Consider the following 144179-nt stretch of genomic DNA (forward strand, 5'->3'; position numbering starts at 1 on the left):
ACTGTGGAGTAATTTGGTTGTCTGAAAAGGCTTGCTGAAAACCTTGATACAGAGATCCAAGGAGGACTAAGCAACACCTGCAGACTATGGGGGCCAGTTGCTCAGGTAGGGGGCGATCAACCCTGGTTCAGGTTGATTCTGTGAACCGACCAGTTGGGTCGGCACGATATGTAATGTGTGAAAAATATGGAATTCACACCGAATCTTTATGTGATGAATGGGAGAGAATGACTGTACAAGACAGGGACAAATTCCCAAGAATAGGTAGCTTTAGTCCAGAAGTGTTACAAAATTTAAGGAGGAGGATATGTCTCGTAAAATCAACAAAGAGACGAATTCAACATCATGATTGTTTACAGTTATGGCACCAGGAAGGTGAGATACAGAGAGGTTTGGCTCTGGCGGCGGGATCTGGGGCAGTCAGGAAGTTGATTGCCACAGCTCCTCCTCCACCATACATTGCAGGAGAGAAGTTGATTGCGGAGAGAAACGCACTGGGTTGTAAAATACAAACTCTTAGTAGCACTGTAAATGTTAATGATGTTAACCAAATAACTCATGCAAGTATTAACCCGTGCAAGATGTACCCTGTTTTGAACCTTCCTCAGGAGTGTGATCAAGAAGACGATTCAGCAACAATTTCAGCTCTCTCTCTTGCGGCCACCATAGCAGAGACCACAGTAGGCACAGCGACACCCACGAGATTAGTGAAAGCCCCTAGCGGAGGGATAGGTGAGGTCGTGTCAACGGGTAAGTACGGCACCATGCACTACACTGAAACAATTGTACCACAACAAGCAGTAGAATCTACACAGGAAGAGGCTGTTAGAATTGCTCCTGTAAGGGTAATAGCAGTTCCCAATGGAAAAACAGATGTGTCTGGAGCCACTCCCATAAGGAACATTGCCATGTACACTCCATTTTCCAGAATGGAATTAAGAACAATAGTGTCCGAATTTCCTGACCCCAGGAAGGATTTAGTTGCCAGCCAAAAATACATCAGGGATTTAGGTAACACGGTAGAACCCAACAACAAGGATTGGCAGATACTGCTAAGAGCTTGTTTACCTTCCAATGTTGATGCAACTCAGTTTTTAGCTGATTGTGCATTGGATAAAGATGTACCGCTTACAGACGTGTACAACAAGGATAATGTAAAAAGGATAAATTTACAGCTAAAAGAGTATTTCCCAGCCGTTGTTAAATGGAATAAAATATTTTCCATTAAGCAAAAGGAGTCCGAAACGGCAACAGAATATTTTCACCGGGCACTATTAGAAATGGCAAAGTACACTGGTATAGAAGACATTAAGACCAACCCAAACCATCGAGAAGTAGCAGTATCTGTACTGATGGATGGTTTGAAAGAAACATTAAAAGCTAGGGTACAGACCACGCAGCCATGTTGGCGAGGTCTGTCAGTGTCCACCTTGAGAGAGGCTGCTATTGATCACGACAGAAATATCACTAGGCACAGGGAGTCGCAAAGTGATAAGTTGATGTCCGTAAGTATACAGGCGCTGACCACAAGGCAGCCTGCGTATGTACCACCGAATCCTGTGGGTAAGGCAAGTGTAATAACATGTTTTTCTTGTAACAGACCGGGACACTTTGCACGAGAATGTAGAACAAAGAATGTACAAAGGTCTTTTCAACCCCCTAGACAACAACACAACACACGACATTGGGAGCAGGGTCCACAGAGGCGGAGTTTTGAGCCACATACAGGGGAAACAAAAAGATATCCCCCGAACAGAGATTGGCATGCCTCTGGTAGTTCCCAGCTAACTCCCTCACAAGTAGTTGCTGCCAGCGGGATTCAGGGAGGTCAGCATACCCAATAGGGGTGTGGCCATACCTGTAATCTGCAGCCAGTTAAGTTGATTGCCAGTCTTGGAAGCGAACCAGAGATTGCAATCAATGTGGCTGGTAAAACTTTAAACTTTCTTGTAGACACAGGGGCGGCCAAGTCAGTGATAAATTCGACAGTGGGCATGAGAACCACTGGTAGGACAATTCCAGCCATGGGAGTAACAGGAGTAGTCCAGCACTACCCTGTTAGCAAACCAGCCGAGATTACAATGGGGCCTTTGCATACCAAGCATTCCTTTTTGCTGGCTGCATCGGCACCAACTAATCTCCTGGGGAGAGACTTACTATGTAAAATGGGTTGCGTCATTTATTGTACCCCTGAAGGTGTATTCTTGGACATTCCTGAGAATCACGCTCAGGAAGTACGAGACGTGTTAGACTCCCCATCAAAATTAATGTCACATTCCATTATGACAAATAGGGATCCATCCCAAGTAGAAGAGATGACATCTCAGATACCAGAGTCGCTTTGGACAAAAGATGGACAGGACACTGGATTAATGGCAAATGTAGCTCCAGTAGTTGTGCAAGTAAAAGATGGTAGGATAGCTCCAAAAATCCCACAGTATCCTCTGAAGCCAGAGGTGGAGTTAGGAGTTTTTCCCGTAATAGAGCGCTTGCTACAACAGGGCATTCTAGTAAGAACGTCCAGCACAGCAAATAGTCCCATCTTCCCTGTTAAAAAGAGTGGGGGGAGGGGTTACAGGCTAGTGCAGGATCTAAGGGGGATTAACAAAATAGTTGAGAGTCAGTTCCCTGTAGTGCCTAATCCAGCTGTCATCCTAATGCAAATTCCTCCCACTGCCAAATTTTTCACTGTTATTGACCTCTGCTCCGCTTTCTTTTCGGTACCTCTGCACCCTGACAGCCAATATTTGTTTGCATTCACATACAGAGGAGTCCAATACACGTGGACTCGGTTACCCCAAGGTTTCATAGATAGTCCAAGTATATTTTCTCAGGCTTTGCATGATTGTTTACAGTCTTTCCAACCGGAAAGTGGATCAGTGTTGATACAGTACGTGGATGATCTACTACTGTGTTCTGATTCATTGGAGGCATCCCTGAAGGATACGAAACAGCTCCTGTTTCATCTTTCAGACACAGGTCACAAGGTCTCCAAAGACAAGTTGCAATTATGCCAAGCTAAGGTAAAATACTTGGGACACTGTCTAACACAAGGACTGAGACACCTGACCGCTGATAGAATCCAAGCCATTAGAGACATGACACTGCCACAAACCCAGCAACAGATCAGGACGTTTTTAGGAATGTGTGGGTATTGCCGTAATTGGATCCCAGGGTTTTCCATATTGGCGCTACCTTTGCAGGAAATGGTCTCTTCAAACAAACCTGATCGGATTTCGCATACAGACGAATCCGAAACAGCATTTGAGAGACTCAAACAGTGCCTAACGCAGGCACCAGCACTAGGTATGCCAGACTATGGGAAACCCTTTGAACTATACGGAACAGAAAGTGCTGGGTGCGCAGCAGGTGTACTAACACAAAAACACGGTGATGCCAGCAGGCCAATTGCATACTACAGCGCTCAGCTAGACACGGTAGCGCGATCCCTCCCCACATGCTTGCGTAGCGTTGCGGCGATAGCATTGCTAGTGACAAAAAGCGAAGATGTCGTGCTAGGCCACAACCTCACAATCCATACACCGCATGCAGTATCTGCCTTATTGAATTCTGCCCAAACCAGACACGTCTCATCAGCAAGGTTTACAAGATGGGAATTGGCATTAATGGCCCCCGTAAACATCACCATAAGGAGATGCAGTGCATTAAACCCTGCGACATTTCTCCCAGGTGTGCCTGGCCAGGCACAAAGGGTGGGAGGTGAGAGTGATGGGGAAGGAGGATTTAATGCAAAGGAAGATGCACATGATTGTATGGAATATTTGACCCAAAATTTTACCGCAAGGCCTGACATCAGTGACAATCCACTGGAAGATGCAGAACTCACGTTCTACACGGATGGTAGTTGTCACAGACAGTCAGACTCGGGAGACTTGTGTACTGGATACGCAGTCGTAGATGACCAAGACACCATAGAAGCGGAACCGCTAGGCCCACCTCACTCAGCCCAGGTTGCTGAACTGGTCGCCCTAACCAGAGCATGTGAATTGGCTAAGGGTAAGTCTGCCAATATCTACACCGATTCTAGATACGCGTTCGGGGTAGTCCATGATTTCGGAGCCCTATGGCGGCTCAGAAATTTCATGACGGCGGCTGGTACACCGATAGCGCATGCAGCTCACATAAAAAGGCTTCTAACAGCGATACAGGAACCCGACAGAGTGGCTGTTATCAAATGTAAAGCACATACATATAGTCAAGACCCAGTATCCCTTGGTAACAGCCGAGCAGACGAAGCCGCAAAGCTTGCAGCTGCTACCCCCACACGGACAGACACCACACAGTTGATGGTATTTAATACCATCAACACACAGAAGTTGTGTGAGATGCAGAATTTGTGTTCCACACAGGAAAGAGCAGTCTGGAAGGCAAAGGGATATGGCCAGGAGTCCTCAGGCTCTGGACGGATGGACATGGTAAACCAGTGGCCCCCAGGGCATACCTTCCATGTCTGGCTGAAGCAGCTCACGGGCTGACTCATCTAGGCAAGGAGGGGATGTGCAAATTGGTAAGAGCATACTGGTGCGCCCCAGGATTCTCCTCTCATGCGAGTAAAAGAGCAATGTCATGCCTTACCTGTCTGAGAAAGAATATTGGAAAGGCAATACCTACAGAACCATCCCATATCCCACCTGCCGGCGGCCCTTTCCAAGTAATACAAATTGACTTCATTCAATTACCCCCATGTCGAAATTTGAAATATGTACTTGTTTGTATAGATGTTTTCTCGAATTGGGTCGAAGCTTTTCCAGCAGCTACAAATACCGCTATGTTTACAGCTAAGAAAATTGTGCAGGAATTTGTATGTAGATATGGTATCCCTAGAATCATTGAAAGTGATAGGGGTACCCATTTTACAGGTGATGTCTTTCAAGGAATGTGTAAGTTGATGGGAATTGATAGCAAGCTGCACACTCCGTACCGTCCACAGGCGAGTGCGAAGGTCGAAAGAGTGAACAGCACTATTAAAAATAAATTGAGTAAAGTAATGGCAGAGACAGGATTGACGTGGCCAGAAGCTTTACCCATTGTTTTGTATAGCATCAGAACCACTCCCAGGTCCCCTCTTAATCTGTCTCCTTTTGAAATCTTGTTTGGTCGACAACCGCATGTCATGATTAACCCTCAAGATGATTTGAAATGTAACAATGAAGTAACTGTAAAATACTTGATTAACATGAGTAAACAGTTGAGGAATCAAAATGATAATCTGAAGTTGGTGATTCCTGATTTACCAGATAGTAATTGTCATGACATTGAACCTGGGGATTATGTAATGATACGAAATTTCCTACGCTCAGGTTGTCTTATTGATAGATGGGAAGGACCATACCAGGTCTTATTGACTAGCACCACAGCATTGAAGGTTGCTGAGAGAGAGACTTGGGTCCATTCATCCCACTGCAAAAAGGTTGCTGATCCAGAGAAGTCCCGTGATAAGGAACAGACGGTAGAGGTTGTATCACTAGAGTGTCTGTTCCAGGAGGACTGAGGCGGCACCTGAGCCTTGAAGACCGAAAGCAGCTGTCGACTCCCCTCTCCCTTTTATTGTTTTCTCCACTTCCCATCCCCTCTCCCTTAAAATTTCTTTTTCCCCCTTCTCATTCTTCTCTATTTCCTCCTCAAAGATGGACTTGCCCCAAGAGACTGTGATCCGGATTTTGATGTTAACCATGATGTTGACCAGAGCAGTCTGTTCCGGCGAGAGTACCATAGAGGTCGAAAGAGGTTCTGGAATGGGTTCCGATTATGATGATGGAGGCGTGGTTTTCCAAGATCAACCAAACCAACAAGCAAAGGCGAGTATCAGAAAACGATCCGATAGAAGAAATTGTGATGGATTGTTAGCTGAAGAAAATTGTATCTGTAGGCTCTGTGATAATCTGGTTGAAGATGGATGCATAAAGAAATGCCAATCTAGTTTTAATATCCATATGGACCGGCATCCATTGAGTGACTATCACTCCTTAGTGGGTAACATGTTAAACCAAACAGATTGTTGGGTATGCTCTCAAGTACCTCAGGGTCACAGCAAATCAGGGCTAGTACCATTTCCTTTAACGTTAGGGGAGGTACTTGAGCTAAGTGGTGGGAGACCGGTGGACCGGAGGTTTAACATCTCCAGCCCTCCTAGTTTGAAGCTCCACCAATACCATGTGGATAGGTCCCTCATATGTTTTAACATCTCCAATCCCAGAAAACCGGGAAATTGGGAAGTGTCATGGAGCAACCTTACCATGACCTTTTCACACAGAGCAGATAGAATGCCTACAGATACAGAGCTCGTACGCCACATAGCCAGTAGAGGAAAATCTTTCCGGTATCGATATACCTTAGGAAATAGGATTACTAGAGTTGGAGAGGTATCACCAGGATACTGTGCACATATCGTACAAACCGATACGTGCATTAGGCAGATGGAAGAATTAGGGTCAGGAGATTTCACCTGGAAGGTTTGTAATATGGTCATGTCCTTCTCCGTCCCATATGTTCTCCCCGATGATGCATATTTCATATGCGGGAGAAAGGCGTACAAGTGGCTTGCCCCAAACTCTGAAGGATTGTGTTATATTGGAAAAGTATTGCCTGAAGTGATGACTGTTACACATGACAAAATGAAGGACATACACCGTGGTGCCCAAGCTCCTTATACTCACACTCATTACGAGCACCGAGTTAAAAGACAACTGTCAGAAAGGTTAGAGCATCCGGCCTCTGATCTTATCCATGAATCCACCGGGATTCAGGTTCTGGTAGCGTTAGATTTCACTCGCACCGCTCGAGGTGTGATGAATTATAGATACATTTCCGCACTCGCCAATTTGTTAGATAATATCACTGAAATGTATGATGACACGTTTAGATACACTGGAAGAGAACTTCAAGCTTACAAAACAGAACTAGTTCAGCATAGGATGGTTCTTAATTATCTTACAGCAGTAACAGGCGGATATTGTGTTACATTGGCAACACAGTACGGCATAAAGTGTTGCACGTATATCACAAATAGCACCGAGGATCCGGTAGAGGTCATAGACCAAAAGATGGACGATATTCTCCAACTAAAGTGGGAATTTCGTCGAAAACACAATCTCACCCTTGCTGCTGTAGGTAATGAGCTGACTGGTTGGGTGTCATGGTTGAACCCGCGAAATTGGTTCTCCGGTTTAGGAGACTGGGCTCAAGGAGTCATAATGGATGTTGGAAAGTTTCTACTATGTATCTTGGGTGTCGTTATATCGATTGGATTGATATTTAGATGCGGGCAGGCTTTAATGAGGTGCAAACAAAGTACAAAAGTGATGAGCTTGAGGAGTGAGGAAACTGTAATTAACCTGGATTTGATTTATGACCCAATGATAGAAACCAGAATGTGATGAAAATGCGATTATACGGTCCGTTTCTTTCACCTGTTTTTCTGCTTTTCTCCCAGATACAAAGACCCCCTTGGACGAGGAAGCTGACGAGACGAGATGTATACAGACAACGGATTGACCAAAGAAGAAGATTTGACAACTTTAAATATGGACACTTGATGAACTTTGCCATGAATCCCCAGTTTCCCTAGTATCTTTAAACTCACGCTAGCCCAACATTTTTGTAAATCTGATGGCTCAGACAAAGCTATTTGCTCATGCCTAAGGAGCAATACAGCGCAAAGAAGACGACTCTCAACAGATACCGAAAACAACTTCGACGACAGATGTACATTTCCCTGACATAGAATATCATTGCATTTTTCGTAAGTGTTCTTTATCTTCATCTCTGCAACCCCCAGGTAACGACACACATAGACGATAGGGAATACAGGCACAGATAGCAGCAACCACATACCTCCCCCATTCATGTATCATCAACTAAAATGTGCATCCCCATTTTGTTACAACCACAGCCGAAATGAGCTCGGTAGAGTTTGACAGCCCATCCACAGACCTGTACCACAGGATAAGAAGGAATTCAAATGTATACTTCGCAATACCTCGAAGCTTGATTTACAACACGTACGGCACGATGATACATGACCCCCCAAACATGGATTCATACACACATGCTTCTGCTATCTCACTAGGTCATACCCTCTTCACACCTTCTCCTCTCTCCTCCCCTACCCAACCATGGAAATCAATTAACCCCTGACTTACATTTTTCTCCTTAAATGTTTTGTGGCAGTTATTATTGACTGCCAAAGGGTGGACTGTCAAAGTCAGAAAAATGTCTCAATGCACGTTGCCATATTTGCACCGCACACTGGTCCGCGCTGCGCGTGCGTGCGCTCTCCCGTGGATGCGCATACCCGCAATAACGTGCACTCGCAGGCGCGGTATGCGTATTTACGGTAGAGTTTATGTAGTCGTAGCGTGCGACTCATTCGTTACAAATGTTCACAATTAATGTAGTTTATAGATCATGGTCCCTTTGATAGATTCTGAAAGTTTGGTTAAAATACAATGTCCCAGAGCTGAGGAATCCCTCTTTATATCGTACGAAGGGTCTAACAGGAATCATACAGCAGTGTTTGGTACCCATCGGAAGAGTATTTAATTAGCAATATTCCGGTGTTGGTTTGGAGCGTATTAATCGCTCGTGCGAATAGTTATGGACATAAGAAGTTTATGTCCATTTCTATTAACTACACATACTCAGGTATGCGGCGGGAAACCCAGTTTCCCACCCACCTGAGCTGTTGGAAATCGTCACAGCCCACCTGTATGAATCACCCTATGACCTTTTGTTATGATACAGGGCCGAATTCCTTCGGCCAATGGACAATGGGATTGTAGGACCAGGAGATTGCATTGTGTGTGGGGCATAAATAGGCAGGCCGACCACATCCAGCTCTCACTCTCTCATCAACGGTTATCTGCTGATAGCCGGGAGCTGGATATCGAGGCGCAGGCGATCATACCCTTTGTGCGTAAGTTTCTCTCCGTTATCATTGTCTTCCTGTGAGCCAATTTCTCTCATCTCATCTCTCCCTCTCTCTCTCTCACTCTCTGTTCTGTTCTCTCATATCTCCCCTAGACTAGGCTAGTATTGTATTGTATTAGATAGTATTGTATTGTATTGCATTTAGGTCAGTGTAGTATTGTCTTTTTGTATTTATTGTTTAGTTCTGTGGTTAGGAAGTCTCTGTTATATTGTAGTGTATCATATGTACTGTTATCCCCTTTTACAAGTATATTAGACATAATACAGTTAATAGGCCTTGGAACCTAAACCAGTATCTGTGTATTTTCTATAGTGATAAGTGTTCACTTGAGCGTCGGTGACGCTCAAGCAGCTTTGTAGTTAGTCAGGCTACACAAGGTTGCACTTACACCCTGTACTCACATTAAGGTATTCAGTGTATTTCATTGGTATAAGGTTTTAACATAAAGGTATAGTGTTGTGAGCGTCTGCATCGCTGGTGACCTCCTCGTGGTCTCGAGCGTACGCTACGCTACAGCGAATCATTCCCCTAGACATAGCCAATAACGTGTCCTGTGATCACTGGGCCGTGAGCGAACGTGACGCTTGAGCGTCTCGCCTACGGCTGAGCGATCGCTACGCCAATAGCGTACCATTACGGTACTTCTTAAGTAAACAGCGTACAGTGTTCTTAGCTTCATAAAGGGTTGTTTATACGACAAGGAATTTAGAATTGTCACCAGCCTGCAGGAAATGCAAGAAGTGTCCTAGGTGAAAATCTGCAGAAGGATATGTATGCTCCTCGAACCAAGAAACATATCTCCTCCATATATGATGGTAGTGTCTTGATGTCACAGGCTTCCTGGCCTGAACCATAGTTGCAATAACCTTTTTGGAAAGGCCTTTGCAAGCTAGGATGCTCCGATCAACTGCCATGCCATCAAACAAAGCTGCCGTAGGTCCTGGAAGACGAATGGCCTTGCTGAAGAAGGTCTCTTCTCATTGGTAGAGGCCAACGATCTTCGACGGACATGTCTCGAAGATCCGCGTACCACACCCTCCGAGCCAGTCTGGGGCAATTAGAATTGCCTGCACTCTTTGATGCCTGATTCTCTTTAGCACGCTCGGGAGCAACTGAATCGGAGGAAACATGTAGACCAACTGGTAAGGCCACGGCGTCGTCAGTGCATCCACTGCTGTCACCTGAGGGTCCCTGGTTCTTGAACAATACCGGCAAAACTTTGTGTTGAGCCGAGATGCCATCAAGTCAATCCGTGGGCAGCCCCCAGGTCGGTGATCTGTTGAAACACCTGTGGGTGGAGGCCCCACTCTCCCGGAAGTCTGCTTCCCAGTTGTCTACCCCCGGAATAAAGATTGCCGACATTGCTCTTGCATTTCTTTCTGCCCAGAGTAGTATCCGTGACGCTTCTCTTATGCAGACTCTGCTCTTCGTTCCGCCCTGCCGATTGATGTATGCCACCACTGTGGCGTTGTCCGACTGAACTTGAATAGCCTGATCCCGGAGTAGAGGAGAGGCCTGAAGCAAAGCATTGTAGATCGCCCTAAGTTCCAGAATGTTGATCGGAAGGAGGCATGAAAAGTTCTGGCATGGAACCTTCCATACTGGATCGCCTCGTAGGAGGTTACCATCTTTCCCAACAATCGTATGCAAAGATGGATGGAGATCCGATTCAGCCTTAAGACCGCACGGACCATCTCCTGGAGCACCCTTGCCTTGTCCTCTGGGAGGAATACCTTCAGAGCCACTGTATCCAGAAACATACCAAAGAACAGGAGCCTCTGAGTAAGTTCCAGCTGAGAATTCTGCAAATTGATAATCCAGCCATGATGTGACAGAAGCTGAATAGTGCAGTTGATATTGAGCAATAGAAGCTCCCTGGATCTCGCCTTTATTAAGAGATCGTCCAAGTAAGGGACGATGTTGACCCGCTGGACTCTGAGCTGAAACATCATTTCCGCCATCACCTTCGTGAAGACTCTCGGAGCCGTGGACAGGCCAAAGCGCAGCGCCTGGAACTGGTAATGGTCGTTCAACAGTGTGAACTGTAGGTAAGCCTGGTGAGGTGGCCAAATCGGAATATGACGATAAGCATCCCTTATATCCAGTGAAACCATAAACTCCCGCTCTTCCAGACCCGAGATCACTGCTCGCAAGGATTCCATCTTGAACTTGAAGACCCTTAGATAAGGGTTCAAGGGTTTTAGATTCAAAATGGGCCTTACCGAACCGTTCGGTTTTGGTACCACAAACAGGATGGAGTAGTAAACCTCCCCTTGGGATTGGACCAACTTCAGGATGGCCTGTTGCAGTGTAACTCGCGTATCCTCCAGAACTGGTAAGCTTGATTTTAAAAATCGGTGAGGAGCACTGTCGAAATCCAGCTTGTAGTGCTGAGAAATTAGACCAATTACCCAGGCATCCTAGCAGGAGCTTTCCCAGATGCGGCTGATGCAACAGAGTTCCCATCTCAAGATTCCTTCGGGGTGGGGGGACACCGACATGCCGAGGCCTTGGTGGAAGCAGCGCTGGTGCTTTGTTCCTGGGAACCGGCAGCGGCTGTTTTTTTTTGTCTTGCCTCTGGTGCCTCTTGCAGCATTTGAGGCACCTCTGGCTCTTGACCTAAATCTAGCATTCCAAAAGGACTGTAAAGATGGCCCCGGGTAGGAGCGCCTGGCCAGTGGGGCTCCAGAGGGGAGAAAAGTGGACCTTCCGCAGTAGCCTCTGAAATCCATGTATCCAACTCGATCCCGAACAACCACTCAACTGAAAAAGGAAGCGCCTCCACACTGCACTTAGAATCTGCGTCCACTGACGCAGCCACAAGGCTCTGCGCGCAGACACTGCCATGGCAGTAGTCCTTGCATTAATAGCGCCTATCTCCTTGATAGAGTAACACTGGGTGCGTGCAGTATCCTGAATATGTTTTACCAGTGTAACCATATTCACCAGACATATCCCCAGCAAGGCTCTCTTGAATCTGAGCCGCCCAGGTGTGAATGGCCAGCAACCCGCTATCACAGGTCTTTGTGATACACCAGCTGCTGTGTAAATATATTTTAATGCAGTCTCTATTTTCCTATCCCCTGGATCCTTTACGGTAGAGGTGCCAGGGACTGGTAATACCACCTTTTTAAATAGTCGTGAGACAGATACATCCACAGCAGGGGGTCATCCCAATTCTTCCTGCCTTTAGGGGTAAATGGGAAGGTGCTTAAAAAGCGTCTTGTCACCTGGAATCTTTTATCAGGGTTTTTCAAGGCTGACTTAAACATGTCATCAAGTTCCTTAGAATCAGGGAAGGTAACACTAACTCATTTTTGTGAAGATAAGAATGACTGCTGTACCGCAGCATCTTCCGATGGGATTTTTAACACATCCCTGATAGCAACTATGAGAGGTTCAATCTCCTGTGCCGGAGATGAATCCTCTGAAAAAAATTCCAGCTCTTCCCCCTCCTCCAGACCCTCTTCATCAGGTTCCGAGAGTAAGTCAGGCAGCCCATGCTTATGTGCCCCTGAATTAGGGAGAGGGGTCTGTCTGCCATCAGCCTTTGCAGCCAGGTCTGCTACAGCCTGCTGCAGTGTCTTTTGACTATTTGCAGAGAGCTGAGAGGACGTGTATGCCATCATGGATTTCAGAGAAACTAACCAGGATGGCTCCTGAACCTCCTCCCCAGCTGCTTCACTAACTTGGGAGGACTGGGTACATTGTTCACATGAGAGGGAACCAGCCACTGAGGGGGAGAATCTGGTATTGCAAACCATGCATAATTGGTGTTTTACAATGTTTATAGGAGACAAAAACACTCACACAACCACACAGACAAGTATACAGCAAGCCTGTCCAGACTTTAATGTGAATAGTAGACCCAGAGAGAAAAGGACCCGCACACCAAGCCTAGCAGACTCAGTAAGACTGCAGGCTCTATATTACACTGTGAGTTCGGTGTAAACACCGGAGCTTGTCCCTTTCAGGACTCTATTTTTATGTATACTAGCGGCTCTCCCCCTTACTAACACCCCTGTACCAGTTTCCTGTGTATTTGGAGTGTCCCTGGAGGAGCTGTGTGCCATCCTGCTGCTGGAAGCAAAGGAAGGCGCCAGGAAGCTGCTGGTCCCGCTCTGAGTTAGCTCCGCCCCCTGTAATGGCATCGGAGCTATGCATCTTTTTTTATACTGGCAAATGTCTCCTGTGGTGGCAAATGTAGCAAAATTACCTGTGTGCACCAAACATCTGGCCAGTCTATACAGGAGGCCATGGGAGTGTCCGTATGCTGCCCCTATGATCGCGCCGCACCAAGGTCCGGGGACCCTCTAGCGGTGTCCCCGGTGTGTATTCACCACCCTTCTCACCTTCAGGCTCATGTTAGGGGTGTGCGGCGTGCTGAAGGTATGTGCGCTAAGGCGCCATTCCCGCGGTACAACCCTTCAGGACAGTGGTTTTGCAGCGGGGAAGCGGCTCTGACACCTTACAAAGGCCGATAACCGACCCCCTCCCCAACTCCCACAGTGCAGATATGCTGTTGCCCAAACAGACCGAAAAAAACTAACTTTTACCAAAATTCACGCTACTGTTATTCATACACTAAATTAGCAGTACAAAAATTACACTTTGTTTTTTATTAATTCCACAAACAGTTTGTGTTATTTAGACTTCGCAGATGGAAAAAAAAAAAAAACCAAAAGAAACTGATGAAAAATCCTCTGGCGCTCCGGTGTGCATCCTCCCCTGAGGGCACATTTTTCTAAACTGGCTGTGGGAGGGGGCAAAGAGGGGAGGAGCCAGCACACCCAGTTGAAGAAATAGGATTTTAATACCTACCAGTAAATCCTTTTCTCCTAGTCCGTAGAGGATGCTGGGGACTCCAAAAGGACCATGGGGTATAGACGAGATCTGCAGGAGACATGGGCCCACTATAAGACTTTGAATGGGTGTGAACTGGCTCCTCCCTCTATGCCCCTCCTCCAGACCTCAGTTATAGGAACTGTGCCCAGGGAGACGGACATTTCGAGGAAAAGGATTTTTGTTAAACCAAGGGCGAGGTACAAACCAGTTCACACCACACAGTACAACTGGATTACCAGGAATGCCAGATAACAGTATGAACTAAAGACAGCAACACGCTGAATATAACCGATACACAACCTTTGTGTAACCGAAAACAACAACTAACAATACAACTGCAAGCAACAGTCCGCACTGGGATGGGCACCCATCATCCTCTACGGACTAGGAGAAAATAATTTACCGGTAGGTATTAAAAATAAGAATTTACTTACCGATAATTCTATTTCTCATAGTCCGTAGTGGATGCTGGGAACTCCGTAAGGACCATGGGAGGATAGCGGCTCCGCAGGAGACTGGGCACAAAAAGAAAGCTTTAGGACTACCTGGTGTGCACTGGCTCCTCCCCCTATGACCCTCCTCCAAGCCTCAGTTAGGATACTGTGCCCGGACGAGCGTACACAATAAGGAAGGATTTTGAATCCCGGGTAAGACTCATACCAGCCACACCAATCACACCGTACAACTTGTGATATGAAACCCAGTTAACAGCATGATAACAGAGGAGCCTCTGAATAGATGGCTCACAACAAGAACCCGATTAGTTAACAATAACTATGTACAAGTATTGCAGACAATCCGCACTTGGGATGGGCGCCCAGCATCCACTACGGACTATGAGAAATAGAATTATCGGTAAGTAAATTCTTATTTTCTCTGACGTCCTAGTGGATGCTGGGAACTCCGTAAGGACCATGGGGATTATACCAAAGCTCCCAAACGGGCGGGAGAGTGCGGATGACTCTGCAGCACCGAATGAGAGAACTCCAGGTCCTCCTCAGCCAGGGTATCAAATTCATAGAATTTTGCAAACGTGTTTGCCCCTGACCAAGTAGCTGCTCGGCAAAGTTGTAAAGCCGAGACCCCTCGGGCAGCCGCCCAAGATGAGCCCACCTTCCTTGTGGAATGGGCTTTTATTGATTTAGGCTGCGGTCATCCTACCGCAGAATGCGCCAGCTGAATAGTGCTACAAATCCAGCGCGCAATAGACTGCTTAGAAGCAGGAGCACCCAGCTTGTTGGGTGCCATCAGGATAAACAGCGAGTCAGTTTTCCTGACTCCAGCCGTCCTGGAAAAATAAAATTTTCAGGGCCCTGACTACGTCCAGCAACTTGGAATCCTCCAAGTCCCTAGTAGCCGCAGGCACCACAATAGGTTGGTTCAAGTGAAAACCTGAGACCACCTTTGGGAGAAACTGAGGACGAGTCCTCAACTCTACCCTATCCATATAGAAAATCAGATTAGGCTTTTACATGACAAAGCCGCCAATTCTGACACACGCCTGGCCAAGGCCAACAGCATGACCACTTTCCACGCGAGATACTTTAGCTCCATGGTTTTAAGTGGCTCAATCAATGCGACTTTAGGAAATCCAACACCACGTTGAGATCCAAAAAGTGCCACAGGAGGCACAAAAGGAGGCTGAATATGTAGTACTCCTTTAACCAAAGTCTGAACTTCAGGCAGTGAAGCCAGTTCTTTCTGGAAGAAAATCGACAGATCCGAAATCTGGACCTTGATGGACCCCAATTTGAGGCCCAAACGTCACCCCTGCTTGCAGGAAGTGCAGGAATCGACATAGTTGAAATTCCTCCGTCGGGGCCTTCATGGCCTCCCACCAAGCAATAAATTTTCGCCAAACGCGGCGATAATGTCTTGCGGTGACATCCTTCCTGGCTATGATCAGGGTAGGGATGACTTCCTTCGGAATACCCTTTTCCTTTAGGATCCGGTGTTCTACCGCCATGCCGTCAAACGCAGCCGCGGTAAGTCTTGGAACAGACAGGGTCCCTGCTGCAGCAGGTCTTGTCTAAGCGGCAGAGGCCAAGGGTCCTCTGCCAGCATCTCTTGAAGTTCCGGGTACCAAGCTCTTCATGGCCAATCCGGAACCCCGAGTATGGTTTTCACTCCTCGCCTTCTTATTATTCTCAGTACCTTGGGTATGAGAGGTAGAGGAGGAGACACATAAACCGACTGGTACACCCACGGTGTCACTAGAGCGTACCCAGCGATCGCCTGAGGGTCCCTTGACCTGGCGCAATATCTTTTCAACTTCTTGTTGAGGCGGGACGCCATCATGTCCACACGTGGTCATTCCCAACGGTTTACCCGCATTTGGAAAACTTCTGGATGAAGTCCCCATTCTCCTGGGTGTAGGTCGCCCATCGGAGAATCCTTGTGTCTTCTGCCATCGCCATCCTGCTTCTTGTGCCGCCCTGTCTGTTTACATGGGCGACCGCCGTGATGTCGTCTGATTGGATCAGTACCGGCTGGTTCTGAAGCAGGGGCCTTGCTTGGCTTAGGGCATTGTAAATGGCCCTTCGCTGCAGAATATTTATGTGAAGCAAAATCTCCTTGGAAATTTCTTCCCTGTGTGACTGCACCCCAGCCCCGAAGGCTGGCATCCGTGGTCACCAGGACCCAGTCCTGTATTCCGAATCTGCGGCCCTCTAGTAGATGAGCCCTCTGCAGCCACCACAGCAGCGACACCCTGTTTCTTGCTGACAGGGTTATCCGCTGTTGTATCTGTAGATGGGACCCGGACCATTAGTCCCACAGGTCCCACTGGAACGTCCTTGCGTGGAGTCTTCCGAATGGAATTATGCTTCGTACGAAGCTACCATTTTTCCCAGGACTCGTGTGCATTGATGTACCGACACCTGTCCTGGTTATAGGATATGTCTGACTAGAGATGACAACTCCTTGGCTTTTTCCACTGGAAGAAACACTCTTTTCTGGTCTGCGTTCAGAAACATTTCCAGGAACAGAAGACGTGTCGTCGGGACCAGCTGTGACTTTGGAATATTGAGAATCCAGTCGTGCTGTTGTAGCACTTCCCGAGAGAGTGCTACCCCCACTACCAACTGTTCTTTGGACCTCGCCTTTATCAGGAGATCGTCCAAGTACGGGATAATAAAAACTTCCTTCTTGCGAAGGAGTATCATCACTTCTGCCATTACCTAGGTAAAGACCTTCAGTGCCGTGGACAACTCCACCGGCCGCGTCTGGAACTGATAGTGACAGTCCTGTACCACATATCTGAGGTACTCCTGGTGAGGAGAGTAAATGGGGACATGCAAGTACGCATCCTTGATGTCCAGGGAGACCCTGTAATCCCCTCGTCCAGGCTCGTAATATCCGCCCTGAGCGATTCCATCTTGAACTTGAATCTTCTGATATAAAAGTTCAAGTATTTTAATTTCAAGATGGGTCTCACCGAAACGTTTCGGTACCACAACCACTGTGGAATAGTAACCCCTTCCTTGCTGAAGGAGGGGCACCTTGACAATCACTTGTTGTGATTATAGTGTTGAATATCCACCAACACCGTCTCCCTGGCAGAGGGAGGTGCCGGTAAGGCAGATTTTAGGAAACGGCGGGGGGAAGAATGTCTCGAACTCCAGCCTGTACCCCTGAGATACTACTTGAAGGACCCAGGGATCCATGTGAGAGAGCCCACTGTCCGCTGAAATTTCTGAGACGGGCCCCCACCGTACCCGGGTCCGCCTGAGCAGCCCCCGCACCATGCTGTGGGCCTACCGGACGCAGGGAGGATTTCTGCTCTTGGGAACTAGCTGTGTGTTGCAGCTTTTTCCTCTACCTTTGCCTCTCGGCAGAAAGGATGAGCCTCTAGCCCTCTTGCTTTTCTGGGGCCGAAAGGACTGTACTTGATGATACGGTGCTTTCTTTTGTTGTGGGGTAGCCTGTGGCAAAAAAAAAAAATCGATTTCCCAACAGTAGCTGTGGAAACGAGGTCTGAAAAACCATCCCCAAACAGTTTTACCCCCTTTATAGGGCAACTTCCATGTGCCGATTCGAGTCGGCATCGCCTGACCATTGCCAAGTCCATAACCCCCGTCTGGCGGCAATGGACCTAGCGCTTATTTTTGATGCCAGCCGGCATATATCCCTCTGTGCATCACGTATGTATAAGACCACGTCTTTTATATGCTCTATTTTCAGCAAAATATTGTCCCTATCCATAGTTATTTTCCGACAGGGAATCTGACCACGCAGCGGGAGCACTGCACATCCATGCCGAAGCAACGGCTGGTCGTAATATAATGCCCTAGTGTGTGACTATATCTTATAGGGTAACCTCCTGCTTTCTATCAGCAGGTCCCTTCAGGGCGGCCGTATCTGGAGACGGTAGTGCCACCTTTTTTGATAAGCGTGTAAGCGCTGTATCTACCCTATGGGGTGTTTCCCCGCGTGACCTATCCTCTGGCGGGAAAGGGTACGCTGCCAATAACCGTTTTAGAAATTATCAATTTCTTACCGGGGGAAGACCACTCTTCCTCACACACCTCATTTAATTTCTCAGATGCAGGAAAAACTACTAATAGTTTTCTCTCACCAAACACAATACCCTTTTGTGTGGTACCTGGGGTATAATCATAAATGTGTAATACATTTTTCATTGCCTCAATCCTGTAACGGGTGGACCTATTTGGAGGGTACACCAGTCTCATCGACGTCGACACTGGAGTCAGTATCCGTGTCGACATCTGTGTCTGTTATCTGAGGTAGCGGGCGATTTTAGAGCCCCCCATGACATTTGAGACGCTGGAACAGGCACAAGCTGAGTAGCCGGCTGTTCTGTGTCGTCGACCTTTTATGTAAGGAGTTGACACTTTCACGTAATCTTTCCATAAGTTCAACCACACCGGTGTCGACCCCGCAGGGGGTGACAACATATTTACAGGCATTCGCTCCGCCTCCACATACCTGTCGACACAGCCGTACCGACACACAGCACACACACAGGGAATGCTCTGATAGAGGACAGGACCCCACAAAGCCCTTTGGGGAGACAGAGGGAGAGTATGCCAGCACACACCAGGGCGCTATATATCACAGGGATAGCACCTATAAAAAGTGTTTTCCCTTATAGCTGCATATATATATATGTATGTATATATATATATATATATATATATATATATGTATACTGCGCCTAAATTGTGCCCCCCCTCTCTTTTTAACCCTTTCTGTAGTGTATTAACTGCAGGGGAGAGCCAGGGAGCTTCCCTCCAAAGGAGCTGTGAGGGAAAAATGGCGCCAGTGTGCTGAGGAGATAGCTCCGCCCCTTTTTCGCTGACTTTTCTCCCGCATTTTTATGGATTCTGGCAGGGGTTAATGTACATCCATATAGCCCTGGGGGTTATATGTGATGTATTTTTGCCAGCCAAGGTGTTAATATTGCTGCTCAGGGCGCCCCCCCCCCCAGCGCCCTGCACCCATCAGTGACCGCAGTGTGAGGTGTGCATGAGGAGCAATGGCGCACAGCTGCAGTGCTGTGCGCTACCTTGATGAAGACTGATGTCTTCTGCCGCCGATTTTCCGGACCTCTTCTTGCTTCTGGCTCTGTAAGGGGGACGGCGGCGCGGCTCTGGGACCGGACTCCGAGGCTGGGCCTGTGTTCGATCCCTCTGGAGCTAATGGTGTCCAGTAGCCTAAGAAGCCCAAGCTGGCTGCAAGCAGGCAGGCAGGTTCGCTTCTTCTCCCCTTAGTCCCTCGATGCAGTGAGCCTGTTGCCAGCAGGTCTCACTGAAAATAAAAAACCTAAAACTAACTTTTATCTAAGAAGCTCAGGAGAGCCCCCTAGATTGCACCCTGCTCGGTCGGGCACAAAAATCTAACTGAGGCTTGGAGGAGGGTCATAGGGGGAGGAGCCAGTGCACACCAGGTAGTCCTAAAGCTTTCTTTTTGTGCCCAGTCTCCTGCGGATCCGCTATTCCCCCATGGTCCTTACGGAGTTCCCAGCATCCACTAGGACGTCAGAGAAATCCTATTTTCTTACGTCCTAGAGGATGCTGGGGACTCCAAAAGGACCATGGGGTCTATACCAAAGCTCCAGACCGGTCGGGAGAGTGCGGACGACTCTGCAGCACCGATTGAGCAAACATGAGGTCCTCATCAGCCAGGGTATCAAACTTGTAGAACTTAGCAAACGTGTTTGAACCCGACCACGTAGCTGCTCGGCAAAGTTGAAGTGCCGAGACCCCTCGGGCAGCTGCCCAAGATGAGCCCACCTTCCTGGTAGAATGGGCCTTTACTGACTTCGGCAACGGCAATCCAACCGTAGGATGAGCGTGCTGAATCGTATTACAAATCCAGTGTGCAATAGTCTGCTTGGAAGCAGGATTTCCAATCTTGTTGGAAGCATACAGGACAAACAGAGCCTCTGTTTTTCTAACACGAGCCGTTCTGTTGACATAATTCTTCAAAGCTCTTACGACATTGAGAGATTTTGGCACCGTCACGGTATCCGTAGCCACAGGAACCACAATAGGTTGATTTATGTGAAACGAAGAAACCACCTTCGGCAGAAATTGTTGACGAGTCCTCAATTCCGCTTTTTCCACATGGAAAATAAAATATGGGCTCTTGTGAGACAAAGCCACCAATTCTGACACCCATCTGGTGGACGCCAAGGCCAAAAGCATGACCACCTTCCAAGTGAGAAATTTCAGCTCAACCTTTCGCAAAGTTTCAAACCAGTGAGACATAAGAAATTGTAACACTACGTCAAGATCCCATGGTGCCACGGGTGGCAGAAACGGAGGATGGATATGCAGTACTCCCTTCACGAAAGTCTGAACCACTGGAAGGGCGGCCAATTCTTTTTGAAAGAAAATAGATAAAGCCGAAATCTGCTCTTTAATGGAACCCAATTTCAGGCCTGCGTCCACGCCTGCCTGCAAAAAATGGAGGAAACGACCCAGCTGAAACTCCTCCGTAGGAGCTTTCTTGGCTTCACACCACGATACATATTTTCTCCAAATATGGTGATAATGCTTCACCGTGACCTCCTTTCTAGCCTTAAGGAGAGTGGGGATGACTTCCCCGGGAATACCCTTTCGAGCTAGGATTTTGCGTTCAACCTCCACGCCGTCAAATGCAGCCGCGGTAATTCTTGAAATACGCATGGCCCCTGCAGTAACAGATCCTCTCTGAGAGGAAGCGGCCAAGGATCTTCTATGAGCAATTCCTGAAGATCCGGATACCAGGCCCTCCGTGGCCAATCTGGAACGACGAGTACTGTCGGAACCCTTGCTCGTCTAATGATCCTCAGCACTTTCGGAATGAGAGGAAGTGGAGGGAACACATATACCGACTGAAAAACCCACGGAGTAACCAGGGCGTCTACTGCACTGGCTTGGGGGTCCCTTGACCTGGAACAATACCTCGGAAGCTTCTTGTTGAGGCGAGATGCCATCATGTCTATTTGAGGAATTCCCCAACGCCTTGTCACTTCTGCAAATACCTCTTGATGAAGAGCCCACTCTCCTGGATGGAGATCGTGTCTGCTGAGGAAGTCTGCTTCCCAGTTGTCCACGCGCAGAAGGAAGACTGCTGTAAATGGCTCTTAACTCCAGAACGTTGATGTGGAGATAAGTTTCCTGGCTTGACCATTTTCCCTGGGAACTTCTTCCTTGTGTGACTGCTCCCCAGCCTCGGAGACTTGCATCTGTGGTTAGCAGGACCCAATCCTGGATCCCGAACCTGCGCCCCTTTAGAAGGTGAGAACTCTGCAGCCACCACAGGAGCGATATTCTGGTCCTGGAAGATAGAATTATTTTCCGGTGCATGTGTAGGTGAGACCCGGACCATTTGCCCAGCAGGTCCCACTGAAACACCCGGGCATGAAACCTGCCAAACGGAATGGCTTCGTAAGCCACAACCATCTTCCCTAGCACTCGAGTGCATTGATGAATCGACACTCTTGCCGGTTTCAGAATCTCCTTGACATGCACTGGATTTCCAGAGCTTTTTCCACTGGAAGAAACACTCTGCAGTTCCGTGTACAGGATCATACCCAAGAAAGGCAGCCGAGATGTCGAAATCAACTGAGACTTTGAAAATTTAGAATCCAACCATGATGTTGCAGAACCGTCAGGGAGAGTTCCACATTTCTTAGCAACTGTTCCTTTGATCTCGCCTTTATCAGGAGATCGTCCAAGTATGGGATAATTGTGACACCCTGCTTGCGTAGGAGTACCATCATTTCGGTCTTCACTTTGGTCTTTCCACGGCCCGAGGGTCTTCACCAAACGGCAACGTCTGAAATTGGTAATGACAATCCTGCACCACAAATCTTAGGAAAGCTATATTGGGACGTGTAAGTAGGCATCTTTTATGTCGACTGACGCCATAAAATCCCCCCCTTCTAGACTGGAGATCACTGCTCGAAGAGATTCCATCTAGAACTTGAAAGTTTTCAAAAACAGATTGAGGGATTTTAGGTTCAGGATCGGTCTGACTGAGCCATTCGGCTTTGGCACGACAAAGAGGCTTGAATAAAACCCTTCTCCCCGTTGGGACGGGGGTACTGGGACAATGACACTCTGATGACACAGCTTTTGTATCGCAGCACTCACTACTTCCCTTTCTGGGATAGAAACTGGCAAGGCTGATTTTAAAAATCGGTGGGGGGGGGGCACCTCCTGAAACTCCAGTTTGTACCCTTGGGACACTGTCTAACACCCAAGGATCTAGGTTCGAGTGAAACCAGACCTGACTGAAGAGTCGGAGACGCGCCCCCACCGGTACGGACTCCCGTAGTGGAGCCCCAGCGTCATGCGGTGGACTTGGCAGAGGCCGGGGAGGACTTTTGGTCCTGGGAGCCTGACACAGCAGGTGACCTTTTTCCTCTACCTTTGGAAGCAAGAAAGGACAAGCCTCCTTTTTTTTTTTTTTTGTATCTGAGGCCGAAAGGACTGCATCTGATAATGGGGTGCCTTTTTCTGTTGTGCTGGAACATAAGGAGATTCCCAAGCCTTTCCACAAAGAGCGTTCAGTTCATGAGAGAGGGGGGGGGGGGGGGGCGGGGCGGCGGCACCACCACGTCACCGCAGGCTTCTTTCCCTTATACAAACAAACCCTTGTATCAGGAACCGCAAGTTCATCAGAAATATGTAAAACATCTAATAGCCACAATCATGTACTGAATACTCTTAACCAATTTTGGATGTAAACTGGCCTCACCATAGTCGACACTGGAGTCAGAGTCCGTGTCGGTATCCGTATCAGCTATTTGGGTAAATGAACGCTAATAATAGCACCAAATTACCGTGCCCCCCCCCCCTTTGCTCCCTGTACTTGATCAGGAGAGTGGAGGTCCGGGCCAGCGTCTCTGCAAGTCTGTGAAGAGAGAAAATGGTGCTGGTAAGCTGTGAGGGCTAAGTCACGCCCCCACCTCAGCGCGCTGTAGTCCCGCTCAATTTTGAAATTTTTATACTGGCGGGGGCACATATTTAGTGCCTAGGCACATATAATATACCTTTTTTAGCCAGTCTGAACCTCAGTAACATGCTGCCCAGGGCGCCCCCCCTGCGCCCTGCAAGTGCTGTTGGAAGTATGTGTGGGAGCATACAGTGCAGCGCGACCGCTGCGCTGTACCTCGTTACTGAAGTCTTCTGTTCTTCTATATACTCACCCAGCTTCTTTCTTCTGGCTGCAGTGAGGGGGTTGATGGTGCGGCTCCGGGAACAAGCAGCTGGGCGCACCAAGTGATCGAAGCCTCTGGAGCTAATGGTGTCCAGTAGCCTAAGAAGCAGAGCCTTTAACTCAGAAGTAGGTCTGACTTCTCTCCCCTCACTCCCACGAAGCAGAGAGCCTGTAGCCAGCAGGTCTCCCTGAAAATAAAAAACCTAACAAAGTCTTTTCAGAGAAACTCAGGAGAGCTCCCCTAGTGTGTGTCCAGTCTCTCTGGGCACAGAATCTAACTGAGGTCTGGAGGAGGGGCATAGAGGGAGGAGCCACTTCACACCCATTCAAAGTCTTATAGTGTGCACATGTCTCCTGCGGATCCAGTCTATACCCCATGGTCCTTTTGGAGTCCCCAGTATCCTCTAGGATGTAACAGAAATTTAAAGTGCGCCGTCTCCTTTGGACCCCATCTATACCCCATCGTACTAAGTGATCCCAATATTCCTTATGGATGCTAGAGAAAGTATGATTTCCTGGTTGATGTGAAAAGTGAACACTATACAGAAGTACACAGAGATATAGTTTGTTTTCTTTAGCTTCAATCACTTTGTCAGAGACTCCCCCTTCCTATGAATACTCAATCGTCACATCAAGACAGATAGGTTTGGTTGAAGAGTCAGAAGCTTGTGAAGAATATCTGATAGAGGTGTTAGAACGCACTTCATGAGCATTCCACCATGCCACAGACAGAATCGAAGAGCTGCTGTGACCTCTACTGCTTCTTTTCTGACCAACTCAAAGGTGCAGCAAAAGACAAACATGGAGTGAATACCTTATGTAAAAGCTCCATAGCATTGACAAAAACTATTACCTCTGCTCAGGTGTCCCAGTGATGCAAATTAATGAAGTTACAATAGTGTTCAGTAAAGTTTGCTTGAGGTAATCCAAATCACTGTACAAGTAGCTGTTAAACTTGTGTGCAACTCCCATTCTTCTGTGTGGATATATTAACGAAGATATTAAGCTATACTGTTGTATTTACCTGCCCCATAAAGCGCAGAGGGAAATCAAATATTCTTCCATACATGACGTCACTGTTGACACTTCCCACTGAGTGAGATCTACTAATAGTTCTCAAATGCCACCTTCCCCAAGGAAGAAAGCCTATGGTGGACGAAAAGTTCCTAGGAGAGGATAATTCTTTAACATCATCAGTTGCTGAGGCTGAATTTGGAAGTTTGAATATTGGTGAATATTTTGTCTCTGACAATGACATACATGCTGTGCTTTTGCTGGTCTATCCCTACTTGCAAGAACTGCAGCAGCTGAGAAGATACAGGATATATACACTGCTCAAAAAAATAAAGGGAACACTAAAATAACACATCCTAGATCTGAATGAATGAAATATTCTTATTAAATACTTTGTTCTTTACATAGTTGAATGTGCTGACAACAAAATCACACAAAAATTATCAATGGAAATCAAATTTATTAACCCATGGAGGTCTGGATTTGGAGTCACACTCAAAATTAAATTGGAAAAACACACTACAGGCTGATCCAACTTTGATGTAATGTCCTTAAAACAAGTCAAAATGAGACTCAGTAGCGTGTGTGGCCTCCACGTGCCTGTATGACCTCCCTACAACCCACACAAGTGGCTCAGGTAGTGCAGCTTATCCAGGATGGCACATCAATGTAAGCTGTGGCAAGAAGGTTTGCGGTGTCTGTCAGCGCAGTGTCCAGAGCATGGAGGCGCTACCAGGAGACAGGCCAGTACATCAGGAGACGTGGAGGAGGCCGTAGGAGGGCAACAACCCAGCAGCAGGACCGCTACCTCTGCCTTTGTGCAAGGAGGAACAGGAGGAGCACTGCCAGAGCCCTGCAAAATGACCTCCAGCAAGCCACAAATGTGCATGTGTCTACTCAAACGATCAGAAACAGACTCCATGAGGGTGGTATGAGGGCCTGACGTCCACAGGTGGGGGTTGTGCTTACAGGCCAACACCGTGCAGGATGTTTGGCATTTGCCAGAGAACACTGATTGGCAAATTCACCACTGGCGCCCTGTGCTCTTCACAGATGAAAGCAGGTTCCCACTGAGCACGTGACAGACGTGAGAGTCTGGAGACGCAAAAGAGAACGTTCTACTGCCTGCAACATCCTCCAGCATGACCGGTTTGGCAGTGGGTCAATAATGGTGTGGGGTGGCATTTCTTTGGGGGGCCGCACAGCCCTCCATGTGTTCGGAAGAATTAGCCTGACTGCCATTAGGTACCGAGATGAGATCCTCAGACCCCTTGTGAGACCATATGCTGGTGCGGTTGGCCCTGGGTTCCTCCTAATGCAAGACAATGCTAGACCTCATGTGGCTGGAGTGTATCAGCAGTTCCTGCAAGACGAAGGCATTGATGCTATGGACTGGCCCACCCGTTCCCCAGACCTGAATCCAATTGAGCACATCATGTCTCGCTCCATCCACCAATGCCACGTTGCACCACAGACTATCCAGGAGTTGACGGATGCTTTAGTCCAGGTCTGGGAGGAGATCCCTCAGGAGACCATCCTCCATCTCATCAGGAGCCTGCCCAGGCGTTGTAGGGAGGTCATACAGGCACATGGAGGCTACACACACTACTGAGACTCATATTGACTTGTTTTAAGGACATTACATCAAAGTTGGATCAGCCTGTAGTGTTTTTCCACTTTAATTTTGAGTGTGACTCCAAATCCAGACCTCCATGGGTTAATAAATTTGATTTCCATTGATCATTTTTGTGTGATTTTGTTGTCAGCACATTCAACTATGTAAAGAACAAAGTATTTAATAAGAATATTTCATTCATTCAGATCTAGGATGTGTTATTTTAGGGTTCCCTTTATTTTTTTGAGCAGTGTATTACACTAAATTAGCAGTACAAAAAATTACACTTTGTTTTTTATTAATTCCACAAAGTTTGTGTTATTTAAACTTCGTAGATGGAAAATAAATAAATAAGATTTTACTTACCGATAAATCTATTTCTCGTAGTCCGTAGTGGATGCTGGGACTCCGTAAGGACCATGGGGAATAGCGGCTCCGCAGGAGACAGGGCACAAAATAAAAGCTTAAGGATCAGGTGGTGTGCACTGGCTCCTCCCCCTATGACCCTCCTCCAAGCCTCAGTTAGGACACTGTGCCCGGACGAGCGTACATAATAAGGAAGGATCTTGAATCCCGGGTAAGACTCATACCAGCCACACCAATCACACCGTACAACTCGTGATCTGAACCCAGTTAACAGTATGATAAATGCAAAGGAGCCTCTGAAAAGATGGCTCAAACAATAATAACCCGAATTTTTGTAACAATAACTATATACAAGTATTGCAGACAATCCGCACTAGGGATGGGCGCCCAGCATCCACTACGGACTACGAGAAATAGATTTATCGGTAAGTAAAATCTTATTTTCTCTGACGTCCTAGTGGATGCTGGGACTCCGTAAGGACCATGGGGATTATACCAAAGCTCCCAAACGGGCGGGAGAGTGCGGATGACTCTGCAGCACCGAATGAGAGAACTCCAGGTCCTCCTCAGCCAGGGTATCAAATTTGTAGAATTTAGCAAACGTGTTTGCCCCTGACCAAGTAGCTGCTCGGCAAAGTTGTAAAGCCGAGACCCCTCGGGCAGCCGCCCAAGATGAGCCCACTTTCCTTGTGGAATGGGCTTTTACTGATTTTGGCTGTGGCAATCCTGCCACGGAATGTGCAAGCTGAATTGTACTACAAATCCAACGAGCAATCGTCTGCTTTGAAGCAGGAGCACCCAGCTTGTTGGGTGCATACAGGATAAACAGCGAGTCAGTTTTCCTGACTCCAGCCGTCCTGGAAACATATATTTTCAGGGCCCTGACAACGTCTAGCAACTTGGAGTCCTCCAAGTCCCTAGTAGCCGCAGGCACCACAATAGGTTGGTTCATGTGAAATGCAGAAACCACCTTAGGTAGAAATTGAGGACGAGTCCTCAATTCCGCCCTGTCAGAATGAAAAATTAAGTAAGGGCTTTTATATGATAAAGCCGCCAATTCTGACACACGCCTGGCTGAAGCCAAGGCTAACAGCATCGACACCTTCCACGTGAGATATTTTAAGTCCACAGTGGAAAGTGGTTCAAACCAATGTGATTTTAGAAAACTCAATACAACATTGAGATCCCAAGGTGCCACTGGAGGCACAAAAGGAGGCTGTATGTGCAGCACCCCTTTCACAAATGTCTGAACTTCAGGTACTGAAGCCAGTTCTTTCTGGAAGAAAATCGACCAGGCCGAAATTTGAACCTTAATGGACCCTAATTTTAGGCCCATAGACAGTCCTGTTTGCAGGAAATGCAGGAAACGACCCAGTTGAAATTCCTCTGTAGGGGCCTTCTTGGCCTCACACCACGCAACATATTTACGCCAAATGCGGTGATAATGTTTTGCGGTTACTTCCTTCCTGGCTTTGACCAGAGTAGGGATGACTTCTTCTGGAATGCCCTTTTCCTTTAGGATCCGGCGTTCAACCGCCATGCCGTCAAACGCAGCCGCGGTAAGTCTTGGAACAGACAAGGCCCCTGCAGTAGCAGGTCCTTTCTTAGAGGTAGAGGCCACGGTTCGTCCGTGAGCATCTCTTGAAGTTCCGGGTACCAAGTCCTTCTTGGCCAATCCGGAACCACGAGTATAGTTCTTACTCCTCTCCTTCTTATGATTCTCAGTACTTTTGGTATGAGAGGCAGAGGAGGGAACACATACACTGACTGGTACACCCACGGCGTTACCAGAGCGTCCACTGCTATTGCCTGAGGGTCCCTTGACCTGGCGCAATATCTGTCCAGTTTTTTGTTTAGACGTGACGCCATCATGTCCACCTTTGGTTTTTCCCAACGGTTTACAATCAGGTGGAAGACTTCTGGGTGAAGTCCCCACTCTCCCGGGTGAAGGTCGTGTCTGCTGAGGAAGTCTGCTTCCCAGTTGTCCACTCCCGGAATGAATACTGCTGACAGTGCTATCACATGATTTTCCGCCCAGCGAAGAATCCTTGCAGCTTCTGCCATTGCCCTCCTGCTTCTCGTGCCGCCCTGTCTGTTTACGTGGGCGACTGACGTGATGTTGTCCGATTGGATCAACACCGCCTGACCCTGAAGCAGAGGTTTTGCTTGACTTAGGGCATTGTAAATGGCCCTTAGTTCCAGAATGTTTATATGAAGAGACGTTTCCAAGCTTGACCACAGGCCCTGGAAATTCCTTCCCTGTGTGACTGCTCCCCAGCCTCTCAGGCTGGCATCCGTGGTTACCAGGATCCAATCCTGAATGCCAAATCTGCGGCCCTCTAGTAGATGAGCACTCTGCAGCCACCACAGGAGAGACACCCTTGTCCTTGGTGACAGGGTTATCCGCTGATGCATCTGCAGATGCGATCCGGACCATTTGTCCAGTAGATCCCACTGAAATGTTCTTGCATGGAATCTTCCGAATGGAATCGCTTCGTAAGAAGCCACCATTTTTTCCAGGACCCTCGTGCACTGATGCACTGAGACCTGTCCTGGTTTTAGGAGGTTCCTGACTAGCTCGGATAACTCCCTGGCCTTCTCCTCCGGGAGAAACACCTTCTTCTGGACTGTGTCCAGAATCATTCCTAGAAACAGTAGACGTGTCGTTGGAATCAGCTGCGATTTTGGAATATTTAGAATCCACCCGTGCTGACGTAACACTACCTGAGATAGTGCTACTCCGACTTCTAACTGTTCCCTGGATCTTGCCCTTATCAGGAGATCGTCCAAGTAAGGGATAATTAAAATGCCTTTTCTTCGTAGAAGAATCATCATTTCGGCCATTACCTTGGTAAAGACCCGAGGTGCCGTGGACAATCCAAACGGCAGCGTCTGAAACTGATAATGACAGTTTTGTACTACAAACCTGAGGTACCCTTGGTGAGAAGGGTATATCGGGACGTGGAGATAAGCATCTTTGATGTCCAGAGACACCATATAGTCCCCTTCTTCCAGGTTTGCTATCACTGCTCTGAGTGACTCCATCTTGAATTTGAACCTTTTTATGTACGTGTTCAAGGATTTCAGATATAAAATTGGTCTCACCGAGCCGTCCGGCTTCGGTACCACAAACAGCGTGGAATAATACCTCTTTCCTTGTTGCAGGAGGGGTACCTTGATTATCACCTCCTGGGAATACAGCTTGTGAATGGCTTCCAAAACTGCCTCCCTGTCGGAGGGAGACTTTGGTAAAGCAGACTTCAGGAACCGACGAGGGGGAAACGCCTCGAATTCCAGTTTGTACCCCTGCGATACTACCTGTAGAATCCAGGGATCCACTTGCGAGTGAGCCCACTGCGCGTTGAAATTCTTGAGACGGGCCCCCACCATATCTGAGTCTGCTTGTAAAGCCCCAGCGTCATGCTGAAGACTTGGCAGAAGCAGGGGAGGGCTTCTGCTCCTGTGAAGCGGCTGCATGGTGCAGTCTTTTTCCCTCTTCCTCTGCCCCGGGGCAGAAAAGAATGGCCTTTTGCTCGCTTGTACTTATGGGAACGAAAGGACTGAGTTTGAAAAGACGGTGTCTTTTTCTGCTGATGTGGAGTGCCCTGGGGTAAAAAGGTGGATTTTCCAGCCGTTGCCGTGGCCACCAGGTCCAATAGACCAGCCCCAAATAACTCCTCCCCTTTATACGGCAATACTTCCATGTGCCGTTTGGAATCCGCATCCCCTGACCACTGTCGCGTCCATAACGCTCTTCTGGCAGAGATGGACATAGCACTTACTCTTGATGCCAGGGTGCAAATATCCCTCTGTGCATCACGCATATATAGTAATGCATCCTTTAAATGTTCTATAGTTAACAAAATATTGTCCCTATCCAGGGTATCAATATTCTCGGTCAGGGAATCCGACCATGCGACTCCAGCACTGCACATCCAGGCTGAGGCGATTGCTGGTCGCAGTATAACACCAGTATGTGTGTATATACTTTTTAGGATATTTTCCAGCCTTCTATCAGCTGGTTCTTTGAGGGTAGCCGTATCAGGAGACGGTAACGCTACTTGTTTTGATAAACGTGTGAGCGCCTTATCCACCCTAGGGGGTGTTTCCCAACGCGCCCTAACCTCTGGCGGGAAAGGATATAATGCTAATAATTTTTTAGAAATTAGCTGTTTTTTATCGGGGGAAACCCACGCTTTTTCACACACCTCATTTATTTCCTCTGACTCAGGAAAAAATATTGGTAGTTTTTTCTCACCCCACATAATACCCTTCTTTGTGGTACTTGTAGTGTCAGAAAGGTTCAATGCCTCTTTCATTGCCGTGATCATGTAACGTGTGGCCCTACTGGACATTACGTTTGTCTCGTCACCGTCGACACTAGACTCAGTATCTGTGTCAGGGTCTGTGTCGACCCACTGAGGTAACGGGCGTTTTAGCGCCCCTGACGGTGTCTGAGACGCCTGGACAGGCACTAATTGATTTGCCGGCTGTCTCATGTCGTCAACAGTTTTTTGCAAATTGCTGACATTATCACTTAATTGTTTAAATACAATCATCCAGTCAGGTGTCGACTCCCTAGGGGGTGACATCACCAACACAGGCAACTGCTCCGCCTCCACATAATTTTCCTCCTCATACATGTCGACACACGCGTACCGACACACAGCACACACACCGGGAATGCTCTGATAGAGGACAGGACCCCACTTAGCCCTTTGGAGAGACAGAGGGAGAGTCTGCCAGCACACACCCAGCGCTATATATATATATATATATATATATATATATATATATATATATATATATATATATATATATATATATATACAGGGATAACCTTATATAAGTGTTACTCCCTTATAGCTGCTGTTAATATATTTATTTGCTGCCAAACGTGCCCCCCCCTTCTCTTTTTTACCCTGATTCTGAAGCAGGACTGCAGGGGAGAGTCAGGGAGCCGTCCTTCCAGCGGAGCTGTGAGGGAAAATGGCGCTTGTGTGCTGAGGAGATAGGCTCCGCCCCTTCACGACGTCCTTATCTCCCGCTTTTTTGTGTAAAATGGCAGGGGATTAAAATACATCCATATAGCCCAGGAGCTATATGTGATGTATTCTGTTTTGCCACCTAAGGTATTCTGTTATATTGCGTCTCAGGGCGCTCCCCCCCCAGCGCCCTGCACCCTTAGTGACCGGAGTGTGAAGTGTGCTGAGAGCAATGGCGCACAGCTGCGGTGCTGTGCGCTACCTTAGTCTGAAGACAGGATGTCTTCTGCCGCCGATTTCACCGGACCTCTTCGTCTCTTCTGGCTCTGTAAGGGGGACGGCGGCGCGGCTCCGGTGACCCATCCAGGCTGAACCTGTGATCGTCCCTCTGGAGCTAGTGTCCAGTAGCCTAAGAAACCCGATCCACTCTGCACTCAGGTGAGTCCGTTTCTTCTCCCCTTAGTCCCACGATGCAGTGAGCCTGTTGCCAGCAGGACTCACTGAAAATAAAAAAAACCTAACTAAACTTTTATTCTAAGCAGCTCAGGAGAGCCACCTAGATTGCACCCTTCTCGGCCGGGCACAAAAATCTAACTGAGGCTTGGAGGAGGGTCATAGGGGGAGGAGCCAGTGCACACCACCTGATCCTTAAGCTTTTATTTTGTGCCCTGTCTCCTGCGGAGCCGCTATTCCCCATGGTCCTTACGGAGTCCCAGCATCCACTAGGACGTCAGAGAAAAAACAGATAAGAAAAAAATATTACATAGATAAGATGCTTGGTGCTAAAGGAGAACTGTACCCCAAAATTTTCCTATATGAACAATGAAGGTATAATGTACAGTATTATCTAGAAACAACGGGGTAGATATATTAAGCCTGGAGTAGTAATCAAGCAGTGAGAAGTGGAAGGTGATAACGCAGCAGTCAATAAGCTCCTGTCATTTTTTTCAAACCCATAATGATTTGCTGGAGCGTTTTTGCCTTCCACTTATCAATTCTCCAGGCTTGGTACATCTGCCCCACTGTAATGTAGATAAATGTTAAGGCCCGTATTCACGGGCAGATCCGCTCAGCACACATCTCTCCTGCCGCTCAGCACAGCGCAATGTGTGCTGAGCGTGCGGGTGGGGGGCACGCTCATTGAAATAAGCAACCTGCTAGATTTAGCCTGCATGCAGGCCAATCTAGCACCAGCGAAGCTATAGAGGGTACACACGGGGAGCGATAATGCTTAAAATCTAAGCAATCTAGTCAGATTGCTTAGATTATCGCTCCGTGAGTACCCCTCTTCAGAAAGGGGGGGGGGGGGGAATTGAAACCAATTAACTCCTTACACCATTACTGCAGCTTGTTCCATATCTTTCAGCAGAACCAGTGAAAATGGTGAGACTGCAGTCATACAGTATGAACTGTTGGGGCCACAGTGGCCCATTCCTGTACACATGAAGTGCTGAAAAGGAGCAAATCACTTTCTAACTGCCCCAAGCATCACCCTTTGCTATGCCACCACATGTGAGTAGTGTGGAGGCTAATAAGAAACATTTATGCAAGTATAGAAGGTTGCTTATTATATTATTCATCTCCGTAATTCACAGCCTTACACATTGTCACAGAAACATTCATTTCTCTTTATCAGTTTAATAAAACGGATCCTGTACTTTTTGTCATTTGTTTATTCTTTTCTGTGACGGGCATTCTTAAATCAGTTGTTATACTGCAGCTGACTGGGCAATAGCAGTACTGGTTAGCATAGCTCAGTTTTTCTGCAGTCGGGAAGGACATATACAGTAGATGGTGATCCATGACACGGGTGCCCCTGGCTTGGTCTCGCTACAGGCAAGGAATGTGTAAGGTGGAAAATATTATTAACAGGGAAAAGCAGAAATGGGTTACAGTGTAGCTCAGCTCCTTGGACAAGCCCCTACCAGCCTGTAATCAGTGTCCACCTGCAATAATATTTACATTTCATTGTTCACCTATTTAATATTATGGTTTACGTCAGAGGATATTTAATGTAGTCATACAAGATACCTGCTATGAAATGATCTACAAATTACTATTAAAGTATAGTTTAAACATTATTCAGGCAAAAGCCTAAAAACTTTCCAACTCTATGAAATGTTACCATGTAATCAACATTATCTAGAAGTATTTTCTCCTGAAAAAGATTTGTGTATTTTAACTAGAGATATATTTTAACTTACTGTATATACTCGAGTATAAGCCGATTTTTTCAGCACCTTTTTTTTGTGCTGAAAAAGCCACTTCGGCTTATACTCGAGTGAGTATTTAGGAGGGCACAGCGCGCGGCTCTCCTGTGTCCCTCCTGCATGTGTGTGTTAAAGGAAGTGCCGGTTCGTGCACTTCCTTTAACACACACGCCGCTGGAGACACAGGAGAGCCACGCGCTGTGCCCTCCGTGTCCCTCCTTCAGAAGACCGCGCGGGAGCAACGGAGGGTAAGTAACAAACTGGCACTGTGGGGCATACCTGGCAGCATGAGGGCATATCTGGCACTATGAGGGCTGTGTACGGCTAGAGCTGCATTTCCCACCCTAGGCTTATACTCGAGTCAATAAGTTTTCCCAGGTTTTTGTGGTAAAATTAGGTGCCTCGGCTTATATTCGGGTCGACTTATACTCGAGTATATACGGTACTCCTTAACACTTGTAAATTGTTTATGCAAGGATGATACAATTATATATTTGAATACATCTGAGAAATTTGAGAAATGTTCTTTGGCTTTAGGATTAAAATGAACTCCAACCACACAACAATAAGTGTTATGGTGAAACTAAAGGTGCATACACACGGAGCGATATAACTGAGCGATTTTGACTATATAGTCAAAATCGCTCAGAAAGTTAGTGCAGATCGCTCCGTGTGTGTATACAGGCAGCGATAGCGATGCGCGTCCCCGCTAGGTCGCTATCGCTGGGAAAAATAGACTGTGCAGGCAAGTCAATTTAGACTATGTCGCTGGTAAAGTTAGTTAAAATCGCTCAGAGGCCAGCGATTTTTCCCAGCGATAGTGATGTTGCAGGCGGCGGGTTGCGGCGGCGGTGCGGGCGGCGGCGGCGGTGGTAATTTACCTTTATCTTGCAGAGTTTGGCAGCGGAGCGGTACCAGTTTCAAAAATAGCGCCTCAGCGTCATTTTCAAAATTCAAGATGGCCGCCGCGAGCCAATCACGGCTCGCCGCGTCATCGCCCCGCCCCCTCCCGCTGACATATAAGTCAGCGCGAGGCAGCGGCTTTTAGTCCGACGGCGGAGGAGGAGCGGAGAAGAGCTCCTGAAGACGCCGTGGAAGTCCTGGATGGGCGGTGGCTATGCAAAAGAGCTTAGCAGCCGCCGCCCACCAGGTGAAGATGCTGGAAGTCCTGGGAAGGCGGCGGCCATGCAAAAGAGCTTAAAGGCCGCCGCCTCCCAGGTGAAGACGTCGTGGAAGTCCTGGATGGGTGGCGGCTATGCAAAAGAGCTTAGCAGCCGCCGCCCACCAGGTGAAGACGCCGGAGCAAGACCCCAGAAGCCCTGGGGAGGTGGCGCCCCCCCAGGTGAAGACGCCGGAAGCCCTGGGAAGGCGGCGGCCATGCAAAAGAGCTTAAAGGCCGCCGCCCCCAGGTGAAGACCCAGTTTAATAAAGGATTTTTTAAAGAATGTGTCGTGGTTTTTTTTCAATATTTTCTTTACAGGTGGACTACAGGTGCCAGCGGGCCCTTTACGTCCGGGCATGCTGGAACTTGTGGTTCTCCAAGTGCCAGCATGCTGGGGCAGGCTTGCTGGGACCTGTAGGCCACCTGTAAAGAACAATATTACTATTGAAAGGCTATCAGCCTCCCATCCACCGCCCACGGATGGGGGGGGACAGCCTCGGGCTTCACCCCTGGCCCTTGGGTGGCTGGAGGGGGGGACCCCTTGATTTAAGGGGTCCTCACTCCAGTGTACCCCGGCCAGGGGTGACTAGTTGGGGGGGGTAATGGCACGGCCGCAGGGACCAATATAAAAGTTTCCCTCGTCTGTGGCATTATCTCCCTGGCTAGTGGAGCCCGGTGCTGGTTTTAAAAATACGGGGGACCCCTATGTCTTTTGTCCCCCGTATTTTTTAAACCAGGACCAGATGCAGAGCCCGGTGCTGGTTGTCTAAATATGGGGGAACCCTACTCATTTTTTCCTCTGTATTTTAACAACCAGGACTGGCTCAAAGAGCCCGAGGCTGGTTTTACATAGGAGGGGGGACCCCACGCAAATTTTTTTTTTTTTTTTAACTTTTAGCTATTTAAATACCAGTCACCCTGTAAAATCGTCCTATGACACTCCCCCACTCATCCCCTTATTTAAATGAGATAGTCAAAATCTCCCATAGCCAAAATCTCCCATAGCCAAAATCTCTTGCATAGTTAGACAAAATCTTTGGTAAAGTTAGTCAAAATCTCCTACTGCCAGTTCAAGGGAAAAGTTAGTCAAAATCTCTCATAGTCAAAATCTCTCCGTGTGTATGCACCTTAACTCTTTCTTCACGGTCCATATGATTGACAGGGAGACATTGGGGTGTAGGTGGTAGGATAGTTAAAGCTTTTAGCCCTCCCAGCATACTCCAATCCTTCCCCCTATACCCCACCTCCAGCCTAGGCTATCCAGTTTTGTGAACAAGTCCAAGGCAGGAGCAGGATAAGAGAGAAGCAAGATTGGTACACACACAATAAAAAACCACACAACAGAGAAGGAACCAGTGACCAAGAGAAGAAACCCATAGAAGGCAGGTGCGTCAGTGTGGGCACCCTGTGTATCCTAAGGACTTTGAAGAAAAAGTTAACAAAAAGGTAAGTGTTAGGGAACCCTGCACCACAGTATAAACCCTCACTGGCAGGTCTTCACCAATAGCAGTGACCCGCTGCTTCGTTAGTGCATTCAGGCACACCGGTATTTAAGCCATCCCCTGGACTTAACCTCCAAATAGTAAGAGCTAATATAGCCAGCAGGGAACCACAGGATTTGCACAGTGGTGTGAGGCAACAGATGCAGATAAAGCAGATTAAGATTAAATCCTGACGACTAATAGCGTACAGAAACTGATGGTAAACCACCAGAAATAATGCGATTGCTAGTGGTCCAATCACTGGACTAGTCACTAGGATACCCACACAGATGGAAAGGATGGGTAATAGCCAGAGAGTGTACACTAGGCAGAGTCACAATAATATGGCTCGGCAGCCAGATAAATGAAATAACCAGGATTTAGCTTGACTGGATTCCTGGGACAGGCATGGGCAGCAGCTAATTAGAAGCTGACAGGATGCACACAGACTGGGTCTGGGAACCAGAATGAATCTTTCCACAGGGAACTGATTGGGATCTTCCTGTACTGGTAATCCAAACAGATTCTTCCTGAAGCTGGTAACTAGACAGGATCTACCGGCAGGGGAACAGAACAAAATCTTTCAAACGAGTTCACAAAGCAGAAACTTTTCAACTGGCTTCCTTGGTCAAATGAAGGGCTCTGGATAAACTATCACTGCCAGACTGTTCAAGAGAGGACCTATTTAAAAGGGAGTTAATAGCAAACTGAAAACAGCTGAACACTGAAAACACAGCCTGCTTGATTACAGCCTAGCACCTGTCACAGTGAAAATCAGCCCAGTCTGCTGCAATTTCTAATAGTCCAGATTAGGGAAGCCAATCCCGGGTCATTTTTTTTCAATCCCGGGTATTGGGATTGAAAAATGGCCAATCCCGGGATTTCCAGGATTAGCTTTTATCTAGATGGCCGCCGCCCCCTCGCCCCACCCCTATAACTTACCATATACCGAGGGCGGGCAGGAAACATCCGTTGATCGCTGCTGACAGCGCAGCGTGACCTCTCACGCTGTGCTGGGGACCCGGAAAGAGGAAGCCGGGCAGCGTCTGAGCGTCGTGTGGACGCTCAACGCTGATCCCTCAATCCCCGGGATTGGAGCTTCCAATCCCGGGATTGAATCCCGCCCATTTTGGGGCCTAAATCCCGGGATCCCGCCGATCCCAATCCTGGGATTGCCCACCATAGTCCAGATCCAAACAACAACCTGAAACAGCCACTAAAGATACAGCGTAACTGTCACGAAACAGCCGCAACAGCGCCCTGTCACAGTTTTACCATAACTCTTATTTTCTTTTCAGGGTCCATAGTCTCCACATGGAGAGGTATTGGGGATGTCCTAAAGCAGTTGTTTAAGGGAGGAGATGCTCCTGAGCCGAGAGGAGAATCCAGCATCCAAATGAAACATCCTGAGAGGCAAATGTATCCAAGACATAGAACTTAAGAAAGGTGTGGCCAGAAGACCATCTATTTTTCTGAGGGAGCTGGTACAAACCACGTACATCTGAAGAGCACAAACCACATCCAAGGAGGCCTCCCCTGCCAAGAGGTCTAGGAACTGAAAGGCCAGAACCACGATTTTGTTAAGGTGGAAACTGGACAACACCTTGGGGAGGCAGCCAGGTCAAGTTCAAAGGCCAACTCTGCCCCGATAAAAGATCGGGAAGGAGGAGTGACAGGAGTGTGCCACTAAATCAGACACCCTTCGGGCACATGCAATAGCCAGAAGATAAAAAAAGTCCTTGCAGTCAGTCATTTGAGGTCCACAGAGTCCAGAGGTCCAAAAAGGATGGGGGAGCGCAGAGATCCTGAAGACCTGGAGAACCACTGGCAAATCCCATGGAGCCACTGGTGGTTGAATACGAAAGACACCTTGAAGAAAGGTCCAAACCTCAGGCAATGGAGCAATTATTTGCTGGAACCAGACTAACAGATCAGAGATGTGTGCTTTCAGAGATGCCAGGCAGAGTCAAAGAACCAATCCAGCTTGGAGAAAGGCATGGATCCGGGTACCTTGGGGGAAAGAAAAATAAACAAAAAAAACACCAGGGTCATAGTATCGAGCAGCAAACCACTGGACGTTGGTATACCACACACTGTAATAGATATGGGCGCAGGCCGGCTTTCGCGCCCTGAGCATAGTTTGAATCACAGAGCAGGAGAAACCTTTGGACATTAGGAGGGATGAGCCACACCATCAAAGACAGGCGAGTTAGGTCTATGTGCAGATAGGGACCTTGAGACAGCAGGTCTGGTTGTAGAGGAAGTGGAAAGAGAATGTCTATGGAGAGATTCTATAGATTGGTGAATCAATGGCACATGGGCCAGCACTATCAACAGGATGGTACCACTTTCTTGCTTGAATTTGCAAACTCTGTGAAGGAGGGAGACTGGAGGGAAGAGGTAGCGAAATGGAATGTCCACTTCACTGCTAGGGCATCCACAAAGGCTGCTTCAGGGACTCTTGTTCTGGACCTGTACACTGAAACCTTGTAGCTGTGTCATGAGGCCATGAGGTCCACTTCCGGTAGGCCCCATTTGACCACCAGGATCAAACTGAGAGTGCCTCCCTGATGATTGAGGTAGGCCACCGCAGTGTCATTGTCTGACTGGACTTGGACAGGCCTGCCCTGGAGAATGTCCTGTGCCAGAGTGAGTGCTCTGTAGATACAGCTTGGAGCACCAGGGCCGTGATTGAAAAGCAACTCTCAGGAGTCTAATAGCCCTGAAAGGAGTGTTAGCCGGTCACTGCACCCCAACTGCAGAGACTGGCATCCGTTGTCCATTCTACCTGGACAGGATTAGGTGTTGAAGGGGCCTGGAATGGAATTGGGCGTACTCCACCATGTCGAATGTAAAATCCACGGACTCGAAGACCTGCATTGCTGAGTCAATTGACACTCTGCAACTGTGATGTTAACTTTGAAAAAGAGACAGGGAGAGCCAATTCCAGTTGATAAGCAACGTGTTTGCAGGAAAGCAATGGTCAGCTGAAGATGGCCAAGTGTGCGCCAGAAGCAGCAGGACACCTAGGCATGGTAGTATTCTGACAGCCTGATGACAAAGCTGGGATGACGTAACAGCCATAATTTTGGTAAATGCCCAAGGAGCTGTAGAAAGACCAATAGAAGGTGCTATAGGCACATGCAAATAAGCATCCTGAATGTCCAGGGACCCCATTGCTAGGAAAATGGAACAGAGGGTTTCCATACAAAACCTGGGCACTTGCATACACTTGTTCAGGGACTTAAGGTTGAGAATAGGTCAATGACAGCCATTAGGTTTCTGAACCAAGAAAAGGGTAAAAACTCGTCACTTGTGTCAAGGGGACTGGGATTACTACCCCCAAACGCAGTAGAGAATGAACGGCCTTCTGAAGGGCCAAGGCTTTGCTCAGGTCTGATGGAGGGCCTGTACAAAAGAACTGTTGGGGGGGGGGGGGGGGGGCATCTCAGGACAGAGCGCGTACCCATGAGACCAATTTGTCCATCAGGCATCTGTGGTGGTCTGACGCCAGGACTGTAGAAACTGAAGTTGGCCCACCATATCAGGCTGATGGTTTAGGGATAGTCAGGGTATAGCTTTTAACCAGGTGCGCCAAGTGGGAATCCACTGTAGAGGGAACTTCTCACTTGGCACAATCACCAGATGGGATGGGGTAAAAAAAAGCCAGGCTGTTTGGTATCTGGAATTTCTTACTAGGGGTACTTCACGCATGAGGTCATTAAGCTGATACAAGGAAATACAGCCTTAATAACTCTGGTGTTTTAATTGCAGAGATTTTGGTTTAGGAGCAGGCTCCTCCTCTTCTAGTTGAAGAATGGATTTAATTGCCCGCACTACTGCAGGTATATCCAAGGTAAAATGACGCTCCTCCTCACCTGAGGGGGACTTAGGGAGACAGTGGTCTGCATCCCCAGATGATACTTCAGAATCTGAAAGCTGCGTAGACTGAGGATTGCACAGCACGCCTAGTTGCTTTAGTGGTTAAGGCAGAGGTTCCCAAACTGTGTGCCGTGGCTCCCTGGGGTGCCTTGGGACACTTGCAGGGGTGCCCTGGGTTGGTGGTTCAGGATCAATTCAAATTATTCATGGTCAATATAATAAACAAAACCAGTGCTGGTGGCTGCCAGTCATAAAATATGTGGCCAAACAGAAGCAAATCTTGTCCCTCACCACACAACTGACCCTAAGTATGACCTATAAACGCGATCTACTTAATGTAATACTGCTTTCTAAATTTCTCAATAAGAAATTTTTGGCCTAGGGGTGCCGTGAAAAAAATTCTGATATTCTAGGGCGCCGTGATTCAAAAAAGTTTGGAAACTACTGGGTTAAGGGTCTGACCCCTTGTAACATCTGTTGAAGGGCTGCAGAAGTTTGGGCCAGATTCTGAACTGAGTGAGAGAGAACATCCACCTAGAGCAGAGGCATAGAGGGGACTGGTAAAGCAGGCTGTAACTGCTGTTGGAATCCAATAGGAGGCGGCAAAAACTTGCTCCAAAACCTGGAAGGAAGACACTCATCTGGTCCTGAACAGTAGCTGGCTGGTTAGGTGACCTATAGCAAGATGCACACGGACCGTCTTCTACCAGGTCCTGAGGAGATATTCCAGCGGAACATGACTTACATGAGACCAGCAACCTCCGGGTCACCCTTGCCCTTGTTAAGACAGCAACAGTATAACACTATAATCACAATAAAAAGTGGCAGCAAATACAGCAATCTGATACCCTTCAAAAATACTGTGTAAATGTAAAGAGCAGTAAACCCTTATACACTTGTATGTTGGAGTAATAGGAAAAATAGGAAGAAAATCAAATAAAGCTAGCACAAGTCACATACAATGCAGAATAAATATATCTATCTTTCTATATATATCTATCTATCGCTCTCTCAGATCACAGTGGCTGGTAGCATGTAGCGCTGTATAACCTGGCCTTTGGGAGAGGTGTACATGGAGACTGTACCCAGCATTCTCGGAGACCGAAGCATCCTGTTGCCTCTAAAAACTTTAACTGCTTGGTGCTGGTCCTATCCTACCACCTACACCCCAATGTCTTTCCCTGTAGAGACTATTGAAAGAAGAAATACATTAAGTTGCGAGTGGAATAAGGAGAAGCTTCAAGTGTTTCCTCAAACAAAGTAAAAGAATGGAGCTGGATATAAGCATCTGCACAGAAAATTGATTTTTCCACACAAACCTCGGAATGCAGTAATCCTAGACACACACCTTTAATAGTGGGAGAACTATTACAATTCTGACAGGTTATATTACAGAACCAAATTAGCAAACTGGTTATGCTAAAAACCAACATTTGACCCAAGTTACAAAATAATTTCTTTAGACTGAACTGGTCAAAAAACTTACTTAAAACGCTCTACCAATAGGAGCAATAAGCATCAGACGTGTGCAGGATTTTTGGTACTTAATGGATATGTTACAAAACTAAATAGCTTTAAAGTGTATAACATATTTACATCAGTCACATGGCAGATTAAATGGTCTTGTGATCATTCTTAAAATTGATATATAAAATTGTAACTTAGGTCTTATTTAACATGCAGGCACACCACAGGCAAAGCCCAGCAAGTAAGGTATTTGAGATAATTCTCAGAAAAAAAACCCCCAAGATGTGGCTTAGTTTAGTATAGGTCCACGGCTACAAGGAAATCTGCATAAAAGGCCAACATGCGGAGCTGTAGTTACCAATTTGAATCAGATCTTTACAAGTCAGATCACTATTATGTGTAAGACAACTGAACAGGTATCAAATTCTGTTCCGAATTCTCTCGGACATGGAAATGGCTTTACTCAGCCGGCACTCTAATGATCAACACAACAAGTTAAACACTTTCACTCAGTTTGAAATTCATTGTTCTCACGTACACATTAGATTTCCAAATTGTACACAACAGTTGCGCAAATCTAGGTGCATTGTGTAAAGCAAAATAAAAGCCACGCATGAGCCACTTATTTATTGTTTTCATTGAAAAAAAAATTGTGTGTAGTCTGAACAAAACCTCATCTATTTGTTTTCAAAATGGCAATTTATGTTATGTTACCACCCATTCAAAGAAATTGGCCAACTGTTCAACAAAAGTCATATTTTTCATACAAGTTTTAAAAATCTTGATGAGAAAGGATATCTATAAAGCAGTAGAGCAGGTGTGGTACTCTGCTTATGTGTTCTGCAATGATGCTGTAGAACAACGTACAGTATTACTGTACCAGAGTGCACTTACAAGCTCATTATTCTGCGCTTGAGAGGTCCTTATGCACTCTGTAAAAATGCATGCTATTTTACAGCCATTATATATTTGTGAACCCAGTCATGCAAATGAAGTGCAGATTAGGGATAGAGTTCTAACACCACAGATTAGGGGGAATCTTTACTTTTCAAACATGTCTAGTGTAATAATTATTACAAAGACTTTGATCTGCAAGCCAGAAGCCTTTTATGTAGCTAAATCAAAAGAACAGGAGATAAATTGTACAAAAAGCCATGTATTCACCTGCATGAAAATAGAGGGGGAGGAAAAAGGAGTAAAAAAAGGTTTTCATGGTCCAATTCTGAAAGTTTTAATCCTAAACATTACAGGGAAAAAGATGCTGGAAGGTCTTTCCAAACATCAATCTATAAACTATAACCATCTTTAAAATGGCTGAACCAATAGCCTTGATTATGGAATCAGATTATTCCTGGAATAAATGCTACAAAAAGCAACAATGGAATTAAGCCAAACCATCTCTGTAAACTGTAAAGAAAGTCTGAACATTGTGAAGCTTAAACTTAAGATATTTCATTCTTAGAACTGGTCAGTTTCAGTGCATTATATGGTTTAATGTTATGGTCCCACTCCAGTGTGAATATTTAAGTTGTGTCCATTGATTCCAGATTAGCAGAGGAAGTATCTTTTTGTATACTCTCAAATATGGCTGCCAGTTCAGGGTTTGAGCTGATCTGAGACTGGAATTCACTCATCAAAGGGCTCTTTTCTGCTTCAGGAATGGTTAAAAGTGCTGCCACTGCTCTCATTGCAGAGCGCTTCAGTTCATCCTGCTTCTCAAATTCCTGTTTCACAGAGTTTGCCTTCACCTGTAAATAGGTAAAATGTATATTTTACTTAGTGCATTACTACATAACGTTACACAACGTAAAACTATGTTGGTGTATAAGGACAGTTATAAGTGAGACCCTATCCTTACTGTGTGCCTGCTGCAGAAAATAGGATTTGAATTACCTACCGGTAAATCCTTTTCACGTAGTCCGTAGAGGATACTGGGGTCCAATTAGTACCATGGGGTATAGACGTGTTCACTAGGAACACTAAGAATTTGATAGTGTAGGCTGGCTCCTCCCTCTATGCCCCTCCTACCAGACTCAGTCTAGGAAAACTGTGCCCGAGGAGACTGACATACTTCGAGAGGATAGAAAAGGATAGTGGCGAGAGTCCGAACCAGCACACACAACAAGAGGAAAGCCAAGCTAACCAAACTTGAAACAGGCACAGCAACGGCTGAACCAACATTACTTAACCAAGTAGCAGTGCAGGAAGAACGAAGCACTAGGCGGGCGCCCAGTATCCTCTACAGACTACGAGAAAAGGATTTACCGGTAGGTAATTAAAATCCTATTTTCTCTTAAGTCCTAGAGGATACCGAGGTCCATTTTTTAGTACCACGGGGATGTACCAAAGCTCCCAAACTGGATGGGAGAGTGCTGAGGTTCCTGCAGAACTGACTGACCAAACTGAAGGTCCTCAGAGGCCAAAGTATCGAACTTGTAGAACTTTGCAAATGTGTTCGAACCTGACCAAGTAGCTGCTCGGCAAAGCTGTAAAGCAGACACACCTCGGGCAGCCACCCAGGAAGAACCCACCGACCTAGTAGAGTGGGCCTGTACAGATTTTGGACATGGCAAACTTGCCGTAGAATAAGCATGCTGGATAGTAAGTCTGATCCAGCGAGCAATTGTCTGCTTTGAAGCAGGACACCCAATCTTATTGGGATCATAAAGAATAAACAGCAAGTCCGTCTTTCTGTGACGAGCAGTTCTTTTCACATACACATTCAAAGCCCTCACGACATCCAAAGATCTTGAAGTAGCAGAGGTGTCGGTGACAACCGGGACCATAATACAGATGGGTCCATCTTTATCTTGGCCTTTAATAGGATTAATTGAGCCAGGGCAGTCGGACTTAATCCCCTGCTGTAATGACTTAATCCCCTGATGTATTGTTCTCTGTATTGTATTGCAGCAGAGAACAACAGATAAAGGGTTTATGTTAATAAACTAAGGTGTGCCTAGGCGCAGCAGGGAGGCCAAGATGAGTGTGGAACTATCTGTAGGTTGGATGATGTGAAACGCAGACACCACCTTAGGAAGAAATTGCTGACGAGTTCTGAGTTCAGCTCTATCCTCATGGAAAATAGGGACTCTTGTGAGACAAAGCCTCCCAGCTCCAACACACGTCTTGCTGAAGCCATGGCCAACAGTGTGACGGTCTTCCACGCAAGATATTTTACGTCCACCTCCTGTAACGGCTCAAACTAATCTGATTGGCGGAAATGCAGCACCACCTCGAGATCCCAAGGTGCCGTGGGAGGCACAAAGGGAGGTTGGATGTGCAGAACACCTTCAAGAACGTCTGGACCTCAATGAGAGAAGTCAATTGTTTCTGAAAGAAAATGGACATAAGCCGAAAAATCTGGACTTTTATGGAGCCCAGACGTAGGCCCACATACACTCCTGCTTGTAGAAAAAGCAGAAAATGTCCTAGATGGAATTCCACCGCATAAAATTTTCTGCTCTCACACCAAGAGACGTATTTTTCCCAAATACGATGGTAATGCTTAGACGTCACCCCCTTCCTGGCCTGGATCATAGGATAAACTTTGTTAGGGATACCTCTCCTGGCTAGAATCAGCCGTTCAACTTTCATGCCGTCAAATGTAGCCGTGGTAAGTCCTGAGAGACGAACGGGCCCTGTTGCAGAAGATCCTCGCGAAGAGGAAGAGGCCACAGATCTTCGAGGAGCATCTCCAGAAGGTCCGCGTACCAGGACCTTCCTGGGTAGTCTGGAGCAATTAGAATTGCTTTAACCTTTTCCCTTTTTATTCTCTTTAGAATTCTTGGGATCAGAGGAAGTGGAGGAAACGCGTACACCCTCTGATAGACCCATGGAGTCAGGGTATCTATCGCCACCGCCTATGGGTCTCTCGACCTGGAACAATACCGCTTGAGCTTCTTATTGAGATGAGAGGCCATCATGTCGATCTGTACATATCCCCACCGACTTGTCAAGCACCTGCACACCTCCAACCGAAATGAAGATCGCTGACAATGCCACAGCGTTTCTCTCTGCCCAGAGGAGAATTCTTGACACCTCTAACATTGCTGCTCTGCTTTTCGTTCTGCCCTGTCGGTTTATGTACGTTACCGCCACCACATTGTTTGACTGGGCCTGAATGGCCTGATCTTGAAGAAGATGTGAGGCCTGCAGAAGGGTGTTGTATATGGCCCTGAGTTCCAGAATGTTGATTGGAAGGACGACTTCCTGACAAGACCATCTTCCCAGAAACTGCACCCCCTGAGTGACCGCTTCCCAACATCTGAGGCTTGCATCTGTGGTTAACAGAACCCAATTCTGAATTCCGAACCGCCGACCCTCGATGAGGCGAGAAGTCTGTAGGCACCACAGAAGGGAGATCCTGGCTTTTGGCGACAGACTGATCCTCTGGTGTATGTGAAAATGCGATCCTGACCATTTGTCCAACAAATCGAGCTGGAAGGATCTTGCGTGAAACCTTCCGTATTGAAGAGCCTCTTAAGAGGCCACTATTTTCCCCAGAAGGCAAATGCATAGATGCACAGATATCCGGGTTGGCTTCAGGACATTCCGAACCATCTACTGGATCACTAATGCATTTTCCAACGGAAGGAACACCTTCTGCGACTCCGAATCCAGTATCATTCCCAGGAATGGGAGCCTTCGTGTTGGCTCTAGGTGAGATTTCTGAAGACTCAAAATCCAACATGATCCTGGAGAACTTTGATTGAGAGAGCAATGCTGTCCAGCAACCTTTCCTTGGTCGGTGCTTTTATCAGGAGATTGTCCGGGTACGGAATTATGTTCACTCCCTGTTTGCGGAGTAGAAACATCATCTCTGCCATCACCTTGGTGAACACCCTTGGTGCTGTGGAGAGACCAAATGGCTGGCCCTGGAACGGATAGTGACAGTCCTGCAGTACAAACCGTAGGTAAGCCTGATGAGGCGGCCAGATTGGAATGTGAAGGTACGCATCCTTGATATTCAGAGACACTAGGAATTCCCCCTCCTCCAGACCTGAGATCACCGCTCTCAGAGACTCCATCTTAAATTTGAACACTCGTAAGTACGGGTTCAACGACTTGAGGTTCAAAATTGGTCTTACCGAACCGTCCGGTTTCGGTACTACAAACAAGTTGGAATAGTACCCCTTGTTTAGCCGATGAGGTGGAACTGGAACAATGACGTGAGTCTTCAGTTTCTGGATGGCATGTTGTTAAGTTATAACGGCCAGCCTGATTTGAAGAATCTGTGAGGTGGGAGCTCTTGGAATTCCAGTCTGTAGCGCTGGGAAATAAGATTTATGACCCAGGGATCCTGGCACGAGTTTGACCAGATTTGATTGAAGAATTGTAGGCGAGCTCCCCTCTGACAGCCTTCCAGGCATTGCGGCTCAACGTCATGCCGAAATCTTTGAGGAAGCAGAGCCTGAGCTCTGTTCCTGAGCACCTGCTGTTGCTGGTTTGCATGGTTTACCTCTTGCGCCGCTGAAGGACATAGAAGCACCTCTGGATTTGCCCTTGAACTTAGCCACCCGAAAGGACTGTAACTTAGAAGCTGAAAAAGGCTTCTTCGTTGGGGGGGCTGCGGAAGAAAGATACGTAGACTTACCCACAGTAGCTGTGGAGAACCATTTGTATAATTCATCTCCGAACAAGGCCTCTCCTGTGAATGGTAGGCCTTCCTCGCCTTTCCTGGAATCCGCGTCAGCAGTCCACTGGCGTAGCCACAAGCCTCTGCGTGCAGACACTGCCATAGCGGTGGTGCGTGCGTTAAGCACGCCTATTTCCTTTATGGCTTCCACCATAAAGTTTGCATAGTCCTGTATATGCTACAGGAGTAAGACAACATCTCCCCCTAGATAAGGAATCTAACCGCTCAATTAGGTTACCTGACCATTTTGCAATGGCTTTCGTGATCCACGCACATGCAATAGTGGGTCTTTGGGCCACCCCAGCAGCTGTGTACAATGATTTGAGTGTAGTCTCAATTTTACGATCAGCCGGTGTCTTTCAGGGAGGCTGCACCAGGAACAGGGAATACAATTTTACGTGACAGCCTGACTGATGCGTCCACGATCGGTGGATTTTCCCAATTTTCCTATCCTCCAGAGGAAAAGGAAAAGATTAGAGCAACCTTTTAGGGATCTGAAACTTATCAGGATTAACCCATGGCTCTTCAAACAGGGTATTCAATTCCTTTGATGTAGGAAAAGTGACGAGGACTTCTTTTTATTACATTAAAATAAGATTCCTCACACTCCTCTGACACCTTATCAGGAATATGCAGAACATCTCTGATAGCCTATACAAGAGCCTCTATTCCCTGTGAGAGCTGCATTCATCCCCCCCCCCGTTCTAATCCACCTCCCATGTCTGACCTGTCAGCATCAGAGTCAGACTGCAGGATATGGGCCAGAGATCGGTTTTGCGGACAAATGAGAAGGGATTGAGACGCTGTCTTGGGGACCGAGTCTCTGTTCATAAACTCATCCACAGTCTGTTTTACGTATTGCGTCTCTTTCTCATTGCGGGACAATTTTGTAGAAAGAGTTGAGATCATTCCCTTAAGAGAATTAACCCATTCCAGTTCAGCCCCACTAGTCTGTGAACCCTGAGTACCTAGTAGTGAGCCCCCTGGTGAAGAGGAACACTCTGCGGTACAAGATACACACTCTTTGCTTGACATAATGTAATGTGACAGCACACACAGAGGAAAGGTTAAGCACAATTAACCCACAAAGAGCCCTTTAGGGAGACACAAATGTTTGGAGCTAGCCCCCACCGCACCCTTATCACTAATGCCAAGCTTAGCCGCGTCGCAGACTAAGTACCCTGAAAGGGGACTTAGTACACTAGTAATCGCTCCCCCCCCCCACCCCCTGCTATGACCCCCGGTACCGTTGAGGTAATTTGGAGTCACACTGGAGGAGCTGGGCATCCCTGTCAGTCAGCGTCTGTGTCCACTACAGAGGGAAAATGGCGCTGGTGAGCTGCTGGATCCTCTCATAGTGAAGCCCCGCCCCTTCAATGGCACGCGTTCTTCCCGCTTTTTTTATACTGGCTGAGGAATCTGGTGCTTAAAATGGAGAAAAACGTCTTAAGTTTGTTGTGCCAGTATGGGTATTGTGTAGTGTCCAGAGACGCATTCCACCCCGTTTAGAAGCCGTGCGTCTCCGTACCCTCAAGCCACCATAACGGCCGGCGCCCCGCTAGCCGGGACGCCGGCTCAGTACTCACCACTCTCCATTCTTCTGGCTGTTAGGGGTGGCGGCGTCCTCCGGGCACATTTTCTAAACAGAGTCTAGTAGGAGTGGCACAGAGGGAGGAGCCAGCCCACACTATCAAATTCTTAAAGCGCCCATGGCTCCTAGTGGACCCGTCTATACCCCATGGTACTAAATGGACCCCAGTATCCTCTAGAACGTAAGAGAAAATATTTTTCGTTTTTCATTCCCTGCACTCATCCACAATGCTGGGAAAATGTTACAATGTTCCCAATCTTAATGCCGCCGTTTTAAAGGCTGGAGTAGAACATTTAAACGTCTTTCTGCACATACACACATATACAATCCAGATTTTATAACTATATGAACATACCTTTGTTGTACATGTGGCACGCAATGGTTCTACCAGCCTATCCAGTCTCTGCAGTACGGCACTTGGACATAGGGTCGACAGTCTTACCAACATTAAAAATGTCAGCATCTATATGTTTAGAAAATATATACATTTATATACCAGAAAATTGTGGGGAAAACAAAATATACACAACACAGGAAAATATTCGAAATGCCTCAAACTTAAGCTGGGTATACACCAGACAGAGATGCCGTCAAGCTGACAGAGGACAATACAGGTAAGCATATACACTTACTGACTGGATGATCAATGTCGGGCCTCACATGACATCTGGGCGGGCATTTGAGTTTGCCCACCCAGCTGTGACGTACGCCCATGCAGCAATTGTACTGACCGCCTCTACAGTATATACAGGTCATCGACTGTGCTGCACATCTGACGCGATATGTATGAATGATGTCGTACATAGACATATCGGGGGTACACACAAGCTGACCTGCTAGCAATATATCGGCCACTCGAATTGGACTACTTGCAATGGCTTCAACAGAAAAATATGAATCAAGTTCATGCAAGGGTAAGAATTTGAAAAGCCCCAGAAATATCTAGAAAACCTTTTTTCTTTTTTAAATGTTAACACTTAAATTTGGTATGGATCACAAAGTGAACAACAATATCTAGTCCAAACATACCTTTATGTCATAGTGATCCTTTAAACCATCTTCAACATGATTTAAGAATTCAAATATGTCAAGTCTGTCCAGACAACTGTCAAGAAGAGTGTACATACACTCAAAGGCTGCTTTCCGGATGTCTAGCCCATCATCAACAGTGTGCTTGAAGGGACCCATTTCCACCTGAAATTAGAACCATTAGTAAGAACACTTAGCTGGCAAAAAATAAAAAAAAATAGAGTTGAAATGCTAAATTTTCCACCAACCTCTCTTATGAGTTCTTTTCTAACTTTTGTTTCATTATAAAGGTGTGGAAGCACAGAATCAAGCAAATCTCGTATTAACGATGGCTTGTTATGCGCAGCAGAATTAAATGTTACAAGGGCTACGCGTCTCACATTTAGGTCCGGATCTTCCAACGTTTTCAGAAAGTCACCTGTTGTAAACAAATTTGACTGCATAAACATCAACAGAACTCCCGAAGCATCTCAGCCTTAATCTTACTATTAATTTATTTCACATTTATCTGGAATTCTACAGTAAATCATGCTTTAAAAAGTTAAGAAATAATGTGTGCAAATTAGATCTGGCTGTAAAAAAAAATAATCTATCCATACAGGATGACTGATTTCTGGAATTTGTAGGAAAATAGAGATAAAAACCTGACAAGTCTTATAATTGCAAGCCACTGGATAACAGTCTCATCATTTAAATCGTTCATAGTCAGATATGAGGCAAAGTCTCTCCCACCTCAATAATATTACTAGTAACAGTGGAATAATATGCTTATACCATACAATGGTTCTTCTACTGTGAAGTGTAGGGATGTGTCCATTCTAAAGATGATTTTGGAGTTATAAGCAAATTATGCTTACCAATACAATTCTTCAGCAGGGGATCAATAGGCTGAGGATGGTCAGAAATGGTAAACTTAACAGCGGTTACTACAGAGCTTCGAGCATATGATGAACCTACAAAGAAATTACAACAAGAATTTCCAAAACTAAATAAATTGTCCTTATTTGTATTAATACTGTTAAATTGAACTTCTCAATATCAAGAAAAGAGGATTTTGGTACTTACCGATAAATCCATTTCTCTGAATCCACTCAGGGGCACTGGAGATCTAGACAGCTGGGGTGTGAAGGGTGCAGACCGGATGTAGCACAATGTAGTAATAAAAAACAATTATGCACAGCTGGCTCCTCCCACTTCACGTCCCCCATCCCTCCAATTTGAAAAATTGACGGAGAGAAGAGGGAACATGAAAGATCAAGGACATACGGGAAGGAACCAACCGTACCACAACGTCAAACAGTAACCAAGAACCGTCAACAATAACCAAACAGTTTGAACTAATTTCACAAGAACACGCGGGCTGGCCGCACCGAGGTCGGTGTCCAGTGTCCCCGAGTGGATTCAGAGAAATGGATTTATTGGTAAGTACCAAAATCCTCTTTTCTCTATCATCCACTAGGGGACACTGGACATATAGACAGCTGGGGACGTCCCAAAGATACTCCCATGGGCGGGAGTGCTGTCTGAAGCCTGAAGAACCAAACGTCCCAAATTTGCGTCTCTAGATGTAAACGTATCAAACTTGTAGAAACGAGTGAACGTGTGTGCCGACGACCACGTCGCAGTACTGCAAAGTTGGGAAGTGGAAGCTGCTCTGGCCGCAGCCCATGAAGCCCCTACTGATCTGGAGGTATGGAGCACCTACCCGAAATGTTGCTCTTACTACAAGAAATGTATGCCTGTTTGATAGTTAGTCGAATCCATCTGGCCAAGGTTTGTTTCGAAGCCGGCCAACCACTCCTGGGTCCATCATACAGTACAAACAAAGCGTTAGATTTCCTAATAGAAGCCGTAGCCTGTACATAGACCCGTAAGGCTCTGACCACATCCAAGGACAGGTCCCCCTCTGACAAGCCTCGGAAGGAGGGGACCACAATCGGCTGGATTATGTGGAAACCCAAAACCACCTTAGGTAAAAACTCTTGCTTTTGTACGGCGCTCCGCTCTGTCTTCATGAAACACTAGAAACTGACTTTTACATGACAGGGCCCCTAACTCTGAAACCCTTCTTGCTGATGCTAACGCAAGGAGCAGGACTGCTTTCCAGCTCATATATCTTAAATCCACCCTTTCCAAAGGCTCGAAAATTGCAGATCTCAAAAATTTGAGCACCAAATTTAGATCCCACGGGGCCGTGGGAGGCCGAAAAGGCGATTGTATTCTCAACACACCCTGTAAAAATGTCTGGACCTCCTGCAAGGAAGCCAGACGTTGCTGGAAAAAGATTGAGGGCCGAGACCTGTACCTTCAAAGATCCCAATCTCAAACCACCACCCAAATCATTTTGGATAAACCGCAACAGTCTAAGGAAGGCGGAACTCTCTGGGGCTCCAACACCTAGGCTGGCACCAGTCCATGTACTTATCTATATTCTATAGTAATGTACTGCCGTAACTGGCTTCCTTGTCCCTAACATGGTAGGAATAGCTGATTTCAGGATACCCCTGTCTCTTCGTATCCTGGTTTCAAGAACCACGCCGTCAAACGTAGACAGATCAGGTCCCGATGAAGAAATGGGCCTTGTGACAACAGGTCCTCCCTCTGCGGCAGTTTCCAAGGATCTTCCACCAGGAGTCTCCTCAGTTCCAAGTACCAACTTCTGCGAGGCCAGTCTGATGCTATTAAAACCACCTACGCTCTTTCCAGTTTCAACTTTTTCAACACTCTTGGTAACAAAGGAAACGGCAGGAAGATGTACACCAGGTCGTATGTCCAGGGGATCGCCAGCGCGTCCACCGCCTCTGCTGCTGGATCCCGCGTACTGGCCATATCTCTTGGTAGCCGATGGTTGTTCCGAGAGGTCATCAGGTCTATCTGCGGTAGACCCCACCGTCTTACCACTGCATCGAATACTTGTGGGTGTAGACACCACTCTCCTGGATGCATATCTTAACGACTGAGGTAGTCTGCTTCCCAATTATCCACTCCTGGACTGAAGACTGCCGACAGGATAACGTTGCGCTTTTCTGTGCAAAAAAGAATCCTTGTGGCCTCTTTTAAAGCCATGCGGCTTCTTGTTCCTCCCTGAGGGTTTATGTATGCTGTTGCAGTCACATTGTCCGACTGCACTCACGTGCTGAGCCCTTACTTGGTCCTACGCCAGAAGAAGTGCATTGTAAATGGCTCTTAGTTCCAGAACATTTATTGGAAGACTGATCTCCTGCTGTGACCATCTCTCCTGAAACTGATGGTTGTCCAGTACTGCTCCCCATCCTCTGAGACTGGCATCTGTTGCCAAAATCTTCCAATCCCAGATTGCAAACCGCTTTCCTACCGTTGATTCTTGTGGACCGACCACCAAATTGAGGTCCTGGCTTGGGGCGACAAACAAATCCGTCGGTGAAGGAGTAAATGCCTGCCTGTCCCCTGAGCAATCAGATTCAGCTGTAAGGGTCTGGAATGTAGTCTGCCGTATTGGATCGATTCGAAGGAAGAAGCTACCATTTTTCCTAGAAGCCGTACACAAAGATGCAGAGAGATCGTCTGGTTCTTTAGAACCTGACGTACCATTTCCTAGATGTCTCGAATCTTGTCTTCTGGGAGAAACACCTTCAGTTGTATTGTGTCCAAGATAAGGCCCAGGAACTGAATCCTCGGTGTCGGTTGCAGATTGGATTTTTTGAAATTCACGATCCAACCGAATCAGAAACTGATGAGTGATCTGAGCATCCCGGAACAACTGGCCCCGAGAGAGAGCATTGATAAGAAGGTCGTCCAGATACGGTATTATTGTTACCCCTAACGATCTCAGTTTCACTGCCATGATCTTTGTGAAGACTCTCTGGGCTGATAATAGGCCGAACGGTAGAACTCTGAAATTTGTAAGGAGTCCTGCCCACTGCAAACCGTAAATAAGCTTGGTGATAGTCCAAATTGGGACATGGAGGTACGCATCCTTTATGTCCATCGACACCATGAACTCCCTTTGCTCCAGTCCCGCAATAACTGACTGTATTGATTCATCCTGAATCTGTAAACGGTCAAAAAAAAGGAGGAGATTCATGGTAGACCTACCATGGTTAAATCTTTCTGAGAGGTACACTGGATTCCACAGGGAATACATCGGTGTGTAGAGTTGGATCTTGTTCCTTGGCACCAACAGGCTAAAGCTTTGACTGTTTCCAGGAAGCATTGCACCACCTCCTCTATAACCCCTCCTCCAGGCACTAGAGCTCAGTTTTGTTAACCAGTCCAGTGCAGTAGCAGGTAAAAGATGGTAGATGTTAGTCACATAGAACCACATTCTCACGACAGGAGAAAGGACTAGCGGCTATTGCCATACAAACCCGAAGAAGCTAAGTGCGTCAGGGTGGGCGCCCTGTGGAATCCAGTGTACCTCGCAGAAAGATTTAACCATGGTAAGTCTACCATAAATCTCCTTTTCTGCAGCGGGGTACACTGGTATTCCACAGGGAATACATTGAGGATGTCCTAAAGCAGTTCCTCATGGGAGGGGACGCACCGTAGCGGGCACAAGAACCCGGCGTCCAAAGAAAGCATCCTGTGAGGCGGAAGTATCAAAGGCATAAAACCTAACGAACGTGTTCACTGAGGACCATGTAGCCACCTTGCATAATTGTTCAGCAGACACGCCTCGGCGGGACGCCCAAGAAGGTCCAACAGATCGAGTAGAATGGGCTTTGAGAGCAGCAGGAGCTGGAAGACCAGCCTGTACATAAGCTTGTGCAATCACCATTCTAATCCATATGGCCAAAGTTTGCTTATTCGCAGGCCAGCCAAGTCTGTGAAATACAAAAAGTACAAACAGAGTACCTGACCTCCTGATAGAGGCAGTCCTCTCCACGCAGATACGGAGAACCCGAACCACATCCAAAAGACCGTTCTTTGGAAGACAAACCAGAAGAGATAAAAGCTGAAACCACAAGCTCTTGGTTAAGATGGAAAGATAGGTAGATAACAGAGGCGAGTTCGAAGAACTGCCCGTCACAGTGATAAATCAGAAAGGGTGGACGACAGGACAAAGCGCCCAAGTCAGACACCCTCCTAGCAGAGGCAATAGAAACACGACCTTAAGCGTAAGGCATGTAAGGTACACAGACTCAAGAGGTTCAAATGGAGACTCTTGTAGGGCATTGAAGACAACAGACAGATCCCATGGAGCCACAGGATGGACATAGGGAGGCTGAATCCGTAAAACAACCTGAGTGAAAGTATGAACGTCAGGAAGAGATGCAATTTTTCTCTGAAACCACACTGACAAGGCAGATATATAAACCTTGAGGGAGGCCAGACGAAGGCCTAAATCTAGGCCTTGTTGCAGAAAAGCCAAAAGCCTGGAAGTTCTGAACGAATAGGCATCAAAATTCTTAGCAGAACACCATGTGAAGTAAGAGTTGCAGACCCTGTAATAAATCCATGTGGAAACTGGAACCATGTGATTGTGTCGAGACGCCATCAGGTCTACATCTGTTAGGCCCCACTTGTCCACTAGGAGTTGAAAGACTTCCGGATGAAGACTCCACTCTCCGGCGTGAACGTCCTGACGACTGAGGAAATCCGCTTCCCAGTTGAGGACTCCGGGAATGGACACTGCCGATATTGCTGGCAGATGGTGTTCCGCCCAACGGAGGATCTTTGATACTTCCAGCATTGCCATGCGGCTTCGAGTGCCACCTTAATGATTTATGTACGCCACCGTGGTGGCGTTGCCCGATTGTACTTGAACAGGACTGTTCTGTACTAGAGGCAGGGCCAGTGTCAACGCATTAAACACTGCCTGCAATTCCAGAATGTTTGTTGTCAGGAGGACCCAGTTGGAGATCCAGAAGGGATGGCCCCTGCTCAACTATTGGTCCTGTAGCCACCAGCTCAGCGACAGACGAACCTCCGGAGTCAAGTAGATCATTTAAGACCTGATCCGATGAGGCAGGCCATCCCACTTGGAAAGGATTAATCTCTGCAGGAGGATGGGAATGAAATTGAGCGTACTCTACCATGTCGAAAGCAGACACCATGAGGCCTAGTACTTGCATCGCCGAGTGTATAGACACCCTTGGGCGAGAGAGGAAATATCTGATCCTGTCCTGAAGTTTCAGGACTTTCTCTGGAGAGAAAAAAAACAATCGTTGGCTGTGTGTGTGTCCAGCAGTGCCCCCAGGTGCACCATGCTCTGAGCAGGGACCAGCGAGGTCTTTTTTCAGTTGATGAGCCACCCGTGGACTTGTAGGAACTGGACCGTTAGTTCCAGATGACTGAGGAGAACCTCTTGGAAGTTCGCCAGGATCAGCAAATCGTCCAGATATGGCAGGATCCTGATTCCCTGACGGCGGCGAAGGGCCGTCATCACGGCCATGACCTTGGTGAATATCTGAGGGGCCGTGGCCAATCCAAAAGGCAGGGCCTGGAATTGATAATGTAGGTTGCCAATAGCAAACCGCAGATATTGATGCGACATGGCAATAGGTATGTTCAGGTAAGCATCCTGTATGTCCAGGGATACCATATAGTCTTCGGGTTCCATGGCCAGCACAATAGAGCGCAGAGATTCCATACGGAATTTGGATACTCTCACAAATTTGTTCAATGGTATGAGGTTGAGTATAGGCCGGAAGGACCCATTGGTTTCGGAACTACAAACGGGGTCGAATAGTCTTTTTGGACAGGGAAAAATTATTTCCTGGAGACGACCATGATTCCTGACGTATGTCAATTAAATGGTCAGAATATGGTAAGACTACTTTAGCAACCTTCTGACGTTTGAACTTATCAGGTTTCTTAAACGTAGTAGTAGGCTCGATCTCATCATTTATTTGGAGAATCAGCTTAATAGCCTCCACTAGGTCATGATCAACAACCAGGGTTGTAGATTCCTCATCAGAAGCAACTGTATCAGTGTCTGACGGACCAGTATATTTCCCATCCTCATCGGAAGAATTATCCAAAAGATTCGTGGATTGTGAGGAAGAAATGGCCCGCACAGATGACCCCTTGGCCCCAGAGTAGTGTGGGGTAGACTCGTGTCTAACCAAAGACTGATTTAATTGTTGTAAACTGGGTAGACAGAGTGTCCGCCCAGGGCGGATTAACTACAAGGACAATATGTGGCTGTAATGGCACAGGAGGTCCCACAGGAGGTGCAAGACGTGTTACAAGTGTATTGAGCATACTTGAGAACGCTGCCCAAGGTGGGTCCTGATTGGCCACAGGTGCTGCGGGTTGGCTGGGAGGTGTATGGCACCCAGCTCCTGAACCAGCAATTGACACTCCCCCCCTCAGGTAAATCTGTGGTGCCAGCACTGCAGGATGCAGAAGCGTCCGCAGATTTCCCGCCCTGTGTGGCAGACATTATGGGGAATGTAGCCTTAGAGCGTAACAGTACAATATAGCCAGACAAACAATACCTGCAAATAACCCCCTGTGTTATGTGATAGTAAATACAGGGCACAGAGGATTTAAGCGGTATGAGGTGACTGAAATACACTAACAAATACCAAACCGCATACACTCAGTCACAGGTACAATGCAGAGGTTATTACAGATAAACAATAAAACTACATATAAATTTGTATGAATATAGATTTAACAATGCACAGTAGATACTGGATGTATATCACAGAATACTTGTACTAAAGATTCAGATTTAAACACACTTGTTCTAAACTAACTGTCTAAAATGACATGTAGAATACTTAAGTGCCTCTAAATGCACAGCACTGATGAGACAAGCGGCTTTACAGAGGAGACATAGCCCTGCAGTCCCGGAGATCAGCCAAGCTACTAGTGAAGATGGCGCCAAAATCAGTCAGGGAGTGCGGAAGAGTGAAATGTAGCTCCAGGATGGGAACTCCAGCAGTAGATGGAGCCCGGAGCTGGGGGATGGGCTACAGGTCAGCGCCTTATCCCCTATGCTGGGCCTCACCACCGGGTACTGTGGAGCCTATGTAAAACTGATTTTTGTAAATCCGACCTATGCTCCCTGCCCTGGTGGATATAGTGGGGTCCCTGTGCAGTAGAGTGTAAACACCAGCAGCGTGGTCCGCGATTTACCGGCGGGTCCCACCTGGGGGACCCTCTTACCTCCTCCCTGATGTGCAGCCACGCGATCCTGGAGAGCGTCAGCGGTGGTGTGCCTGATGACCGGTGTGTCTCCACTGCAAGTACCTGGGAACCCGGCCGCGGGAGTATGCAGCGCTGCTGAGGAGGTGATGGAGCTGCAGCACAGAATGTCAGACTGACATAAAAACAGTGCTGTGGCCCTTGAAGTCTTCTTAAAAAGCTCTTTTCAGAGCTGCCTAGGGCAGCCCCGCCTGTTAGTGCCTGCAGAGCAGGTCACTAGCTTACAAACTGAGCTCCAGTGCCTGGAGGCAGGGTTATAGAGGCGGCGGTGCAATGCATCCTGGGAACAGTCAAAGCTTTAGCCTGTTGGGTGCCTCGGATCAAGATCCAACTCTACACCCCGATATATTCACTGTGGAATCCCAGTGTACCCTGCTGCAGAAATTGATTTAACACCTTTCAATTGAGGATTGGCCTGACAGACCCATCCGGTTTTGGTACTAAAAAAAGATTTGAATAAAATCCCGTTCCCCTTTGAGAAGTTGGGACAGGTATAATTACTTCCATATGAAGTAACTTTTGAATAGTAGTGTCTAATGCCCTCGCTCTTTGATGGCACAGAGGAAGCCCAGTTGTAAAGAACTGTATGTGAGGTCGGTTCAGAAAATCTATTTTGTATTCCTGGTAAATATTGTTGATCAAGACTTCTGCTGAGGTTTCGGCCCAGGTGTCCCGAAACCTCTCTAACCGTGCGCCCACCATAGGAGACCCAAGATAGACTGGGAGACTGTCATTCCACGGTCTTGTCAGCAGGTTTTCAGTCCTGTTTTCGGGCTGGGGACTGGGAACGGCCTCTGCCTCTGTTTCTCCACGAGGTTGACCGTCTCATGGAGCAAGAGCTCCTTTCCAGTGCTGCTACCTCCAGCACAGGGGGAGGAGCCAACTGAGCATATATATTTTTTTTATTACATTGTGCTACCTCCGGGCTGCAACCTTCACACCTCAGCTGTCTAGATCTCCAGTGTCCCCTTAGTGGATGATAGAGAAATATTATTTACATTAAACCATAATTACCTAACAATTTGAACTAATTTTATCAGCTGCAAAGATGGAAATAAGCTCTACACCAATTAAATAATAATGCATGCATGGAACTAATATAATGACTATTTAAACACCTAGTAGTTCTACAATCCTGATGAAAAAAAATATGCAAATGTAAAACCTGCCCAGAGTAGAAATATCTGATCACTAGCTAAAACCTGGTCCCAAGCGTGACACGGACTCATTCAATTTATTGGTCAACTTGATATTGTACAACCACAAAAAAAGAATCCAGAAAATCTGATCACTCACATTGGTCAACAAGGAAAAATCAGTAGAAATCATTTTGTACTGGCCGGTTAGCATTTTTGACACTGGTTCCAAACCTGCAATCAGATTTTCTCTAGCACATTGTGTCTTCATGATGAAGATAGATATAAATTACATTGATTTGGGTTCATTGGGTTAATCTCATCATGTATTGTTCAGATTCTGATATATAATCTGAACAATAATGCATTATTCAGATTGAAATATAAATTACATATATTAGTAAGTCAATTTTAAAGGAAGATCTTAACGTTATAGGCATGTTAATGGGTATGCAAGCAGGATTTAACAAACACTGTTGTTTCTTAGCCTGTGGGGCAGTCGTGCCACTGCATAGCACTACAGCAAATGTGATTGGCCACTAAGGTCTACACATTAATATATATATATATATATATATATATATATATATATATATATATATATATATATATATATATATATATATATACATACACATACACACACCCTTTACATGGATACTTGCACACTCCAATAATCAGATATATGGTGCTCCTTAAGTTCTGTTCCATTACAGTCCAGATAACTGCAAAAAATCTGTAGGTAAGGGCACTCAGTCCAACTTTGAAAAATACATTCTTTTAATATCACCCAAAATTTGGGCATTGAAAATGAACAGCAAATCGCGGTGGCTCAGCATGAAATACCATAAAATATCATCTCCAAAAACCGTGGCATCTCAACGCCTACATAATATTTCCAAAAAGTGTGTTTCAGAGTGAAGGGGATATACATGGTAACTTAGCTGTCCGTCGACCTCAATCACTAAATGACCGTTCAAGACCATAACATCATGTCACTGCCACCCCGCTATAGTGTAGAGCCATCTGTGTATGCACACCACAATACTCCTCCTAAATATACATATCTAAATGAGCAACAACTTACAGGTGGGCCAGCTGTCAGACCCGCTACTCCCGGCGTGCGTTCCACCCGTCTGCGCACGCGTCACCATGCCTGCTAGCATACTCACGGAAAGCGTGATCCCTCTGCGTTCCACTGCGTCCTTCACTTCCTGGTTATGCGCCTTAAATGCCGCTACGTCACTTCCAGTGACGAGCGTTGGGCGCATCACCACCAGGGGATTACTTTAGTCATCACCATGGTTACAGGGCACCATGAGTGACAGGCTACTGCCCGCACATCACTGCCCCGTCTTCAGTGATATAACCATCAACACATTACCCACATGGGTTGCTTTTATTCTCTGTGAAAATAAAACATGTTAACCATGGTAATAATTTACACTAGAGGGCTAATCCAGAGTATTATACACCGTCAGCGAGTGTAGCACAGACGAGGGACAAATCAGCAGCGGGTTTGCGGGGACCAACCGAACCCGAACCAATTACAGTTGAATTGCCTAATAATCATCTCATATATCAAACTATAAATCCACTCAAAAGTGAAAAATAGTGGTGTTCATACACAGATGTATCCACTCAAGCAGTTCATCACCGAACGGGTGGAACGCACGCCAGGAGTAGCGGGTCTGACAGCTGGCCCACCTGTAAGTTGTTGCTCATTTAGATATGTATATTTAGGAGGAGTATTGTGGTGTGCATACACAGATGGCTCTACACTATAGCGGGGTGGCAGTGACATGATGTTATGGTCTTGAACGGTCATTTAGTGACCGAGGTCGACGGACAGCTAAGTTACCATGTGTATCCCCTTCACTCTGAAACACTTTTTGGAAATATTATGTAGGCGTTGAGATGCCACAGTTTTTGGAGATGATATTTTATGATATTTCATGCTGAGCCACCGCGATTTGCGGTTCATTTTCAATGCCCAAATTTTGGGTGATATTAAAAGAATGTATTTTTCAAAGTTGGACTGAGTGCCCTTGCCTACAGATTTATATATATATATATATATATATATATATATATATATATATATATATATGTCTCAGAAACGTGCAGTGTCCAGTCTATCCCTTTAGTTGAACCCCAAAAGATCTTTCTACCACCTTGCCACATTAAACTTGGTTATATAGATGGAGCCTGCCTTATCGTTGCCTGCCTAATCCCAAACCCGGCGTGACTAGGCGACCCGTCCGCCTAGTCACGCAGTGAGTGCACAGAGCCGCTTCCCATTGTAAGCGTCTGTCTGGGTGCGCGCGCCTGCCGATGCTCTCCAATGGAATGGAATGGAGAGCATCTCCTGCCGGGCGCGCGTACACGTCCAGACGGAAACGTTCACAGCGCTCTGGCGCGCCTAGTCACAGAAGGAGCCACGACTAGCATGGCTCCATCTGTATGAAGAATTTTGTGAAAGCAATGGATAAAGTCAATTCAGAAGGGTTCAAATACCTTTCTAAGAAATTTCCTAAGGTTAGTGCAGCAAAATTGAAGAAGGGAAAGTAAAGCAGGTAAACACAACCAAAATTATGGGCACAACACAGTCAAGTCCCATTTGAGCGCTCATACGGGTCACTTTTGGCTCATTTTGGGGGTGCGAGATGAAATGCAGGAGCTGGCAGCTGATCGTGCCCAAACAATTTAATAGCTCCCTTGGACACCATCTACTGGCTGCCGGTAGTGCTAACAACTGAATTCCACCCATAATTCATTAAAGAAAAGCACATTATCAACGCTTTTAAAGACCTTGTAATAAAAATTATGATATAAAAACACAATTGTGTTAATGACTTGATAATCAAATGAATAGCAATAACTATATGTGCTAGAAAATAACTAAAAGCAGGTATGGAATCAGCAGTAAAAATTCAGAAAAATGCGTGTAATGAGAATAAAAGCAGATTTATATTGACTAGCGTCATTGGTCGGGATCGGTTGTTTTGGCCAGTACAAAAATAAATGGGCCAATTTGGTCTAAAGTCATCAAATAGGTTATCTTCATAATACAGAAATTAGAGACATAAAAGTCATAGAAAAATGTAAATTAGTCACTGAAACAAGTGGAGAGCAAGCCATACGGCAACTAGACAAATCATTAGGTCAATTTATAAACACGTTAGGCAAATGGAAAATTAGTTGGTAAAATAATGATGGAAAATAAAATTATGCAACTTCATTCCAACAATTTTTTTTTATTTTTAGGTCCCATCCCAACATAAACAACATTCCTTCATTAGAGCACAAACTATATTGAGAACAAGCAGAATAGTACTTACCTGCAATCAAGTAGCCTTTAAGCCGTGGTAAGAGTGTCTCTGGATCAATCAACGTAAGCTTGCCCAAGCATTCTGCAACTACATTCCTGGTTCCTTCCTCTGCACACTCAGAGTGTTTAAGTAGTAAAGCCCATATATTCTCAACATATGGTTTAAGGCCTACTACAGAGGCCGAGCTTATTATCTCTTTCAGGGAATGAAGTAGAAGGTATTGCCTCTTAGGCTGACTAGTTATCTCTTGTAAGACAAATGGCAAATACTCTGGAAGGTTGCCTACACTGATGCTTCCAAGTGCATAGGATGCTGCAGATTTTACTTCTTCACTAGGAGAGGAAAAAGCTTCCAGTATAACAGATTTTAGCTCTAGTTGTCCACTGAGATCAATGTGATGTCCAACTTCACCTAGCGATAGTAAAGCTAAGAGCCGAATTGAATCAGTGGATCTAGAGTTCTTAACATCTTGGATAAACTGACCTACCACAGCTGGTCCTTCTTTAGGACATGCTCGAGTAAGTGCTGCTACACATTTGGCAATAGAATAATAAGATTGCTTGTGGGTAAGTGCAGTACTCTGCGCATATACTGGACCTGTCAACATACGGAGTAAGTCCATGTAGCCCAAAGTCGCCGTTCCAGTGACCACTAAGGCTTGGAAAAACTCTAACATTGCACTAAGTGCTCCTCCCTGAAGCAATGGTGACTTCACAAGCCCAATAAGTTCATTAAGGATAGATCCACCAATCTTTGACAGAGAGGATGGATATACTTTAGCCAACGTTGTCAGAAAGCTAATTGCCATCTGAGACACATGCATATCACTTTCACTAATTAGAGGTGGAAGCTCATCCAACACAGCATCAATCATTGCGGCGGTCAAGCTGTCGCTATAGTTTTTTATCAAGATATCTAGAGCAGAAAGTGTGCCAAGTTTTAGGGCTCTCTGATTCTTCCGGAGAAAGGAGGCAAGAATAGGTACTCCCTCCCCTAAGATTGGCCTGAGATCTATTTTCAGTGGAGAACCAGCTATTAATGTTAGGGCTTTCACAGTGGTCAAACGAGTGATCTCATTCTTCAACCTTTCAAGAAAAATCTGTAGGGTGCTAGGGAGGTCACTTCCCAGATTGTCACCCAGACTACAAATTATTTGACCCATGCAGGAAATTGCACGCTCTTTCACTTCTTGGTCAATATCTGCTGCTTTTAGCCTTTTGATTGTACATGTAAACAAATCTTTTATGTATGGGGCTGCGTCAAAGGAGGAAGGTTGATCCAGCGGTCTAATCACTTTTACAAGCTGTTGTGTAACCAAGAGGGCTTCAGATGTGATCTTGTAAAATGGATCTCCAACGCAGATCACTACAGGTGAAACCAACGCCTGTACATGTGGATGGAAGACTTGAGGAGAATGGTTGCAGAGGATGACGTACAAACATGATAAAGCATCTATCTTCAGGTTAGAAGAGCTTGATTTGTCATTTAATGAAAAGATGATCCCTAAAAGCAGAAGGGAAACAAATAAACACATCTTATAATCTACAGCAACAATTTAACTGCAGATTGTTCTTGGTTAAGACAGGCAAATCACACAAGTGGTGTAGGTGTAATAAACAGGGCTTTTATCCCCTTAAATCACAATGGCAGAAATACACAAATCAGGACAAGTTTTCTTCCCTTACCTGGTACAAGAACAGGAATGTGTTGGGTCAAAGCACCAGGTAAAACATTAACTAATTCTGTTAACATATTAAAACAACATTGGCGCGTCTTCACACTCTTTTCCTTCATTTGTTTATGCAGTGCTTTTACAATGTTCGGCACCTACAAAAAGTACCAAAGAAATTTGTGAGGCGCACATGGTTCAAATGTAAAAACAAACAAAAATCATTATGGTGTGTACACACGGTGAGATATAGAAGTCCCCTTGCTATCCCGATGCGCGGTCGGTATCGCATGCCTAGATAGACTGTGCAGGCAAGTCAATTTTGACTCTCTTGTGTGAAATATAGTCAAAATTGACACTTACCCAAAATCAGACAAAGCCAGTATCGCAAGCACAGTCATTATATGCTTGCGATACCGACCTAGTCCAGTGATGGCTAACCTTGACACTCCAGCTGTTGTTGAACTACACATCCCAGCATACCCTGCATCAGTTTTAGCATGGCCAAATAGAAAATCTGTAGCAGAGCATGCTGGGATGTGTAGTTCAACAGCAGCTGTAGTGTCAAGGTTAGCCATCACTGACCTAGTCCCTGTCGAATAGTGAGAATCGGGCATAGCCCGAATCCCACAGTGTGTACACACCTTTAGTCTTCTTCTAGATAAAAAACAAACGATAATACACCAGATTGGGTGTCCTGTGTGCACATTATTAACCAAGACCTGTGTTCCATTTGCAGATCAGTGCAAATCCCGCTGTATAAACACTGCTGTGATGGCAAGGGGTTCAAAAGACGATATTTCTTGTTGCAGGGAAGTAAAGCCTGCAGCAAGCAAATACTGGGCAGTTATTTTCAGACTGCCATTTAGAGTTGACCTAATACACACTTTTCCAACTCAAATGCTGAATATTTTAAAATTGTCTTCCCTAAGGCACATGGTCTAGCCAAGGTGCAAAAATGCTTACTGTATGTATACTCCTAACTCTAATGGAGGCAGTTTAATGTTAAGACATTCTCAACTATTTCAGGAGTTTTTGGTTTATAGTACATAGACCTATTCTCCTAATTGGTAATATCAATAATGATGTGTAATAGACTATGTGAGTACGTAAACCAAATAACCTAAGATAAATACTAGTTTCTGTTGAAATGTCACTTTTGGTCACTAAGCAGATTTATATTGGTTGAAATGTTAAATCAAAATGTTACAAAACAAAGATTTTACACCAACCTGGCTCTGAAGCATTGTCAAGGGGGTTTCTCCCTGCTCCATTGCATCTGGGTCACAGAGCCAGCTTTGTACAGGTCTAGTCTGTTTTAGAAGTGACAGATATGCATGAAACACATCAGCCTTCACATTCTCTTCACGTTCTTTAAACCTAGCTATTAATGCAGGAGACACAGTCTTGTAGAATTCTGGCAGCATCTCATGTCGAGTGCTGACCACAGCATCCAGGCACTTAGCTGCTGCACGACGCACCTTCCAACTCATATCATCATCATCACTGTACTCATCATCACTACCTACACAGCAAGATCAAAATAAAAGAAACAATTTCAATATAAAGCTAAAGACAAAGTAAAAATATTCAGAAGAGATATACTGTCCCACAATACCACAACTGCTGCTAACATTCAGCAAATTCTGAATTTACAAAATGACTAAAGTTAAAATGTTTCCAAAGAAAGCATTAAGGCAATATATAATTGTTAAACATTACATTGTATCTACGATAAAAATGAAAGAATCAAAAAGCTAACACTACAGCCAATTTAACTACTGTGACACCACTGGCTATGCAGCTACCAATACACACACAGCAATTCTCTCACGCAGGTCTGCCGCACTGTCAGTCACTGTCTGTTGTGTAATTACATAGTGCAGAGGAGTGATAAACCTAGATTATAAGTAACACAATCTTCAAGGGCTTGCCCCGAAGCTGTGGGCTCGTAATGCTAAATGAATCCGCCTGTATATTACTATAATGTCTTACGGACAATTTTGTATCTTCCACATACTACAGCTGCAGGCACTACAGAGAAAGAGGACTATGGCACTAACACACTACAACCCTAGACAAACCACCAGAGACACAGCAGAGCTCAATTAATGCTCCAGTACATCCAGGTCCTCTACACTGGTCCCCTCAACTCATTGCCATAAATACCCCACTCAACTGTTTAGATTTTAAAAATATATGGATATGAACATTTTTGGAGCTGCTGAAATTAAGCATATAATACCTTGATCATCATCATCTGCACCATCAGCATCCATTGCATTTTCATCTTCATCCTCATCATCATAATTGTAATTGGGATCATATGTCAAGTACTTGAGACAAATATTTATAATTGTGGATACGTGGGGATATACTTCCTTGGGGCATCTATAACAAATATTTAGACTGTTAAATGGTAACAATTCAGAAATACGAAAAAAAGTTTATGACCCAGAAGAGAACAATATGCTTGTTTCCTGCAACCTGCTCAAGTGAATGTATGTAGATAAACAGCTAACAAAGATAATCCAATTACCAATATCATTTTCAACAAAGGTAGGACACTACAGCAAAGAGAGGTATATTTAGAAAATATAAATGTCACTACGTATAGTTTCTAATCACACTAAGGAATTTACTAAAGCTTCTAAAAATGTAGAGGTGATGTTGCCCATAGCAACCAATCATTTTCTAGAATGCAACAGAGGGAAAAAAAAATAAGATTTTACTTACCGATAAATCTATTTCTCGTAGTCCGTAGTGGATGCTGGGGACTCCGTCAGGACCATGGGGATCAGCGGCTCCGCAGGAGACAGGGCACAAAAATAAAGCTTTAGGATCAGGTGGTGTGCACTGGCTCCTCCCCCTATGACCCTCCTCCAAGCCTCAGTTAGGATACTGTGCCCGGACGAGCGTACACAATAAGGAAGGATTTTGAATCCCGGGTAAGACTCATACCAGCCACACCAATCACACCGTACAACTTGTGATCTGAACCCAGTTAACAGTATGACAAACGTAGGAGCCTCTGAACAGATGGCTCACAACAATAACAACCCGATTTTTTTGTAACAATAACTATGTACAAGTATTGCAGACAATCCGCACTTGGGATGGGCGCCCAGCATGGACTACGAGAAATAGATTTATCGGTAAGTAAAATCTTATTTTCTCTGACGTCCTAGTGGATGCTGGGGACTCCGTCAGGACCATGGGGATTATACCAAAGCTCCCAAACGGGCGGTAGAGTGCGGATGACTCTGCAGCACCGAATGAGAGAACTCCAGGTCCTCTTTAGCCAGGGTATCAAATTTGTAGAATTTTACAAACGTGTTCTCCCCCGACCACGTAGCTGCTCGGCAGAGTTGTAATGCCGAGACCCCTCGGGCAGCCGCCCAGGATGAGCCCACCTTCCTTGTGGAATGGGCCTTGACAGATTTAGGCTGTGGCAGGCCTGCCACAGAATGTGCAAGTTGAATTGTGCTACAAATCCAACGAGCAATCGTCTGCTTAGAAGCAGGAGCACCCAGCTTGTTGGGTGCATACAGTATAAACAGCGAGTCAGATTTTCTGACTCCAGCCGTCCTTGAAATATATATTTTCAATGCCCTGACAACGTCCAGCAACTTGGAATCCTCCAAATCGCTAGTAGCCGCAGGCACCACAATAGGCTGGTTCAGGTGAAACGCTGACACCACCTTAGGCAGAAACTGAGGACGCTTCCTCAGTTCTGCCCTGTCCGAATGGAAAATCAGATATGGGCTTTTATACGATAAAGCCGCCAATTCTGACACTCTCCTGGCTGAAGCCAGGGCCAGTAGCATGGTTACTTTCCATGTAAGATATTTCAAATCCACCGATTTGAGTGGCTCAAACCAATGGGATTTGAGAAAATCCAAAACTACATTAAGGTCCCACGGAGCCACTGGGGGCACAACCGGGGCTGTATATGTAGTACTCCTTTTACAAAAGTCTGGACTTCAGGAACTGAAGCCAATTATTTCTGGAAGAAAATCGACAGGGCCGAAATTTGAACCTTAATGGACCCCAATTTGAGGCCCATAGACAATCCTGTTTTCAGGAAATGTAGGAATCGACCCAATTGAAATTCCTCCGTGGGGGCCTTCCTGGCCTCACACCACGCAACATATTTTCTCCAAATGCGGTGATAATGTTGTGCAGTCACCTCCTTCCTGGCTTTTACCAGTGTAGGAATGACCTCTTCCGGAATGCCTTTTTCCCTTAGAATTCGGCGTTCAACCGCCATGCCGTCAAACGCAGCCGCGGTAAGTCTTGGAATAGACACGGTCCCTGCTGAAGCAGGTCCCGTCTTAGAGGTAGAGGCCACGGATCTTCCGTGAGCATCTCCTGAAGTTCCGGGTACCAAGTTCTTCTTGGCCAATCCGGAGCCACGAGTATCGTTCTTACTCCCCTTTGCCGTATAATTCTCAGTACTTTTGGTATGAGAGGCAGAGGAGGAAACACATACACTGACTGGAACACCCACGGTGTTACCAGAGCGTCCACAGCTATTGCCTGAGGGTCTCTTGACCTGGCGCAATACCTGTCCAGTTTTTTGTTGAGGCGAGACGCCATCATATCCACCTTTGGTTTTTCCCAACGGTTCACAATCATGTGGAAGACTTCTGGATGAAGTCCCCACTCTCCCGGGTGTAGATCGTGTCTGCTGAGGAAGTCTGCTTCCCAGTTGTCCACTCCCGGAATGAACACTGCTGACAGTGCTATCACATGATCTTCCGCCCAGCGAAGAATCCTTGCAGCTTCTGCCATTGCTCTCCTGCTTCTTGTGCCGCCCTGTCTGTTTACGTGGGCGACTGCCGTGATGTTGTCCGACTGGATCAACACCGGCTGACCCTGAAGCAGGGGTTTTGCCAGGCTTAGAGCATTGTAAATCGCTCTTAGCTCCAGTATATTTATGTGAGGAGACATCTCCAGGCTTGACCATACTCCCTGGAAGTTTCTTCCCTGTGTGACCGCTCCCCAGCCTCTCAGACTGGCATCCGTGGTCACCAGGACCCAGTCCTGTATGCCGAATCTGCGGCCCTCTAACAGATGAGCACTCTGCAACCACCACAGAAGAGACACCCTTGTCCGTGGCGATAAGGTTATCCGCTGATGCATCTGCAGATGCGATCCGGACCATTTGTCCAGCAGATCCCACTGAAAAGTTCTTGCGTGAAATCTGCCGAATGGAATCGCTTCGTAAGAAGCCACCATTTTTCCCAGGACCCTTGTGCAATGATGCACTGACTTTTCCTGGTTTTAGGAGGTTCCTGACTAGCTCGGATAACTCCCTGGCTTTCTTCTCCGGGAGAAACACCTTTTTCTGGACTGTGTCCAGAATCATCCCTAGGAACAGCAGACGTCTCGTCGGAAACAGCTGCGGTTTTGGAATATTTAGAATCCACCCGTGCTGTCGTAGAACTACTTGAGATAGTGCTACTCCGACCTCCAACTGTTCTCTGGACCTTGCCCTTATCAGGAGATCGTCCATTTTCTTTGAAGAATCATCATTTCGGCCATTACCTTGGTAAGGACCCAGGGTGCCGTGGACAATCCAACCGGCAGCGTCTGAAACTGATAGTGACAGTTCTGTACCACGAACCTGAGGTACCCTTGGTGAGAAGGGCAAATTGGGACATGGAGGTAAGCATCTGTCCCGGGACACCATATAGTCCCCTTTTTCCTGGTTCGCTATCACTGCTCTGAGTGACTCCATCTTGATTTGAACCTTTTTATGTAAGTGTTCAAATATTTCAGATTTAGAATAGGTCTCACCGAGCCGTCTGGCTTCAGTACCACAATATAGTGTGGAATAATACCCCTTTCCTGGTTGTAGGAGGGGTACTTTGATTATCACCTGCTGGGAATACAGCTTGTGAATTGTTTCCACTACTGCCTCCCTGTCAGAGGGAGACGTTGGTAAAGCAGACTTCAGGAACCTGCGAGGGGGAGACGTCTCGAACTTCCAATCTGTACCCCTGGGATACTACTTGTAGGATCCAGGGGTCCACTTGCGAGTGAGCCCACTGCGTGCTGAAACTCTTGAGACGACCCCCCACTGCACCTGAGTCCGCTTGTACGGCCCCAGCGTCATGCTGAGGACTTGGCAGAAGCGGTGGAGGGCTTCTGTTCCTGGGAATGGGCTGCCTGCTGCAGTCTTCTTCCCTTTTCTCTATCCCATGGCAGATATGACTGGCCTTTTGACCGCTTGCCCTTATGGGGACGAAAGGACTGAGGCTGAAAAGACGTTGTCTTTTTCTCCTTTATACGGCAATACTTCCATGTGCCGTTTGGAATCTGCATCACCTGACCACTGTCGTGTCCATAAACAACTTCTGGCAGATATGGACATCGCACTTACTCTTGATGCCAGAGTGCAAATATCCCTCTGTGCATCTCGCATATATAGAAATGCATCCTTTAAATGCTCTATAGTCCGTAAAATACTGTCCCTGTCAAGGGTATCAATATTTTCAGTCAGGGAATCCGACCAAGCCACCCCAGCGCTGCACATCCAGGCTGAGGCGATCGCTGGTCGCAGTATAACACCAGTATGTGTGTACAGGTTGAGTCTCCCTTATCCAAAATGCTTGGGACCGGAAGAATTTTGGATATGGGATTTTTCCGTATTTTGGAATAATTGCATACCATAATGAGATGATATGGTGATGGGACCCAAGTATAAGCACACAATTCATTTATGTTTCATATACACCTTATACACACAGCCTGAAGGTCATTTTAGCCAATATTTTTAATAACTTTGTGCATTAAATAAAGTGTGTGTACATTGAGCCATCAGAAAACAAAGGTTTCACTATTTCAATCTCACTCAAAAATGTCCGTATTTCGGAATATTCCGTATTTCGGAATATTTGGATATGGGATACTCAACCTGTATATACTTTTTAGGATATTTTCCAGCCTCCTATCAGCTGGCTCCTTGAGGGCGGCCCTATCTGGAGACGGTACCGCCACTTGTTTTGATAAGCGTGTGAGCGCCTTATCCACCCTAAGGGGTGTTTCCCAACGCGCCCTAACTTCTGGCGGGAAAGGGTATACCGCCAATAATTTTCTATCGGGGGAAACCCACGCATCATCACACACTTCATTTAATTTATCTGATTCAGGAAAAACTACAGGTAGTTTTTTCACACTCCACAAAATACCCTTTTTTGTGGTACTTGTAGTATCAGAAATATGTAACACCTCCTTCATTGCCCTTAACAAGTAACGTGTGGCCCTAAAAGAAAAATACGTTTGTTTCTTCACCGTCGACACTGGAGTCAGTGTCCGTGTCTGTGTCGACCGACTGAGGTAAAAAGACGTTTTAACGCCCCTGACGGTGTTTGAGACGCCTGGACAGGTACTAATTGGTTTGCCGGCCGTCTCATGTCGTCAACCGACCTTGCAGCGTGTTGACATTATCACGTAATTCCTTAAATAAGCCATCCATTCCGGTCTCGACTCCCTAGAGAGTGACATCACCATTACAGGCAATTGCTCCGCCTCCTCACCAACATCGTCCTCATACATGTCGACACACACGTACCGACACACAGCACACACACAGGGAATGCTCTGATAGAGGACAGGACCCCACTAGCCCTTTGGAGAGACAGAGGGAGAGTTTGCCAGCACACACCAAAACGCTATAATTATACAGGGACAACCTTTATATAAGTGTTTTTCCCTTATAGCATCTTAATATATATAATCATATCGCCAAATAAGTGCCCCCCCTCTCTGTTTTAACCCTGTTTCTGTAGTGCAGTGCAGGGGAGAGCCTGGGAGCCTTCCCACCAGCATTTCTGTGAGGGAAAATGGCGCTGTGTGCTGAGGAGAATAGGCCCCGCCCCCTTTTCGGCGGGCTTCTTCTCCCGTTTTTCTGAGACCTGGCAGGGGTTAAATACATCCATATAGCCCCAGGGGCTATATGTGATGTATCTTTTAGCCAGTATAGGTATTTCATTGCTGCCCAGGGCGCCCCCCACAGCGCCCTGCACCCTCAGTGACCGCTGGTGTGAAGTGTGTGACAACAATGGCGCACAGCTGCAGTGCTGTGCGCTACCTCATGAAGACTGAAAAGTCTTCTGCCGCCGGTTTCTGGACCTCTTCACTTTTCGGCATCTGCAAGGGGGTCGGCGGCGCGGCTCCGGGACCGGACTCCATGGCTGGGCCTGTGTTCGATCCCTCTGGAGCTAATGGTGTCCAGTAGCCTAAGAAGCCAATCCATCCTGCACGCAGGTGAGTTCACTTCTTCTCCCCTAAGTCCCTCGTTGCAGTGAGCCTGTTGCCAGCAGGACTCACTGTAAAATAAAAAACCTAAAAACTTTTTCTAAGCAGCTCTTTAGGAGAGCCACCTAGATTGCACCCTGCTCGGACGGGCACAAAAACCTAACTGAGGCTTGGAGGAGGGTCATAGGGGGAGGAGCCAGTGCACACCACCTGATCCTAAAGCTTTATTTTTGTGCCCTGTCTCCTGCGGAGCCGCTGATCCCCATGGTCCTGACGGAGTCCCCAGCATCCACTAGGACGTCAGAGAAATAGGATTTTGGTACTTACCGATAAATCCCTTTTCTCCTAGTCCGTAGAGGATGCTGGGTACTCCAAAAGGACCATGGGGGAATAGACGGGATCCGCAGGAGCCTGGGCACACTGAAAAGACTTAAACTGGGTGTGAACTGGCTCCTCCCTCCACGCCCCTCCCCCAGACCTTAGCTATAGGAACTGTGCCCAGGAGAGACTGACATTGAGGAAAAGATTTTTGTGTAAACTAAGGGCTACAAACATACCAGCTCACACCACAAACATACCGTATCACCGGAGTAACAATAAACCAGATAACAGTATGAAATAACAACAGCAACAAGCTGAAAACCAGAAATACACAACCCGTGTATAAACCAAGTTAACCAACAAGAATACATTGCCAGTAACAGTCCGCACTGGGTTGGGTGCCCAGCATCCTCTACGGACTAGGAGAAAAGGATTTATCGGTAAGTACCAAAATCCTATTTTCTCTTACGTCCTAGAGGATGCTGGGGACTCCAAAAAGGACCATGGGGTTTATACCAAAGCTCCAGACCGGGCGGGAGAGTGCGGACGACTCTGCAGCACCGACTGAGCAAACGCAAGGTCCTCATCAGCCAGGGTATCAAACTTAGCAAAAGTGTTTGCACCTGACCAGGTGGCCGCTCGGCAAAGTTGTAAAGCCGAGACGCCTCGGGCAGCCGCCCAAGACGAGCCCACTTTTCTGGTAGAATGGGCTTTTACTGACTTCGGCACGGGTAGCCCGGCCGAAGAATGAGCCTGCTGAATCGTACTACAAATCCAGTGTGCAATAGTCTGGTCATCCTGCTTCAAAACAATCTTGTTAGAAGCATACAGGACAAACAGCGCCTCCGTTTTCCTGGCAACAGCCGTTCTGGCGACGTAGATCTTCAAAGCTCTCACCACATCCAGAGACTTTGGAACCGCCACTGCATCCGTAACCAATACGTTGGTTAATGTGAAACGAAGACACCACCTTCGGCAAAAATTGTTGACGAGTCCGCAATTCTGCCCTATCTGAATGAAAAATCAAGTACGGGCTCTTATGAGATAAGGCCGCCAACTCAGACACCCGCCTGGCAGACGCCAGCACCAACAGCATGACTACCTTCCAAGTGAGAAACTTCAACTCAACCTTACGCAAAGGTTCAAACCAGGAAGACATGAGAAACTGTAAGACCACTTCAAGATCCCATGGAGCCACAGGAGGCACAAACGGGGGATTGATATGCATTACTCCTTTCACAAAAGTCTGAACCTCTGGGAGGACAGCTAATTCCTTTTGAAAGAAAATAGACAAAGCCGAAATCTGCCCTTTGATGGAGCCTAATTTCAGGCCTGCATCTACACCTGCCTGCAAAAAGTGGAGAAAACGACCCAAGTGAAAATCTTCCGCAGGAGCCATTTTAGTCTCACACTAGGAAACATACCTTCTCCAAATACGGTGATAATGTTTCGCCGTAACCTCCTTCCTAGCCTTAATGAGAGTGGGAATGACCACCCCGGGAATACCCTTACGAGCTAAGATCTGGCGCTCAACTTCCATGCCGTCAAACGCAGCCGCGGTAAGTCTGGAAACACGCATGGACCCTGCAACAACAGGTCCTCTCTTAGAGGATTAGAGGAAGCGGCCAAGGATCTTCCACCAGTAGCTCCTGAAGATCCGGGTACCAGGCCCTTCGTGGCCAATCTGGAACGACGAGAATCGCCTGAACCCTTGCTCGTCGAATGATCCCCAGTACCTTTGGAATGAGAGGAAGTGGAGGGAACACATACACCGACCGGAACACCCACGGAGACACCAGGGCGTCCACTGCACTGGCTTGGGGGTCCCTTGACCTGGAACAATACCTAGGAAGCTTCTTGTTGAGACGAGACGCCATCATGTCGATTAACGAAATTCCCCAACGCTTTGTCACCTCCGCAAATACCTCTTGGTGAAGAGCCCACTCTCCCGGATGGAGATCGTGTCTGCTGAGGAAATCTGCTTCTCAGTTGTCCACTCCCAGTAGGAAGACTGCTGACAGGGCGCTCACGTGCTGTTCCGCCCAGCGAAGGATTCTTGTGGCCTCCGCCATTGCCGCTCTGCTCCTTGTTCCGCCTTGACGGTTTATATGTGCCACCGCTGTGATGTTGTCCAACTGTACCAGGACAGGTCGACCCTGAAGAAGGCTTCTTGCTTGTAGCAGGCCGTTGTAAATGGCTCTTAACTCGAGAACATTTATGTTGAGACACGCTTCCTGGAGCGACCATCTCCCCTGGAAGTTTCTTCCTTGGGTGACTGCACCCCAGCCCTGGAGACTTGCATCTGTTGTCAGAAGTACCCAGTCCAGGATACCGAACCGGCGACCTTCCAGTAGGTGAGAACTTTGCATCCACCACAGGAGAGAAATTCTGGCTCTGGGAGATAGACTTATCTTCCAGTGCATGTGCAGGTGAGACCCGGACCATTTGCTCAGCAAATCCCACTGAAACACCCGGGCATGAAACCTGCCAAACGGAATGGCTTAGTACGCCGCAACCATTTCACCCAGAACCAGAGTACAGTGATGGATGGACACACTCTTCGGCCGCAGAAGTTCCCTGACCATCGACTGCAGTTCTAGAGCTTTTTCTTCTAGAAGAAATACTCTTCGTAACTCCGTGTCCAGAATCATGCCCAGAAAAGACAGCCGAGTGGCCGGAATCAACTGAGATTTCGGCAAATTTAGCACCCAACCGTGTTGCCGGAGCACCAACAGTACTAAATTCACACTCCTCTGCAAGCGGTCCTTGGATTTCTCCTTTATCAGGAGATCGTCCAAGTACGGGATAATTGTAACCCCTTGCCTGCGAAGGAGAACCATCATTTCTGCCATGACCTTGATGAAAATCCTCGGGGCCGTGGAAAGCCCAAACGGCAACGTCTGAAATTGGTAATGAGAATCCTGTACCGCAAACCTTAGGAAAGCTTGATGCGGAGGATAAATCGGGACGTGTAAGTAGGCATCCTTTATGTCCACTGACGCCATAAAATCCCCCCCTTCTAGGCTGGCAATCACCGCTCGAAGAGATTCCATCTTGAACTTGAAAACTTTCAAGTATGGATTGAGGGATTTTAGGTTCAGAATCGGTCTGACCGAACCGTCCGGTTTCGGCACCACAAAAAGGCTTGAGTAGAACCCCTCCCCCCGTTGAGAAAGGGGAACGGGAACAATGACCCTCTGAAGACACAACTTTTGTATTGCTGCCAGCACGACCTCCCTGTCCGGAAGAGACACTGGCAGGGTCGACATGAAAAAACGGTGAGGGGGCGTCTCCTGAAACTCCAGCCTGTAGCCCTGAGATACAATCTCTAGAACCCACGGAACCAAGTCCGATTGGACCCAGACCCGACTGAAGAACTGCAGACGGCCCCCCACCGGTATGGACTCCCCCGGGGGAAGCCCCAGCGTCATGCGGTAGACTTGGTAGCGGCAGGGGCGGACTTCTGGTCCTGGGCGCTTGACACTGCAGGCGACTTCTTTCCCCTTCCTCTACATTTTGAAGCGAGAAAGGACGAACCTTTTCCTCGCCTGTATTTATTTGGACGAAAGGACTGCATCTGCTGATGTGGTGGCTTTGTGTGTTGTGTGGGAACATAGGGAAGAAAAGAGTACTTACCCGCCGTCGCGGTAGAAACCAGGTCCGCCAAGCCTTCCCCAAACAGGACATTACCTTTGAAGGGTAATGGTTCCATAGCTCTCTTGGAATCGGCATCAGCATTCCATTGATGGATCCACAGCGCCCTCCTGGCCGATATCGACATGGCATTGGCTCTTGACCCAAGAGACCAACATCCCTCGCCGCATCCTTCAGGTAATCTGCAGCGTCCTTGATATAACCAAGAGTCAAAAGAACAGTATCTTTATCAAGGGTATCCATATCAGCAGCTAAATTCTCAGCCCATTTAGCAATAGCACTACTCACCCATACCGACGCCACAGCAGGTCTGAGCAATGCACCCGTATTAGTGAAAATGGACTTCAGAGACGTCTCCAGCTTGCGATCGGCCGGATCCTTGAGAGCTGCCGTGTCAGGAGACGGAAGCGCCACCTTCTTAGACAAACGAGATAGAGCTTTATCAACATTAGGAGACACCTCCCATTTTCCCCCATCAATAGATGGAAAAGGATACGCCATGTAAATCCTCTTGGGAATCTGCCACCTCTTGTCCGGCGACTCCCAAGCCTTTTCACAAAGAGTATTCATCTCATGAGGGGGGAAACTGCACCTCAGGTTTTTTCTCTTTAAACAAGCAAATCCTTGTTTCCTGTACGGCAGGTTCCTCAGAAATGCGTAACACATCTTTTATAGCCACAATCATGTACTGAATACTCTTAACTAATCTTGGATGTAAAGGAGCCTGAGTGAAGTCGACATCGGACTCAGAATCCGTGTCGGTATCAGTATCTACCACTTGAGTAAACAGCCGCTTTATCGACCCCGAAGGGGTCTGTACCTGCGACAAAGCATCCTCCATGGATCTTTTCCACACCTGTCTCTGTGATTCAGATTTATCTAATCTCTTTGATAAGGAAGTCACATTAGAATTAATTGTATTCAACAGTGCAAGTCAGTCAGGTGTCGGCTGCGTCGACAGAGCCAACTCCAGACCCGCATCTGTCTCCCCCCCCCCCCCCCCCATTACCTCCTCCGGTGAATAACATTCAGCCTTAGACATGTCGACACCTAGTATCGACCCACCAACACACATACAAAGCCTCAGCCAGGGTACAGGCCCACAAGGAAGCCTGGAAAGAGAAACACAGAGGGAGTATGCCAGCTCACACCCCAGCGCCCATATATCCCACCAACGAAAATATATGTACCAGCGCTGCCCAATAATACCAATTAAGCACCAGCTACGTGCCCCCCCCCCCCCCCCGATAAGCTTTCCGTTACGTTAATGGAGCTTGTGGAGGTCCCGGACCAGCGTCTCCTGCCTGCATGCGAGGAGAAAATGGCACATGTGAGCCACGCGGCTAACCTCCGCCCCCTCCCGGCGCGCTTCAGCCCGTCAAATTCAAAACCACGAAAATGCCGGCGGGGATCCCGAAAACGGTGCCAAGTCACCGAACAAGCATCTGCCGGCCCAAGAAGACTCAGTAACATGCTGCCCAGGGCGCCCCCCCCAGCACCCTGTGAGTGCTGGAGGAAGTGTGTGTGTGGGAGCATGGAGCGCAGCGTTACCACTGCGCTGTACCTTTACTGAAGTCTTCCGCCGTCCTGAAGTCTTCAGTTCTTCTCATACTCACCCGACTTCTGTCTTCTGTGAGGGTGGTGACGGCGTGGCTCCGGGAACGAGCAGCTAGGCGCACCAAGTGATCGAACCCTCTGGAGCTAATGGTGTCCAGTAGCCGAGAAGCAGAGCCCTTAACTAAGAAGAAGTAGGTCTGCTTCCCTCCCCTCAGTCCCACGATGCAGGGAGCCTGTAGCCAGCAGGTCTTCCTGAAAATAAAAAAACCTAACAGTCTTTTCCAGAGAAACTCAGGAGAGCTCCCCTAGTGAGTGTCCAGTCAGTCCTGGGCACAAAGTCGAACTGAGGTCTGGGGGAGGGGCGTGGAGGGAGGAGCCAGTTCACACCCAGTTTAAGTCTTTTCAGTGTGCCCAGGCTCCTGCGGATCCCGTCTATAACCCCATGGTCCTTTTGGAGTCCCCAGCATCCTCTAGGACGTAAGAGAAAGACAGAATCTGATTGGTTGCTATGGGCAACGTCACCTTTTTCCATGTTTAGAAGCTTTAGTAAACATACCCCTAAATATTTATTGAAGGGAATCCAACCGAAGCAATGTGACCCAGACAGGCCAATTCCTATTTTTCCCCTGTGAAATTCGGTTTTTGTGTTTCCTCAGGAGCTAGAAATGCAAAAGAGGGTTCGTCGGAACTATGCATGCACAAGTACTTAAATCCATTGAGTTACGGAACACTTACCGTCTAACAAAAGATTCAAATGCTTGAATGCAGTATTCCCTCAGTTCATCATCATCAATATTACAAAATTTAACTACAAGAGGAATAATTTTCTCCAAATATTCACCTACAAAAATTGTAGCACAAGTTTAGATAACAGAATCCGCCATGTGCAGAGGACAACAAAGCTTTGTAGGGGTTTGCTTACCTATCCTGTGACCAGCTTGTCTACTGATCGCAGCAATGCATTGTATATAGGTCCTAGTCGTAGACATTGAATCATTTTTAGACAGCTCTGCCAACAGATGTTCAATGAGATCAATAAAAACAATATTTCCACAACTCATAACTAGGTGACCAAGAGCAATAATTGTTCTTTTTCTTACAGCCAATCTTGGGCTTGTTAACTGCGGAAGCAAGCAACTCAGAATTGAAGGATGGAAATTAACAAGCAATCCACCCTGTCTGAAAAGAAAAACAAAATCATAATGAATGCGATTCAGCAACTGTAAAGTTACTCCAAGTCCAATACATACTAACATTATAATACAATTCATGTGAAAGAAAATCCTTCTACTATATCTGAAGCCCTGGCAAAACTACAGATAAGTTTATCATACCACCCAACAAACCGATTTAAGGGGCCTGTGCTTGATTTGAGCAAATGTGTGCGTTTGGGGGGATTTGAGCTTGTCACCCAAGTGATCAGCAATTTTGCTAAGTGATACTGCTCACAGGTGGGCCCACGCTCACTATGGTGGTATACCTCCATCCAGTTCTGACCTCCCAAATGTCAGGAGGAATGCAAATTAGAGATTCTCCAAGGTTAACAATAATTGAACCTGGCTCTACTACTTGACTAACACACAATTGCCACAGATGGCAAATTACAGTTTAGAAGAATGTTTTACAATGTGAAAATACAGCAATGCAAATGCATAAGTAACAGCTCTGACAAATGGACAGGCAAATGCATTTGGCTGCTTCTTACTCTGTTACTAACACACCTTGTTCAGTGGGGAGGCATACATTTTGCCGGCTGTCGGGATCCCGACTGCCAAAATACAGACGTCCCGACAACCGGAGAAACACCGGAAGTCAGACTCCCGACCGCCGGCCAGAATCCCCACTCGGGAACCGGGCCTGAAGCGTGGAAAGCGCAGCAAGCCTGCGAAGGGACACGATGTGCTCGCCACAGGAATTCCGGCTGTCGTGATCCCGGCATCATTCTCCTTTGTGTTATAAAGCAGTAAGTCTTCAACATTACCTGCTAAGCATATCAGCCATAATGTCCAAGGCCTCCAGCTGGACAGACACATCTTCTTGCTTTGCAATAGCACTCGTAAGGCGACCAGTAATTTTTTTGCAGACATTTGCAGCCAATGCAGATCCTGTGAAATCAGAAAATCTTTAAAATGGACTTCAGACGAGACATGTCAATAGCCATCCGTTAGAAATAGAACGTACCAGCATGCCCATAAATAGATCACAGCGCAATTCACATATTAACCAAATATTGGTATTCAATAAATCATTCACACAATTTAGTAAAGTATGGCTACAACACATTCTGTTCCCCACTTAGCCACTTGATGACATGGCATTGTGTCACGAATCTTGAGCCTGATTCAGGTTTGTTAGCAAAACAAAAGAGCACGCAACTAGACAAAACCATGTTGCACTGCAGGTTGGGCAGATGTAACATGGGCAGAGAAATTTAGATTTGGGTGGGTCATATTTGTTTTTGTGCAGGGTAAATACTGGCTGCTTTTGCACACAGCCCACAAACGTTAAGACAGCTTTATTTTTACACTGCAATTTAGATTTCAGTTTGAACACACCCCACCCAAATCTAAATATCGCTGAACGTTACATCTGCCCCACCCGCAGTGAAATATGGTTTTGCCCTGTTTGCTTTGCTAACAAACCTGAATCCTTGTTTTTAATAGAGAGAGAGAGAGAGGGGGGGGTGTTAGTTTGTTGGTTAGGTTTAGGCTGCGGGTGGAGGGGGTTAGGTTCAGGCATCCCTGGGGAGGTTTAGGGTTAGGCTGCAGAGGTGTGAGGGTTAGGTTTAGGCTGTGGGGAGGGAGGGTTAGGGGGCCATGGGCGGAAGGTATACTTAATTTCCCCTGTCGGGGATTCTGATCATCAGGGTGCCGCAGTTGGTATTTTGACCACCGGCACCCTGCCAGCCGGCATTTCAATCGCAACCCCCCGTGAGAGTGTACATTGTAATAGGATGGGTCAAGAAGTGGTATGTGAACTAAAGAGAAGGTCATGGGGATGAGGGAAGAGAAGATCTTTAAGGGAGATGGTAGGCTTTAGCGTAAAGAAATGTTTTGATTGAACGTCTGAAAATGTGGAAACTGGCAGGTCTCACTTGGCATGGGAACAAGTTCCAGATCGGGAACTCCCATATGTCTAACACTACTCAATTACAAAAAGCTATTTTCTGAGGACAGGTGTACATTAGAATTTAATACACAAAAGTGACCACTGTATATCTGAGTCTATCATCTTCCTCTGGCTACACTTTTCACACACTAAGAAGGTTTGTCTGCAAATGTCTGATCTTTCTTCAATGCAAAATCCCCTCTGTTAATTAGCTGAACTTCTGATTGCACACCTCCCCCTTTGCCAGCTGATATAGTTTTAGCATTTAAGAGCAATATTATCAAGGCATGCAGAACTTGGCCTGCTTGCCTTTGTGAAGGATGTATTTTAAGGATTAAGTTAGAACCGGATTTGGACTACACTAAAATCTCTAATTAAACTAGTTTCCCAAACACTGCAACTCAGGACCACTATGTGGCCTCTCCTCACCTCTACCATGAAAACACCAGGACCAATGCCTACTACTCCGCTATCCAAGAACATCATGACTGCCCCTGAGACTACCCCCTCAAGCTGAGCAGAGAACTGAGAGGCGTGCGCACAGGACCAGAGACTGCTGGGTCATTTCCAATGGATATTAGTGTGCACCCCACATTCTCACACCCACCCGCACTGCTCTCATGAGACCAGGACACTTATAATTTTCGCAAATAATGTTAGTATAGTTTTCCTGCAAATGTGTTTTTCTCTTTTTCTTCTTACAGCGTACTTCCACCCCACTGTGTGCTATTCCTGTAATGTTTACCTCCATTGGTTGCACACCCTGCCAGCAGTAACCTACACAGAGCACCCCACATGGCTGCCTCGGATGGTCCCTCCTTGGGTAGGGTGTGCTTCATTTGGATCTTTCCATGCAGGGTATAGCATACTCCTACACACGTGTCAGTTTTCCCATACATGCATTTGGCCCTTGTATGGCTCATCTCCCACTGTGTAACCATCGTAGTGCGCCTAACATGGCTGCCTGATGGTTTTGTTGGAACCCTACTCTGAACTTTAGGACTCTGCAATCTCCCCATTTTGTGTACTCTTCTAGGGGTGGACTATTCCACCCTGGGTAATCCTACGCAGTGCACCTAAGATGGCTGCCACACCTGGTACCTTGTGAGGATGGAATACACAACCCTTGAAGGTTATTACCCAAAATGCCTACACCAATCATGCATTATGCTGTGTGCGCGCTCAAGGTGTTTTTTTTTTTTTTTTAAATTGTCTGTGTGGTTTATTGTTTGAGTTCAAGTTGCTGCGGATGGCTGCCTCGGTGCTGCCCTGCCAAGCAGCCTTCGTTTTTAGTCTTACATGTATAATATGTCGAGTCTATTGTACAGTTGCAATGTGCAGTATGAACTCGTTACGTGTAATGTATGCTACGTTTTTCCCCCTTCTTATGCTATGTATTCCCCCTTCATGTTGCTGCTTGGCAAATGCACTGTACCACAGAAAATTCCTAGTGTACATGAGTACACCTGGCCAATAAAGCTTATTCTGATAGGATAGATTATATAAATTTGCTACGACTTCACTGGCTGCAGAATGCAAATGAGGAGACAGATTTAACAAAGTACTTTAATATAGCTGGTGGAATTATAAAGCCTTACAAAGCAGGAGCAATGTTCTGTACAGTTGTACATATTTCATTTTTTGAGACTTAAATAGAAAAAAGGTTGGTAATTAAATAGAGTACTTACTGACTAACAACCCAAAGAAATGACTGTATAATCTAGGAACCAGCATGATCTCTTATGGAACAAGGGAAGATGGAGTACATCCAATGACAACACCACAAACTCTGGAACAGTAAACTATTTAAAGGGCATGTTTTCTAGCCCATGCCTGAGATTTGCTGAGATCTAAAAGCCACTTACAGTTACTCAAGGACTGAAGGAGATACCCAGAAAACAAAATTGCCCAAGCGTATTTGTGGTGTCCAATTACAGGAAGGTAGTATTATTTTACACAAGTACAGAAATCAATTCCTAAAATGCACAGTATTTTTCATGGTTTAGCTGTTAACCTTAAATGGAACCTGACTCACCACTTGAAGCTGGCGGAAGCTCTCCAATTACAGTCTTCAGCCCAATACTAGATATATCACGTAGCTGCTCCTTGTCAGACAACATATTGGTACAAAGCGTGTCCACAATAGTCTCTACTTGATATTCCTTTACTTTACTTACAAGAGGACCAAGGCTAAAAAATAAAATAAAAAAGTTAATTAATTCTTCTCACTAATCTTAATGGGACCATCTCTTCATCTGGTCTCACTTTCCAACAGCCCATCTCCCTCTCCTCTCACCTGCAACAGTGATTTAATGACGTATTTACATAAAAGTTGTAGCATCGCTTTTCTATACTTATGAAAAAATCTGCTGCTTTTGGTACTGTAGAATACCTCAGTCTCCATCACACATTTCACTACATTGGCTTAACACTATTCTTTGATTCACTTTCTACACTGTGAAAATCCCCCTCCACTCTCACCATGGTGACCTCTAGCACATACCCGCCAACCCTCCAAGGTCACCATGCCTAACTGTGGCATATTCCTCCTCCACTCTCAACATGCCTACCTGTGGCACAACCAACCCGCTCCACGCATACCGGTGACACAAACCCCCTTCTCACCATGCCTACCTGTGGCACAACTCCTCCTCCACTCTTACCAGGCCTATCTGTGGATAGACCACCCCTCTCCACTCTCACCATGCCTACCCGTGACACCATACCCCCGACACTCAACTCTCACCCTGCCTATCCTGGCACATTCTCCCTTCCACTAGCACACCCACCACTCAGCATCTGTTGGTGTTCCACATGACTCTTCTCAGCCCTCTGCTTTGCTCCATGTGACCATCTAGCAGTATGTTGCTATTTCAACATAGATTTACTAATGCTACCTAAAGTTCAGTATTTCCAAAACAGTTTATCATCTTCCCTCCTCCCACTTCTGTCTAAGGGGGAATTCAATTGTTTGAAAAGTCGGTGGGGTGTATGTTTTTGCCTATCTAATAGACAGGAAAAAACAGACACCCAACTGACTTTTCAAACAATTGAATACCGCCCGAACCACAAATTGCTCCGTTTTACTGTTCACTTAGAATAACCACTGAATCAACCCTACTCTCTTCTCCTCTGATCAACTGTCTATCCTAATTGCGTTTACTAAAAACTGAAAAATAAATCATGACACAGAAGTACGTTTTAATGCACGAGTCTACTTGATTTCACTAGCGCTCTTTTAACTGGCTACATGTTGTGGGCAGCAGTTAGCAGATGAAGCTACCCCAGGAAGCTTCACATAGAACAAATAGCTTATAATTAGTTCTTAAACTTTGCCTGAGAGGAATTAATGATATGTGATGGAAGCCAATGACTTTTGTAAAACAAAAAAAAAACAAAAAAAAAATAAGAATTTACTTACCGATAATTCTATTTCTCATAGTCCGTAGTGGATGCTGGGGACTCCGAAAGGACCATGGGGAATAGCGGCTCCGCAGGAGACTGGGCACAAAAGTAAAAAGCTTTAGGACTACCTGGTGTGCACTGGCTCCTCCCCCTATGACCCTCCTCCAAGCCTCAGTTAGGATACTGTGCCCGGACGAGCGTACACAATAAGGAAGGATTTTGAATCCCGGGTAAGACTCATACCAGCCACACCAATCACACCGTACAACTTGTGATCTGAACCCAGTTAACAGCATGATAACAGAAGGAGCCTCTGAAAAGATGGCTCACAACAACAATAACCCGATTTTTGTAACAATAACTATGTACAAGTAATGCAGACAATCCGCACTTGGGATGGGCGCCCAGCATCCACTACGGACTATGAGAAATAGAATTATCGGTAAGTAAATTCTTATTTTCTCTAACGTCCTAGTGGATGCTGGGGACTCCGAAAGGACCATGGGGATTATACCAAAGCTCCCAAACGGGCGGGAGAGTGCGGATGACTCTGCAGCACCGAATGAGAGAACTCCAGGTCCTCCTCAGCCAGGGTATCAAATTTGTAGAATTTAGCAAACGTGTTTGCCCCTGACCAAGTAGCTGCTCGGCAAAGTTGTAAAGCCGAGACCCCTCGGGCAGCCGCCCAAGATGAGCCCACTTTCCGTGTGGAATGGGCTTTTACAGATTTTGGCTGTGGCAGGCCTGCCACAGAATGTGCAAGCTGAATTGTACTACAAATCCAACGAGCAATCGTCTGCTTAGAAGCAGGAGCACCCAGCTTGTTGGGTGCATACAGGATAAACAGCGAGTCAGATTTTCTGACTCCAGCCGTCCTGGAAACATATTTTCAGGGCCCTGACTACGTCCAGCAACTTGGAATCCTCCAAGTCCCTAGTAGCCGCAGGCACCACAATAGGCTGGTTTAAGTGAAATGCTGAAACCACCTTTAGGGAGAAATTGAGGACGAGTCCTCAATTCTGCCCTGTCCGTATGAAAAATTAGGTAAGGGCTTTTATAGGATAAAGCCGCCAATTCTGATACACGCCTGGCTGAAGCCAGGGCTAACAGCATTACCACTTTCCATGTGAGATATTTTAAGTCCACAGTGGTGAGTGGTTCAAACCAATGTGATTTTAGGAATCCCAAAACTACATTGAGATCCCAAGGTGCCACTGGAGGCACAAAAGGAGGCTGTATATGCAGTACTCCCCTTGACAAACGTCTGAACTTCAGGAACAGAAGCTAGTTCTTTTTGGAAGAATATTGACAGGGCCGAAATTTGAACCTTAATGGACCCTAATTTGAGGCCCATAGACAGTCCTGTTTGCAGGAAATGCAGGAATCGACCCAGTTGAAATTCCTCTGTAGGGGCCTTCCTGGCCTCGCAACACGCAACATATTTACGCCAAATACGGTGATAATGTTGTACGGTTACATCCTTCCTGGCTTTGATCAGGGTAGGGATGACTTCATCCGGAATGCCTTTTTCCTTCAGGATCCGGCGTTCAACCGCCATGCCGTCAAACGCAGCCGCGGTAAGTCTTGGAACAGACATGGTCCCTGCTGGAGCAGGTCCTTTCTTAGAGGTAGAGGCCACGGGTCTTCCGTGAGCATCTCTTGAATTTCCGGGTACCAAGTCCTTCTTGGCCAATCCGGAGCCACGAGTATAGTCTTTACTCCTCTCCTTCTTATGATTCTCAGTACTTTTGGTATGAGAGGAAGAGGAGGGAACACATACACTGATTGGTACACCCACGGTGTTACCAGAGCGTCCACAGCTATTGCCTGAGGGTCCCTTGACCTGGCGCAATATCTGTCCAGTTTTTTGTTGAGGCGGGACGCCATCATGTCCACCTTTGGTTTTTCCCAACGGTTCACAATCATGTGGAAGACTTCTGGGTGAAGTCCCCACTCCCCCGGCTGAAGATCGTGTCTGCTGAGGAAGTCTGCTTCCCAGTTGTCCACTCCCGGAATGAACACTGCTGACAGTGCTATCACATGATTTTCCGCCCAGCGAAGAATCCTTGCCACTTCCATCATTGCCCTCCTGCTTCTTGTGCCGCCCTGTGTTTACGTGGGCGACTGCCGTGATGTTGTCCGACTGTATCAACACCGGCTGACCCTGAAGCAGAGGTCTTGCCTGACTTAGGGCATTGTAAATGGCCCTTAGTTCCAGGATATTTATGTGAAGTGACGTTTCCATGCTTGACCACAAGCCCTGGAAATTTCTTCCCTGTGTGACTGCTCCCCAGCCTCTCAGGCTGGCATCCGTGGTCACCAGGACCCAATCCTGAATGCCGAATCTGCGGCCCTCTAGGAGATGAGCACTCTGTAACCACCACAGGAGAGACACCCTTGTCCTTGGAGACAGTGTTATCCGCTGATGCATTTGAAGATGCGATCCGGACCATTTGTCCAGCAGATCCCACTGAAAAGTTCTTGCGTGGAATCTGCCGAATGGAATCGCTTCGTAAGAAGCCACCATCTTTCCCAGGACCCTTGTGCATTGATGTACTGACACTTGGCCTGGTCTTAGGAGGTTCCTGACTAGGTCGGATAACTCCCTGGCTTTCTCTTCCGGGAGAAACACCCTTTTCTGTACTGTGTCCAGAATCATCCCTAGGAACAGCAGACGTGTCGTCGGAATCAGCTGCGATTTTGGAATATTTAGAATCCATCCGTGCTGTCGTAGTACTACTTGAGATAGTGCTACTCCGACCTCTAACTGTTCCCTGGACCTTGCCCTTATCACGAGATCGTCCAAGTAAGGGATAATTAAGGACGCCTTTTCCTCGAAGAAGAATCATCATTTCGGCCATTACCTTGGTAAAGACCCGGGGTGCCGTGGACAATCCAAACGGCAGCGTCTGAAACTGACAGTGACAGTTCTGTACCACAAACCTGAGGTACCCTTGGTGAGAAGGGCAAATTGGGACATGGAGGTAAGCATCCTTGATGTCCAGCGACACCATATAGTCCCCTTCTTCCAGGTTCGCTATCACTGCTCTGAGTGACTCCATCTTGAACTTGAACCTTTTTATGTAAGTGTTCAAGGATTTCAGATTTAAAATGGGTCTCACCGAGCCGTCCGGCTTCGGTACCACAAACAGCGTGGAATAATACCCCTTTCCCTGTTGTAGGAGGGGTACCTTGATTATCACCTGCTGGGAATACAGCTTGTGAATGGCTTCCAATACCGCCTCCCTGTCGGGGGGAGACGTTGGTAAAGCAGACTTCAGGAACCGGCGAGGGGGAGACGTCTCGAATTCCAATTTGTACCCCTGAGATACTACCTGCAGGATCCAGGGGTCCACTTGCGAGTGAGCCCACTGCGCGCTGAAATTTTTGAGACGGGCCCCCACCGTGCCTGAGTCCGCTTGTAAGGCCCCAGCGTCATGCTGAGGACTTGGCAGAAGCGGGGGAGGGCTTCTGTTCGTGGGAAGAGGCTGTCTGCTGTAGTCTTTTTCCCCTTCCTCTGCCCCGGGGCAGATATGAGTGGCCTTTTGCCCGCTTGCCCTTATGGGGACGAAAGGACTGAGCCTGAAAAGACTATCTTTTTCTGCTGCGAGGTGACTTGGGGTAAAAAGGTGGATTTTCCAGCCGTTGCCGTGGCCACCAGGTCCGATAGACCGACCCCAAATAACTCCTCCCATTTATACGGCAATACTTCCATATGCCGTTTGGAATCCGCATCCCCTGACCACTGTCGCGTCCATAATCCTCTTCTGGCAGAAATGGACATCGCACTTACTCTTGATGCCAGAGTGCAAATATCCCTCTGTGCATCTCGCATATATAGAAATGCATCCTTTAAATGCTCTATAGTCAATAATATATTGTCCCTGTCCAGGGTATCAATATTTTCAGTCAGGGAATCCGACCAAGCCACCCCAGCACTGCACATCCAGGCTGAGGCGATTGCTGGTCGCAGTATAATACCAGTATGTGTGTATATACTTTTAAGGATATTTTCCAGCTTCCTATCAGCTGGTTCCTTGAGGGCGGCCGTATCAGGGGACGGTAACGCCACTTGTTTTGATAAGCGTGTGAGCGCCTTATCTACCCTAGGGGGTGTTTCCCAACGCGCCCTAACCTCTGGCGGGAAAGGGTATAATGCCAATAACTTTTTAGAAATTAGCAGTTTTTTATCGGGGGAAAACCACGCTTCATCACACACCTCATTTAATTCATCTGATTCGGGAAAAACTACGGGTAGTTTTTTCACACCCCACATAATACCCTTTTTTGTGGTACTTGTAGTATCAGAAATGTTCAAAACCTCCTTCATTGCCGTGATCATGTAACGTGTGGCCCTACTGGAAAATACGTTTGTTTCCTCACCGTCGACACTGGAGTCAGTGTCCGTGTCTGTATCGACCTGAGGTAACGGGCGCTTTAGAGCCCCTGACGGTGTTTGAGACGCCTGTACAGGTATTAACGGATTTGCCGGCTGTCTCATGTCGTCAACAGTCTTTTGTAAAGTGCTGACACTATCACGTAATTCTTTCCATAAGACCATCCAGTCAGGTGTCGACTCCCTAGGGGGTGACATCACTAACACAGGCAATTGCTCCGCCTCCACACCATTTTCCTCCTCATACATGTCGACACAACGTACCGACACACAGCACACACACAGGGAATGCTCTGATAGAGGACAGGACCCCACTAGCCCTTTGGGGAGACAGAGGGAGAGTTTGCCAGCACACACCAGAGCGCTATATATATATATATATATATATATATACAGGGATAACCTTATATAAGTGTTTTTCCCTAATATAGCTGCTGTATATTTTATATGCCAATTTAGTGCCCCCCTCTCTTGTTTTACCCTGTTTCTGTAGTGCAGGACTGCAGGGGATAGTCAGGGAGCCTTCCTCCAACGGAGCTGTGAGGAAAAAATGGCGCCAGTGTGCTGAGGAGATAGGCTCCGCCCCTTTTTCGGCGGCCTTTCTCCCGCTTTTTTATGTAAAAATTGGCAGGGGTTAAATGCATCCATATAGCCCAGGAGCTATATGTGATGTATTTTTTGCCAAAAAAGGTGTTTTTATTGCGTCTCAGGGCGCCCCCCCCCCAGCGCCCTGCACCCTCAGTGACCGGAGTGTGAAGTGTGCTGAGAGCAATGGCGCACAGCTGCAGTGCTGTGCGCTACCTTATTGAAGACAGGACGTCTTCTGCCGCCGATTTTCCGGACCTCTTCAGTCTTCTGGCTCTGTAAGGGGGACGGCGGCGTGGCTCTGGGACCCATCCATGGCTGGGCCTGTGATCGTCCCTCTGGAGCTAATGTCCAGTAGCCTAAGAAGCCCAATCCACTCTGCACGCAGGTGAGTTCGCTTCTTCTCCCCTTAGTCCCTCGGTGCAGTGAGCCTGTTGCCAGCAGGTCTCACTGAAAATAAAAAACCTACTTTAAACTTTTACACTAAGAAGCTCAGGAGAGCCCCTTAGCCTGCACCCGTCTCGTTCGGGCACAAAAATCTAACTGAGGCTTGGAGGAGGGTCATAGGGGGAGGAGCCAGTGCACACCAGGTAGTACTAAAGCTTTTTACTTTTGTGCCCAGTCTCCTGCGGAGCCGCTATTCCCCATGGTCCTTTTGGAGTCCCCAGCATCCACTAGGACGTTAGAGAAAATTACTGTTTAAGAAACGCTTCTAACCTGCAATGTATCTAAACAAATTCATATAAAAATTAAAGAGGGGGGAAAGGGAAGGGGGGAAGACGACAAGGGGTGCACATTATCAATGTACGAGTATATAGGTTAATGTGACAGGTCTGAACAATGTCCACTACAGAGGGTGGCGTCCCACCACTCTGTTTTAGGTTTTGGTCTTTAAATGATGATGTTGTGGTCCAGAGCTTAACAGTCAATGCGAATAATCTGATGCATAGGAAGGTGAATCCTGCTCCTAAGCTCATAGGAGCACAATTCAGAAGCACAAGCATCATCTCTATCAGAACTAACCCTGCATTCATACTTAACAGAGCTTCATTTACCATCTTAACCTACAGACGAGAATAGGAAGGAGGTAAAGGCACGCACAGCACTCCGGTCACGTGACTGGTGAAGGAGGAAGTGAAGGAGGACACCTGGAGAGAGCTGCGAAGACGGACGCTAGGATACAGAGCAGGAGGTATAGGCAAGACTCTGTAAGAAGGGGTGGAGCACAGACGTCAGTCCTATTCAGGTCTAGAAGCTGTGTCCCTTTCCCCTTCTGAGACTGTGACCGCTTCCCGATGCCTTGGTGACCGAGATGCGCCTGTAAAAGCACCATCCCGGTCAATGCCAGGTCACTGGTGAGGACAGTCAGCAACTTAGGGGTACCCATCACTCATAAGAACCTGACAACATCTTTCTCCACCAGTCTGTACAGTAGTCTGTTCACCTTCCTATGCATCAGATTATTCACATTGACTGTTAAGCTCTGGACCACAACATCATCATTTAAAGACCAAAACCTAAAACAGAGTGGTGAGATGCCACCCTCTGGAGTGGACATTGTTCAGACCTGTCACATTAACCTATATACTCGTACATTGATAATGTGCACCCCTTGTCCCCCCCTATTTAATTTTTATATAAATTTCTTTTGGTATATTGCAGGTTAGAAGCGTTTCTTAAACAGTACAGTTCGTTTACAAAAGTCATTGGCTTCCATCACATATCATTATTTCCTCTCAGGCGCAGTTTCACGTTTTAATGCAACCTAAGCTTTTTTCCCCCCTAGTAAAATGTGTGACCAAGTTCATAAAGCCTTACAGCTAAAAACCGTATGGATTATAATCGCAAAATAAGTCAAACCAAATCCAATTTTGGTTAGAATTCAAATAGGCACTAGTAAAGCTGTGAAAAGAAATGATTTGGTGATGCACAAGGGACAGCGTACAACAGACAATGTACTGTCAGACTGTTTTCTTTTGCAGTTATCACTACAGACTTTTCAGATTAACAGTCATCACTAAAATGACACCATTATATCATGCTAACAACCTATCTACACACATAGAAAGCAGGGACAAGAAGTTTAAGAGTGTAGGATTTCTTAGAAGTAATTTATTCTTACCATTTCACAGCTAGATTTTGAACTTCTCCATTCTTATCCTCTAATAGCTTTAAAATCATCTTTACTACTTTCCGTTCACTGTCATCATCCAGCTTAATGGAGTCCTTCTGAAGCTCGGTCATTAAGTCATTAGTTGCCATGAATCTATAATAGTTTCAAATGCAGTATATCAACAATTCTGAACGTATAAAAAAAAAACATGCATTGTTTAATAAATGTAGATATTTTAAGAGGCATTTTTCCCCCATTTATTTATGATACAGCTTTGGGGGATATCAAAACGCAAACTTTCCACCTCAATGAATTATTATCCAGATCTGTCATATAAAGAATGCATGACTTTCTCAACTCGCACTCCTGTTCACATTGACTAACATCTTAATACAGCTCTGAGTGTTTACTTTTTAACTGTTTAACAATTCTGCAATTATCAGGTGTGATATTAGGAAAGAAAGTGATATACCATTATCTCCCACACATTCTAAAATCTGTTGAAGTCACAGGTCCTTAAGACTACTTGGGGGGGGGGGGGGGGGGGGGTTAGAGTGAATTTCAAAGTGATGTACTGCTGGGCATCTGCACCGACTGTATTACCAGAACCATGCTGCCACCAGCACTGCAAATCTCTACTTGCACCACTTAAAAAGCACACAGCAAAAATCCTGTTCTGGCATTATGCAAAAACGACTGGATAATTTGTATCGCGTTTTCACCATTATATAGCTTAGGGTCCTAGAAATAAAGGTATGTATGATCTCGGTGTGATATCAAGGAGAGGAGCAATAAAGGAAAAACAAGGCCCCTCAAGTCCAAAATAACTACACAAACATACACATATAAAAGACAAAAAATGAGAATAGGCGCGTCCTAGTGCATTATCTCACATAAATCGTGACCTCCACCTATAGTACCACCCCAGTGAATACAAGGTGTACCTTGAATGGTGGAATTCCAAGGTACACCTTGAATTCACTGGGGTGTTACTATAGGGGGAGGTCACGATTTATGTGAGATAATGCACTAGGAGGCGCCTATTCTCATTTTTTGTCTTTTAGATTTAAATTGGTTAGCCTGAGCAGCAAGCCACGGGAGAAAAGGGCTGCCATCCCATTATAACGTGGGAGTGCATTTCTAAGGAGTCCTGTTACCCTAGAGGAGGGATAAGGACATTCATCCAGCTTTAAGGAGAGGAATAGCGCCAATACCACCCACACAACCTTCTTCAAACATACACATATGTATGCGTGTATATAGTATACACACAATAAACAGGAATATATGTATGCATATATAAATACGCTTTGACAATCAACAAGTCACAGGGGCAAAACACTCAGCACTGCAGGTGTAGATCTCAGGACTAGCTGATTTTTCCCACTGGCTGCTTTACATGGCTTGCTCACTGGGTTCGTAGCCCCAAGCATCTTTTTGTGTTAATCCATGAAGAAAAAACTGCAAATACTGTTTACAAAGAAATTTTGTGATCAATGTGTACAATCTAAAAAATGCATCACAATATTAGATAACACTACTACTTTATAAAATTAGAGTAATAACAAACATCCACGCAAACAAAGCCATGGACAAACGCTAGTTGCACATAAAAATGTGCAAACTTTGTGCATGTACATCATCTTTAAAGCTCAAATTGATGATATTTGAACATCGGCATTGACAATTTTAGCAATGTCTGTAATTTAATAAAAACAAAAACAAAAAAAACATACTATCCTTGAATTTCCCTACACACTTATCCTGCAACAGTCACATAACCACGCTACACTAATACCCCTTTCACATCGCACTAAAAACCCGGTATCGACACGGCATATTGCCGTGTCGAAACGGGGTCCGTGTGCGATGTGAAAGGTCCTTTGGTGAATTAGCGGGTCGTCTGACCCGGTAATTCAACCCGGTAAAAAAGAAGGGTTATTACCGGGTCAGGCGCAGTGTGAATGGGAGCCGTTCCGATGCGACACGGCTCCCATTCACAGTATAGGCAGAGGCGGCGCAGGAGATGAGCTCATCTCCCGGCGCCGCCTCCACCCCCGCCCCTGCTGCGCCCTCCGCTGCTATGGCAACCAACCCGGTATATTGCCGGGTCGGAAAGCCAGCAACGGAGCGCAAATGCCGGATCCCACCCGGTAAGTACACGTTTCTCTTACCGGGTAGGATCCGGCATTTGCGATGTGAAAGCAGCATAATGCAGCCGATTTGTTTCAGCTTGACACAGCAGGTGTCAGCAGTGATCACGCAGACACAAAAAAAGAGAGGGGGTCCCAATGACCCCTCACTTTCGAAAATTGGGGTCCTATCAGAATGAAAGTGAATACAATTTCTTTTTAAGACAGAAGCTTAAAATACAGTAGTTGCAGCATTACTATTAAAGGGTCTGGGACTCAAGGTCGACACCACAAATAGGTCGCCATGGAAAAAGGTCGACATGAGTTATGTTTTTTTGCTGTCGTTTTCTTCGTAAAGTGACGGGGAACCCCAATTAATGCACCGTGTCCCATCGCATTGCTCGCCATACTTAGGGTAAGTTACCTCGCTCCACTACTGCGGTGCTCGGCACAAAATTACCGTTCCCAATCGCAGTCCACGTGGATCGTAAAGTAGGAAAAAGTAAAAAAAAATGAAAAAAATAAATAAAGTGAAAAACTCATGTCAACCTTGTTCATGTAGACCTATTTGTGGCGTCGGCCTAAAGTGTGTCGACAAATCGGCGTCGACCTGGAGTCCGGATACCGCTATTAAAGAGCCATTTAAACACATGGTGGGTAAACACTATAAAAGTGATGGCAAACTTGGGGCACAGTCGCAAGAAAGGAGTATAGTTGTGCTCCCAAAAGCAGCTTATCTTTTTCTTTTGGGAATGCAAAGTTCTGCTATATAAACCTGTGTATTTTAATTTAAATGGCTCTTTATATGCTGTAACACTATTTTATTTTAAACTCGTCTTAAAAAAATAAATAATAATAAATAAATAAAATTACTTTAAATCCAGTTTTAAGTCCCTCCAGCCCAGTGGTGGAATTTGTGACTGGTGGGCCTAGGTGCAAAGTTATTCTTTGGGTCCCCTCCTCCACCACACTCCAAGTTAAAAATATTCCACATGGCAGTGGCTGACAGGGAGAGGTATAGGGTGACGGGGAGAGATTGACAAGAAGACGGAGAGTTGGTGAAAGGGAGAGGCAATGGGTGACAGGAAAAGGGGGAGAGGGAGAAGCAGCGGGTGATACAGAGAGGCACTGGAGGATGGAGAGGGTGTCTAGGGGAAGGTGAAGGGTAGAAGCAGAGGGCATGTGAGGTGTCTGTAAGAGAGAAAAGGGGGTAAATTGAGTTGAAAGGGTTCACAGGGACATGAAGGGAAAGTATCAGTGGGGGAGATAGGCAGAAAAAATAGGATTTTAATACCTACCGGAAAATCCTTTTCTCTTAGTCCGTAGAGGATGCTTCAAGAACCATGGGGTATAGACGGGATCCGTAGGAGACATGGGCACCCTATAAGACTTTGAATGGGTGTGAACTGGCTCCTCCCTCTATGCCCCTCCTCCAGACTCCAGTTATAGGAACGGTGCCCAGGGAGACGGACATTTCGAGGAAAAGGATTTATTTAATTATTTTAAAACTAAGGTGAGAGATACAGACCAGCTCACACCTCAAACACGCCGTACAACATGGCATTCAACAACAATGCATGCAACTCAATGACCAACAACAGTCACAGATTGACTTAACCCAACATGAGCGTAACTATAACCAAACTGCAGATACAGCCCGCACTGGGACGGGCGCCCAGCATCCTCTACGGACTAAGAGAAAAGGATATAATATATTTTCTCATACGTCCTAGAGCAGGGCTGGCCAAACCGGTCCTCGAGATCTACCAACAGTTCATGTTTTCCAGGCCTCCTGGAGATCTGTAGAATTGTCAGTTAGGAATGAAAGCAGCACATCTTAATTAGTAATCACTACACCTGTGCACCAGCTAGGTGGTCTGGAAAATGTGAACCGTTGGTAGATCTCGAGGACCGGTTTGGCCAGCCCTGTCCTAGAGGATGCTTCAAGAACCATGGGGTTTATACCAAAGCCCTAGAACGGGCGGGAGAGTGCAGATGACTCTGCAGCACCGATTGACCAAACAAGAGGTCCGCCTCAGCCAGGGCATCAAACTTGTAAAACTTCGCAAAAGTGTTTGATCCTGACCAAGTAGCAGCTCGGCAAAGTTGTAACGCAGAGACCCCTCGGGCAGCCGCCCAGGATGAGCCCACCTTTCTGGTAGAATGGGCATTCACCGATTTCGGTAACGGCAATCCTGCCATAGATTGAGCCTGCTGAATCGTATTACAGATCCAGAGCGCAATAGTCTGCTTAGAAGCAGGAGCCCCAATCTTGTTGGGAGCCCACAGGACAAACAGAGCCTCCGTTTTCCTAATCTGAGCCGTTCTGGCGACATAGATCTTCAAAGCTCTGACCAAATCGAGAGACTTCGATTCCGCCAAGGCGTCAGTAGCCACTGGCACCACAATAGGCTGGTTCACGTGAAATGATGAAACCACTTTTGGCAGAAATTGCTGACGAGTTCTCAACTCCGCTCTATCATCATGGAAGATTAAATAGGGGCTTTTGTGAGACAAAGCCGCCAACTCAGACACCCGCCTTGCGGACGCCAAGACCAACAACATGACTACTTTCCAAGTAAGGAATTTTAACTCAACCTTACGCAAAGGTTCAAACCAATGCGATTGCAGGAGCTACAATACCACATTAAGATCCCACGGTGCCACAGGAGGCACAAATGGAGGTTGGATGTGCAGCACGCCCTTCACAAAGGTCTGAACTTCTGGAAGGGAGGCCAATTCTTTCTGAAAAAAGATAGACAAGGCCGAAATCTGTACTTTAATGGAGCCTAACTTTAGGCCCGCATCCACACCTGCTTGCAAAAAATGGAGCAAACGCCCCAGTTGAAATTCCTCCGTAGGAGCCTTCTTGGATTCACACCAAGACACATATTTCCTCCAAATACGGTGGTAATGCTTTGCCGTTATTTCTTTTCTAGCCTGAAGAAGAGTAGGAATGACTTCACTGGGAATACCCTTCCGGGCTAGGATATGGCATTCAACTGCCATGCCGTCAAACGCAGCCGCGGTAAGTCTTGATACACGCACAGCCCCTGTTGTAACAGGTCCTCCGGAAGAGGTCAGGGATCTTCTATGAGCAACTCCTGAAGATCTGGATACCATGCCCTTTTTGGCCAATCCAGAACAATGAGTATCACCTGAACCCTTGTTCTTTTAATAATCTTTATCACCTATGGAATGAGTGGAATTGGAGGGAACACATATACCGACTGAAACACCCACGGTGTCACAAGGGCGTCCACCGATATCACTTGAGGGTCCCTTGACCTGGAACAATATCTCTGAAGTTTCTTGTTGAGGCGGGACGCCATCATGTCTACTTGAGGAATTCCCCAACAACTTGTCACTTCTGCAAAGACCTCTCGATGAAGACCCCACTCTCCTGGATGGAGATCGTGTCTGCTGAGCAAGTCTGCTTCCCAGTTGTCCACTCCTGGAATGAAGACTGCTGACAGAGCGCTGGCATGTCTTTCCGCCCAGCGAAGAATCTTCGTGGCCTTGGCCATCGCCGCTCTGCTCCTTGTTCCGCCCTGGCGGTTTATGTACGCCACTGCTGTTACGTTGTATGACTGAATCAAGACAGGCAGACCTCGAAGATGTTCTGCTTGCAGAATGCCGTTGCAAATGGCCCTTAATTCCAGAATGTTTATGTGCAGACAAGTTTCGTGGCTTGACCACTTTCCCTGAAAATTTCTTCCCTGTGTGACTGCTCTCAAGCCTCGGAGGCTTGCATCTGTGGTCACCAGGATCCAATCTTGAATCCCGAACCTGCGTCCCTCCATAAGGTGAGAACTGTGCAGCCACCACAGAAGGGAGATTCTGGTCCTGGAAGATAGAATTATTTTCCGGTGCATGTAAAGAGGATACCCGGACCACTTGTCCAATAGGTCCCACTGAAACACCCTGGCATGGAACCTGCCATACGGAATGGCCTCGTAGGCCGCCACCATCTTCCCCAGCAACCGAGTGCATTGAAGAACTGACACCTTTGCTGGTTTCAGAATCTGTTTTACCATGTTCTGTATTTCCAGAGCCTCTTCCACTGGAAGAAAAAAACTCTGCAATTCCGTACCCAGAATCATACCCATGAACGACAGCCGTGTCGTCGGAACCAACTGTGATTTTGGCAAATTTAGGAGCCAACCATGTTGTTGCAGAATCGTCAGTGAAAGGGCAACATTTTTCAGCAATTGCTCCTTGGATCTCGCCTTTATGAGGAGATCGTCCAAGTACGGGGAAAATAGGATTTTAAAATAACCACCGGTAAATCCTTTTTTTGTAGTCCGTAGAGGATACTGGGGTCCATTTAGTACCATGGGGTATAGACGGGTCCACTAGGAGCCATGGGCACTTTAAGAATTTGATAGAGGGAGGAGCTAGCCCATACTATGTCCCTCCTACCAGACTCGGTCTAGGAAACTGTGTCCGAGGAGATGGACATACTTTGAGGGAAGGATAGTGGTGAGATTCTGAACCAGCACACACAATAAGAGGAAAGCCAAGCTAACCAAACTTGAAACAGGAACAGCAACGACTGAACCAACATTACTTAACCAAGTAACATTGCAGGAAGAACAAAGCACTGGGCGGGCGCCCAGTATCCTCTACAGACTACGAGTAAAGGATTTACCGGTAGTTAATTAAAATCCTATGTTCTCTTACGTCCTAGAAGATACTGGGGTCCATTTAGTACCATGGGGATGTACCAAAGCTCCCAAACCGGGTGGGAGAGTGCTGAGGTTCCTGCAGAACTGATTGACCAAACTGAAGGTCCTCAGAGGCCGAGGCCAAAGTAAAAAACTTGTAGAGGAGGAGGAGGAGGAGGAGAAGGAGGAGGAGGAGGAGGAGGAGGAGGAGAAGAGCAGTCCCTTTAATGGCCAGGAGACAGGACCCGAGTGAGTGACTGACTGTGCAGTTGCAGTCTTAATGCACAGGCTCTGGGGCACTGACGGTGGGCGGGCAAACAGGAGCATCGCTGGTGGCGGCATTTAATGAGTCCGTGAGGCTCATTGTAATGCTGTCCCTGAACCAGCCCCCACCGCGGGAACAGACAGCCCCCTCCCCCAATGCCACTTGTAACAGCTCAAAGCAAAAGCTCCACCACCATCCGGAGCTGGCCACGGGATCACGGAGCACCCGGCCGCGAAACACTGTCAGCACTCGGAAGCCAAAACCTCTCCCAAGTTGCGGATTACCCACTGTCACAGAGGAACAACTCACCAAGTCGCGGAGAGTAGCGCTGTCATGTCCGGACTGGCAAGGCTCCACCTCCTGGTTTTAAAGCCGGGCTGCCACGCCAATCTATCAAGCAGGCTAGGGATTGGCTGCAGCGGAGCACGTCCCAGGGGACTCACCCTTGTTGGAAAAGTGAGTCCCTGGACATCAATACTGAGTAAAAAACGCGCTATAGCGCGTTTTTGCGAACACTGCATCAGTATCGACTCCCATGATCTTCCCATTCGTGAATAGCACCAGGTGTTGCACTGGGCAATGCAATACAGGCTATATAGAGTCCCAAGTTCCCCAAGTAAGGACCCAGTTAATTTTGTTAATTGCTGTATGCACTGAATAATTTACTTTAACAGCCACAACAGGAGTACACTATGGGCAACCATTATACAGTAATAGCCCACTTCATCAGTGTTCATAATTGCAGTTACCACAGGCAATCACCAATATAAATATGCTATTTCAGTGCTAGTACAATTGAGCCTGTCTAGACTTCAGTATATAGTTTTCAGTATATGAATTAAATAGAGACTACCCATAGAAAGCTTAAAGGGCCTACACACTGGGGTATATCTTGAAAGATATGAACGATATCGTTCATAAATGAACAATAAATCGTTCACATCTTTCAGTGTGGAAGCATCAACGATGAACGATGCGCATGCTCGCAATCGTTCATAGTTGAACGATCATCGTTGATACATGCCAACTCAATTTGGACAATATAGATGTATGCACTCTCATATTGTCCAAATTGACCATCGATATCAGTGTGTAGTAAAAACCAACCATCGATAATATCATTGGTCGAAAACATCACCCAGTGTGTAGGCCCCTTCACACCTGAAAAAGGTTAGAGAGTACCGGGTAGACTAACTGCCCCACTTTGAAATCTGTAGTCTGTTTAATGCTTTGGAAGGAAAGAGATGAGGGCAGTCAATGAGAAGCCATAATCACTACATTACTGCTTCTTATTGGTTCTCACTCTCATAACCACAATCATTTCATCTATTTTAAATTGATGAATGAAAATATTCAACACTTTAGTGACACAAACGTGTGCAGCACATGCTATATTGTGATCCAATCCAATGGGTTTTACACCGACCGTCGGGCCCTTAGTACTATGTACACACGACATGAATCTTGCTCTGAGCAGACAAATATAGCCATGTCGGGTCAAGAATCGTATAGTGCAGAGCTTCTCAAATGTGGTCCTCAAGGCACCCCAACTGTCGAGGTTTTAGGTATATCCATGGCTCAGTACAGATGGTTGAATCAAATTGACCGAGGTACTAAATAAGTCACCTGTGGCCAAGCACGTATAAAATTAAAACCCAGACAGTCCGTTGGGGTGCCATGTATACAGAGTTTGAGAACCTCTGGCATAGTGTGTATCCGGCTTAAGAACTTTGAAATAATGGTAATCATTAAGTTTAGAAGCCTAAATATTGTACTCATAACAGCGCTACCTTACAGAAAGGCTGATGCAAACAGTCTATAATAAAAATCATTACCCTACGGTTCCTGCCCACACAAGTTAAATAGTTTGTAAAACTAAACTTTGTGACCAATATAGTTTTAATAAAACATCTAAATCTAAATAGTTTGGAGTTTACAGCAGTATTCAAAGTGAATTTAGTTGACTTGGTCAACATTAAAAAAACGTACTCATTTCTGTTTTAAGCAACCTCACAATCTCACCAACACAATTACAATATAAAAAAAAAATCTCTATTTGTAGTTGAGCTGTGAAAAATCGGAATACACAAAAATAAAAATATAGGGATTTAAGAAAAAGGATAATTAAACAAGAGTTATATTAGCCTACTGTTAAGGTGTAATGTAACCTTGATTTTGACAGTCAAAATCATAAAGGAAAGTTAGTGCAAATCACACCGTTTGTACACAGCTTGCGATACAGATGCGCACACCCGTGGGGTCGGTATCGCAATAAAAGATAGACTGTGCTGGCAAGGCAATTTTGATTATATTGTGTACAATCTAGTACATAGTATAGTCAAAATTGGCACTTACTCAAAATCTCACAGTCAAAATCTCAGGTAAAGATAGTCAATATTGGTGGTTCAGGGCTCCGGGGAAATCGCATAGTCTAAATCGGAGATAGTTAACATCTCACTGTGTATATGACCTTTAAGAAAATATGGCACAACGTTGATTTGATGGTAAAACAGAAAGAACATGTTTCTCCAATAACTACACTTATGCTAGCCACACACTGACCCAATAACTGTTTGATCACCCAATGAAACAACCATTCTAAACGATTATCCAACATATAAACATGGTCAACAGCATGAAAATGGCTGAAAAGAAGTTAGTATCATTTTACAGAATAATTAAACCTGTCTGACTGTTATTCAGTTACTTCCATGATGGGAAAATCACCTCCATGCATCTGTATAGCGTCATGTTTAATTATGGTTTTGTCATTCTGCCTCTCTTCGGCACAATCTCGCAGAATATGGACTAAATGAATGAGTTGCAAGCACCTACTGAAGACTTGTGCCCTTGGGAAGGTATCGCTTTATAAAGCATATCACTTATTTCTGCTTGCCCTCTTTCAGGGGGTTGGGTATGATCTCGGTGCTCAGCATATCGATAGTTAGAATCCTGGCAGCGGAACCCCAACATTCAAAATCTTAACAGATTTTGGTAAGTATTGTAACCCTACCACACGTCTCCCATACCCTAGCCCTTACACTTACCATAGGGACTCTGAGCGGCGGCATGCTGGGCATATCCCCTCTAATGGTGCCCATACATTTATGAGATAATCGGTGCTATCGTTCAATTTCAACCACATCTGTGAGAGAAATCAAAGGATTGTATGCACATTTTAGGTACCCTGAGACGCGATGCGCGGGCACGCCGCTCGAATATCGCGTCTCAAGACATTATGTGCTGCACATAATATTTCTCGCATCGCAGTGCGATCGCATGTGGTTTTAAACCCACATGAGATATATCGCACTGCGATGTGCACCCGCCGGGACCGGCCAGAGGCCGCTCCCACTTGGCGGTAACGTGCCCATCACGTGATTACCATGCGATCTATCGCATGGTAACCACTTTGGCAGTTCAGGTGAGATTTCATCGCACCTGAACTGCTGGTGCGATGTCGCGGGGCATCGCTCAAGTGTATGGCCAGCATAAGGGGTGATGATTTTTACCTACAACATCCGGCAGTGTCACTGCGCTCACACTTAACTGAATTATCACTACTGACAAACCTAAACTCATTTAACAAGATCACACACACACACCCATACAAATAAGTTTTGATTTTCATCCTTTGTACAGAGTAGCCTCACACCAGCACGAATCAGCTATACATGCAAGGTTATGGATAGGAGATTCATATAATTTTATTTATGCTGTAGTTGCTTTCCAGACATGTGCACACATCACCCAGCATGACAGATCGCTGCCCCCCTGGTGTGTGTGTGAGATGTGTGTGGCCTCTGCATAGATGGCCCGGGGGGCAGAGCACTACCTCACATGGGTGGAGGGCCGGTAAGCGAGCACATATGACACAGGCACTGGCAGCAGGAACAGTGACACCGCACAGCGCTCAGCCCTGCAGCCGCGGCCTAGTACTGCGAGCGCCTTACTAGTGACAGCTAGGCCGCAGCCCGTCCCCAGCTGCAGCGGGATCTCACCGCCTAAGGAAGCGCTCCTCCCTGGCGCCCAGTGCTGCTCACCTGAAGTCCTTGTCGCTGGAAGTCATCTTCTCCAGCAGGTTGGATATGTGGTACGAGGCGCTCGCCATGCTGCTGCTGCTGCCGCCGGGAGCTCCGGTGATGGAGACCGTGAGGTGTTCCTGGCCGTGCGCCCGTGCCAGCCGCTATCCCGCCTGTCCGGCAGCTCCCACACGCCCGGGACGTCGCTGAGGCGCTGGCGGCTGCTTGGGAGAGGGCCGGGGGCGCGCAGCACCGCCTGTGAACGGGGGAGGCCGCCTTCCTCTGTGCGTGACCGTTCCTGCCAGTCCCCGCCCACACCCGCCGATTCCTGGCAATCCACACCCAGGCGAGCTGGCAGCGGCTGGGCCTCCGGGGAGGGAGGAGAGACGCGGCGGTGACCCGGGTGTCTCACATACAGCCCCGGAGCTGCTACTGCTGCTGAGGCGGGGCTCTCCGAGCGGGGGGCGTGGCAAGGCGGAAGAGTGCCGCACGCTGGACGAGTCACAGGTCACGGCGCATCCGGTGGCGCTGCCAGCGCTGTGTGATCCCAGCTCTCTGATTGGCTGAGCGATATTTCAGTCAGTTAATTGACAGCCCGTGCTGCTTCATGCAGGCGGGAATCGCGGGCAGGGGGAGAGGCCTCTGCAGCGCAGAATACACAGTGCGGCTGCGGTCGCCTCGTTCTCACAGGCTGCGTCGTCTAACCGTGGTAGCTGGCGGTCGCACTGACGTTTTGGATATCTCATGCTTTTATGCATACGCGTTTATTTCTATGCACGGCGCGTTTCCTTAGAATGGTGTTGCGTTGGCAGAGTGTTGACCGGAGCTTTCTGCATCCGGAGGGTAGCAGGACAGTGCAGGCTAGTGTCGTGTGGCTCACGGGGAATTCCTTGAGGACTCTTGGCCATACACCTAAGCTGGGTATACACTAGGATGACAGGGGTCGTTCTAACATTGGAACGAATCCCTGTCAGTCGCGTGCAGTCCTGGGTACACACTGCGCGATGTAAGTGATATGTTGATGTGACATAACTCCAGTTTGTACCCATCTTAAAGATTTGTTGTCCAATCTGGCTGGTTGGGTTTGAATGAAGCTCTAGAAATTTTTGTGGGAGCAAATGACAACTGACCATTTTCTCCGAAATGCAGGAAAACTGTCAAAAATGGTCATTCAGCCAAATTGGTTAATTCAAATGGATTTGTATGACCGTTTTTGTCAGTTTTCTGGTATTTTTGAGCAAAATGTCAATTGTCATTTGCTCCCATATGTTGCCAGATTGGACAATAAATCTTTAGATGTATGGCCAGCTTTAGGCTGGGCACATACTTGACGATGCAACATTGTCAAGGCAAACAATATAAGGCATACACTGATATTGTTACCAGTATCGTCAGTGACGGCAACCACACATTCAGGTGCTTGCAGTCTTATCTAGTATCTATAGATTTCAAGGCTTGAACTACAGATATTTTACATCGTTAACAATATTGTGTATACACACTTGGATGATGTGAATGATATATGGTCTGACGCTATATCGGCTGCATATTGTCAAGCGTTTACCCAGCCTCCATGAGTGCTATCGCCTAGTGTTTTCCCTACCCTGCTGGGCAGCTGACTTGATATGTACATACTGAGCAATGGCGCAAGTTGCATGCAGCTTTGGATGATAAGTTCAAATTGACCTGCGTGCACAGGCAACACGGGTACGATAATGATGCACGGGACCGTTCATCATTTGCAGCATACACACTGGATGATGTTAACAATATCACTCAGGAGGGTAAAAATGAGTGATATTGTTGACAATATCATCTGGTGCAGAGGTTCCCAAACGCGGTCCTCAAGGCACCCCAACAGTACAGGTTTTAGGTATATTCATGGCTCAGCACAGATGGTTAAATCAAACTGACTAAGGTGCTAATTCAGTCACCTGTGGCCAAGCATGGATACATTTAAAACCAGGATCGTGGGGGTGTGACCTGGCTGCTGAAGGGGACAGTCACGCTTTACAAGAGCTCCTGTGAAACAGGGCTCCTATTTCTTCAAAGAGCCCATCTCTGGGCTCCCTTAGTGCCCTCAGCGGCCCCCCTGTCTCTCCTGTTCCCCCTGCAGTGCCCCTGTTAGCGCCGCGGAATCGGGGAGTAGTTTTTACTGCTCCTGCGGATTGCGGCCTACGGGGCTCCTACAAGTCGGGGCCTCGATTTATCCCCCGGACCGGCGGCAGCTTCGGGAACCTCCGGATCTGGCCGTGGATTGCTCCCGGACATCCGACCCACGCACTGCCGCTGGCCGCGGCTAGGAGACTCACCTCGCTGCCTGCCTCTGCTGCCCGGGGGCGCCGGAGCTTTTTGCGCTGGACGGGGCCGCGGGACGACCGGCGGCCATCTTTGCTGTGCACCCTCGGCTCCCTGCTGCCTCTCTTCCACTGGGCCCCAGAGTAAGTACTCCTTCCAGATCTGCAATCTGCGGGGCTCCAGCGGGCGGAGGGGAGGGGGGGGGGGGGCGACCACTGGGCTGTACCCTGGGTTGGAGGTGAGCCGGACGACAGATGCTAGGCGACCGGCGGGACACGGGGGAGGCAGCCGCCGGAGCTTCAGCCTGGGCCTGCAATTCACCCACTTGAAGGCCTTTCTCCCTGGGGCCTTGTTTATCAGCCATTGGAGCACCAGCAGACAAATTTGTCTCCCCCCACCTGACCCCCCCCCCCCCCTGCTACTATACATCCCCATGCTCTCATAAAAAATAAAAAACGAAGCACAAGCCTGACGTCCCCCACAGTCTGCAGGCTGGAAGTGCAGATTGGAGAGAGGGCTTGGGGAACACTCTGTGGATACTGACCCCCACAACTCAACTAAGTTCCTCTCATCGGCCCCCAGCACTGGGTCTTATGTGACGCTTCGTTGGAGCCTTCCCTACGTCTCCATCCGTGTGCTTTATTTACACACTCAAGCTCCCTGAAGACCCCCTTTAGCAAATCGTCTTGCATTTCCATCCTTGCACATCTCACCTGTCAGTACTCGGGTTGTGGCGGGTCCAGACCAGGACACTCTCCCTACGGGGCCATTCATCACAGTTCTGTAGACCACTTTCTAGATCTCCCTGGGTCTATTATTGCTATGGACAAATTCATGTCTAAATCATTACATAACCCACGGGGTGTTCAGTCGGGTAAAGGCAAAAATCGTGAAAATCCCGCTAGCAGTGCTCCTGTTTCCCCGACGTATAGTCAAGGTTCTAGTCCTAGGGGGCAATCCCAACCCGCACCAACTATGGAACCATCCAAATCCTTCACAACGAGTGAAATCGCGAATATACTCTCATCTCTGCTGGATCAGAAACTGGCACCCCTAAAGGCCTCTCTGTATTCGGCGCTTGCGCAACTCACAGCCCATGATCAACGTATTTCCGAGGCTGAGCAAAGAATTTCTGATCTAGAGGATGATTTATCTGCAGCTAAAACAACCCAGATGGAGCACGACAAGCTGGTGGTGTCTCTGCAAGACAAATTAGAAGATTTGGAAAATAGGAATAGAAGAAATAATATACGTCTTGTAGGTTTCCCAGAAACTGTGAAATTTTCCGAACTCATGGCCTTGGTCTCCCTGTGGTTGCCTAGAGAGCTGGGATGCGTCTCGGCCACGGGTTCCATCCTGGTGGAACGTGTCCATCGGATTGGTCCTGATCGTCAATCCGGCAGAGATAGACCCAGACCGGTCATCATGAGAATTCTCAACTACGCCGATAAAGTCCGTTTGCTAGAGGCCTATCGGAAATACACGGATCTTCGATACCAGGACTCCAAGATTCTACTATTTCAAGACTTTTCTTATCTGGTTGCTGCGAGAAGACGGGAGTTCTCACCTGTTTGTAAACGTCTCTTCGAGCTAGGCCACAGGTTTGCGTTGTTGTATCCGGCCAAGCTGAGAATCACCTATGTTGGAAAAACCCACTTCTTTGAAACCGCACAAGAGGCCAGAAATTTTGTGAACTCTTTGGATGCAGCTCTCCTTTCGGGTACAGATTATGCTGATTGACTCTATATATCCTTTTCCAGTTGGCTGATTGCCACCTTTGGTTGGCCCATTCATGTTTAAGTCAAAAGATATTTTTCTGTTTGATAAGTTGATTCGATTTTATTTCTGCACTGTGAAGATGGTTTGCTGTCGCGGCTGGAGCTTGACGCGGGCTGCGGTGCGACAGTACTATGTTGGTTATGTTCTTCTATTCTTTTCTCTATGCTTCTTTTCCCCCCTGCAATTGCCTCTTCTACTCTTTCTATTACTACTTTACCTTCCCCTTTTCTCATCTTTTGTCATACTGTTTTGGATTATGGTGTCCCTGGTTACTATGTTTGAGGATACCCTCCTCATATGTTTTATTGCTCTCCATTTGGAGGTTGACGTTTCTTAATAGGGCGCTCACATGGGTTCTTAAAATGTTAAAATTGTTTTGTAACTTGGTTCATAATTTTGATGTTGTACACACACATAATTCACGTATTGTGATAGGAATGTACTTGATGTTTTATATTTATTATTTTTCATCACTGATCCATAACGGTCCGCTAGCTGGGACGGGCTGGGATCGACTGTTATGATATATTTTATCCCGATGTTGGCCTAGGGTTGGTATCGGCTGAATGCCGTCGACCCATGATTCTCCCACAATAGTGCAGTCACGATTTCGGTTAGTATCATGGAACGTAGAGGGACTTAATACCCCTATTAAACGGAAAAAGGTCCTCACCTATTTGAAACGGCTGAAGCCCGATATAGTGTTATTGCAGGAAACTCATTGGAGGATCTCGGATCCTAATGTACTTCGGGATACGTGGGTGGGAGAGTATAGAGCAGCCTCCTTCACATCCAAACGCAGAGGCGTCCTAACTATTCTCAATAGATCACTTCCTGCCACTATTTTAGATAGTTTGGTCGACCAAGAGGGTAGATTCCTTTTCCTGAAACTAAAAATATTAAATACGATCTATACGGTAGCCAATATTTATGCCCCTAATGGCCCTAACGCATCTTTCTCTGATGTCCTAAGTGGATGCTGGGACTCCGTAAGGACCATGGGGAATAGCGGCTCCTGCAGGAGACTGGGCACAACTAAAAGAAAGCTTTAGACTAACTGGTGTGCACTGGCTCCTCCCACTATGACCCTCCTCCAGACTTCAGTTAGAATCTTGTGCCCGGCTGAGCTGGATGCACATTAGGGGCTCTCCTGAGCTCCTAGAAAGAAGTATATTTTAGGTTTTTTATTTCACAGTGAGATCTGCTGGCAACAGACTCACTGCAGCGAGGGACTAAGGGGAGAAGAAGCGAACCTACCTGACTGGAGGTAGCTTGGGCTTCTTAGGCTACTGGACACCATTAGCTCCAGAGGGATCAAACACAGGACCCGACCTCGATCGTTCGGTCCCGGAGCCGCGCCGCCGGCCCCCTTACAGAGCCAGAAGCAAGAAGTGTTCCGGAAAATCGGCGGCAGAAGACTTCTGTCTTCAACAAGGTAGCGCACAGCACTGCAGCTGTGCGCCATTGCTCCTCATGCACACCTCACACTCCGGTCACTGATGGGTGCAGGGCGCTGGGGGGGGGGGGGCGCGCCCTGAGGGCAATATAATACACCTTGGCTGGCAAATCTACACCATATATAGTCAGGAATTCCAGAAAAAGCGGGAGAAGTCCGCCGGAAAAGGGGCGGGGCTATCTCCCTCAGCACACTGGCGCCATTTTTCCCTCACAGCTCCGCTGGAAGGACGCTCCCTGGCTCTCCCCTGCAGTGTCAAGCTACATAAGGGTAAAAAAGAGAGGGGGGCACTAAATTTAGGCGCAGTATATATATAATATAAGCAGCTATAAGGGGAAAAAACACTCATTTATAGTGGGATCCCTGTGTTATATAGCACTCTGGTGTGTGCTGGCATACTCTCTCTCTGTCTCCCCAAAGGGCTTTGTGGGGTCCTGTCCTCTGTCAGAGCATTCCCTGTGTGTATGCGGTGTGTCGGTACGGCTGTGTCGACATGTTTGATGAGGAGGCTTATGTGGAGGCGGAGCAGATGCCTATAAATGTGATGTTACCCCCTGCGGGGCCGACACCTGAGTGGATGGTTATGTGGAAGGAACTACGTGACAGTGTCGACTCCTTACATAAAAGGTTTGACGACATACCAAATATGGGACAGCCGGCTTCTCAGCCTGTGCCTGCCCAGGCGTCTCAAAAGCCATCAGGGGCTCTAAAACGCCCGCTACCTCAGATGGCAGACACAGATGTCGACACGGATACTGACTCCAGTGTCGACGACGATGAGACTAATGTAACTTCCAATAGGGCCACACGTTACATGATTAAGGCAATGAAAAATGTGTTGCACATTTCTGATGTTACCCCCGGTACCACAAAAAAGGGTATTATGTTTGGAGAGAAAAAACTACCAGTAGTTTTTCCTCCATCTGAGGAGTTAAATGAAGTGTGTGAAGAAGCGTGGGCTTCCCCCGATAAGAAACTAGTAATTTCTAAAAGGTTACTAATGACGTACCCTTTCCCGCCAGAGGATAGGTCACGTTGGGAAACATCCCCTAGGGTGGATAAAGCGCTTACACGCTTGTCAAAGAAGGTGGCACTACCGTCTCCGGATACGGCCGCCCTAAAGGAACCTGCTGATAGAAAGCAGGAGGCTATCCTGAAGTCTGTATATACACACACAGGTATTATACTGAGACCAGCTATTGCTTCAGCATGGATGTGCAGTGCTGCAGCTGCGTGGTCAGATTCCCTGTCGGAAAATAATGGTACCCTAGACAGGGACACTATATAGCTAACCGTAGAGCATATTAAAGACGCAGTCTTATACATGAGAGATGCACAGAGGGATATTTGCCGGCTGGCATCTAAAATAAGTGCAATGTCCATTTCTGCCAGGAGAGGGTTATGGACTCGGCAGTGGACAGGTGATGCACACTCAAAAAGGCACATGGAAGTTTTGCCTTATAAAGGTGAGGAGTTGTTCGGGGATGGTCTCTCGGACCTAGTTTCCACAGCAACTGCTGGGAAGTCTGCATTTTTACCCCATGTTCCCTCACAGCCAAAGAAAGCTCCGTATTATCAGATACAGTCCTTTCGGCCCCATAAGGGCAAGCGGGTTAAAGGCGCGTCCTTTCTGCCCAGGGGCAGAGGTAGAGGGAAAAACTGCAGCATACAGCCAGTTCCCAGGAGCAAAAGTCCTCCCCCGCTTCCTCTAAGTCCACCGCATGACGCTGGGGCTCCACAGGCGGAGCCAGGTACGGTGGGGGCCCGTCTCAAAAATGTCAGCGATCAGTGGGCTCGCTCACGGGTGGATCCCTGGATCTTTCAAGTAGTATCTCAGGGGTACAAGCTGGAATTCGAGACGTCTCCCCCCCACCGTTTCCTCAAATCTGCCTTGCCAACAACTCCCTCAGGCAGGGAGGCAGTGATAGAGGCAATTCACAAGCTGTATTCCCAGCAGGTGATAGTAAAGGTGCCCCTACTTCAACAAGGACGGGGTTACTATTCCACAATGTTTGTGGTACCGAAACCGGACGGTTCGGTGAGACCCATTTTAAATTTGAAATCCTTGAACACATATATAAAAAAATTCAAGTTCAAGATGGAATCGCTCAGGGCGGTTATTGCAAGCCTGAACGAGGGGGATTACATGGTATCACTGGACATCAAGGATGCTTACCTGCATGTCCCCATTTACCATCCTCACCAGGAGTACCTCAGATTTGTGGTACAGGATTGTCATTACCAATTCCAGACGTTGCTGTTCGGTCTATCCACGGCTCCGAGGGTCTTTACCAAGGTAATGGCCGAAATGATGATACTCCTTCGAAAGAAGGGAGTTTTAATTATCCCGTACTTGGACGATCTCCTGATAAAGGCGAGGTCCAGGGAGCAGTTGTTGGTCGGGGTAGCACTATCTCGGGAGGTGCTACAACAGCACGGCTGGATTCTAAATATTCCAAAGTCACAGCTGGTCCCTACGACACGTCTACTGTTCCTGGGGATGGTTCTGGACACAGAACAGAAAAAAGTGTTTCTCCCGGAGGAGAAGGCCAAGGAGCTGTCATCTCTAGTCAGAGGCCTCCTAAAACCAAAACCGGTATCGGTGCATCACTGCACGCGGATCCTGGGAAAGATGGTAGCTTCCTACGAAGCAATTCCATTCGGCAGGTTCCATGCAAGAACCTTTCAGTGGGACCTGTTGGACAAGTGGTCCGGATCGCATCTTCAGATGCATCGGCTGATAACCCTGTCTCCAAGGACCAGGGTGTCTCTGCTGTGGTGGCTGCAGAGTGCTCATCTTCAAGAGGGCCGCAGATTCGGCATACAGGACTGGGTCCTGGTGACCACGGATGCCAGCCTTCGAGGCTGGGAGGCAGTCACACAGAGAAGAAACTTCCAAGGACTATGGTCAAGTCAGGAGACTTCCCTACACATAAATATTCTGGAACTGAGGGCCATTTACAATGCCCTAAGTCAGGCAAAACCCCTGCTTCAAAACCAGCCGGTACTGATCCAGTCAGACAACATCACGGCGGTCGCCCATGTAAACCGACAGGGCGGCACGAGAAGCAGGACGGCGATGGCAGAAGCCACAAGGATGCTCCGATGGGCGGAAAATCACGTGTTAGCACTGTCAGCAGTGTTCATTCCGGGAGTGGACAACTGGGAAGCAGACTTCCTCAGCAGGCACGACCTCCACCCGGGAGAGTGGGGACTTCATCCAGAAGTCTTCCAACTGATTGTAAACCGTTGGGAAAGGCCACAGGTGGACATGATGGCGTCCCGCCTAAACAAAAAGCTAGAAAGATATTGCGCCAGGTCAAGAGACCCGCAGGCGATAGCTGTGGACGCTCTAGTGACACCGTGGGTGTACCGGTCGGTTTATGTGTTCCCTCCTCTTCCTCTCATACCAAAGGTACTGAGGATAATAAGAAGAAGAGTAAGAACTATACTCGTTGTTCCGGATTGGCCAAGAAGAGCTTGGTACCCGGAACTTCAAGAAATGATCTCAGAGGACCCATGGCCTCTGCCGCTCAGACAGGACCTGCTGCAGCAGGGGCCCTGTCTGTTCCAAGACTTACCGCGGCTGCGTTTGACGGCATGGCGGTTGAACTCCGGATCCTGAAGGAAAAGGGCATTCCGGAGGAAGTCATTCCTACGCTGATTAAAGCTAGGAAAGAAGTAACCGCAAACCATTATCACCGCATATGGCGAAAATATGTTGCGTGGTGTGAGGCCAGGAAGGCCCCAACGGAGGAATTTCAGCTGGGCCGTTTCCTGCACTTCCTACAGTCAGGGGTGACTATGGGCCTAAAATTGGGTTCCATTAAGGTCCAGATTTCGGCTCTATCGATTTTCTTCCAGAGAGAACTGGCTTCACTACCTGAAGTTCAAACTTTTGTTAAGGGAGTGCTGCATATTCAGCCCCCTTTTGTGCCTCCAGTGGCACCTTGGGATCTCAACGTGGTGTTGGATTTCCTAAAGTCACATTGGTTTGAGTCACTTAAAACCTTGGAATTGAAGTATCTCACGTGAAAAGTGGTCATGTTGTTGGCCTTGGCTTCGGCCAGGCGTGTATCAGAATTGGCGGCTTTGTCATGTAAAAGCCCTTATCTGATTTTCCATATGGATAGGGCAGAATTGAGGACTCGTCCCCAATTTCTCCCTAAGGTGGTATCAGCCTTTCATCTGAACCAACCTATCGTGGTGCCTGCGGCTACTAAATACTTGGAGGCTTCCAAGTTGTTGGACGTAGTCAGGGCCCTGAAAATTTATGTTTCCAGGACAGCTGGAGTCAGAAAGACGGACTCGCTATTTATCCTGTATGCGCCCAACAAGTTGGGTGCACCTGCTTCAAAGCAGACTATTGCCCGCTGGATCTGTAGTACGATTCAGCTTGCACATTCTGCGGCTGGACTGCCGCATCCTAAATCAGTGAAAGCCCATTCCACGAGGAAGGTGGGCTCTTTTTGGGCTGCTGCCCGAGGGGTCTCGGCTCTACAACTTTGCCGAGCAGCTACTTGGTCGGGGTCAAACACATTTGCTAAATTCTACAAGTTTGACACCCTGGCTGAGGAGGACCTAGAGTTTGCCCATTCGGTGCTGCAGAGTCATCCGCACTCTCCCGCCCGTTTGGGAGCTTTGGTATAATCCCCATGGTCCTTACGGAGTCCCAGCATCCACTTAGGATGTCAGAGAAAATAAGAATTTACTTACCGGTAATTCTATTTCTCGTAGTCCGTAGTGGATGCTGGGCGCCCATCCCAAGTGCGGATTGTCTGCAATACTTGTATATAGTTATTGTTTAACTAAAGGGTTATTGTTGAGCCATCTGTTGAGAGGCTCAGTTGTTATCATACTGTTAACTGGGTATTGTATCACGAGTTATACGGTGTGATTGGTGTGGCTGGTATGAGTCTTACCCGGGATTCAAAATCCTTCCTTATTGTGTCAGCTCTTCCGAGCACAGTATCCTAACTGAAGTCTGGAGGAGGGTCATAGTGGGAGGAGCCAGTGCACACCAGTTAGTCTAAAGCTTTCTTTTAGTTGTGCCCAGTCTCCTGCGGAGCCGCTATTCCCCATGGTCCTTACGGAGTCCCAGCATCCACTACGGACTACGAGAAATAGAATTACCGGTGAGTAAATTCTTATTTTTTTCTCTGATATCTACGCGAACTTGCAGGGTTGGGCAGAGAGAGAAATTATCATGGGAGGAGACTTTAATTGTGTACAGTCAGCTGGTCTTGACAAAACATCCATGTCTGGTACGTCTGCAATTACCACTCCACCTTCACTCACACTGCTCACCTCTTCTCTACGACTGTCTGACCCATGGAGAATTCGTAACCCAGACGCTCGCGAATGTACCTTCTACTCCCACCCTCACCACTCCTCCTCTAGATTAGATTATTGGTTAATCACTGATTCTCTTCTGCATCATATAGTGGATGCTAAAATTGAACCAATCTCACTCTCGGATCATGCCCCAATTTGGATATCGGTCACTTTAGATACCCCCTTGCCTAGATCCTATAATTGGCTTTTCCCTGCTTATTTGGAAACTTCCTCGGACTTCAGTCAATTTCTTACTCGAGCCTTCCTTAACTATATTGATGATAATAAGATTCATGAGAATGACATCAATTTGTTTTGGTCGGCTTCTAAACCAGTTGTCCGTGGACAAATACTAGAATACGTTTCCAGAAAACGCAAACACTTGAACGCCCAGTTGTGTGATCTGAGCAAGGCTTTAACGGCAGCGTATAATGCAATGATATTAAATGATTCCCCAGACAACAGACAGACTTACACTGACGCGAAACATCTTTATGACGCACTTTACACTGAACGAGCTAGTTTCTCCTATGATGTTCAACGGAATAAATTCTTCCGAGGTGGTAATAAGTCGGGTAAACTGCTGGCCAACTTAGTGAGATCATCTACTGTCCCTTCTCGCATAACTAGCTTTACTGACCCAACTTCCTCAACTATGGACACACAAACTATGTCAGACACCTTCCTACAATATTATACAAACTTATACGCGGCACCTTTAGATAGCCCCACTGAGGGTATGATGTTTCTAGATAAAGCTGACTTACCCACATTGACAGAGGAGGAACGGGAGTCTTTAACGAGCCCCGTAACAGACAGAGTTGCTGTTTTTGATTAAGTCACTCCATAATGGGAAATCGCCGGGCCCGGATGGGTTTGGGGCAGTATACTATAAAATGCTAGCTCCCCACATAATGCCCTATTTGTTAACGTTGTTTAATTCACTGCTGAACGGATCCCCTCCCCCCCCGAGATTCACCAAAGCTAGAATAGTAGTATTCCCTAAACCGGGTAAAGACCCTTCATATGTCCAGTCTTATCGACCCATATCCCTTCTCAATCAGGACCTGAAACTATTCACCAAATTATTGACCACTCGCTTCCAACCGATACTACAACGCATTCTACATCCTGCCCAAACGGGGTTTGTGAGAACTAGAACATCAGTACATAATGTACGTACCCTGATAGCAGCAATACATAGTGTCAAGGACTCCACAACATCTAAAGCACTTGTGGTCAGTTGTGATGCTGACAAAGCGTTTGACCGTGTATCATGGGCGCACTTACTTAGAATTTTCCATACTCAACAATTCGGAGAGGAGTTAACTAAAGTCTTCCTTATGCTTTATTCTAATCCACAAGCACACCTAACTATTATTGGATTGAACACATCTTCCTTCTCTTTACATAGAGGTATGCGTCAGAGATGCCCCCTATCTCACCTGCTTTTTAACTTCGCTCTTGACCCACTGATACGCACTTGCGTGCAAAATGTTGCTTGGGACGGGATAAAAATTGGCTCACAGCCAGTGAAGGTGTCGGCCTTTGCTGATGACCTATTACTTTATTTTAATGATCCCATAAAGGCGTTCCCTTCTTTACTGGCCATGCTCCATGATTTCCACTTGATCTCGGGCTTTTTAATAAATTTTGATAAAACGGAAGCATTGGCTCTAGGCCCCAAAGCCACACGAAATTGGGGCTCCGGGTTTCCCTTTAAATGGGCAGCTGGCTTTATAACCTACTTGGGCTTACGTTTTTCACCTACTTTAGCCGAACTATATACACTGAATTTTTCACGCGCTATTAATAAAATGATAGATGATTTTACACGCTGGCAAAGCTTACCAATCTCATATTTGGGTAGATGCCACTTGTACAAAATGATCTCCTTCCCCCGCTTGCTATATCCGATCCAAATGCTCCCATTTCTTCTGACTAAACGAGATGTTCAAACAATTAATAAAGCCCTTAATACTTTCATTTGGACAAACAAGCGCCCACGTATAGCCCTTTTTAAATTGAAACAACCGACTATGCTGGGTGGCGTGAATTTACCATGTCCGGAAGACTACTCTTTGGCCGCTAACTATATATATGCCCTTGACTGGGTTAGGGGCTCTTCTAGTTACGCTAATGTGTCTCTGGAACAGGCTATGCTACCCCACGGTACCCTGTCTACCATATTACATTTTCCGGACCCCCCCACACTGACGTCCCTCCGTTCGAACCCATTATTGCTCTCTCCGTGCAAAGCATGGAAACACCTTCGAAAACGCATGGGGCTGACAACAACCTGCTCCTTATTCCAACCACTCCTGCATAACCCAGACTTTCAAGGCTGGGATGCCGATGTGCTTATCAAGACTTGGTATTCTCACGGCTTACGTTTAGTGTATCAATTCTTGAATGTCACCTGTACCAAAGTGCTCACCCTGTCCCAATTAAAACTTAAATTTCCGAACCTCCATATACCACTATTCGCATATTTTCAAGTCCACAGTTTTGCAACGCGATTGATAACACGCCTACGGCCAACGGACTTTAACTCTCCCCTAGACGTCCAACTGCGCTTAACTCCTCATTCTCCCTATCCTACATCCTTTATTTATGCACACACCAGACGTAAGATTGATTTAGATTGTCAAACCACTGGCCTAGCTAAATAGTCGACCACCTTGCCAGGCATTCCTCTGCAGACCATAATACATTGGCACTTATTACTTAATAAATATTTGGTGTCTTCTTCCTATGCAGAAATGCATTTAAAAATTTTACACAGGGCATATTATACTCCTCGTCTCGGGTATCTCACGGGCATCTCTGATAACTCCCACTGCTTCAAGTGCTCCTCACCTGATGCCGACATTATCCATTGCCTTTGGTCATGCCCTATATAATACAGTTGTTTTGGAAAGATGTCTGTAACTACATTACAACGACTTTTTTTTTTTTAAATCAAGTGATTTTTATTGAGTTTTGTGTCGCAGAAACATAACAAAACATCAACATTGAAAATTAACTATAACAATAACAATTCCCATCAATAAACAGATATTTTCAGATCACAATTTGGTGTGCGTGTTAATTCTTATCGTATATATATCCACGACAAAGAGTATCCATATTATTACAAATGTCGCTCAGGTGCTTAATACCTGCCCGCACAGCCTTGTGCTACTCCAGCGATCCCACATCTCCGTAAATCGAGAGGTGGAACCCCGTATTTTATACATATGTCTCTCATGACGAATTACCTTGTTCACCAACGCCCTCCAGTGCTCCACCCTAGGTACACCAGCAGAGAACCAGACCCTAGCGATAACCACCTTAGCTAGCGTAGTGAGACACAGGACATATTTGTACAGTAAAACAGAGTGTGTTTCCTCCAAATCTAACCCAAATAAACATATACCAGGATCTAATGTAGGGAGGGACGGTGCTGTCATGAGCACATCACACCACACTTTACGCCAGAAAAGGGAAATCTCAGGGCAATCCCAAAGTAAGTGCCAAAATCCGGCATCGGCTGCCTGACACCTGGGGCAGTTAGAATCTTCCCTAAGACCAGCCCTCTGCATAGTAACCGGAGTGCGATAGGCCCTGTGTAGAATGTAGAAAAAAACCTGTCTATACCTTATACATGGCGTAGTGTATTTAAGGGAACTCATAATCTGGAGCCACTGCTCATGGGACAATTGCCCCAAATCAGTCTCCCATTTAATACGGAGATTATTTAATATATCGGGATAGCTATTATTATTTAAAGCAGCATATATGGTAGACACCTTCCCCCTCTGACTCAAAGAAGTAAGCAGCGTCCTAACAGGTGAGTCAACAATCAATGGTGGGCCGTGAGGGAATTGGGTCTGTACAGCATGTCTAAGCCGAAAATACCGGAACATAGCAGTGTTAGGTACATCAAATTCGATCTTCAGTTGCTGAAATGACTTCAGCACTCCACCGTGGTATAGCTGACCCAGTGCCATGACACCCCTAGCAATCCATATATTATCTAGCGACATCTCGTATAGCTCAGGGTATGCACTATTGAACCACAGTGGGGTACAGGTATCATGTCCCTCCCAATCATATAAAGTGTGCGCATAGCGCCAGATAAGCAAGGCTTGACGCAACAGGGGAGGCAAGCCAGACGCTGAGAGACCAGAAAAGAGAAGCTGAAGAGGAGAGAGAGAAAGCAGGAGAGCACTCCGTCCGCTCAGCCAGAAACCCCCTCACCGTAGTACCCAGAGAATCCCCGGTCCATTCACTCAGATGGGCCAGCTGAGCCGCCACATAGTATAGTCTGAGATCCGGGAGACTTGCCCCGCCGGACATCTGAGATGTGCATAGTGTTCTGATAGAGACCCGCGCTGGCCTGCCACTCCATATAAATGAGGATAAAACTCCCTCAATAACAGTAAAGATCCTCTTGGGGAGGTAGACCGGGGAATTGTGCAGAACATAAAGGAACTTTGGCTGCATCACCATTTTAAATAAATTAACCCTACCCAGGACAGACAATGGTAATTTTTTCCAGCTATGAGCCTTCTCTTTAAATGTCGCTAATATGGGGTCGATATTTTGGGCCACATAGCTACGCGCCATAGGAGTAATCCAGATGCCTAAATACTTGAACCGCAGTGTCCATTGCAAAGGATACGCCCCCCGTGTGTTTTCAGGGAGAAGGCCAGAAATAGGAAAAATGTGGGATTTGTCCCAGTTAATTAGCAGACCGGAAAAGATACCAAAATTCTCCACTACCTGTAACACTGTTTGTAGGGAGTCATCAGAGTCCTGCAAGAAAAGAAGCATGTCATCCGCGTATAGCGCCACCACATCTACATGACCCCCAATCTCAACTCCCTTGACCCCGCCATTACTGCGCAGCAGGGCGGCCAACGGCTCCACGGCGATCGCAAACAGTGCAGGAGATAGGGGGTAACCCTGTCGAGTGCCCCCCTCCAACGCAAAAAGCTCAGACGTGAAACCATTGGTCGTCACACGAGCCACAGGCAAGGAATACAACAACTGGATAAAGCTAATAAATCGAGGGCCAAAAGCAAATTTCTCCAGCACCCCCCACAGGTACCTCCATTCTACGGAGTCGAACGCTTTGGCCGCATCAAGGGACACCACCACCGCGTCCGACCCCACCATATCACTTCTCTGGAGATGACAGAACAATCTACGCAGATTTTGGGCCGTGGATTTACCCGGCATAAAGCCAGTCTGGTCTGGATGAATTATTGTTGCAATCACCAAATTCAATCGAGATGCCAAGATTTTTGCCAGTATCTTGACATCAGTATTGAGGAGGGAGATGGGTCGATAAGACTCGGGGAGCAGGGGGTCTTTCCCTGGTTTCAACAGGACAATTATATTGGCCTCGGCCATAGAACGCGGGAGAGCCCCACCCTCTAAGAGTAGTTCAAACAATTGTAAGAGATAGGGGGCAAAAAACGTACTGTATTTTTTATAGACTTCACCCGGAAGTCCATCGGATCCCGGTGCCTTAGACGCCGGGAGAGACAAGATCGCAGCCTCCACCTCCTCCAACGTGATAGGTGCATCCAGAGCCCCCGAGTCATCCCGGGACAAGCATGGCAAGGTCAACTGAGCCAAAAACTCCCCAAGCTGATCATCAGAGTAACCGGCTCGGAAGGCATAAAGCGAGGAATAATAACTACGGAAGGTCTCCGCCACCATTGATCCAGAATAACACAGTTGGCCAGCAGAGTTCTTCACACACTGAATTACTGTTCTAGGGGAATCAGACCGGGCCAAAAAGGCCAAGTAGCTGCCATTCATCTCCGCCCGAAAATACTGCTCATGTCCTGCAAAAAGGAGTCTACGCCTGGATTTCTCAAATAAACAATCCGACCACTCACTCTGCGCGTTCTTCCACAACAACTCATCAGACCGCAAATGGGTAATAAGATATTGAGATTCCAGCTGCTGGCACAAAGATTCCAACCGCACCTCCTCCCTCTTACTGAACGCTTTAACTTCAGAGATCCGCTTTATAAAGGAGCCCCGCAAAAATGCTTTAAAGGCATCTTCAGCGACAGAACACTGTATAGTAAATTACCTTCCAGGAACCCTTCCCAGGCGGCAATCAGATCCGCCCCCCCCCCCCCCCAGTAGAGTCAACCAAAAGGGGTTAAGCTTCCACATTTTTGCACCCCGCTCCCAACCAATATTAACTGTAACTAAGACAGGAGAGTGATCCGATATGCCCCTAGGGAGATAATCCACCGCCAGCACGTCCGGGGATAAATCAGGAGAAACTAAAACCAAATCAATACGAGAAGAAGCATGATGGGTAGCGGACTGACAGGAGAAATGAGTGGTCGCGGGATTACGACATCTCCATACATCCTCCAGCCCCAGCTCCCCCACCAGTCTCGCGAACGAGGTAGGGGACGCCAGGGGAGGGGAAGACGCAACAGACTCCCTCCACCTGTCCATACCACCATCCATAACATTGTTAAAATCCCCAAGGCATATCACAGGGGTAGCAGGGGACCGGACCAGGAAACGGGCAGCGTGACGGAGAACCTCATTATTATATGGCGGGGGGACATATACTGCTAATATATGAAACAATCTGCAGTTAATATGGGCTCGTAGGAAAACGTATCTGCCATATTGGTCAGTTTCACAGTCATCCAGGTGAAATTGTACGGACTTTCTAATCATTACAGAAACGCCTCTGGCACTGCTAGAGAAAGTGGAATGATACACGTGACTAACCCATGGTTTTTTAAGTGCCAACACCCTACCTCCATGCAAATTTGTCCGCCTGGTATTTTTTAACCTGAGTCAGGACCAACGATCTTTTGATTTTTTCATTCAATCCCCGAACGTTCCAGCTGAGCAGACGGAGCCCCTCAGAAACAGCAGGCATAGAAATCGTAACGGAAAGGGGTAACAGGATAGATCAAAGAGACATACAGCAAAACCTGGCATCGCAACATAGCAAGGCTGAGCAAACAATAAACAGGGACATATAACATAAGGGTACACAATTGCGCCTGAATATGTGGTGGTAATGGTTGTAATACTAAATGACAAGTATACGCTGTATATATGAAGAATAAGTGTATTTATTCTAAAACAAAATGACAGAAAGAGAATAAGTGGAAAAAGATGTGAAAAAATAGGAAATTAATACATTAATGAAAGAGTGTATATATATATGCATATGAAAGAAATCTATACATATGTATACTTTGGTCCGCAGTCCAGTACAATAGAGTGTGGCGTCCCACCTCGTTTAATTGTGCTCAAACTACTACCACAATGTGTGGAGGGGTATATACAACACAGTCCCAGAGGAGCTCGTTCAGTAATATACGGGGGTCACGGTCAAAAAGTCTGTTGCAGCAGCTTGATCCTGTCTTGAGAGGCAGGGGGGGTGAGGTGATCTTCTGACGGTGCTAGCAAATGAAGGGGTACCCCAGGTGGCTATGTGGGAGGGATGAGTTGCAGGAGATAGGTAATTTTTGGCTCTGGACTCGCCGCTCTCTGACTCGGTCTGTGGCTGCGGAAGGCGCCCGTGTAGACAGGCGTCTGCCGCCGGCCAGATCCGAGGAGTGCGGTCGTGTCTCTGGGGGGGAAAAGTGTCACTGACTTCGAGACCCGGAGCGGGACTGTCCGCAGTGCACCTCCCCACTTACAGAGCCCTTACCTTATTCTTCTGTGCTCGATTCCCAACTTCCGCTGTCACCTTGCTTCCTTGTCAGTCTTGCAGCTTTTCGTCCGGTTTCACTTTCACTTTCCTGCACCTCGCGGTCACGTGACCTGTTCCTGTTCATCAGCAGTCTTCAGCGCCGTGGGTGATGAATGTGTCCAGAAATAGAGAGCTCTGCTGTGTTGAATATGATTAAGGCAGTCTGTTTGAAACGGTGTCCTGTTAGCTAAAGACTGCTGATGAACAGGAACAGGTCACGTGACCGCGAGGTGCAGGAAAGTGAAAGTGAAACCGGACGAAAAGCTGCAAGACTGACAAGGAAGCAAGGTGACAGCGGAAGTTGGGAATCGAGCACAGAAGAATAAGGTAAGGGCTCTGTAAGTGGGGAGGTGCACTGCGGACAGTCCCGCTCCGGGTCTCGAAGTCAGTGACACTTTTCCCCCCCAGAGACACGACCGCACTCCTCGGATCTGGCCGGCGGCAGACGCCTGTCTACACGGGCGCCTTCCGCAGCCACAGACCGAGTCAGAGAGCGGCGAGTCCAGAGCCAAAAATTACCTATCTCCTGCAACTCATCCCTCCCGCATAGCCACCTGGGGTACCCCTTCATTTGCTAGCACCGTCAGAAGATCACCTCACCCCCCCTGCCTCTCAAGACAGGATCAAGCTGCTGCAACAGACTTTTTGACCATGACCCCCGTATATTACTGAACGAGCTCCTCTGGGACTGTGTTGTATATACCCCTCCACACATTGTGGTAGTAGTTTGAGCACAATTAAACGAGGTGGGACGCCACACTCTATTGTACTGGACTGCGGACCAAAGTATACATATGTATAGATTTCTTTCATATGCATATATATATACACTCTTTCATTAATGTATTAATTTCCTATTTTTTCACATCTTTTTCCACTTATTCTCTCTTTCTGTCATTTTGTTTTAGAATAAATACACTTATTCTTCATATATACAGCGTATACTTGTCATTTAGTATTACAACCATTACCACCACATATTCAGGCGCAATTGTGTACCCTTATGTTATATATCTTTAAAGAGGTATTGTGTTTAACCTCTACCACAATTTTGCTGCCACAGCGTTTATCCACACAAGTAGAGCGCTGGATACAATTTGTTCACAATAAACAGGGACAGGAGCAACCAGTCCCCCTACGTCCCAGGAGGCAAAAGAGCACAGAGCAATATCATACAGAAATAACGTGTCATTGCAAAGTACGCACATAACTAAAAAATGATGGCTTAGAAAAAAACAAACTAACCCCCCCCCCCCCCCGCACCCACCCTGTATCACCTCGCAAACTTAAGGCATACCTGGATCCCATAACTCCCATTAAGTAACCAAACTAAGGCAAGAGCTCTCCACAACTCGTAGAAAAAAGTAGTACCCCAACCCTGAAAAAAGAAAAAAACAACATAGCCAGGCACATGCCCCATTACAAAGCATCAAATAGCAGTAAAATAATGTGGGGCTGACCGTTACCGCCATATCATAACGATGCATAGCGAGCAATAACATAAATTTGCCCCACTCCTATACGCCCCACATTGCATATATCCTCACATTGCATTTATATTCACAGGAATATGCATTAGATAAATAGAAACAGCGGTGCAAAAAAAACTGAAAGCAGCCTCAGAGCAACAACACATCATCAAGGAGAACGTGGTTGACGCTCCAGCCATGCACCAGCATCTTGAGGAGATGTGAAAAAATGTGTGGTGTTGTTAAGCACCACCCGCAACTTGGCTGGAAACATCATAGCATATTGTATATTGCGGTCTCTGAGCTGACGCTTGACTTGAATAAATTGAGATCGGCTCTTTTGCACCTCCAGGGCAAAATCAGGAAATACGGAAATATTATGTCCATCTTGTTGGATAGGGCCCTTTGTTCGGGCCAGACGGAGCACAGTATCACGGTCCTTGAAATGCAGGAAGTGTGCAATAAATGTTCTAGCCGGGGTCCCCGGTGGCGGCGGTCTAGGCGGGAGCCTGTGTGCCCTCTCCACCGCAAATTGAGAGGTAAATGCCTCCTTGCCAAACAGATCAATAAGCCACCCTTCAAGAAATGACTCCGGGGAGTTGCCCTCCGCTCTCTCGGGCAACCCGACAAATCGGACGTTGTTGCGCCGCAATCTCCCTTCTATATCTGACATTTTAGCCTGCATAGATGTCACTTGGGTAGACAGGTCCGCCACTCTCAACTGCAAGGGTGGAGCAGCATCCTCCAAAGCCGATATCCGATGTTCAGTTTCACCCACACGCTCTCGGATCTTCTGCATATCCTGCCTTAGCAGAGAAACATCCATTTGTACTTGCCCAATCCGGTCCGTGACCCTCTGTTCGGACGCAGAGATTGCCTGCAATATTTGCTGGGTAGAATGCACCTGCTCATCATGGTCGGAGGTGTCCACCTCGGCCGCTGGCGAGGGCGGGCCGGCTTCACCCCGCTTTGCCGACGTAGATGCCTGCTGTGATCTGGCAAATTTCTCCAGTTTCGCAGCAGCGTTAGCCGCACTCTGTCCTCCCTTCACCATGGTACCCCTGGATGGGAATGCAGATCCACAGGAGTATTACAGCAGGTTCAGCACACGGGTCAGGGCCGCCCGGGCCGGGCAGATATGGCACCCCAAATAAACGGAACAAGTATGTGGGCACACTGCAGATAGTCAGGAAGCAGGTGTACGTTGTGTAAATTGCAGCAGAAGAAAAGCTGAGTCAGGGACACCCAGGCTATCACCACAGGATAACAGGCAGCTAATGTAGGGCAGCCGGTTTCAGTGAAGTATATACAGTCCATCCAAGAGAAAATATAAAGGACACTGGCTTTGCGAGGCCTCGTGGAAGTATTAAGCCCAGGAGGGAGACAGGATGGCAACCACAGTCATCGCTCCGCACAGCACCGCAGGGGGAGAAGGAGCAGCAGGACTAAAAATGGCGGCTTTTCGCAGGCTTTTTTCACCCGGGCTCGGTCTCCAGCGTCGCCGCAGCGGGGCTTCAGGCATGCACACCCACCGGACCCAGCAACAGTAGGGCCCTCTCCCCTGCAGCCCCCAGCTGTAGGACCAGCGCACAGGCACCGCCGGGCGCGCTGACACGCGCCGCTCCCGGAGCTCCGGCGGGGAGGCAGGGAGCCGGGGACCACGCTGGAAGGTCCACAGCAGCACAACCGTGCCGCACAACGGGTCAGCAAGGGCAGCAGCAGAGGCAGCACACACTCAGGGGCCAGCTGGCAGGGAGCAGGATCCACGGGTTGGGGAAAACGGATGGGTTTACAGGATTTTTTGCGGAGAGCTAAGGCTGCACACAGCTACTCCATGCCGATCCAAGCCACGCCCCCACATTACAACGACTTTAAATATTCCTCTCACACCTACTTTAATCTGGGCTTTCTGGAATCAGTATGATCCTGATTGTTGTTCTGTATCTCCAGGTAATAAATTTTCTCTAACGTCCTAGTGGATGCTGGGTACTCCGCAAGGACCATGGGGAATAGACAGGCTCTGCAGGAGACTGGGCACTCTAAAGAAAGATTTAGTACTACCTGGTGTGCACTGGCTCCTCCCTCTATGCCCCTCCTCCAGACCTCAGTTAGAATCTGTGCCCGGCCAGAGCTGGGTGCTTTTAGTGAGCTCTCCTGAGCTTGCTAATAAGAAAGTATTTTAGTTAGGTTTTTTTATTTTCAGAGAGCTTCTGCTCGCAACAGACTCTCTGCTACGAGGGACTGAGGGGAGAGAAGCAAACCTACTAACTGCGGCTAGGTTGCGCTTCTTAGGCTACTGGACACCATTAGCTCCAGAGGGTTCGAACACAGATCTTAACTTTGGTCGTCCGTTCCCGGAGCCGCGCCGCCATCACCCTCGCAGAGCCAGAAGACAGAAGCCGGCGGAAGCAAGAAGACATCCACACACTCCGGTCACTGTAGGGTGCAGGGCGCAGGGGGGGGGGCGCCCTGGGCAGCAATTAGGATACCTCTTGGCAAAAAGACACATATATACAGCTGGGCACTGTATATATGTACGAGCCCCCGCCATTTTATTTACACAGACCCGGGACAGAAGCCCACCGCTGAGGGGGCGGGGCCTTCTTCCTCAGCACTAACCGGCGCCATTTTCTCTCCACAGCTCCGCTGAGAGGAAGCTCCCCAGGCTCTCCCCTGCAGTATCAAGGTAGAAAAAGGGTAAAAGAGAGGGGTGGCACATAAATTTAGGCGCAAATTATCATAAACAGCAGCTACTGGGTAAACACTAAGTTACTGTGTAATCCCTGGGTTATATAGCGCTGGGGTGTGTGCTGGAATACTCTCTCTCTGTCTCCCCAAAAGGCCTTGTGGGGTACTGTCCTCAATTAGAGCGTTCCCTGTGTGTGTGCGGTGTGTCGGTACGTTTGTGTCGACATGTTGGATGAGGACGGTTACGTGGAGGCAGAACAAGTGCAAGTGAAGGTGGTGTCGCCGCCGACGGTGTCGACACCTGATTGGATGGATATGTGGAAGGTGTTAAATGATAACGTAAGCTCCTTGCATAAAAGGTTGGATAATCAGTCAGGGTCTCAGCCCATGTCTGATTCTACAGCTCAGGGGCCGTCAGGGTCTCAAAAGCGCCCACTATCCCAGTTGGTTGACACAGATGTCGACACGGATTCTGACTCCAGTGTCGATGACGATGATGCAAAGTTGCAGCCTAAAATGACTAAAGCCATCCGATACATGATTATAGCAATGAAGGATGTATTGCACATATCGGAGGAAAACCCTGTCCCTGACAAGAGGGTTTATATGTTTGGGGAGAAAAAGCAAGAAGTGACTTTTCCCCCTTCACATGAATTAAATGAGTTATGTGAAAAAGCGTGGGATTCCCCTGATAGGAAAGTACTGGTTTCCAAAAGATTACTTATGGCGTATCCTTTCCCGCCAACGGATAGGTTACGCTGGGAATCCTCCCCTAGGATAGACAAAGCGTTGACACGCTTATCTAAGAAGGTGGCCCTGCCGTCACAGGATACGGCCGCCCTAAAGGATCCTGCGGATAGGAAGCAGGAAGGTATCCTGAAGTCTATTTATACACATTCTGGTACTCTTCTGATGCCAGCAATTGCTTCGGCCTGGATGTGTAGTGCTGTAGCAGCATGGACAGATACTCTGTCTGAGGAGATAGATACCCTGGACAGGGAGACTATTTTACTGACCCTAGGGCATATCAAAGACGCTGTCCTATATATGCGGGATGCCCAGAGGGACGTTTGCCTGCTGGGCTCTAGAATATACGCAATGTCGATTTCTGCCAGAAGGGTCCTATGGACTCGGCAATGGACAGGTGATGCCGACTCTAAAAAACACATAGAGGTGTTACCTTATAAGGGTGAGGAATTGTTTGGGGACGGTCTCTCGGACCTAGTTTCCACAGCTACGGCTGGTAAGTCAAATTTCTTGCCATATATTCCCTCACAGCCAAAGAAAGCACCGTATTACCAAATGCAGTCCTTTCGTTCACAAAAAAGCAAGAAAGTCAGAGGTGCATCCTTTCTTGCCAGAGGCAGGGGTAGAGGAAAAAAGCTGCACCATGCAGCTAGTTCCCAGGAACAAAAGTCCTCCCCGGCTTCCACTAAATCCACCGCATGACGCTGGGGCTCCACAGCCGGAGCCAGGAGCGGTGGGGGCGCGTCTCCGAAATTTCAGTCACCAGTGGGTTCGCTCACGGGTGGATCCTTGGGCTATACAAATTGTGTCTCAGGGATACTAGCTGGAATTCGAGGTGACGCCCACTCACTGTTAGCTAAAATCGGCCTTGCCAGCTTCCCCCATGGAAAGGGAGGTAGTGTTGGCAGCAATTCACAAGCTATATCTCCAGCAGGTGGTAGTGAAGGTTCCCCTCCTTCAACAGGGAAGGGGTTACTATTCCACTATGTTTGTGATACCGAAACCGGACGGTTCGGTCAGATCCATTTTGAATTTAAAATCCCTGAACATTTATCTGAAGAAGTTCAAGATGGAATCGCTCAGAGCGGTCATTGCAAGCCTGGAGGAAGGGGATTTTATGGTGTCTCTGGACATCAAGGATGCGTACTTGCATGTCCCCATTTATCCACCTCATCAGGAGTACCTCAGGTTTGTGGTACAGGACTGTCATTACCAATTCCAGACGTTGCCGTTTGGCCTGTCCACAGCACCGAGAATATTTACCAAGGTGATGGCGGAAATGATGGTGCTCCTTCGGAAGCAAGGGGTTACAATTATCCCATACTTGGACGATCTCCTCATAAAGGCGAGGTCCAGGGAGCGGTTGCTGATCAGCGTAGCACACTCTCAGGAAGTGTTGCAACAGCACGGCTGGATTCTGAATATTCCAAAGTCGCAGCTGATTCCTACGACGCGTCTGCCCTTCCTGGGCATGATTCTGGACACAAGCCAGAAAAAGGTGTTTCTCCCGGAGGAAAAGGTTCAGGAGCTCGTGACTCTGGTCAGAGACCTCCTAAAACCAAAACAGGTATCGGTGCATCACTGCACGCGAGTCCTGGGAAAGATGGTGGCGTCATACGAAGCCATTCCCTTCGGCAGGTTCCATGCGAGGATCTTTCAGTGGGATCTGTTGGACAAGTGGTCCGGATCGCATCTTCAGATGCATCGGCTGATCACCCTGTCCCCCAGGGCCAGGGTGTCTCTTCTGTGGTGGCTGCAAAGTGCTCACCTCCTCGAGGGCCGCAGGTTCGGCATACAGGACTGGGTCCTGGTGACCACGGATGCAAGCCTCCGAAGGATGGGGGGCAGTCACTCAGGGAAGAAACTTCCAGGGGCTGTGGTCAAGTCAGGAGACTTGTCTGCACATCAATATCCTGGAACTAAGTGCCGTATACAACGCCCTGAGTCAAGCGGAGCCTCTGCTTCGAAACCAACCAGTGCTGATTCAGTCAGACAACATCACTGCAGTGGCCCATGTAAACCGCCAGGGCGGCACAAGAAGCAGGGTGGCAATGGCAGAAGCCACCAGGATTCTTCGTTGGGCGGAGAATCACGTACTAGCACTGTCAGCAGTGTTCATTCCGGGAGTGGACAACTGGGAAGCAGACTTCCTCAGCAGGCACGACCTCCACCCGGGAGGTTGGGGACTTCATCAAGAAGTCTTCACGCAGATTGCAAATCGATGGGAACTGCCACAGGTGGACATGATGGCGTCCCGTCTCAACAGAAAGCGACAAAGGTATTGCGCCAGGTCAAGAGACCCTCAGGCGATAGCTTTGGACGCACTTGTAACACCGTGGGTGTTCCAGTCGGTCTATGTGTTTCCTCCTCTTCCTCTCATACCAAAGGTGCTGAGAATTGTGAGAAAAAGAGGAGTGAGAACAATACTCATTGTTCCGGATTGGCCAAGAAGGACTTGGTACCCGGAATTGCATGAAATGCTCACAGAGGACCCATGGCCTCTGCCTCTCAGACAGGACCTGTTGCAACAAGGGCCCTGTCTGTTCCAAGACTTACCGCGGCTGCGTTTGACGGCATGGCGGTTGAACGCCGGATCCTAGCGGAAAAAGGCATTCCGGATGAAGTTATTCCTACGCTGATAAAGGCTAGGAAGGACGTGACAGCAAAGCATTATCACCGTATATGGCGAAAATATGTTGCTTGGTGTGAGGCCAGGAAGGCTCCTACAGGGGAATTCCAGCTGGGCCAGTTCCTGCACTTCCTACAGTCAGGAGTGACTTTGGGCTTAAAATTAGGATCCATAAAGGTCCAGATTTCGGCCCTATCCATTTTCTTTCAAAAGGAACTGGCTTCGCTTCCTGAAGTTCAGACGTTTGTAAAGGGAGTGCTGCATATTTAGCCCCCTTTTGTGCCACCAGTGGCACCTTGGGATCGTAACGCGGTGTTGAGTTTCCTGAAATCTCACTGGTTTGAGCCACTTAAGACTGTGGAGCTAAAGTATCTCACGTGGAAAGTGGTCATGCTATTGGCCTTAGCTTCGGCTAGGCATGTGTCAGAATTGGCGGCTTTGTCATGTAAAAGCCCCTATCTGGTTTTCCATATGAACAGGGCAGAATTACGGACTCTTCCGCAATTTCTGCCGAAGGTGGTGTCATCTTTTCATTTGAACCAACCTATTGTGGTGCCTGCGGCTACTCGTGACTTGGAGGACTCCAAGTTGCTTGATGTAGTCAGGGCTTTGAAGATTTATGTAGCCAGGACAGCTGGAGTCAGGAAAACTGACTCGCTGTTTATCCTGTATGCATCCAACAAGCTGGGTGCTCCTGCTTCAAAGCAGACTATTGCTCGCTGGATCTGTAACACGATTCAGCGGGCTCATTCTGCGGCTGGTTTGCCGCATCCAAAATCAGTGAAAGCCCATTCCACAAGGAAACTGGGCTCTTCTTGGGCGGCTGCCCGAGGGGTCTAGGCATTACAGCTTTGCCGAGCAGCTACTTGGTCGGGTTCAAACACCTTTGCAAAGTTCTATAAGTTTGATACCCTGGCTGAGGAGGAGCTTGTGTTTGCCCATTCGGTGCTGCAGAGTCATCCGCACTCTCCCACCCGTTTGGGAGCTTTGGTATAATCCCCATGGTCCTTACGGAGTCCCCAGCATCCACTAGGACGTTAGAGAAAATAAGATTTTACTCACCGGTAAATCTATTTCTCGTAGTCCGTAGTGGATGCTGGGCGCCCGTCCCAAGTGCGGACTTTCTGCAATACGTGTATATAGTTATTGCTTAATAAAAGGGTTATGTTATGTTGTATCTGTTGTTTGATGCTCTGTTGTTGTTCATACTGTTAACTGGGTAAGTTTATCACGAGTTATACGGTGTGATTGGTGTGGCTGGTATGAGTCGTACCCTGGATTCCAAAATCCTTTCCTTGTAATGTCAGCTCTTCCGGGCACAGTTTCCTTAACTGAGGTCTGGAGGAGGGGCATAGAAGGAGGAGCCAGTGCACACCAGGTAGTACTAAATCTTTCTTTAGAGTGCCCAGTCTCCTGCGGGGCCCGTCTATTCCCCATGGTCCTTACGGAGTCCCCAGCATCCACTACGGTCTACGAGAAATAGATTTACCGGTGAGTAAAATCTTATTATTATTAGCACGGATTGCGGCAGCTTCAAAAAAGACCATACTGTCTCTGTGGATACACAGAACCCCTATACCCATAACTCTTCTACTCCCTAGACTGACATATCTTTACCAAATGGACTGGATAGAATGCTCTCTTAGAGCGGAATCCAACTCTTCCAAATTCTTTGCAATATGGCTGCCCTATGTGGTAACTCTGCCACAACCAATTCGTGATAGCATACGTAAAGTAGTTAAGCATACTACATGGTACAATACCGAGATACTTACGAGGGGATCACCGCCCTTTTAACCTTAACTTTATAGTTTTCATGACCACCTTTTTTGGCTTACTTACACTGTTAATGTCACCGAGAGATTGCCGTTTCCTACTACAGGTTGAGTATCCCTTATCCAAAATGCTTGGGACCAGAGGCATTTTGGATATGGGATTTTTCCGTATTTTGGAATAATTGCATACCATAATGAGATATCATGGTGATGGGACCTAAATCTAAGCACAGAATGTATTTATGTTACATATACACCTTATACACACAGCCTGAAGGTAATTTTAGCCAATATTCTTTATAACTTTGTGCATTAAACAAAGTGTGTCTACATTCACACAATTCATTTATGTTTCATATACACCTTATACACACAGCCTGAAGGTCATTTAATACAATATTTTTAATAACTTTGTGTATTAAACAAAGTTTGTGTACATTGAACCATCAAAATACAAAGGTTTCACTATCTCACTCAAAAAAGTCAGTATTTCGGAATATTCCGTATTTCGGAATATTTGGATATGGGATACTCAACCTGTATGTGTTTTGTGCTACCCTCTATATCCTTTTAATATCATCCCCTTACTATCGTATGTGATTGCTCTTGAACAAATGTAATGTCGTACATTCCTGCACATCCTTAGCTCTGATATTGTTATTGCTGTGCAATTATCGTGAAAAATGTGTGTGTTGCACCTATTATTTTTTTCCCCCCGAATATACATATTTAAAAAAATAAATTAAAAAAACCAGGATCGTTGGGGTGCCTTGAGGACGCTTGGGAACCTCTGGTCTAGTGTGAATGCACCCTTACTTCCCGATGACCCCCCTTCCTCCAATGTTAGGTTCCAAAACGTGCACTTGAATTACAGGCTAGTGGTTACCAAACTTTTTTGAATCACAGTGCCCTAGAGTACAGGTTCTTAAACTCGGTCCTCAGGACCCCAAACAGTTCATGTTTTCCAGGTCTCCTCACTGAATTTTAAATGAAATAATTGGCTCCATCTGTGGATCTTTTAAAATGTATAAGTGAGTGATGAATACACCTGTGTACCTGCTAGGTGACCTGGAAAACGTGAACTGTGTGGGGTCCTGAGGACAGAGTTTGAGAACCACGGTAGAGTATACATTTTTTTCACAGCACCTCTAGGCCAAACTTTTGTTGAAATTCTGAAAAAAAATATTACATTAACTACATTGTGCGTATATGTCATCTTTAGGCTCAGTTGTGTGGTGAGGGACAGAATTTGCTACTGTTTGTCCACATGTGTTATAATTGGCAGCTGGCAGCACTGGTTTTGCCTATTACATTGGCCATACATTATTTGAATTGGTCTTGGACTACCAACCTAGGAAAACCCTGCAACTACTGGTATAGGCAAAGACTTTGAAGTCTGTACGGAGATATTAAAATCCAATAAAACTTGACAAGAACTGGAGATGCAGGGGCAACCGCAGGATTTGGAGGAGGGGGTTTCCAGAGAGGGGTGGAGCCAAGCATGAGGGTTGAGTCTGAGGTGAACCAACATATAGGGGTTTATTCAATTGCAGTTGAAAGCTGGTGTCTGTCAGAAAGACGTCAGTTTTCGACTTTTTTAGGTCGGAAGGGGTTCCGACCTATTAAATATACCCCCAAATTATCCGACAAGTCGGGAATTCCGACTTCTCAGAAAGCACGTGGATCGGCGGAATAGCCGCCGATCCGCGTGCTTCTGTCAGAAACAGGGCCAAATCCGACAGGTTTTGGCCCCCTTTCCGACCATCTCAATCCGGCTTTAAAAAAAGTCGGATAGAGATAAGAGAGCTGAGGAGGAGGAGATGGGGGGAGAGCAGCAGTGTTAGGAGATGGGGGGAGAGCAGCCGCTCACGGCAGCGTCCACCCGGCTCCAGCAAGCGAGGTCCCGCTTGCTGGAGCCGGGTGGACGCTGCCGTGAGGTCTGGCTTCGGTGCCCCATCCTCCGGCTACGCTGCTGTAGCGCTGCCCTCCCCCCTCTCAGCTCCCTCATCTCAATTCGACTTTTTTTAAAGTTGAATTGAGATGGTCGTTGAATAGCCCTTGTCGGATCCATTCCGACAAATGCATGATGGATCCGACTTTAATTGAATATACCCCATAGGAGTATATTCAATCAAAGTCAGATCCATTCCGACATGACAAGCCCTAGCAGCCAAATCCGATTGTCGGTTTTGTCCTCTCACGGTGTCCCGTCCTGCTGCTGCTAGCGGCTGGGGAGTGTAGCTGTCAGCAGCGGCAGGAGGAGCTATTACGGGGCAGTGATCGCGCTAAGCCAAAAAAAAAGTGGGTCCCAGGGACCCCCCACTTTTAAAAATTGGGGTCCTACCTGTCCTTTTCTGGGTCCCATCGGAATGAAGGTTCTTATTAATCTTATTAATGATTCAAATATAAAAACACACAACTTAATTTGGACACTACAAAAGTGTTACGAGGGGTCTAATAATGCTGCTGGGCTGTGTAGCATACAGGACACTCTGCACCAGAGATGTAACTAGACATTTTGGCGCCCTTTGGAAGAATGTGTATTGGTTCTCCCCCTCCCATATTCCAAAACATGGAAGCGTGGCCAAAAATTTATGGGCTTGGCTTTCGGAGGAAGGGGCGTGGCCACAGTGCCAATTCACATTCCACCAGGTAGAACCTCCTATACACATTGCGCCAGGCAGAGCATATTATACACACTGCGCCAGGCAGAGCATATTATACACATTGCGCCAGGTAGAGTATATTATACACATTGTGCCAGGTAGAGCACGTCATACATATTGCACCAGGTAGAGCACGGTATACACATTGCGCCAGGCAGAGCACATTATACACATTGCGCCAGGCAGAGCACGTTATACACATTGCGCCAGGCAGAGCACGTTATACACATTGCGCCAGGCAGAGCACGTTATACACATTGCGCCAGGCAGAGCACGTTATACACATTGCGCCAGGCAGAGCACGTTATACACATTGCGCCAGGCAGAGCACGTTATACACATTGCGCCAGGCAGAGCACGTTATACACATTGCGCCAGGCAGAGCACGTTATACACATTGCGCCAGGCAGAGCACGTTATACACATTGCGCCAGGCAGAGCACGTTATACACATTGCGCCAGGTAGAGCATGTTATACACATTGCGCCAGATAGAGCACATTATACACATTGCGCCAGATAGAGCACATTATACACATTGCGCAAGGTAGAGCACATTATACACATTGAACTAGGTAGAGCACATTATATACATTGCACCAGGTAGAGCACATTTTATACGTTGCGCCAGGTAGAGCATATTATATACATTGCAGCAGGTAGAGCACATTATACACATTGCGCCAGGTAGCGCACATTATATACATTGCGCCAGGTAGAGCATGTTATATACATTGCACCAGGTAGAGCACGTTATACACATTGCGCCAGGTAGAGCACATTATATACATTGCACCAGGTAGAGCACGTTATACACATTGCGCCAGGTAGAGCACATTATACACATTATGCCAAGTAGTGCACATTATACACATTACGCCAGGTAGAGCACATTATACACACTGCGCCAGGTAGAGCACATTATATACATTGCACCAGGTAGAACATGTTGTGCACATTGCGCCAGGTAGAGCACATTATACACATTGCGCCAGGTAGAGCACATTATACACACTGCACCAAGTAGTTCACATTATACACATTGCACCAAGTAGTGCACGTTATACACATTGCGCCAGGTAGAGCACGTTATACACATTGCACCAGGTAGAGCACGCTATACACATTGCGCCAGGCAGAGCACGTTATACACATTGTACCAGGCAGAGCACGTTGTACACATTGCGCCAGGCAGAGCACGTTATACACATTGCGCCAGGCAGAGCACGTTATACACATTGCGCCAGGCAGAGCACATTATACACATTGCACCAGATAGAACACACTGCGCAAGGTAGAGCACATTATATACATTGAACTAGGTAGAGCACATTTTATACATTGCACCAGGTAGAGCACATTATATATATTGCGCCAGGTAGAGCACGTTATATACATTGCACCATGTAGAGCACGTTATACACATTGCGCCAGGTAGAGCATGTTATACACACTGCACCAGGTAGAGCACATTATATACATTGCACCAGGTAGAGCACATTATATACATTGCACCAGGTAGAGCACGTTATACACATTGCGCCAGGTAGCGCACCTTATATACATTGCAGCAGGTAGAGCACGTTATACACACATTGCGTCAGGTACAGCACATTATACACACTGCGCCAGGTAGAGCACATTATATACATTGCAGCAGGCAGAGCACATTATATACATTGCGCCAGATAGAGCATGTTATACACACTGCACCAGGTAAAGCACATATACATTGCGCCAGGTAGAGCACATTATACACATTGCGCCAGGTAGAGCACATTATATACATTGCACCAGGTAGAGCACGTTATGCACATTGCGCCAGCTAGAGCACATTATACACATTGCGCCAGGTAGAGCACATTATACACATTGTGCCAAGTAGTGCACATTATACACATTGCACCAAGTAGTGCACGTTATACACATTGCGCCAGGTAGAGCACATTATATACTTTGCACCAGGTAGACCACATTATATACATTACGCCAGGTAGAGCACATTATACACATTGCGCCAGATAGAGCACGTTATACACACTGCACCAGGTAGAGCACGTTATACACATTGCGCCAGGTACAGCACGTTATACACATTGCGCCAGATAGAGCACATTATACACATTGCACCAAGTAGTGCACATTATACACATTGCGCCAGATAGAGCACGTTATACACACTGCACCAGGTAGAGCACGTTATACACATTGCGCCAGGTACAGCACGTTATACACATTGCGCCAGATAGAGCACATTATACACATTGCACCAAGTAGTGCACGTTATACACATTGCGCCAGGTAGAGCACATTGGCCCTCATTCGGAGTTGTTCGCTCGCAAGCTGCTTTTAGCAGCATTGCACACGCTAAGCCGCCGCCTACTGGGAGTGAATCTTAGCTTAGCAAAATTGCGAACGAAAGATTCGCAATATTGCGAAAAGATTTATCTGTGCAGTTTCTGAGTAGCTCGAGACTTACTCTTCCAGTGCGATCAGTTCAGTGCTTGTCGTTCCTGGTTTGACGTCACAAACACACCCAGCGTTCGCTCAGACACTCCCCCGTTTCTCCAGCCACTCCCGCGTTTTTCCCAGAAACGGTAGCATTTTTTCACACACTCCCATAAAACGGCCAGTTTCCGCCCAGAAACACCCACTTCCTGTCAATCACACTCCGATCACCAGAACGAAGAAAAAACCTTGTAATGCCGTGAGTAAAATACCAAACTTCTTAGCAAATTTACTTGGCGCAGTCGCAGTGCGAAATTGCTGCGATGCGAAGAAAATTACCGAGCTAACAACTCGGAATGAGGGCCATTATACACACTGCACCAGGTAGAGCACATTATATACATTGCACCAGGTAGACCACATTATATACATTGCGCCAGGTAGAGCACATTATATACATTGCGCCAGGTAGCGCATGTTATTCACACTGAACTAGGTAGAGCGCATTATATACATTGCACCAGGTAGAGCACGTTATACACACTGCACCAGGTAGAGCACATTATATACATTGTACCAGGTAGCGCATGTTATACACACTGCACCAGGTAGAGCACATTATATACATTGCACCAGGTAGAGCACTTAGACACACTGCAGCCACCTTCTCAGACACCCCGGGAATCCCCCACAGCAAGTCCAGCCACCACCTGCTTGTGTTACCGACCCTCACCGGCCCCGCTGCATAAGACGTGACACTCAGTCTCTCACATGTGGCTATACCATGACCCCTGTGGGAACCCCGCAGCCGCGTTTACAGCCAGTCAAGCCACATACCAGCTGACATCCACTGCAGTGGCATTTAGGGCTCACTCACCCACCGCAGCGGCTATAACATGATTCACGGTCCACCTGCACCGCGACCACAGCGGAAAACAGCAGGAGTCCAGCGGCAGCCACCATCTCAGTCCCCCCCCCCCCCGAAGCTGCAGAAACCCCCCACAACAAGCCCAGCCATCACCTGTGACACTCTCAGACATTGTGGCTACTCACCGGCCCACTGCCGCGGCTATAACATCACCCTGCGACCCAAATGCACAGTAGTTTCTCACAGGCGAATATGCCTTCATTCAGTGCATCCACAGACTCTCGGCGCAGGGATCTCTTCATGGTCACTTTTGGCCAGGGAGCTGCACCATGCCCAGACCCAGAGGTGCCAAAGAGGAGTGGAAAGGTTCCACCTCCTCTGTTTATATCTTGCAGCCGGGACGGCAGCTACAGATTGGCTGCCTCGGAGTGTGTCCCCCAGGGACCCTCCCAGTTTAGAAAACTGAGGCACAGGTCCTCAAAAGTGGGTAAAATACGTGCCATGGCGCGTTTTTGCGATCACTGACTAGGGGACCTGTCAGGCAGCCGGGGGAGACCCGTCAGCGGCGGGCGGGGGGAGGTATCTGCGGCGGCCGGGGGGACCCATCAGCGGCAGCCGGGGGAGTTATCAACGGCGGCCGGGGGCACCTGTCAGGCGGCTGGGGGGTACCCGTCAGCAGCGGCCGGGGGAGGCATCTGCGACAGCTGGGGGGACCTGTCAGGAACGGGGGGACCCGTCAGCAGCGGCAGAGGGTAGCTATCAGCAGCGGCCGGGGGGACCTGTCAGGTGGCAGGGGGAGCTGTCAGCATCAGCCAGGGTGCGCTGCCGGGAGCAAGGAGCCTGGCCGGGGGAACGCCCTGCTCACTCCGACTTTTTTTAAAGTCGGATTGAGATTATCGGAAAGAGGGCCAAAACTTGTCGGATTTGGCCCTGTTTCCGACAGAAGTACGCGGATCCACGTGCTATTCCGCTGATCCACGTGCTTTCCGACAAGTCGAATTCCCCGACTTGTCGGGAAAAAAAGCCAGGGATTGAATAGGTCGGAACCCCTTCCGACCTGAAAAAGTCGAAAACTGCCGTCTTTCCGACAAGACGGCAGTTTCGACAGCAATTGAATATACCCATGCTGTACCTTGGACCGTTGAACAAGTTTATATCGATACACATATGCTATACAGTATATATATATATATAGAGATATAGAGATATATATATATATATATATATATATATATATACTGTATATATACACACACACATGTACATACAGTATATATACAGATGTAGCCACACTCATCACATCTACATCTATGGCAGAAGAGCACTCACAGCGCGGCTAGGCGTTCCCGCGCTAAGTCGTGCCGAGCTGCATATTTACCCGCCCCATTCATTGCAAATGGGGTGTGTGTGCACAGTTGCACCTAACAAGGTGTGACTTCGCCATGGATACATCTGTACATGCATATACATACATATGTAAATATAAACATAAATATATGTATTAAAAAAATATATATATATACTTGATATGTACTGTATATACAGTATGTTTAAGTAATTATAGTGAAGGAGAAAATTATAGTGAATTCCTTACAAGTGCCTCTGAGTTTGTAAGTGGGAACAACATGAGCAGCAGCATTGAGAGCTTGGAAAGTGCAGGAGGGACGGATGGAGGCGGAGATCACAGCAGCAGCTGTGTGGAAACACAGCAATGACAGAACTGCTCTCTGCACAACCCACGATTCGCGGGTGTTTGAAAAGGGGGCAGAGCCAACACTCAAGGGGCGGGGCTTAATGATGGGTCACAGCAGGCAGCCCCTTTACATGAAAAAAATTATTTGGTCTATCAGGGGAGGGTTTCTGGGTACTCAGAACCCCCCCTGCGTGCACCACTGAGAAGGACAAAATCACAGAAAGTAATTTTCACATCATGCTGTGACCTATATCCTCACAAAGTGATCACAAAACAGAAAATCACAAACATTACAGGGTCAGGGCAGGCAGTAAATAAGTTGTGGTCCAAAAGAGTAGCCAATGTCAATAACAAACAATATACTGGACAGGTTTCAGCAACAAGCTAGACTAACAAACTAGAATCTATCACTGTTGTGGGTGAACCACCAGGCAAGCTATTTATATTTACACCGACCAATAGCCTAAGCGCTGATTCCCCCACCTGCCCAGGACCGCTTCACCCGGGGAAAGAGGGATGGTCCAGATAAGAGGAGAATGCTAGTGGGATTTCTCTGATAACGAACACTACAGCCATGACAGAAATTACAGTATGTAAGTGTGTAAAGTCATAGTGCCTCTTACGAAGCTGCAATGCGAAACCTGCAGTCATTTTTGGCAGCCAGATATATAGGTTTAACAAGTAAACACATTGTATGCCAATTCCCCAAGAGGTTGCTAGGAAAAATCTATATCAAAGCAATTGAATATTAACATTTGGAGAAATCTGTAAAACTGGACATACACAGATAAAATGCCTGCCAGACCAACAGACATTTTATCTAACAGCCTCACACCCCTCAGATATCAAGGGCATACACTGTGAGATATTTCACAGTATATGGCCACATGATAACTGAGTTTCTACCCTGGGGAGGAGACATTTCCCTATTTCTCTAATGTGAAGGAACAGGGGCAATGTCCATTAGTCAGCTGCTGAAGTGCATACACTGCCCGATGCGGCCGACTTGATACTTCAAAATATCACAGCAGAGCAGACAGACACGATAGACAATCTGGCATGTCCAACCAATCAGTATTTTCGAATCGATTGTGCAAATACATTGTTCAATTATACAGACAGACCAGCCAGATTGTTGGCTAGTATCTGGCCAGCATTACAAAGAGGGCAATAAGAAGCTCAGCCCACCAATATTACACATTTTCCTTCTCACATCTTAGAGTGGCGCAGGAAAAATAGGATTTTAATTACCTACCCGTAAATCCTTTTCTCATAGTCCGTAGAGGATACTGGGAATCCATTTAGTACCATGGGGTATAGACGGGTCCACAAGGAGCCTTGGGCACTTTAAGAATTTGATAGTGTGCGCTAGATCCTCCCTCTATGCCCCTCCTACTCAGTCTAGGAAACTGTGTCTAGACTCAGTCTAGGAAACTGTGCCCGAGGAGACTGACATGCTTTGAGAGAAGGATAGATAAGGAAAGTGGTGAGATTACGAACCAGCATATAGAACAATAGGAAAGCCATGCTAACCAAACTTGAAACATGAACAGCAACAGCTGAACAAACCAGAATACTTAACTAAGTAACAGTGCAGGAAGAACGAAGCACCGGTCGGGCACCCAGTATCCTCTACGGACTACGAAAAAAGGATTTACCGGTAGTTAATTAAAATCCTAAATGCTGGCTACAGGCTCCCTGCAGCGTGGGAGTGAGGGGAAAGAAGCAGGACCTACTTCTTCTTAGTTCAAGGGCTCTGCTTCTCGGCTACTGGACACCATTAGCTCCAGAGGGTTCGATCACTTGGTGCGCCTAGCTGCTTGTTCCCGGAGCCGTCACCCCCCTCACAGAAGCCAGAAGAAAGAAGCCGGGTGAGTATGTGAAGATCAGAAGACTTCAGTGACGGCAGAAGAATTCAGTAACGGAGGTACAGCGGTCGCGCTGCGCTCCATGCTCCCACACACCAACGGCACTCACAGGGTGCAGGGCGCTGGGGGGGGAGCGCCCTAGGCAGCAGGTTGCTGATTTCTTATTACGGCTGGCATTAAAAGCATTGTCGGTGCCTGGACACCGTGCCTCATGCCCCCGCCAGCATGTTTCAGCGCGCTACGCGCCATTGATCCCCAGCCGCTGGCTCACACGGGTGCAGGGCGCTGGGGGGGGGAGCGCTCTGGGCAGCATATTACAGGTCTTTTTTCGGGCTGTAAAGTGTACACTGGCGGTGCCGGGGCTCCGTATCCCGGACTCCCGCCAGCATGTTATTGTGCACTGCGCGCCATTTCTTCCATTGGTGCAGGGCGTCGGGAGGGGGGGCGCCCTGGGCAGCTTATATGTATGGAGCAGTTTATATATATATATATATATATGTATATAAAGTTATTTGTGGGTCTCGGACGCCCCATACGACAACCCCGCCATTTGATAGCGGGGGCGCGCGGCGCGCCGGGGCTCCCACACGCCGATGGTTTGTTTGGGTGCAGGGCGCACGGGGGGAGCACCCTGTGCGGCATTAGTGTCTGAAAGTATATAGTGTCTTTACACTATATAAGGTGCCCGACCGGCCTATATATATATATATATATATATATATATATATAAAATGTTTATATTATTGAGTATTAATTATTATTAATATAATATTTATATATTATTTGAGCGGGCTTAAGCGCGCCGGGAAGGGGCGGAGCTTAGCCCTCACAGAGGGCGCCATTTTCCTCAGGTCCCTGCCAAGACTTACTGTATAGTGAGAAGGAGGGGGGGCACAGTGTTTTAATGCTATATGGGTGTCATATAGCATTAGGTTTGACAATGGACGAATAATCCTTGTTGTAATACACAAATTCACTGTTTCCCTGTTGGTTTACCCACTATCGCTATGTCGACAGGTGTGAGGGCTTTGTCACAAGCTGCGGTAGGGATAACTGTCGGCTTCGCCGGCGCAGGGCGGTACTTGATTCGGAAAATTAAGTATTGGCAGGTTGGTGTTTGTGTGCTTAAAAAAGTAAACACGCTAGGGGAGACACAGTTGTTTGTGGGTGCCCTGTCGGCATAAACGGTATTTCCTGGGTAAAAAAATTATCAGGCTGTTATTGCCTTGTGCCTGTATATATATGTATATTTATTGGTATATGTGGGGGGAGTGTTATCAAAATAGTATTTGTATGCTTCCCTCAGACCCCTCGGGGTGATTATTTTTTGCCCGCTTACTATTCCTTGCTGTCGACCATACCGTTCCTGGTAAATCCACATCTGGGGCATGTCAGTACATGGTCATACACATTCATAACACATTACTGTCACTAGGGACCTGACAGGTCTGGACAATCCACTTGCGTATAGGTTATATCTATATGTATATATATGTAGATATATGTTTATATATGCATGGTTAGGATATATGTGTTTTATTGTGTATTGCATTATGTATATTCATGAATGCTGAAATAATGGTATTCTTATCATGTGCTGGTCGCTCTGTTGATTACGCTCTAGATTGGCCGTGACGAGTTGTTTTTCGATCCTCTCAAGGAGTCCGAATATTATTCTCTTCCCGTCGCGGAGAGAACTTTATGGCAGTCAACTCCTGGTCGACGCAGAGCCCGGTCACAAAGGATCATACACAGGAAGCTAAGTGATATTTTATTTCTATACTTTGACCTTATTTGCATTGCATGCACATGAGGGAACGTTGTATTCGGGTAGGCATCTGATAGAATTACCCTACACAGAGTAGGTAAGCTTGCCTATGTTGATTTTACCTTATAACATTGCAGCAGGCTGCCACGTGACAGCAGGAGGTGTGACCGGGAAAATGCTGAGGATGTCTCCGTGAGATACTGGAGGGAGGTATACAGCTGTTTGGAGAGGCCTCTGTTCAGTCAATCTCGGCGGATACCACTGGTAAGTCTAACTTCGTGAGTTAGCCTCCTTCACAACGGTTGGTGACGCATTCTTTTGTGGGATGCAGTCGTTTTAACCGGTTCGATACCGTTCTTTTCTCTAACGTCCTACTGGATGCTGGGGACTCCGTAAGGACCATGGGGAATAGACGGGCTCCGCAGGAGACTGGGCACTCTAAAGAAAGATTTAGTACTACCTGGTGTGCACTGGCTCCTCCCTCTATGCCCCTCCTCCAGACCTCAGTTAGAATCTGTGCCCGGCCAGAGCTGGGTGCTTTTAGTGAGCTCTCCTGAGCTTGCTAATAAGAAAGTATTTTAGTTAGGTTTTTTTATTTTCAGAGAGCTTCTGCTGGCAACAGACTGTCTGCTACGTGGGACTGAGGGAAGAGAAGCAAACCTACTAATTGCGGCCCAGTTGCGCTTCTTAGGCTACTGGACATCATTAGCTCCAGAAGGATCGAACACAGGACCTGACCTTGTCGTCCGTTCCCGGAGCCGCGCCGCCGTCCCCCTCGCAGAGCCAGAAGTCAGAAGCCGGCAGAAGCAAGAAGACATCGAAATCGGCGGCAGAAGACTCCTGTCTTCACATGAGGTAGCGCACAGCACTGCAGCTGTGCGCAATTGCGCCCACACTACCCACACACTCCGGTCACTGTAGGGTGCAGGGCGCAGGGGGGGGCGCCCTGGGCAGCAATTAGGATACCTCTTGGCAAAAAGACACATATATACAGCTGGGCACTGTATATATGAACGAGCCCCCGCCATTTTATTACACAGACCCGGGACTGAAGCCCGCCGCTGAGGGGGCGGGGCCTTCATCCTCAGCACTAACCAGCGCCATTTTCTCTTCACAGCTCCGCTGAGAGGAAGCTCCCCAGGCTCTCCCCTGCAGTATCAAGGTAGAAAAAGGGTAAAAAAAGAGTGGAGCACATAAATTTAGGCGCAAAACTATCATAAACAGCAGCTACTGGATAAACACTAAGTTACTGTGTAATCCCTGGGTTATATAGCGCTGGGGTGTGTGCTGGCATACTCTCTCTCTGTCTCCCCAAAAGGCCTTGTGGGGTCCTGTCCTCAATTAGAGCATTCCCTGTGTGTGTGCGGTGTGTCGGTACGTTTGTGTCGAGGACGGTTACGTGGAGGCAGAACAAGTGCAAGTGACTGTGGTGTCGCCGCCGACACCTGATTGGATGGATATGTGGAAGGTGTTGAATGATAATGTAAGCTCCTTGCATAAAAGGTTGGATAATCAGTCAGGGTCTCAACCCGTGTCTGATTCTGCAGCTCAGAGGCCGTCAGGGTCTCAAAAGCGCCCACTATCCCAGTTGGTTGACACAGATGTCGACACGGATTCTGATTCCAGTGTCGATGACGATGAGGCAAAGTTGCAGCCTAAAATGACTAAAGCCATCCAATACATGATTATAGCAATGAAGGATGTATTGCACATACCGGAGGAAAAACCCTGTCCCTGACAAAAGGGTATATATGTATGGGGAGAAAAAGCAAGAGGTGACTTTTCCCCCTTCACATGAGTTAAATGAATTATGTGAAAAAGCATGGGATTTCCCCGATAAGAAAGTGCTGATTTCCAAAAGGTTACTTATGGCGTACCCTTTCCCGCCAACGGACAGGATGCGCTGGGAATCCTCCCCTAGGGTAGATAAAGCTCTGACACGCTTATCTAAAAAGGTGGCCCTGCCGTCACAGGATACGGCCGCCCTAAAGGATCCTGCAGATAGGAAGCAGGAAAGTATCCTGAAGTCTGTTTATGCACACTCAGGTACTATACTGAGGCCGGCTATTGCGTCGGCCTGGATGTGTAGTGCTGTAGCAGCATGGACGGATAATCTGTCTGAGGAAATGGATATCTTAGATAGGGATACCATTTTACTGACCCTGGGGCATATAAAAGACGCTGTCCTATATAAGAGGGATGCCCCGAGAGACATTGGCCTACTGGGCTCTAGAATAAATGCAATGTCAATTTCTGCCAGAAGGGTCCTGTGGACTCGGCAATGGACAG

At 47.2% G+C, this 144179-nt stretch overlaps 1 protein-coding gene across 1 annotated transcript; it reads right to left on the minus strand.

Moving 5' to 3' along the window:
- Positions 1–41516: 41516 nt before the first annotated feature.
- Positions 41517–103202, minus strand: CAND1 (cullin associated and neddylation dissociated 1). Its single transcript, XM_063927520.1, has 15 exons — positions 102689–103202; positions 91591–91734; positions 83118–83272; positions 79956–80079; positions 78897–79153; positions 78710–78815; positions 66423–66568; positions 65410–65702; positions 64194–64335; positions 62518–64011; positions 50762–50857; positions 50153–50322; positions 49905–50069; positions 49231–49338; positions 41517–43397 (listed from the first exon to the last, which is right to left on the minus strand). The coding sequence occupies exons 1-15, from the start codon at positions 102754–102756 to the stop codon at positions 43173–43175; spliced, it is 3693 nt and encodes a 1230-aa protein (XP_063783590.1). The 5' UTR covers positions 102757–103202; the 3' UTR covers positions 41517–43172.
- Positions 103203–144179: the final 40977 nt, after the last annotated feature.

Source organism: Pseudophryne corroboree, chromosome 6 (genome assembly GCF_028390025.1).
Source record: "Pseudophryne corroboree isolate aPseCor3 chromosome 6, aPseCor3.hap2, whole genome shotgun sequence".
In the NCBI taxonomy this organism is placed as follows: Eukaryota; Metazoa; Chordata; class Amphibia; order Anura; family Myobatrachidae; genus Pseudophryne; species Pseudophryne corroboree.

Coding starts and splice junctions, on each gene's coding strand:
- CAND1 (XM_063927520.1), bottom strand. CDS start 102,756: ATGGCGAGCGCCTCGTACCACATATCCAACCTGCTGGAGAAGATGACT. Junction 83,273..91,590: donor CAAAATCTAGCTGTGAAATG/GTAAGAATAAAT, acceptor TTTATTTTTTAG/CCTTGGTCCTCTTGTAAGTA. Junction 50,858..62,517: donor TAAAGGCTACTTGATTGCAG/GTAAGTACTATT, acceptor ATTTCTTTGTAG/GTTCATCATATGCTCGAAGC.